Source organism: Barbatula barbatula, assembly GCF_947034865.1.
Source record: "Barbatula barbatula genome assembly, chromosome: 5".
Taxonomy (NCBI): Eukaryota; Metazoa; Chordata; class Actinopteri; order Cypriniformes; family Nemacheilidae; genus Barbatula; species Barbatula barbatula.
Window position 1 is genome coordinate 23,060,215 of NC_136769.1, and position 102,214 is coordinate 23,162,428.

General features: G+C 41.0%; 5 protein-coding genes across 8 annotated transcripts; 3 read left to right on the top strand and 2 right to left on the bottom strand.

The window, feature by feature from the left end:
- Positions 1-33,369: 33,369 nt before the first annotated feature.
- rai1 (retinoic acid induced 1) lies at positions 33,370-46,255 on the top strand (the record flags this gene model as incomplete). The annotated part of the gene is made up of 4 exons (XM_079455618.1): positions 33,370-39,129; positions 39,483-39,576; positions 40,040-40,089; positions 44,945-46,255. 4 exons carry the CDS (start codon positions 33,370-33,372, stop codon positions 44,951-44,953), a joined length of 5,913 nt encoding a protein of 1,970 aa, XP_079311744.1. The 3' UTR covers positions 44,954-46,255.
- A 1,174-nt stretch (positions 46,256-47,429) lies between these two features.
- Positions 47,430-63,386, bottom strand: srebf1 (sterol regulatory element binding transcription factor 1). Of its 2 annotated transcripts, none has more exons than XM_079456103.1 (19): positions 62,246-63,386; positions 59,930-60,403; positions 57,281-57,453; positions 57,050-57,196; positions 56,668-56,886; positions 56,390-56,504; positions 56,144-56,298; positions 55,850-56,030; positions 54,155-54,336; positions 53,811-54,072; positions 53,543-53,709; positions 53,272-53,440; positions 52,984-53,092; positions 51,538-51,647; positions 51,206-51,338; positions 50,680-50,845; positions 49,920-50,102; positions 49,402-49,513; positions 47,430-48,858 (listed from the first exon to the last, which is right to left on the bottom strand). In XM_079456103.1, the coding sequence occupies exons 1-19, from the start codon at positions 62,349-62,351 to the stop codon at positions 48,638-48,640; spliced, it is 3,384 nt and encodes a 1,127-aa protein (XP_079312229.1). In that variant the 5' UTR covers positions 62,352-63,386; the 3' UTR covers positions 47,430-48,637. The 2 variants fall into 2 exon arrangements, with proteins under 2 accessions (XP_079312229.1, XP_079312228.1); XM_079456102.1 differs by having other exon boundaries at positions 54,155-54,339.
- A 1,098-nt stretch (positions 63,387-64,484) lies between these two features.
- tom1l2a (target of myb1 like 2 membrane trafficking protein a) lies at positions 64,485-87,075 on the bottom strand. 3 transcript variants are annotated; one of them, XM_079457026.1, is made up of 15 exons: positions 86,956-87,075; positions 79,165-79,249; positions 76,066-76,144; positions 75,770-75,919; positions 74,901-75,035; positions 74,660-74,818; positions 74,250-74,366; positions 73,747-73,880; positions 73,492-73,534; positions 71,619-71,796; positions 71,101-71,218; positions 70,949-71,024; positions 67,508-67,567; positions 66,697-66,733; positions 64,485-66,429 (listed from the first exon to the last, which is right to left on the bottom strand). In XM_079457026.1, the coding sequence occupies exons 1-15, from the start codon at positions 87,005-87,007 to the stop codon at positions 66,281-66,283; spliced, it is 1,572 nt and encodes a 523-aa protein (XP_079313152.1). In that variant the 5' UTR covers positions 87,008-87,075; the 3' UTR covers positions 64,485-66,280. The 3 variants fall into 3 exon arrangements, with proteins under 3 accessions (XP_079313152.1, XP_079313153.1, XP_079313154.1); XM_079457027.1 differs by lacking the exon at positions 67,508-67,567; XM_079457028.1 differs by lacking the exon at positions 67,508-67,567 and having other exon boundaries at positions 76,027-76,144; positions 86,956-87,053.
- Positions 87,076-87,277: 202 nt separating this feature from the next.
- Positions 87,278-91,437, top strand: drc3 (dynein regulatory complex subunit 3). Its single transcript, XM_079456241.1, has 12 exons — positions 87,278-87,659; positions 87,792-87,908; positions 87,991-88,157; positions 88,257-88,403; positions 88,564-88,683; positions 89,102-89,222; positions 89,433-89,560; positions 89,642-89,764; positions 89,910-89,980; positions 90,061-90,184; positions 90,640-90,771; positions 90,862-91,437. The coding sequence occupies exons 1-12, from the start codon at positions 87,497-87,499 to the stop codon at positions 90,970-90,972; spliced, it is 1,524 nt and encodes a 507-aa protein (XP_079312367.1). The 5' UTR covers positions 87,278-87,496; the 3' UTR covers positions 90,973-91,437.
- A 146-nt stretch (positions 91,438-91,583) lies between these two features.
- gid4 (GID complex subunit 4 homolog) lies at positions 91,584-96,388 on the top strand. Its single transcript, XM_079457068.1, has 6 exons — positions 91,584-92,025; positions 92,360-92,419; positions 92,667-92,774; positions 92,876-92,977; positions 93,088-93,218; positions 94,201-96,388. The coding sequence occupies exons 1-6, from the start codon at positions 91,837-91,839 to the stop codon at positions 94,262-94,264; spliced, it is 654 nt and encodes a 217-aa protein (XP_079313194.1). The 5' UTR covers positions 91,584-91,836; the 3' UTR covers positions 94,265-96,388.
- The last annotated feature ends 5,826 nt before the right edge of the window (positions 96,389-102,214 follow it).

Sequence of the window (102,214 nt, forward strand, 5' to 3'; positions counted from 1 at the left end):
GCGTAGTGTAGCAAACCTTTAATATTACATGAATTTGAAAAACAAACAAGGCATTTCATTTTCAGCAGTTTGGTGGATGGGGTCTGATTTGCATGCTGTGACAATGACAAATGAATATACAAATCATGTAAACTGCTCATGCATATTCATTAGACAGACAGGTGGTTTGATTGTGTCGTTTTTGATTAATATTACTTATGAGGCACATTTACATATGACAACAGCCCCAAGGGTTCAAGCAAGCTTGCATGGTGAATATTGAATATAAGATTATGTTTTTTACATTGCAAAATGTATGAATGCTGGCCATATTAATAACAAGGTTTCTCCTTTAGCCATTTGATGTGTCTCTTGACAACCTTACAGAAGCTTGTCCTTTGGTCACTGCAGCCTCCACCTGTTATATTCTAAGATTTGTTTGAAATACGCTGTGTATGTTTATAGCTAATTTAATCGATAAAGATCTTTCGTTGTATAAATGTGTTGTGTTAAACATGTCAGTGAGTGAATCAGATTACTGGCACATGATAAACAAGACACATATATTCGATTTTTCGTAAATTTGTAATAAACCAATTTTAGTATTCATGTTTAAGAAGCGTCTAAACATAACATCTCAAATGACTCAAATTCAAAAGAATACACAGCTGGTGGAAGAGAATTCATATTTTATGTCACTACCTGATCATGTTAAGAGAAAGAATAATGATATATAGCACTGCTCATTTAAGTGTATCATCCACTAGATGGCACTAAAGAACAATACATTGCAACTAAAGTCGTCTGCCTTGTTGAATTGATAAAGGGAATATAGTTATATCAATGGAAAATAATAATAAATTATAATTCTGTCATCCTTTATTCTCCCTCTGATCGTTCCAAACCTGTACTGCTGACCATACTGGGATTGACTGCCGTAGAATTTATTTTCCCTACTGTGGCTGTAAATGATGGGTGAGATCTGACATTCTTCCCAATTTCTTTCTGTGGGTTCAGCAAAACAAAAAAAATTTCCCTTTATAGAGTAATTATGTTCTTATTTCACCGCTAGATGGCAGCACTCGTCGTGATATTTAGTTGATCTCTCGCTGATGTCTGACTGTTTAGTAAACAAGTATCTTCCTCACAACTGTAGAATGTATAACAACAGCATTATCATTTCTTTTGTAAAAAACACATTAACATGACGTAATAACATAGCCATAATAATAATGAATTATCTTTAGACTTTAGACCAAATAAATTGTTCACGATAACCTACCTATAGCACTAGAGATTAGCCTCGTCTTAAACCTGCATCTTATTTAAATGCACATCAGCATCTATAACCTTTCCCAGCTTCTGCGAGCATCCCTTCGCCCACCAGTGATGTTCAAGACCACTGTCCTCTCGTCTCTATGGTAACAGTGAGACAGTCTCTCCCCCAACACACACACACACTCGCCACCTTTCCTCTCCATTGATCACGAGTCTCATGTGCTCATGAGAGCATCTGACTCAAAGATCCCTCTCTGTCTTCACCCAGAGCTCATTACCATTATTCCTCTGTGTGAGGCGTCCATTCACAGTTTAAAAGAGCAAGTAAAGAAGAAAGAAACAGGCATTCATGAATTGTTGTGCCGTGGCCTCATTACCGTGTCCCAAACACAGACGGATATGTGACAAATTCTCCCCCTCAACCACAATATATTTATATAATACCCTCATGTCGAACCACAATATTTACATGTATCGTTTACATGCATCATACATCATTGGCGTGTATAGTAAATCGTTTTACATTCGACCACTTGTCCAGCCTCCCAAAATGCTTCAAACATTGTATTTTACATCAGAAAAGATCTTACGTTTCAAAGTGTTTTATGGCAGGCCATTGAAGATCTGACACACAAAATCGGCATGTAAAGCATCATTCTGGGCTGTCACCGTCAAGGTCGCACGGTGGTGTGCGTCAGGAGAGAAATGAAATCCCAAATCAATTGCTGTACACCACCGGGCACTGACGGTAAGCTTCATGAGAGAAATACTGTCAGACGCTATTACAGCGCAGTCGCAATGCAGCTATCTAGTTGTTTCATGTGAAATGGTAGTTTAATCTGGTTGCCAATTCGAAGGAATTTACATTAAATAGGTGAACTTGCACTTACAGGGAGAGAAGGGCTTTAAGCAGGCGTTCACCTTATTTTTATTCATCACCCACACACAAACCTTATCTTGTTGCTGAGGACACACGCAATCTCTCTGTCGTAGTCGGTAGCACAGCCCCATCACACAATGCTCAAAACCCACCCAAAGAAAGGGCCTGTTGATCATAAATGTCATTCAGCAATCAACATTTCATTTGGAAAAAAGAGCAATACTGTCATTTCACTCTTTGTTCACTCTTTGTCAAATGATTTTCCACAAAATCATACCTGAAAGGCTGAAATTGTAAATGATTATAGTAAGCTCACCTTTGTGAATGTAAGGAGCCTGATTTTTTTGTACTAGACTGACTTCCAAATATCGTACAGGTTTGGAATGACATGAGGGGTAAATACGTCATGAAATATTGTTTCATGTTTGGGTGAACTATTCCTTTAAAGTCACTTACTGTATGGGGGTCCATCTTAGTTAATGTCCTAGATAAGATGTTACCCTAAAAGCAAGTGGTTTTGCTTGTCAGGTCCTTTTAGCCTCCGCAGGTTATCGTAATATTGCATTTTGCTCTCGAAAAGCATCTTCCCCTGTTGTTGGCTATTAAAATAGGGATAATCTGCCAAAACACGGAGACCAATTTTCTGGTACGGTGGATAGATTTGACGTCACAGCTCAGGTCACTAGTGATGAGACGGTTATCTTAACAATCACATACGGTAGTTTCAACTAAGACCATAAGCAAAGTCTTAAACTTGTAGGGTAGCATGTGTCAGCTGAGTAACTGGCAGTGAGATGAGCATGAATTCTAACACACGGCTCTCTCCAGGTATCACAGATCTCAATGACTGACCGTAGAGGCACGGTTCCTCCACCTTGTAAAATCTCTCCCGCAAATCTGTGTTAATCTCTCCGTTTCTTACTGAACGCATTCAACCTTTCCCCCCCACACACACCATGTTCCTTCCACATCCGCTCTGACGAAAGATGGCTAACATCTGAGACCGCCTTTAATGCCGACATCTTTCGCCTCTATCTGGAGCAGGTGGTCTCCAGTCTTTCCCCCCTCACACATAGTTTCCCTCTCTCTCTTTCTTGCTCTATCCATCTCTGGCTGGTCTGTGGACGGCTCGCGAGCCCCCCTGAGCGAATTCCATTATACATTCCGTCTAGAAGTGAGAGAGGACTGCCCCCTAATTGCTTTCTTATCCCCCTGAGTCCTTTCCTTCACGTTCCTCTCGGCCCCCTCCAAACAGCACCCCCAACCCCGTATGACCCAGCCCCCGCCCCGCACCGAACATGGCAGCAGAGGGAAGGAGGCAAGTGTAATAGAGAGAGAGAGAATTTGCACGCAGAAGAGAGAGAGGCGTCTGCCACTGACAGGGAATATCTGCCATTTTCCGCGTTGCAGGAGGCTGCAGCCCTTATCCAGAGGACCGGGATCCAGGCATAGAGGCACCACCGCAGGTACAGATGCATGTTTCTCCGCATTTAAAGGACTTAATGCCTGTGAGAGTGGATGGACGGATGAATGCTGGGGAATGCGGGAGAGAAGCGCGCTGCTGTGTTTCTCCAGAGCCGCATGCACGGGGACAGGGGGGCGTGTTGGATAACAGACTGCCCATGTGTTACGTGAGGCTGTGCCGTGAGCCTCATCCTTCAGACTGACCAGAGTTCAGCTTCATCCCCCGTCAGAATCCTCAGATGAGTGGCGAAAAAACTGATTTCAGATCAGCAGAGATGAGCAACTTTAAGCAGCAACAGATACTCGGCGATGTGATGTGTACACAGGTCGTATCAGTATGTAGAGTTAACATTTGATGTTTCTGTATAATATACAGTGAAGGTGTGCATGACGTGTCCGATGCATTTGTGCATGGGTCCGCACTTGAAATGCGCTAAACAGGGGCTGAATTTGGGGTCAAATGTCTGTCTCAACATGCGCTTGTGTTTATATTGCTGATGCGTTCCGTGTGCTGCATTTTAGATGAGCGATGATATATTATCTGTGTTACAGAGGAAAGGTTTTGTGTTGAGTGATCACAGACACACTCCACATAATAAGGTCTGTTTACAAATGAATCCGTCCCGTTGTGTGTATGTGTGCATGTGTTGTTGTTTTGCATGCACCATGCCCTTGATCAGGGGAAAACAGGGGTACGACAGCTCTAACCTATTAAACGCTGCACTGAGAGACTGCAGTGTCACAGCTGACTGATATTGATGCACTGGACGGCCCCCCTCTCCGCAAGCATCCATTTAGAGATGCGAGTGTGTGATGCATGCGTGTGTGCAGAGGGAGTGTGACTGACAGCCAGTGTGTGTGTGTGTGTGTGTGTGTGTGTGCGTGTGTCGGCATGTGTGAGACGGAGAGGAGACAGTGAACAGAGAGAGGTGTGAGGAATATGGAGGCGGGGAGATGAAGGGAGAAAAATATGGAGGGATAAAGCGAATACGTGAGTGAATTAGAGGGAACGAGGAAAGATTTAGACCAGCATCCGCAATAACACGCCGCATACATCAACAACAAAAACGATTGCAACTCTTTCCTCAAGGTTAAGAATGTCCCCTCTGCATGTTAAACAAGCCTCGGGATCCAAACACCTTGGCCGGGGGTGGGCGATATGACCAAAAGCTTTTATCATGGTATAAATAAACGGCTTTATCACTACATTATACGTCTACTGATAATTCAGCAAAATAAGTCCGTCCTCTATAGTTAATAGCAACGTGTCAATGCCAAATTTCAGATAATATCGTGAGTTAAATATACAGATTAAATTCTCATTCAAATTCAAATGAATTTTTCTTCATGGAGGCTGACCAAAAGATAAAACTTTACTGCGAAATATATAAAGAAAATAAATATCTTGTATATTTAAAATTCGAAGAGTGAAAAGAATATGTATTTCACACCCGACTGGGAATTATCGTCACAAAATTGTGTTGGATTTATGCTTAAAGAGATATTTACTGAAAATAATACCTTCCCTTTTGAATTCTTTAATCAATACAAATGTAGTTATTTATTTCAAAATATTTACTTATTTATCGAAGGACAAAATACCTATTTATTTAACAATGAATGATGAATCTAGCATCAGCGGGAAACAGTTACACGAATTATAAGAGCTATTATTATATAACACATCATTCCAATGCTGAATTGTGATTGGACGAGCCGCATTTAAAGCTGCACAACAGTTGATATCTATATTTATTCAGAAAGATGTGACGTTGCTCGGCAACAATAAACAACTGAACCCTGCTGTCCTCAATAACAAGAGAAAGAAAATGATTCTTGACTTGACACGTTCACTCCGTATTTTCACATGTAAATGTCATAAAGCATCTGGGAGTTTCTGCTGCAGTATAAACGTTGTATTGTTGCAGATGCCGTGTCGAGGCTATATGTGTATTGTCAGTCAGTATTCTGAAAGTGTAGGCTGACGCAATCCCCTGAAACCGTCACCCACCTGAGGGTCATTCTGAGAACAACCCTGATGAGAGGCGAGGGAGATTGTGAGCCGTTGCTTCTTTCAAGAATAGAAAGTGATGGAAAGAAATGAGATGGAGGCACGGAAAGAATAGATGGAGGGAGAGAGAGACAGGAGGATATTAAGAGAAGAAAGACAGCACCCCTCCCCCTCGGCTGTATTCTAGGTGCGAGAGTCCTGAGCAACAATCTGGCACGGCGCACAACAGATCCATAAGGTCAGGACGGGCCAGAGCGAGGGAGAGGGAGGAAGAGAGGAAGAAGCGAGCGATGGAGGAATTATTTATCTCCAGATGCCGCTGTCTCCGCAGCGCTGGGCTCAGCAGTCTTGCTCTGAAGAGCCGAGGACCGGAAATGATTGGACAAAGAGAGAAATAAACAAGAAATCTGACGGTCAGGAGGTCGGATGTATGACGCAGTAACGAATTGACTAAATGTTTCACAAATGTATGAAGATTAAATAGATATCTGGCAACCAGGTGGATAAACATCACGTTTGAAAGGAATGTGCGTCAAAGTGTCCTTTCTAAACACCAAGTGAACTTGCAAAAATAATAAGTGTATTCAAATAGAATTGTAACCTGTGTCATTGGTCGCACAAACAGATTGTCCTGCCTACGAAGAAACGCGATTGGCGAAATGAGTCAATGTTGCCATGTTAGACACTTCAAACAAGCAGAGCAATGGTTTTGGGAATCAACCAAGAATAGCTCACTCGTAGATAAACTGGGATCGTATTTTCACCTAGAAAAATGACGTACTTCACCTTTAAATGTATTTGTGAGGAGGCTAAGTGAAGTGAAGGCAACTGTCATATGGGAAGCAGTGCAACGCATTTATCTAAATGTATAAGACTAACAAAAAAAAGAAAAAATATTACTTCGGATCTAAGAAACCTGATATGAGAGAGTTTTGTCTGTCTACTCATACAGTATGCAAGCAAATGGCGTCCATTATCAGAATGGAAATGTTGCCATCATTTCCCTGAACCTGAATGAAGATATTTTATAGACGGTAACCAAACAACAACCTCACATTTCTCAAAATATCTTCTTTTGTGTTCGACTGCAGGTTTCGTATGACATCATGACAAAATTCTCATTTTGAGGGGAACTGTCCCTTTAACATTGAACTGCAGTGCGTCACTGATATGGTTTTATGTGAGGCTGACAGATGTCTGATGTTGTTTAAGGTAAAGTAATCAGATCAAATACAATTCTTCCTCTGATCATATTGGCACCTAACAGCGTCAAGCCAAACCCAGATTAAATTCCTGATAACATTATTTTTATTTGCCCCTGAACTCTTTGTTTCAGCGTAGGCCGTTTGTGTAGCATGTATAACTGTCCCTGTTTGGCTGTGCTTAATGAACTCGTGCCCTGTTGTTTATGTGCGCACCCCTCATTTCCACGCATGTCTGAATACACACATCTGTGCACATTTGGGAGGGTGTGATGCGTGCCATCGCTGGTGGCTCGCTGCACGGAGAAATCGCTTGGATGTCATCCAGCTTCAGTGGAAGGTCATCTACCGTTTCTCCAAATAGATGCTGCCTTCATTTCCACTCCACAGCCGCTGTATTTACCAGTCCACTGGCCCAGAACGCTAGTCTCCTCACGCATGCGCACATAAGCTGCTTCACACCTCACCACTGACAGGCTTACTTCGGTTTTAAAAAAAACATGCGTTTAAACATCTTTTATTATAGATGTGGTCTGAGTTTACAGTTTTTTCAACAAAGTGACATTATATATATTGAGCTGTGGTGCTCATGTGGGCATCAAGAGTTCGAGTTCCCTCCTGTGCTTCATGTACTTTTACATTTTCCCAAGAAAGTATGAGTGGCTTTCTTATGCGAAACTTGCTGCCACAATGTCTAATTCTGGCTGCTTGCCAGGGTGTTGCAGTTGCTAACCCTACTTATATGTTGTAAGAATGTTTTAAGTTATGAAAATGCTTTAAACATTCCACTAACAATACAAAAATAACTATTTTGTTATTCATATGTATTTATGCATATTCTTTACCTTAATAACCTGAATGGTCTTGTAGCACAAGCATTACAATGTTATGCTGAACGTTTAAAACCAAAGGCGTTTGGAGCAGCTAACAACAATCGAAAAGACCTAAAACGCTTTGCATGAATACAAAGTTAAAAGTTAAAGATCAAGCCTCTTTGCAAGTTCGAGCCCCGACAGAAACCCACCGAAGCATTTGCATCTGATTTATTTGCGACCCAATTCCATACCATCTCCCCTCAAGAGAGAGCAGCTGCACAGACCCATTTACCGCCAAGCATCAGCACATCCTACGCTAGCTAGCGGTGCTGCGTGCCATACTATTGAGAGCACGTACAGGTAGCTGCTCATGTATGCGTTTGATTTCTTGAGGTTTTGGATGGCACCTTTGGACGGCAGTGGGGTAAGGGCGATTGCGTGGGACGCTGTTGCGACGCTCAAGGGCCAGCAACAGATGAGAGGGATTTGAAGTCTAGCTGTTGAAGATGCATTTTCATCACCATGATCAGAGCACCTCGACGGATCATTTGAAAAGTTTTCTGCTGGCTTCAAACGCCATTTGAATTATATAACCATAAGAGAGAGAGAGACAACGCTTAGCCTGATGATAACATCAAACCCCTTATTGTAATAAGTACCACACAACAAGGTGCTGTAGTCAAAAGGTAGTTTTAAGTGGTCTGCTTTAAAAAAAACAAGACTAACCCTTTCATAATGCTACAGGAAACATTTAGAAAATAAATCAAATGCAACAATGAAAGTGAGCTCGGTTTGTATGAATAGCATGCATGTTGCATGGACTACAAAAATAAGACTTCAGATCAAGCATGATCGCTTGAGGATTGTGTGATGGCCAATATATTCCTACAGTTACAATGATTTTAAAAAATGTATGTTTAGTTATAGCTACCATAATACTTGGCCGTCACCCGCTCTTAAAGGGATAGTTCACCCAAAAATGAAATTCTGTCATCATTTCCTCTTCTTCCAGTTGTTCCAAATGTTTATGAATGTCATTGTTCTGATGAACACAGAGAAGATATTTGGAAGAATGATTATAACCAGACAGATGTTGACCCCCATTGACTTACAACAGTAGTCAAAGTTTGCTGTCCTACATTCTTCAAAATGTCTTCTTTTGTGTTCAACAGAACAAACAAAATGATAATTTTCAATTCAGTCAATGAATTTCAAGATCTGTCTGGTTATGAGCATTCTTCCAAATATCTTTCTTTGTGTTCATTTTTGGGTGAACTATCCCTTTAAGGGGACAGAATGCATATGTGTACTGCATGCTGGGAAAGGGATTACATGAATGTTTTTTGTTTGTGGCAGGCTGGTGTTCTTCTGATGAGTTTCGAGTGTGTATGTGGGGGTTGACACCAGGTAATCTCTCGGGGAGGGGGGATAGTGTATCTCAGAGACCTGTGCAGTAAAGTGGGGCATGAATGTAAACCTCCGGCATGTTTTTGGAAGACGTTTTTAAGCCTTTTGAAAAGCACAGAATGCCTCATTTCTCTCCGTGTTTTTCCGCATTTCCGCTCCTCTTCTAGAAGATTATTTGCTCACTGATGAATGAGTGGGGCTTAGCTCCACGATGGAACGGATTTTATGGATGATGTTTACTTGAGCATTGGTTGCATTTGTTCAAGGGACACTACATAAACGACTAAACACATTTTACTGCAGTTTATCACTGCATGATACTCTGATGACAGCTAAAGGTATGCACACCTGTATACATAAAATAACCGATTCACCTACTACATGTGTTCAATTGTATCCCACAATGCAGGCACATGCACAGTTCAATCTGTGAAGAGCAAATGCCCTGTTTGTCATCAAATCAGTGCTATTGGTCATCCTTTACGTCTGTCAGCCAATGAAAGGTTAAAGAGACCTTGTTTCCAAATTTTTTGGATACGTTCAAACTGTTGGTAAAACCTCATGGCCCCCCTATCTGTAACTGCAGTTCATTCCCCAGCAGCTGAAAGTCTTGCAAGGGTAACGTTGTCGTTAAATAAAGAGCTTGATGTACAAGTACAGCGTTTTCTTGACGCAGGAAACATTATGTGTAAAATGTTTATGTATTTGAAGTCTGAGACATTTGGGACCGGAGAGAGAAGGCTAGCATTTGCCTGCACTTAATAGCCCGTGCACACAGTAGCATTTCATCTTTTATAAATTAATTTTACAACAGGAAAACAGCACCCATATAGCTACATCAACGTTGCAACCTGTTGGTTAAAACGGTGATGTTGCCATTTATTGATGATGGACAAAATGGACATTTGCATACATATTCGCTGGTCAAAAACCCCATAATGTTAACATGAACTGCGTTTGAGTTTGACACAAAGCCACTGAGTACCAGAATGTGTCAGACATCGCACCTGTATTATGTTCGCTTTCGTGCTTGAATGAACAACAACACACAAGATTATGCCTTAAAGCACATTTTGTTGAGTATTTTCAAAAGCACAAATCAAAACAGGGAACGCGGCAGATGTGCGAAGGGCGTCAGCTCTTAAAGGGTCCGCATTCTCAAACGTGCTGCTGTGACTCCTGTCACTAATGATAATCTAAGAACAAAAGAAAAGAAGAAATGAATGTGTTTTGTAACTTTAATGAGTATTCTCCTGAATTTAATTGAGAATGTAGGCAGTAAAGACTGTAAAGTGTTTGAAAACGATATATCCTACCTGTTATTAATAGTTATGATTATGAATAAATCTAAAGCTTTTGAGACTATTAATTTGTTTGATTTAATTTGGCATTAAGATGTGACCAATAAAGGATGGGGGGCCTTTTTCAGTTTCAGTACATGCCCCTCAGAAGTTCTGTGCACGGCACCGCCACACTGCAATGTGGACCATGGAATAACAAAACTGTATTTCAAATAGAAAACATTTCAAGGACGATAACTGGATGCAACTGGTAGGTGAACTATTTCAACAGGTGGCAAATTTGTATGAATTGTATGATCTCATTCATTTATTTTAGTATAATTTTTAGGGTGAGGCCTCATTATTGCTTTATTATTGATTTACTTTCTACTAACATATTTATAAAACAAACCAGCGCTCCAGTTTGAATTGCCTTGCATGTTGTCCACAAAGCAACCGTGATGCTGTGATATGATTCACGATATCCTGTGAAGATAAAAAAGACAATTAAAGCCTCATAAATAAACATTGCAGGAGTCAATGTGAACACTGGTTCACTGCAGGCACCAAAAAGAGGAAAAAACAGCCACCCGACGCATTACCCTCCATGGCAACAAATCAGCTTTAGTGTGTATGCTATGTGTGTTAGAAAATGTGTGCTCCAGGCCCACCGCCAGCAGGAAACAATGCCCTCGGCACTTCACCATCGGCAAAGACAATGGGCACGCCGCGCCACAGGCACTGATAATGGGGCAGGCATGCTCCTGGCACACACGCGTGCCGTCAAAACAAAGTGAGAAAGGACGAGAAAATGCAGCAGATATACGGACGCAGAGAGAGAGATAGACAGGAGACATGCCCAGCCCAAGAGTCTGTCTGACGCGTGTGTAATTATGTGTGTGTATGTTGCATCGCCTGAGAGGGCCCGTCAAAGCGGACACCACAAAAGCTGGGGTGACAAAGACACCCCCCTTCAAACCCCCCCCCTTCTTTAGAACGCTAGCCGATGGGTGAGCTCATTGTCACACCACGGACTGCTCTCGGACGCGTGCCGCTAACTAGCCACACTTCCCTTTATTAATGTCAGTCACACTGCGGGCACACTTGCGATGCAGTTAGCCTGTCTGGACTCATCCGCGTGCACATGCATAGCAAGTGTTTTATCCGATATGCATCTCGACTCATCTCTGGGCATCACGGTACCAAAACCCAGACACACTCTCTCATTCTGTGTTAGGAGAGCTAGACTATGAACAGAATAACTTCCTCTCTTTTTAGCCGTAACATTTCTGCAGTATGAGCGTTTGTACTACATTTGCTAACGTGTGGTGCCCAAGAAGTCACACTGGAAGGAATACTCCTTGATTTGGCCTGGGATGATCTTGGCTTCAACTAATACAGCACTATTTTTGCTAAACGAAACTGAAAAAAGACGTTATTCCATTCCAAGTAGGCCTATAACTGGCATGTAATACGTTTGCATGAGAACGCTACATCTTCAATTTTCAGTACCGGTAACATGTAAGAAATACAATAAATATTTTTGCCAACTTTTCCTTTTTTTCTGGTAGATGTTCATAGATTAAGTAGATTTTTTCCTGTAGCCACTTTCTTTTACTATTCATTTCATTTATATACATTTAAACATTTAACTAAAACTTAACTTAAAATACCAAATAAATAACCATACATCATATTTAAAATGGAACGGGTCGGGGTCTGGGGGGCATTGTCCACAATAATAACAATTATTATTAAAGGGATACTTCACCCAAAAATGAAAAAAAAGTTTACTCACCTTCAAGTTGTTCCAAATGTGTATAAATGTGTTTGTTCTGATGAACACAGAGAAGATATTTGGAAGAATGCTCATAACCAGACAGATCTTGAACCTTGTTGACTCCCATAGTAGGAAAAAAAATTATCATTTATTTGTTCTGTTACACAAAAGAAGATATTTTGAAGAACGTAGGACAACAAACAGTTCTGCGGCACTACCCAATACCACTTGTTCTTTCCTACTATGGGAGTCAATGGGTTCCAAATATCTTTCTCTGTGTTCATCAGAACAAACACATTTATACAGATTTGAAACAGCTTGAAGGTGAGTAAATGATGACAGAAGTTTCATTTTTGGGTGAAGTATCACTTTAAATACTTACTAAACCCTCATTAGTACTATCTGTTACATAATGATTTGTCAATTTAATCACAGACAAATGTATAAACTATGCATGCAATGAACTATGAATACATATCTGCCCAACTTGCCCATATACTGTATATCTGAATATATTTGTGTTTCCCCCACAGTCAAGCCAGCCTACCGGGCCTGAACAAAATGTGAAATATTTATTATCGTATAATGTGTAATATAGCCAATGCTATTCAAAGATAATAGCAGGAAGTCTGCCTATGCATTGTTTAATGTGCATTGTGCCGCAATAAGCGGTACACTAGTATTCCGTTTTGAACATAGTCACAGAAATACAAGAGCAGCAACAAGTTTTGCGGTATATCACATCATCACACACACATCTTACCGTACAGATGACATGAAGTTGTGTTTTATTTGTGTGTGTGTGTGTATGCTTGAGACAGACATACAAACTCAGAACCATAATATTATGCACACACACACACACACACACATATATGACAAGCTTTATAAGGTGTGAGCGCACAAAGTACAAATATATCTGCTGCAGTTTCAGCGCACGCCGTCATGCGCACACATGCACACAAAAAGCAATTTAAAGACACTCTGACTCGCATTTAAATTCACATATACACAATGACACACACACACAAGAACTACAGACAGCTGTAGCGGCGGAGGGAGGCCGAGCGAGCAGTAGGGGTGGATGTGTGTGTGTGTGATTATGTGAAGGGGATGTGCTCTGTCGATACATCTGTGTGTCTGTGTTTGCATCTGTGTGGGACGGGAAAGAGGTGAATCGGGCTAAATTAATGACTGTGTGTGTGCATGTGTGCAGAAGCAGACGGCATCACCATGGCTGCAGTGAGTCACACTGAAGTCAATATTACAATAATGAACACAAACATATTGTTCTTCACACAAACACACATAAAACACAAGGACTCGTGTTTGTTATCTGCCATTTTGTACTATATAGGCTTCTTGAGTTGTCTGTATTGTTTGGAGATTATTTTTGGAGATTATTAACTGTGCGTTGCTTTTATACTTTAGCAGGTAACTCTCCCCTGCGCGTGTGCTAGCTAGAGATGAATGATTTTTTAAAGGGATAGTTCACCCAAAAATGAAAATTCTGTCATCATTTCATCACCTCCGTGTTGTTCCTAATCTGTATAAATGTGTTTGTTCTGATGAACACAGAGAAAGATATTTGCAAGAATGCTTATAACCAGACAGATCTTGCCCCCCGTTGACTCCCATAGTAGGAAAAATACAACAGTGTCAAAAGTGCCCCAAAACTGTTTGCTGTCCTACATTCTTCAAAATGTCGTCTTATGTGTTCAACAGAACCAAAAAATTATTAAGTATTTTTTCCTACTATGGTAGTCAGTGGGGTCCAAGAACTGTTTGTTTTTAAGCATTCTTCCAAATATCTTCATGTTCATCAGAACAAAGATATTTATACACATTTGGAACCATTCGAGGGTGAGTAAATGAAGAATTTGATGAATGAGTGAATACATTTTGTGTGAGGTATCCAATTGTAAGTGATTCTTTATCTCCCGGATGTTAAAATGGCCAAAAATCCTGTATAGGTTCAATATTCTAGAGACTTGAGGGTGAGCTTTTGACTTGGGCCAGTAGGAAACCACTCTGATCCCCCTAGCAACCGCATAGCAGACCACTAACAATCAGTCAGAGGTCCTTAGTAACCACTGAACAGCATCAGGAGCCAAACCCTAGCAACCAACTAGAATGGCACAGCAGTTACGTACATTTACATTCATTCATTTAGCAGATACTTTATCCACTTTGTCAACACACTAAACAGTACGGTTAGTTTACAAGGCCATGCTTCTAAGATTAAAGCTGGAGTAAACATAGGAAGATTTTTGTTTTTAAATTTTTTTACAAAGCGACATGCGGCACAAGCACAGAAAACACCCCAGAGCCACCCACAACACAGAAGCATCGAGGTGGCATATATTACACATAAGCATCACAATTATTTTCTTTTTAAAATATCATATTTTGCATGCTACAATAAATATATATATATAAACAGAATAGAAATACTTTTAATATAAGTGAATAATATTAGCTTATGTAAATAAAAGTTTGGGAGCAACATGGCGATTGTGTCGTATCGTCTCAGTACTATACAGCAGGTGGGTATTTATAGGTCAGGATTAATCCAAAGCATTAAATTAACACAACGGTTACTGATACGTTTTATTTTCCTTTCTTAGCACCCCGTCCCCAAAGTCTAATAATTGTGCAGCGGGTTACATTGCTGTCAATGTGAGCTTGACAGCCTCCGAGCAATTTAAAGACACAGAGAGAATCTTTGAGTGAGTGAATCTGTCAGATGTGTGTGTGTATGTGTGTGTGTGTATGCGTGCCTGTGTGTGTGCGTGTGAAACGGGTAGGTAGTTACTAAAAGAGGTAGTAACTATATGGTCTAAACCAGCATCTCTGCCTTCTTTCAGTTTTAAAACCACACTGCCTCTTTATTTGCTTCATTCTCGCATAGTCGTCCCTTTTGTTCTCCGTCTCCCTTTTCTTCCTTCTTCATCTCATTTTCCCCATTTCTATTTCTCCAATAACAATTTCTCTCACGTTTCACTGTCTCTCTCTCCCCATCCCGTGCTCTTTCTATGACCCTCCCTCTCTCTCTGTCTTTCTCTGGTCTAGCTGCCAATTTGAACACTAAGCATCTCTCATCTGCGCCGCCCTACCATCTCTCTCTCTGATTCATTCCCCTCTTCCTCTTTCACTTGTCACTATCTCCCAGTTCTAAATGTAGCTCTGAAACCCTATCACCTCAATACAGCCTGATAATTTATTCTGTGTTATGCTGAGAGGCACAGGCTGGTCTCGGAGCAGAGGTGCATGATGGGAATAGAGGTCTGTGGTATCTCTTGCACAGTGCAGCTGATCCCGGTGTAGCGCTAACAACCAAAGACAGGGTTTACAATAAATGAATAGAAGAATGCCATAGTACACTGAAGTATTGTATGTTAATGCAGTATAGATTATTGCTATAGAAAAGTCTAACTAAACATTCTATTTATGTGTAGTAGAACAATCCAGTACAATAAGATACGCTATAGTATTGTGAGTAAAGCATGAACACTTTTGTATAGTATAGTGCAACACAATATTGCATAATGCAGTATAATGAAGTTTCTTGTTTAGTAATATACACTAGCATAGTACCATACAGCACAGTATGGCAGGCTATGTCAATGGTAAAACAGAGAGGTACGAGTAACAGTACAGTACAGTACAGTAGTTCCGTATAAAATAAAAGATAATATAGTAGTGTAGTATAGTATTGTATGTTGTGCTAAGATACTTGTACTAAGATTCAAACCGGCAACCTTCTGATCACAAGCCCAACGCTCTAACCACCAGGCCACAGCTGACCCCAGTACGGTACAGGGAAGTGCGGTAGTATAGTGGGTACAGTATGGCAAGGTATAGTTTCTTTTAGTATGGTGCATATAGTATCCGCACAGCGGAGTATAGTGTAGCGTGTAGTATGGTATGGTATGGTATGGTACGGTATAGTATAGCGTAGTGTAGCAAATGCATAGTACAAAATAGTACGGTACACTGCAGTGCGGTAGGGTAGTGGGTACAATATGCCAGGGTATAGTTTATATATTTTAGTATGATGTAATGTTAGAGAGAGAGAGAGAGAGAGAGAGAGAGAGAGAGATGGATAGAGATAGAGAGAGAGAGAGAGAGAGAGAGAGAGAGAGAGAGAGAGAGAGAGAGAGAGAGAGAGAGAGAGAGAGAGAGAGATAGAGAGAGAGAGAGAGAGAGAGAGAGAGAGAGAGAGAGAGAGGGATAGAGAGAGAGAGGGATAGAGAGAGAGAGAGAGAGAGAGAGAGGGATAGAGAGAGAGAGGGATAGAGAGAGAGAGAGAGAGAGAGAGAGAGAGAGAGAGAGAGAGAGGATTTCAGGATTTCACGCTTGGTTATACTCTGACTTTCTCTTTAATTACGTCACTTAAGAGCAGTAACATGCAAACCTTCTTTTGTGTGATCTGACATTAACATTCGCCTCCGCACACTGCACTCCAACAAGCCAATCCGCTGCTAAAAGCAACAGAAAACAACAGCATCATGTCATTTTCTAGGTCTCTCTGTTGTTCACAGTCTATGGGCAGCTGCATCTTGTGGCCATTAGCGCTCTGTCCTCCCCCCATTTTCCATGTCACTGGTTCCCGTAGGCAAGGCTGAACTTCCCCTTACTCACTCACTGCCTCGATTTTTGATCTGTCTGTCCTCCCACCTTGATCAGTCCCATCTCTATAGCCAGTGTCAAAAGATCTATCACGTCTGTTCTGTTAGCTAACCACAAAACCTTTTATTATAAATTCCTTCTTTTATTTTGATTTTTTATTAGGATTGCTGGGTATGTATCATCACATATGTGGGCGATATCCAGTTGTGTCTATATGGCTGTATGTCAGTTACTAATTTGTTGATTTTCATAGATAAATGTTTTTGTGTGAAGTACAAGTGGCATGTGTGTGACTGCTCTGTGGGGGGTCAGTGTTGTATGTGTGGGGTTTGTTCGTCTGTGAAGTGTTTCTTCTATGTGTAATGCCTCAGGGGGTGTGTACGTGGCTTTAGATGCAGTATGTGTATGCTGTATGGACGGTGCACATGGTACATACTTTGGAGCACAACACTACGCTGCCTGTGTATGAGTGTGTGAGAGAAAGAGTGGATAATTACACACTGATTAACACACAGAAGGCCTCAGGAGGAGCAGTGTGTGTGTGTGTGTGAGGGACAGAATGCGATAGAAGGGTGTGTGTGTGTGTACATCTAAGGTAGTGTGAGGGTTATACAATATACAGTGATTGACATTTTGGTATAAAGGGATTTTTTGTTTAATTTGTTTGTAATTGACATTGTCAGTTCAACACACTTACATATGTAACATACGTGTCATTTTGTCATTTGTCATTTTTAAGGTAAATTTGACTGAAAGTATTATTTGTTGTTGTTTTTTTATAACATCTAAATAGATATTGTGATCATACTGTTACCGTGAATTGTTATAGCTAAGCTAACTGAAAATCTGAAATCGTGAGACACTCCCCCCAAGCCCCCTCTCTACGGCACTTACTGTTTAAATGTGTTTTGTCACATGGATTTCTAGCTGGTTGCATTTAAAGTGAGAAAGATTTAGTCTGCAGCTTCGCACTCATCTAATGTTTTCACTTGACCTGTTCACTCAAGAATAAGAGTTGGGTTTAGTTGGGGAAGTTACTTTGAATTATTAATAGCTTAAAGACGTTTTTAGTTTAGTGGTTACCTGTGATACAATAGTTTATCGAAAATAAGCCTTTCATATAAACGCTGTTTGTTTGTTCATTGATTGATTTAGTTATCCATTGCTGTATGTTTGTATTAATCAGTGAGAGCAATAAACGCTTCATATGGTAACTCATTGCTAAATATTTCATTTCATGTATATCTCAAGGGGTTGTATGAATATGACTGGATATAGTTGAGTTAGCAGCTTTTCTACTTTTATTTTATGACTACCCAAAAAAGGTACAGAACGGGCATGGGCACCACATCCAAAGGCAAATGTATGAGAGTTGCATTACATCACTTACGTCTGTACAATGATCTCATCTCTCTCTCTCTCTCTCTCTCTCCTCCATCCCATTGATTAAATCACTTGATTTTCCTGGCACCGCGCAATGACACTGGCACTTTTGAATATGGAGATGAGGTAAAGAGGTGGAGCACTGCAGAATGAGCCAAAAGAGACTGACTGAGTGAGTAAGAGAGAGAGAGAGAGAGATGTGAGAAGGTGGGGCTTTTGTTATTGTGTGTGCATGCATGCATGCATCAGATGTTGGCGTGTGGTAACACGGGAGAAAAACACTTTCCTGTCTCTGTGAAACAAGAGTCTGGATGACATCACTTCCCTAAAAGATAAGAGGCAGAGAAGTTAAGTGAGGCGGATGCAAGAAACAACTTTTTATCATAACACTCTCTCTCTCCACACCCTCCTCTCCTCGCATCAGTATTAGAGGTGATATTCGTGACAGGATTCTGGATTACAGACCTCAATTCAGCCTCTGGATCTCTTTACAGTCTATCCTCGGTATTCATTGCTGACAGAACCAAGGTCCCTGTCGAAATGTCTCTCTCACACAAACACACACATAACAGTGTTGAGTTCGAGGCTACATCCATCTTATTCGTTCCCTTTATTTGGAAAGTGGATGATATTAAGTATGATATTAAGCAAATACGTATTAAACGTTTAAATTGAAAACGGTTTCCCCACCCAATTCACAATGATAAGCTTCAAATTCATATTATTTTGACGTCAACTGACGTACACTAACATGTCTGTCAATTGCATCTTCGTGTCTAAATAGGCAGTTCTTCGTCGGGATAAGCAGCTCACACACACGCACACACATTGGCGGACTAGATGACACTAGTACCACCTACTGCACAGCATAACAGCACTCTTCACAAATGCCTTTTTTAATTTCTTCATACCTGACTTTTAACATGAATGTCAACATCTAACTACAGCGTCATCACTATGGAGAAAGGTCAGCAATTAGATTTAGGATCCAGGAGGGGAACCAGTGCATCGGTTGGAGACGATGACGTGCTGGTCCTGATATGAGACATATTAGTGATGGGAAGATTTGTGTTTAAAGTTTCTCCTCCTCCTCTGCCGGAGCGAAAGGTAATTACTGAACTGCAAGTCTACTGCACTGCACAATGCATACGCACTCTTGCCAGTGTGTGTGTGTGTGTGTTTGAGGTTCTGTTTTAGACTTTGTCAACATGACACCAGCCAGCAGGCATACACAACATCAATAAACACCCCTCGCCTGGATCGATTGTCAAAACCGAAAAACAATGAAAAAAGATAGAGTGTGTGTTAGCATACAGAGCCCTGAAATTCTGCAAACTGGTTCCAACTGTAACAACGTTAACTGAAAGTGTATTTTGCATGTTTTTATAACAAATATTCTAGTCCCTGTGACAACTGTACAGTGTCACTCTCAGGATCATAGTGTCTCTCAATTATATGGCACCTGCCCTAAGAATTGTGATTTTTGTCCCTCTTTTTATCATTTGATGCATTAATGCAGGTAATATTGCACATAGGTATCGCCACATCGTATGTCTTTGATATGAATCACGCACGACACAGACATCAGAAAAGGTCAGGATAATGTTCTTACAGATCAGCGTCAACCGTGTATCCTGCTGTTGTTCCTCACATGGTTATTGGCCCATGGCATGTAACATATTGACTGCACACATAGAGCAGATTCACAACAAAAGTTTCAGCTTAATGTCGTGGCAATTCATACCTATTTTACGTTTTAACAAAAATGTGGACCTCCTGGTAAAACAGTTACCAACCGTAACAGTAGTGCACTACCTTAGCCGTGACCTACGCTAGCATGCGCTGAAAGACCTCCCTGTGGAAATATTAATGAGAATTGGTAAGTGAAATGCTGGTGAATATCGCTAACTTAGCACTTAGCGTATTAATGAGGCTAGCCTTGCCTTGGGGCTTTTGGAGATGGCTGAAAATATATCCCAAGTCATAAGAGCAACGTGCCAGCTTATTGACTTAATGCCTGAGAGCTGCGGCTGCTGTCTGCTTTATTGCTGTTCACCCCTTCTACATCCCCCCCACCCAAATAAAAATTACCGAGAGAGAGAGAGAGAGAGAGAGATCACAGGGGAGATGAGGCTGTGCTGCTTGGATGGATGGACAGATGCATTGATAAGGATTGTAAGCGCTACAGCAGCAACGCTGAATGTCCAATCGCTTCTCCCTCCCTCTGTCGAGTTTCCTCTCATCTCAGTGGTCTCTCGTCCCCCCTCTCATCTTCTGTCCTTAAATGTACCTCCTCTGTTCTCCCCTCTCGAATTTCCCGAGGTCTGAGTGATCTCAAATGTCTGTCCATTAGAAGGTAGGTCGAGACATCACACTGACAGCTCTTTTGCTTTCATGACCGAATGAAGACGGGTGCTGTCTCAATTTTCCAGCAGGGAATTAGGGGTGGTTTCAATTGTGGTGTTGGCAGTGATGTTCTTTCAGTTCTGGTCTGGACATATTAAACCATGAAGGACTCAGTCACAGTAAGTGTATAGATGTTTATAACTAACAGCCACTATTTGGGTCATGATCTTTGTCGTCTTTGTTTAGTGAGTTTTATTCACTTTTGCCGACATTCATTTAGTTTGCGATATTTTCTACTTCTTTCACTTGGAAAAATCAGTGACATTGGCCTTGAAACCTGTTATTGTCTCGCCTCTAGGACAGGCAGCTCGAAATGAGCTCGCCGGTTGCCATGGTTACCTCCCCAGAGATGCTAGCGCACTTGTTTATCTCTGGCCAGCGTGCGCGCCCAAGTCGCTTGGTGCGGGCAGGCGATCCTGAGCAGATGTGAGAGCTCATCTAGAGGGAAGCGGTTAAAGAGCTCGACTCCCATAACAGCGAAACATGTCAATCGGTGCTGCTTTCACCTGCATGCGTTACCTATGCCGTTTCTGTGAAAATTAGCCGAAGGTAACTAGGACGGCGCGCACCCGCGTGCTCTGTCAACACGGCGTGTGATTCAGCTACAGAGCGGGCGTGCTGCTGACGTACGCAGCCCAAAATAATCCACATATAAAGGGAAGAGATGCAATGACCGCAGTCAGCTCCTGCTGCCGCTGAGCGTGGGGCTATGTCGCTGTCTGGAGGCAATATATGTCAGATGTCAGAGTATGTAAGTCCCAGGGTTGACCAAGCACAAACCCGGTGCCTCTGGTGCTTTTAAAGACACAAATACTTTTGCAATGCGGAGAGATAATCATGACGAGATGAAAGACTTCCATTTAGCCGGGGATGGGAAGGAGAATGCTTTTGATTTGAATGTTTAATGTATGAGCTCTCCCGCTGTTTAGCCTGGATTTCAGTGAGTAGTTGGGCACTAAATATTTGGGTTAATATAAGAGGAATGCATTTTTATGCAGTGGATGAAATACACAAGCCCGCCGCCGTGCAGGGGCTTGAAACAGCGTAAGGAAATGCCCTTCTATTTCTCTCTGTCCCCCAGCTTACTTTGTAGAAAAGTACCTGTGAGGTTAACACTAGAGTCACCCTCCTAAAAATAACCAGCTTACTGCATAGCAGGTCCTCCCACAGGAAAAACAGACCTGTCCTGCTGTGGCCCAGCTCTTTACTGCTGCCCTAATTCATCCTCACACATCACGTTATACAATTCTGTATCCCCCTCGCACTCATACACATTTTCCCCACAGAGCTTTAACAAGTTCTGTGTTCTCTGTACCCGTCTTAATGCACCACATACTCCATCCTGTGACCACCTACCCTATTCAAAATGCTAACAAACCTCCATCAGCCCCTCAGTGGTGTTGTCAACCCTGTACCGCCTCGTAGCAGCCACTCTGAACAGAGATGAAGCTGATAACGGAGCGGTCGGAAACGGGTTGCACTCTGGTCAGCGAGTGTCGTGTCGTTTTGGTGCCAGGTGGGTGATTCACTGCAGATGCCGCGTGATGTAGCAGGCCAGCTAAAGTGGGTAAGGTTGGCTACAGCCTCTGTGCCCAGACGGTTTCGTTGTGGAGCCAGAGAGGCATCAGCATTACACGCTTCCTTGGTTCATCCCCATGGATGCGGGCGACTAATTGCACAAACTGTGCCAGAGCAGATGAGGAGTGATTTGGCGCTGATGGGAAGGGCTAATACATGCAGGATGGAGGTAAGGGAGAGAATCGATTAGCTTTTTTTGCCAGCAAAATGTGGCCCAAATGCAGTCAAAGCTACAGATCTTACGGGCACATTGTGTACGTCAGTGCATTGACGGTGTACAATTTAACAGTAGACGAATCTTCTGACCCGCAGCTTTGATGTCTCTATAGCCATGTTTTACTTATTGTTTATTTTATAACGTAATGTCAGGGTCTTGAGATGTATGTGTGATCTACGTATGTTGTGTAGAGTTTTAGATTTGGATTAATAGCTCCGTATTAATAATGAACATGTACACAATCACATCTGTATTGTTCCAGCACAATTTTAATCCTTTAGATGGCCATCCTACATATATCTCAAATCACATGTTTGTATAAATGTAAAGACTTCGTGTTTATCAGCGAGGTTATCAGTTTGATTATGTGTGTGTGACCAAGAAGAGGGGACGCATCATTTCTGTACTGTAGGTGTTGTAGCCGAGACTGCAGTTGGGAATTGAGGCTTCAGAGTGAATCAATGCGTTTGAACTGAGGGATTGCAGCGTAGATCCGCCACGCATAGCCAGCTGGAGCACACACACCCACACACACAAGTACGCTGTCAGCCCGCCGCTCCCTCTGTCCCTTCACTGTCACCACCTTCTTTCATGCAGACAGGGTTGAGAAAGACAGAATTTTAATGGAGGTCTCATCTGAGCACTGTGAGGTGTTAGCTATGGCCAGGGAGATAGGCAGAGAGAGGAGGCTCCTGTGACACTCGATGAAAAGGCTTATCTCTTTTGCGCTCTATTCTCAATGGAGGAATGCATTTCTCTTGCACACAAGTCCTTTCTTTCACCTCATCTGTATGCAAATCAAGCATCCGATGCAAATGGGGCAGGCAGGGAAAGGAGGGGCCTTTGAAACCTGCTGTGCCGCCAGCTTCCAATCAGTTATTCAGGACACACACTAGAGCGCACCTGAATACACGGGTGAATGGAAATGCTGCTGCAGTTCCGCAGTCAGCTGCACACATTCACCTCGTCACACCGTCGATGATCAGCACTGATGCTGCCAGGCGCTCCGGCACGCAGTACTTTCTGGCATATAAGGCGCTCCACGCCCTACAGTGGCACTACTGTCGCACTGTGGCCCTGGACTTCCTGTGTGATGCTAAGCTGCTTGCTCCAGCACGGCTGTTTGCGCCTTCTGGTGAGAGACTTAGCAGGCCGTCGGCATCATTTGCTTTCGCGCTTCAGAGCCACAGCTCCCCTCCACCCCTCCTCTACCTCTGTGTTTCTATCTCTCGTATGTGCGAGGGACGGGATCTTGCGAGGAGACAGCGTTCTCCAGGCTCAAAGCGCTAAGCTGTCAGAGAATGTGTGTGTCGACTCCTGCGTGGTGCTGTGTCAAAGCGCCCAGCACAGGAGAGTGCCAGTGCCTTTTAGAGAGCTTCATCTGGGAAGACTGGCATTCACACAAATGGGTCTGCATGAACTACATAAGCCGAATACACGCAGCGTTGTTTGTGTGGTGAATTAAAGCGTTTGTTTGCTATTGCAAAAATGCGATCACCCTTGTGTGCTTCCAAACCCATATTTTTTTCTATGAAACACAAAAGTATACATTTATCAGAATGCATAATGCTAATGGATCAATATGGCACTACCATAAATGCACTGTAAGTCACTTTTGATCAAATCATTTTTCAAATGCATAAATGCAAAATTTGTGATCCATACAATTCTTCAAAGCACACAATCATAAAAGCTACGTGTAAATACTGAACGAGCAAATGTTGCTTGGGGTAAAAATGGTTCCACATTGATTGTATCTCCCCAGGGAGGTTCAGCTGTTCTAATCCACTGTTTCATACACCCAAACAGCAGTGAGTAAGGAGTCTGTAGGGCATATGCTGAACCATCGAGTTAATGTCCTAAAACAACCTGTCATGCACCGAACAGATTTATCACCAATGTGCATACATAGCTGAACAGATCTAGTGCACCGGCACAGGCATAAAAAGCACTGCACTGAAAACTCACGCAAGCAGGCAACTGTGCAATTTATCTCAGGCAGCAGAAATATACTTTATGCAGATACACAAAGTTGGACAAAAATGCTTTGCCAGTGTATTACAAGTGTTCATAGAAACACATGTTAAGAGTGCACATTCTTAAGAGTGGCTGTTGATGTAACAACCTCCAACAAACTCACAGTACTTTTAAATACCATCAACACATCAACTTTAACTGACAAACTAACATACAGGGCTATCCCATAGAACACGAGATGTGCAGTGCTGCTTTTTTGGTTTACACTTTTTTTTAAATTGATAGGTAACCACCTAAACAGCTGTCATGTTAGTCCAGGATTATAGCGCAAGAGCTCTAGTTGCTGTTAACTGTCATATTAAAAAGGTCTCTAAATCTCGCATTTAGTCTGGTAAATCAAAAGAGATCAATATGCTCTTAAACTATGCCCTACACTCAAGGATTTAGTAGTGTATTAATTTTCAAAGGGTATTATTGTTTCAAATGGAATGCTAAACAGGTTTTGCTAATCTTTGCTAACAAAGCTAATTACGCCCACATGTACATTATGTACAGTATCTGTTTCTATATATGCCTCCAAATGTCACATTCATCTTGCTTCCAAAACAAAATCAAGCAAACATTTTCTAACGCTTCATATGCTTGTTTCGCTGTGGTGTAAGTCTACGTCCAGTGTTTTACAGCCTAACATCAAATCAGTGCTATCAATCTTTTTCTTAATACGATCCATCACAAATACATTAATTTGTGCAGAGGAAGTTTGAAGATCTGAAATCTATTGATATATAGAAAAATACTGGCACAAGGACTACATTAGAAGGGAAAAGAATGTGACAGAACGAGACAGGCAGATGTGAGGCAGGGAACTGAGTGCTATTGTGTAGACTTCACCCAGGTGCAGGGCACATTGAGTCAGACAGGAGCCACAGCTGACTGCTCCATTTTCAGAGCGGCACGGACACCAGTGTCCTCTATCCACAAAAAAAGAGAAAGAGACATTTTTCCAGCAGGAGGACATGACCTTCAGTCTATCCCGGCATCCAGCCCCTCTTGCTCTCCCTCACAAACACAGTCCTGTTTAACCGTGGCCCCTCGCTCAATTACGTTGTAGGTAATTTGTGTGGTATCGGAGATTAAAGTTTAATTAAGGTGACTGGAGTACTTTAGACCCAGGTTTAATATAATCACATTGAACTGTCTGCCTGTGAAGTGCCCTGGTGTCAGGCTGAGCTAGAAAAGATCCGATACTGCTTTTCATCAACAAAGAACAAAGAAGCCCGATTCCCCTGGCCCTCTACCGGCTTGGCTGAGATCCACCGGCACATTTTCACTTACCCATCCCTGTCGACACACCCCCACCACACACATACACACTCTAAGCCCCCAGCTAGCAGCAGCCCTGAAGGTTTGAACCGAGAGATGCAAAGAGAAAGGAGAGCAAAAGAATGAAAAAGAGCTGGAGAATAAATATACCAACCCAGTGCATCCCTTTGTCACAGGCCTCATCCACAAAGTCACAGAGCGTCGGAGACAGCATTTCTGACAGTCCAATCGAATCAGTGGACACCTTTTCAAAAAGCAAATCCCTCCCCCACCACCCACCATAACCTCTGTGAGATAGAACGTCTCGTACTCTCTGTCAAAGAGCACGTTTATGTGTGGATGTGCATGCGGAGAGACAAAAACAAAGAGGCGTGTGGAGGCGGTCAGCATTAAGGTCTAAAAGAAGCCAAACAATTGATCTCAAACAGCATTTGACAAGACCTTATCCTTGATTCATTGGGATTCCATTGGATGAGGATACCACAGAGGACTGAGGAAAAATCAATGACAAAACTGCCTGGCAATGATTTCCATATCTTCGTTCGTTTCTCAAACATACACACGTTTTCCTGTTGTCTATCTCTTCACCCAGCTCTGATTTCGTCCATACTGTCAGTGGACCGCTGAAAGAGAGGCTTTTAGTGTCAGCCAAACTGGATTTTCAGAGCAAGAAAATTCCTCAAATAACAGGACGATGGTTGATAAGGCAGAAAGTTGGGATGACATACAAAGAGCATAAAGAGACCAGAAACATCAAGGGCACCTTCCGGGAGTTGCCCGAGGTTCTGTCGCAAAATAAAAAAAGATCCCAGCATGAACCTCAACTCCCCCTAAACCTTACCACGAGAATTCCAGTTGTTTTTGCCCCTTTGTTCTTTTCCCCTCTAATGGTTTTATGACATCCTTTATATTTCATTCTCTTTGTGACAACCTTGAATTGCAGCCAATTTCTTCACTCATTCTGCATTTAGACCAAGTGAAGGGCCAAAGCCAAACAAGTGTCCAGGTGTCATTGCTGCAGCAGATCTTTTTTCTCTGATGGTTTTCTTTCCAAAGAGGGGTAAGATAAAATATCAGCCTGCTATGCAAAATATTTAAAATAGGCAAGATCTTGGCATCAGGCATTAGAGGGGTTAAAACGGGTACTGTGGCTGTCATGTCATTCCACTAAAGCTGACCGCCTCACAAGTATGGCACAGAGGTAAACAACTAGAAGCTCCAAGGCAAGTATGGTGAGTGGGAAACACAAAGGTGGCAGAGGTGTTTATGGAAACCTAGGATATTCCTCAAAATCTATTAAATAAGAGTGGTGGTTAGCTACCTAGATGTCATTTTTGGTATCATTGTGACATGCTGTCACACATTATCAATGATGCATGCATCCTTGGACATTATAGCCTTTATTGTTGTCATCAATTTTTGGGAATGTTAGGTGCATAGAGTATTTTTTACATAAGAGGCACATTCAGAATCAGCCAAGTCAGAGAACCGTCTACCTAGACTCGCTTTCAGAGTGTCCTGAAGCCCAGCTTACTACCTACCTGTTTAAGGGCCAAAATCCTGTCTAGATAGGTAACTCGATTGATTACAAGACACACCATTAGTCTGTCTCTGCAGCTCGTAAAAGCAAAAACACAAATCGCCGTCTCAAGGTCACTGCCAGCATGTATCCCGCTTCAGGGTAGAAAGGATAATCTGTAGTTAAGGTGGAGCCAAAACAGGACTAAGCAGGGGTGCAGTGCAGAGATATGAGGCAGAAAGAAAAAATGTGCGTAAGACAGAGATATTGGTAGCGTGAGTGACACCGCGACCGCTTCGCATCATCAATTAGCCGAGCTGAAGCGGCAAAGCGCAGGAGCAAGAGCGAAGTGGCGTGCCTCACAGGGAGAAATAAATGACTCTGCCCTTATTGAGCGCAGCAAGGCATATAGCATTTCAGGCCAGTAATGTCATTGTGCCTTTCTACCGGCGTTATTGATGAAGTCTGTCTCAAAGAAAATAATCCAGCGGCACGCCAGCATTTGAGACTTGTCATTCCGTCTGAAAGATCAATGTAAGCGATCTGCTGGACGGAAAATGCGCTGGGAGAATGAAACGCGCAAGCGTGAGTGTGCGTTGGCGTCTGGGGAGCACGGCCACAGCAGAGAGCTGCAGCAGAGAGAGGTCGAGATCAAAGCGGAGAGCTGCTCCACTGGAGCGCAGTACTGGGAGGCTAGAGCACAGCGGTCTCACCTGCTGCAAAAACCTCTCTCTGTCTCTCTCTCTCTCTACATCTGCTGCACCTCACCCCTCTGCTCAGCTAATGCCCTCTCCTACACATACAGACCTGCTGAAGAATATCAATCAGCTCTGCGCCCCAATTTAAAGCAGCTCTTTCTTTTAAATGTAGAGTTGAAATTCTACGTGCCTGCTTTTTGCACGTACAGGCTTGTTCCTCGTTGCCACAGTAGCTGCCGTTCTCAGCATCTGAGAATTCAGGGATGTTGTGCGCCATCAGCAGTCTGCATTTATGTTTCTTTAGTCTTTCAAAAAGCAGCTTAAAGGGACAGTTCGCCCAAAAATGAAAATGCTGTAATCATTTACTCACCCTCATATTCTTCCAAACCTGTATACATGTCTTTGTTCTGCTAGACACAAATGAAGATATTTGGAAGAATGTCAGTAAACAAACCGATCTCATCCCCCATTGACTCCCATAGTGTTTATTTTCCGTACTATGGCAGTAAATGGGAAACGAGATCTTTTTTGGTTACTGACAATCTTCAAAATATATTCCTTTGCGTACAACAGGACAAAGAAATGTATACAGGTTTGGAACAACTTGAGAGCAGGTAAATGATGGCAGAATTTTCAGTTTTGGGTGAACTGTCCCTTTAAATCCTTTCTTGCTGGTCCGAACATGCACTTCAATCTTATTAAGGTTTTATTCAGGTATTAGAGCTTTGGCAACGGAGCTTTAGACTTGATTTACCTGCACACACACACACTGTGTGTCTTTTCGCTAAGTATCACACACTCTAATGCAAGGACTAAAAATCTATCACAGGGAGAGGATTCTCACCATGCCATACGGCGTACTCTTTATCAACGGCTCTCATTTCAGACCCCTGAGGTGTGATGCCTTGGGCACCACTGGCACAGATGAAATGGGCACCAGGCACCACTCTGCAGGGAGGGCAGGTTTGCTTTTTCGCTCCCCTTTGTGTCGCCATGCCAACGGCGGCAGGTTTCAGCATTTAAAGGGCACACTTTGCACCCTCCCAATGGCGGAAGCAGCGAGATCTCTCATAAAGCATTCTGGGAGAAAATGTGATGAGTGCAATTGAAAGCTAATTGGTGGATCCGTGTCATTTGTGCAAGTATTTCAAAAGTATCGCCTGCTTCCGCAGCCAGCCGCAGTCATTATCACATTGTTGATTTTATGAGTCATAATTTTTGAATGATGAAGTTGACGTTTAAAACGCTATGGAATTATGTGGAAGGCTGCCCTATCTGACATCTTACTTAATACTTTTACCGCACAAGGTCTATATGCGGTAGTATCACTGTCAAAAAGTGTCTCATTCCACAAACAAGGTACTAAAAGGGCCTCAAACATGATAACCATTACACTCCTTTCTATCAAAGTTATCTGACATTATCAATGTGAATTTTTTCTGACGCAGTTTAACTTACATTTACGCATTTGAGGTGCTTTTATCCAAAGTGACTTACATAGCATTATCCTATACATTTTGTTTCGAAGAATGTGCACTCCCCTGGGATCGAACCCACAACATTGGCGTTGTTAGCGCCATGCTCTTACCACTGAGCTACCACTTCCTTGTCATGTTTGTCTATTTGGTTTGACTGGATGTCAAGCTATGCTAATGTAATCCTTAAAAAACACAAACAATAGATTACATTGGGAGTTTAAATGGTGGTCGAACCAATAACAATTTAAACGCTGAAGTACATAATGTTCTGAACACACCAGGTGTCTTTTCTGCAGAATGCCATCCACCCTTTATTTTCTGGAGACTGCTGTTTCTCTGTATGGTTCTGTTCTTTCAGAGGTCAGTGAAAAGCCGCATTGCTGTCAATCAAAGTGACATCTCAGAGAGAAATGGGCCACACGCCTGGCCGAGGCAGACAGTCGAGTTGAAAGTCTCTGATCTGATTTACATCTTTCGAGACCACTGCAAGCCTTTCAAAGCCATATTACACACCACTGGCAAACAAACAGTCTCATATACACATTTTTACAACGTCACATATCCCCAGAAGCTAATTATTATGAGCAGCCTTTGGTGAAGTTTGGATTCAGACTGGGTGTCGTGCGAATTACACTTTAAGCCAAATGAATGAATTTTACCTGCGTATGTCTGTGAAGCTCTTGCAGGGAACAGATTAAATTCGGTCCTCAAATTCAGTTCGTGTCCTTAACGGAATGCGCTGAAATTGAATCGACCTCCTACCCTGACCTTCACTCCCACTTCTTTTTCCTCTTCCTTGGCATCTTCCTTCCTGACTCAATGTTTGCTTTGGTTGAAGGCTTCTTATGCGCAGATTGTCTTTCTTGTGCCTTGTGCCCCTCAATCTCATAACTAAGCTGTTTTATGAAGGATTCAGAAATGCCAGAAACCCGTCTTATTATTTCTCGAATCCTTCGGTGTGAATGTATTCCTTACAATTTCTCTACAAATCCTTTAATATAGATCTTGGTCAGGATACAAACCATTGTGAGCTGTGCCACTGTCTAAAGCGATTGTACTGCAGCGATCAAAGTGGCATGTTTTCAGACATACATCGCACAAGGAAGCATTTGCATGAGACTCAACTAACGTTCACAGTTGATACACAAACGGAAGTGCAGAGTTTCAGATTATCATGTGTTGCTTAGATACTCACAAAAAATACAAATAGGGGCTGTGTTTTAGGTTTGAGTTAGGAAAGTTTGCATATTGTCAAATAACACAGATTTTTATCGATGCGTGAGTGTGAGTGCCTGAATCCTTTGATCCCATTTTTGAGGTGTGTGTGTGTCGCAAGAGACTTTTCCATTTCCTTTACACATTCCCTTTCCATCCATGTTTAAAGTAGGATGAAGTCCCAATGTGTATAGGCAGACTATGCGTGTGAAACTCTTAAAGCACCTGCCTCTAGAGAAGACATTATGGAGGAAAGGTTATTGAGTGCATGTAAACACATGCAGCCAGATCAGTTATAGAGCATTCTCTATTTATACATGCAGTCACTCTACTGTTAATGAATGATAGTAAGTTGCAGTTTGCCGTAAAAGGTCTCATGGGGAATTCTGCCTTAAAGTACGTAGAAGCCCACTGAGCTCACAGCTGGCTTAAACATATCTCTCCACGGTCTGTTTCTGCATCAGCAAGCCTCGAAGTACAACAAACTCTTTTTAAAGCTGGTTTCAGTCATGTGTCATGCCGTTTGCCCTGTGCAAGTTTAAGAAACATAGAGATACACTCTGAATCCTGGAGATAGGTTAGTCACTGTTGGTATAGGCATAATAAGTTCTATAGTAAGAGTATCTTTGACATTATTGGGTACCCCTTGAGACATATTCTGCCCTCTCAGCACACCCAGAAAACACGGTAGCTTTCAGACCAGATCTGTGGCTGTGTCAGCAACATAACCACACACAAGTCTTTAATCAACCGCACACACTGGACCCGTCATGCAATATGTTCAAGCAAGATGATACCAATGCCTAAAAAAATCATACGTGAACACTGTAATGTGTTTAAGTTGCTCCCGCATTTGCCGTGGTTTTCAGATGAGATCCATCATGTTACCTTTCGACTCTGACCAGCTTGTAAATTTCACCACATACTGTATGCCTTTTCAAAAGCTTAGCGTGGATCCCGAGTGGTCCTATTTGGGTCATTGTGTAAACATGCGCAGAAGCAAACAGGCAGAAGCAATAGTAGATGGTACGGCCTCTAGGGAGGTTGCTAAGAGGGGAGCAGGATGCTCTCGGGCCTGATGGCTTCAGACAGTGTGCAAGTGAGATGAATAATGTGTGCGTCTGATGGGACTGGGAGGCCATTCCTCATCAGGCCTACAGCTCTGGAGTGAAGAAATGGAACAGCCTCCATCTATGCCCACAAACTAACCGCTTTGAATTCATCGCTGAGAGAGCAAAATATTAAGGATGAGGATAATGATGGCTGACTGTATCACATTACAGAGGAAAATATATACAAATAACACACAGCGTAACACCAGTAACTGCATCTTCAAATTAGGACAGAACAATAATTCGATCTGTAGCGATAGAAATCATTTCGATAACGGTGATATGATTTTTAAACTCATTTTCAACATATGAATATACATTACACGTCCGGGTCCTCTGCGCCTCTGGTGTTATGGAGTGGGACTCCATCGTGCCCAAGTATAAATCTCTGGTTTAAGTTTAACATTGATCACTTTTGTCCGTATATCCATTTACAAAACAGATCTGTAAGCGACACAGCCAGACATCAACCGTATGCAACCGGATGAAATCCATGTATGCACGTGTCTGTTTCCTTTCTGCAGCAATCTGTTCATTGTTTAATGATCAAGAGCCACATGTTTTGAACTCAAAAAGAATACAAATTAAGTTAAACGTGACCCTTCCTGCGAAGGGAGTAAACTTGGAACATGATCGAACACGCGCATGCATAAGGTACGCGTTCGACGCACGTTGCATTCTTGCTGTGTTTCTTGTACGGTCGCCACTGTCGCTTTGAAGTCTCCATTCATAATGAGGTGTTTATAAAGAAAGTCTTGACTTCAAATTCAAGGATTAAATGCTGTTGTGTTCATGCTGTGCGACAGCCATACACAAGTTATTAAGATTCATCTAATCTCGTTTTAAATACGGTTTGTTTAAACAGGTCTCAATGTCAATTTCGAGGACAAAATGGCAAATACAGTCATACATAATTTTTTTATTAATTTAGATGAATATGGCAAAAGCAGGATTTCAAGAACAGAGTCAAGTTATATGAGGGCTGTGCCCCTGTAGAGCTTTGACGAGACTTCCATGCTTTAAAGCTCATTTTAAAGTTATTTAACATTTATAAAAGTTCTAATATTTGATACTTTGAGGTAAGGGCACAGTCCTATACAAAAATATGTCATTCTTATCATATGTAGCGTTGCACAATGCTGGCATCTAGTATTATTTTGATCAGCATTGTATTGTTCATATCAGAGGGCTCTCTCAATTTATTATATTGTAATCGAAATTTATATGGTATTGACAGAAATTAAGAAATATATTTCAATATAAATTTTGGCCATATCGTCCAGCTGTACATCAAATTGCACATTTTCGAATATAAGGTTAGTATATATAAATGTAACACTTTATAAACCAAGAGTACATTTGTGTATCTTAAGTATCTCTGTTCCAACATTGTATTTGAACCTGTTATAAGCATTTACCTCAAAACACGATAGCACCAAAAGATTGTTTAGATGATTGCTTTGATTCTAAGATTCAATAAAGTATGAAAATGATTGATCACAGCTGCAGAAAAGGACAGTGAAATGTCAATGTTCTCACCGGGGGATATACAGTAGGATTTTATTTTATTTGCTGAAACGACTGAGCATATGTGTTGTTATATGACCTGTCTCATGACAAAAACAGCAATGAAATGTTAATTGCATGAGAGAATAATATGATAAACACAATGAAACTACTAAACACATCATTTCTCTCTTTTTCTATTTTTCTAAAGATCCCACTAACCAGAGTCATGCAGTCATTCAGAGAGCGGAGTGGTTTCCAAGGCAACCAGCACTGCTACCAGCAGGAACCCCAAGAATTATCGCGCCTTGAGAGTTACAGACATCATCACAGCCAGTCCAGGCAGAGCTATGAGGCACACTCCCTGCCTGCTGCAGGGATGTCCACAGCGGGAGCAGTTTCTAAAGACTGTTATGGGCAGCAGACCTATCCTGTCTACACCAGCACCAGTGTTACTCAGACTAAAAAACCTTATAGAGGAGTGAAAACTCCAAACCAGCACCTGCAGACTGGCTACAGCAATCACATGGGCCCTGGATACACAGCCCAGTATATGAGCGAAGGTCACTTGCAGCAAAAATGGGATGAGTCGGTCCAGATGACCCAGTATGAGCAGGACATGGTGGGACGACTGGAGTCCGGGGCCAGTGGTTCATCACAGTACCTAGAACAAAACATGCTAGCTATCTCTCAGAGCCAGTGCCATCTCCCCTCACAGTCTTCTGCCCCTGTCTATACAAGCCCCCATCAACAAGGCCTTCCATCTAATCCTACACCAGCTCCTTTAATGTATCCACAGAGCCACCTCCATTTTCCTCAGCAACCTCCTTCCTCTTCTTCATCATCTTCGTATATAGAGAAATGTAACCCTGTGCAACATAGCTACAAAGGCTATGGTATACCACCCAATGCCCAGTATGGAAGACAGCTTGGCAATCACAGCAATTTAAAGCAGAGTGGATATAGGCCACAGAATAATTATGCTTACCAGCAGACACCCTCAAGATCTGGATTCGAACAGGGCCCCATGCAAGGGATGTCTGGTTCACAGGAGAATGTTCAGAAATTCCAGCACTTCAATCAGCCACAGCAAAACTACTGTATAACAGATATTTCCGTAAGATCTCCGGAACAATACTACCAGACCTGCAGTCCAAGTTCTAGTCATTCCCCTGCAAGGTCTGTGGGAAGATCTCCCTCATACAATTCCACACCATCCCCTCTAATGCCAAACCCTGATTCATTCCAATATGCTCAACCTCCTATTAACACTGGGGCTTCCTCATCCACCGGTCTGCAAGACCAAAACCTGCTTATGCCTCCCCATACCCATGCATCACCCAGTGGTAATCACCAGTCGCAGAGCTTTTCCAGCTCCATGAAAGAGCGTTTCTCTGAAAAGCTTCTTTCCAACCCAAGTTTGTGGAGCCTCAATTCCCTGACATCTCAGGTTGAGAACATCTCCAACAATGTCCAGCATCTTCTTCTTTCTGAGGCCCTTATGGCTAACAAAAAGACTAGCAAACGAAACCATCCAAAAAAGGGAGAAGACTATCGGGGCCAGTTAAAAGGTACAGAAGATTCGTCTTGTCCTGATAACAAACATGGCCCACCTCCTTCTGATGCTTACAGCATTCCTAGATCCATGACAGCCGAATTACAGGAAGGAGGATACTCCAGCAGCACCGAGGAGCAGACAGACAGAAGCTTTTATTATTTTGGTCAGGACAAAGGTCAAGCACACACCCAGACAAACTCACGACTGAGCCTTGATACAATGTCTTCCTGCTCCATAAACTCAGCCGATGATATATCTGTCAGGTCTGGTGACTCCGTGCGAAGTCTTCAGAGTGTAGCCTCTGAGGATAATCTCAATTGTGACCCCAGATTACAGAGAGTATTGACTGGAGAGGAGCCCAACAGCTCTCTTGGGTGCATTAGAGATGAGAGGTCTCCCATCAGTGCCCCAAGTCCTATGAAACAGGAGAGTAATTCACCACCAGATATAAAGCGTTCAGAGAGCACTCTTAAGGAGAACTTTGAGGAGTCAGCATGGACTGAAAGGATGGTTGAGGAGGAGGAAATTGGACAAAGAAAGCTGGTTTCAGAGCATGAGTGCAAAGGAGAAGTCACTGAAAAGCCACAGAAGTGGTTGGAGGATAAGAAAAGTCCTTCTCTTTTTCATAAAATAAATAAAGCAGTATTAGAAGAAGGTTACCCTTATGAAGCTGAAATGAATGATTACCAAGGGCTACAAAACAAATTTGATTCAGATAAAGTGGACTCATCACCGATGGATTATTTTTCTGACCTTAATCACAAAGGAAATGAAGGCACAGAAATAAAGTTTGAACATTTTAAATCAGAACCGCCACCCAATGTAGAAACATCTCCACCAGGCAGTTCAGCCACTGATCTGTATTTGTTAGAGAAACAGGAAAACTCAAAGGAAGAAAATTCAGTGGAGAGCCTCACATGCACTGAAGGACCAATGGACACCCCTGAGGAGAAGCCGCCTGTCTTCTCCCATAATTCCACTGAGATGAGAGATGAAAAGGAAAGTCTGACAACCTCAGAGGAGGTCCTTAACAATAGAGCAAGACCACAAGAATCCTTCGCAGAAGTCTGCAGTACATTTGAAGAGATGGGAAACATTCTACAAGTCAACACAGAAACTGCACAAAGCTTTGCTCCTGACTCACCACACAGAGGCAGTAAAATGAGGTCAGCTTTATGTGACATTGCACCTCAGCTTCACACTGGCAACGGTGGTTTCTCGGCTCTCAATGAGAAAACAACACCTCTGGCTCAGGCTAGAGATCATCACATCGATCGCAGTGATGCAAAGGTACTGGAGCCTGACTCTCCTCAGTTGCCAGGCAAGTCAATAATGCACTCTGCGCCATCCTGGGCTGACACCCCACCATCCCCCAAGAAGGGAGATGAAGATATGGAACCAGGTTTAAGCTGTCCCAGTGCAGTGACCCCATCAGCCAAACTAGATCCTTTGGTACCATTGGCACAAACAAGAATGTTTGGTAAAAAGCATGCACGGGGCAGGAGGAGAATAATGCATTCAAGTGTGGGGATCAGAAGGCAGCTAAGTGTAGAAGCAGACAGCGCTCCACCTTCTGCCCAAAATCCCAGTATGCCATCCAGCAAAAGCGCCCTTATAACTGATCAGGTGGAAACTGCCCATCAGGATATCAGCAGTCAAACACTAAAACTTGTGACAGATGGTCTACCATCACGAATGTGCACTCGCTCGTATGGTTCAAAAAGCATCCAAAAGGTTTGCCCTCAAGAAAGAAGAAAACCAGGTCCAAAGCCGGGCTCAAAGCCTGGTCCAAAGCCAGGTTCAAAACAAGGTGCAAAGCCAGGCCCAAAACCTGGCCCAAAGCCTAGTTTAAAACCAGCTCCAAAATCAGGTCTTAAACCTGGACCAAAGCCAGGTCCAAAATCTAGTTCAAAAACTGTTCCTAAACCAGGCTCAAAACCTGAAATGATGTCCATTGTAAAACCTGGTCTCAAGCCAGGCCCCAAACCCACAGAAGTTACAAAACCTGGTCCAAAACCTGGTTCAAAGGCTGGCCTGAAACCAGGTCCAAAACCTGGTTCCAAACTTGCTTCAAAGGCAGGGGCTTTACTGGGAGAAAAACCTATTTCGAAGCCATGTCAAACTGCCACAGAGTTAAAGCTGACTGATGGGTCAATGCCTAAAGGCCCTGGTCGACCAAAAGGCCTCTACTCAAAGATAAAGTCAATGAAACAAGATGACAATGTTCCATTGATAACTGACCATACCAAGGACACAAGAAGTACAAGTGAACTTATTCAGGAAAATGTGACAACTACATTAACTTTGGGCACAGTCGTTAACGTTGTGGACACCACTACAAATGAACTTGTGGGTTCCACTTTACTATCTTCTAAAGATAGCAAGTCTTCAGAAAAAGCCCAAAAGTCCATGGTGCTGAGATCAAGGAAACAAGCAAAAGAAAAATTGATTGAGGAGAAAGAAAAAGAGAATGACAAACCAACTGAGCTAACTTCAGCAAATCTCATGAATACAAAAATACAGGATGCTACTGTGGATCAACCATGTGGGACTGACACTTCCAACCTTGAGTTACCTAAGCAGGTAGATCTCTCTACAGATTCACTGCAACATTCTAATGAAGAGATTATTTCTAACAAAAGGAAATACAGCTTACAGTCCTCAGACCCCCCAAAAAGAATGAAAGGTTTGAAAGCGAGTCAAACTAAGATGCTGGGGCCTCCATCAGAAACAGTCACTGGAGTCTGCATTCCAAAGCCAAAGCGAAAAAGAGGCCAAGATCTGCAGGCAGAATCTGTAATCAGCACTTTGACCACAGATAACCCTCCTATTGATGAAATGGGTGACATGCCTTCTGTTCCCCCTCAGTGTCCTACCAAAACTAAATATTTGCCTCCTCGAAAAGGCAGGGGGCTAAAATATGAGGCAATGGTTCAAAAAATCACATCTCCGGGATCTAAAAAACAACCTCTACATATCCAACCAGATATTGCGCCAGAAGAATCAACATCAAAACCAACACCACAGGTACCAGAGCAGGGGACAGTGAAGGCACCTGAGGTAGCTCACAAAGATGCCCAGAGCACAATGAGCACACATGAGAGCCAAAACATAACAGGAATTCAAACTCCTAGAAAGAAGAGGAGTAAGTGGGCCACTGTTGAGAGCAATGATGCACCAGATGTAGCCCTGGAAGCTGGGAGCCTTGTTGTCAACACACCTAGGCTAGCCAAACAGAGAGCCATTAAAAACAACCATGAGATGCATCTGAAACAACGTAAGAGGAGAAAAAAGGGGACTGAGCCACCAGATAGCATACCTGCTGAGGAGCAACAGGAGCCTGTCCAGACTGATATTCTGCCACCCCCTCCATCCTCCTCCTCTTTTCTAGAAACAGTTGAACAAACACAGTATGAGAAGCCACCAACAGAATTATGCCCGCCATTAATAAAACCCAAAAGAGGCAGGCGGCCGTCACTCAAAAAGAAACAAGAGGACGCCTCAAAACACATAGGAGATGTCAAAGTAAAAGAGAAAAAAAAGCCTGGATCCAAAAAAAAGATTCAAAAGAGCCTTAATGTTCTCAGAGTTGTAGTGAAACGACCCAAGCAAAAGGCAAAATGCAGCATGGATCTCCCTCCAACAGTGAAGGGAAGATTATCAGTCTTGAATCCAACACAGAGCGATGGCAAAGGCTCTTTCAGGCCGTATGTGCACATTGACAGCTCTTTGGATCTAGCGTCGCTTTGTACAATCGTCAACAGGCCTGAGGAAGTGCAGCTGCTCACCCAGCCAAGAAAAAAGAGTGGCGCTAAAACAAAAAATCTAGTCACAGTTACCGAGACAATATCAGATTCCTCCATAATGCTCCAGGGGCCCATAGTTAACAAAAGCCTAACTGACAGGTGTCTTACATGCTGCCTATGCAGAAAGCCAGCAAATTACAGAGAGCTTGGAGACTTGTGTGGCCCTTACTATCCTGAGGACCATATACCACGAAAAATGCTGTCTTTGACATACAGAAATGACCTCAGGCAAAGCGGTGACAGTGCACAAGAGACGAAGGTCTGGTGTAGTTCAGACAGCATGACCTCACAGAGTGCTTGTGGAAATGCACATCTGGAGGGGACAAACGAAGGAGCTTGCGTGCATCCCAGAAGGGGGAAAAGGGCGAATAGGGAACAGTTAAGCACCCGCCCCACCTTGCGGATGAGGTTCAAAAAACTGCTACTTTTGCAGAGCAGGCTTAGTGAAGCTGCTCCCCCTACTGGTGAGGAGGGTACTGGAACTACGCTCCAAAGACTGCAGATGGAGGCAGAGGCTAAAGAGCACTGGGCTCATGAAGCTTGTACGGTCTGGACCAGAGGAACAGTTTTGGTAGCAGGCAAACTTTATGGGTTGAAGGAAGCTGCTCAGAGTGCTGAACATGCAGTAAGTGTATAATTTACAATAACCATACAACAGCAATCATCCGAAGACGTTAACGTAGTAAATAATTAAATTGTTGTACATAATTTTATTATAACTGGATATAATTGGCTTTTTTGTCTCACTCACTCCACTGAAATCTCTTCAGATAAAAAAAGCGTCTGCTAAAAGTCTAAATGTACATTTAACCTGCAACACACATTGCTGTGAACTAGACTTACGGTCTAGCTAACTAGAGGTGTTTTTTAGTTCATTATGCTTAGTTCTTAGCAACTGGTGGTGGTGGCTAAGAGGGCTCTGTATAAAGGAATTGCTGTTTCTGAGAGATACACCTCCGGCTTTCTGTCTCATCGTAGAAATGCTCTCGGTGCCAGATTGAGGGAGCTTCCATCTGCTGCAGCTGGAAGAGTTGTACTCAGAGGTACCATTATGTCTGCGCCAAAGAGATGGGTAAGTGTTCTTACTCTCAGACGTGCAATGTATGTTTGTTTACATGAGTGACTTTTCAGTCCAATTGCTTCATCCATGTACCTCTGCAGGACATGTAAGAATAACTTGATTACAAAATTCCCCCAGGTCTATGTAGATACAGCAAAGTGAAAATATATCATAACAGTATAAGAATAGCCTTTAACTGATTAACAAACTCCCTAAACCAATGGTTCACAAACTGGGTCCCAAGATGGATTCACTGTCTCCACATATTTTGTCATTATTTGGGGGTCACAAAGCAATGCACTTTACAAAAGTTTCAGAACAATTGGCCTACGCTCAATCGAACACATTTCTTTATCCTTGTATCATATGGTTCAAATTAATCCCGTTTTCCTGTTCCATTTGTTATCTTGAAAAAATGTTTCTACACATTTTCTTCCAGTACCCCATTACCTATTTCTCTTCTTTGTCATTCCAGGCTGCACATTTTATGAGGAGACCTTCACCATCAGGTGTCAAAAACACAAGGTAAGCAGGACAAAACTTAAGGAGAGAATCTGGACCGCAGAGTTCATCACCATGTCTCAGGACCACAGATAAGCTCAAAGCATATCTCACCCATGTCTGTCTGCCATTGACTGTATACAGTACATGCATAAGTTAGTGAAAGTATGTTATTGAACGTTTTAGACTGCCCTCTATGGAAAAAGAGTAGAAAGATAGGGAAAAGATATAAGCTGTTATAATTCTCTATAATTTTCTTCATCCTAATGCCATCAGAGAATTTTATGACTTTCTTTCTTCATATTAAAATGCAGTCAACTTCTATTACAAGAGAATTTTCATATTTTGAGTAAAGTACCTTTTTAAGTTAGCTGATGCAAGAGAACGCTACAGTTCACTAGAAGTTTCTCTAGGATCTTCATGAACTTCCCGGATGAGGTGCAGCTGTGAAGCCCTTGAAGAAATTTTGGCCGGTCACCCAGTTCTGGCAATATTCATTAATATTCCTTCGCCACTGGCTTTGTAACTCTTTCCAGACTAAAATATCAGATTTACAAACCATGCTTTTTTTCTTGGGCTTCCCCATATACATTTTTTAATGTGATAAAATGAACTGATTCAGTATAAGAGAAATAAACAATACAGGGCACTGTATGGTTAATACACATATGTCATACAGGTCATCTCAAGCGAAGTCAAGTCAGAGCGAGAAAAAGAGAGAGAGAGAACGAAATCGGATGAGAAAGATGGAGCGAATGGGCACTACGGTAGGGGGGAGAGAAGTGATATTCAGAGGCAGTACAGCTTCCTCTTCCAGTCAGTGAGACAAAACCTGGCTGGAGATTAGAACACCCCCCCACCTCTTTCCATCTCCTGCCCTCCCTTACTCTCTCACCCTCCCACGACAAAGAGGATAGAACGAGAGAGAGAGACGGAGTGAGAGAGACAGACAAACAGAGCAAAGGAGAAAGTTCAGAACAAGCGAAGCACGCATCAGGAGGGGGATCTAACGGCTTTGGGTCTCCGGGATGCCAATTTGCCGCTTTAATGAAAGCGAGCGGTAGAGATACCACCCCCGTCCAGGTCTCCCAGGAAATCTCCTCTTCATCTTCTCCTCTGCGCTCACACGCCATCAGTTCTCTGGGTTCACGTGGCTGAAGAACATCACAGCAGTTCTGCAGCGCAGGCAAAGCTTTAGGTCAGGCCGAGGGGAGCGGGTGCAGCAGGATAGTGGCTGTGTTTGAATTGATGCAGAACTAAATTTTCAATTCCTGGAGATATACCAGTGCCAAAAAATAGAATTTGTTCTTGGTTGAATTCATTACAAAAGTGTAATGATTTAATATTGTTGGATACCGTTACACTTTGCAAACACTGTACTAAGAGCTGTTGTTAGAGAGGGAAATGGATTACAAGAGAGAGAGAGAGAGAGAGAGTGAGAGAGAGAGAGAGAGAGAGAGAGAGAATGTACGAGTCTGCTGAGGAACACAGATAGATCTAAAAGGGAAACGTCCTTGCCGGAGCAGTAATGAAGCGATTCTGCTGTGTGTTTCATCCGACTCTGTGCCACTTTCATATCCGAACAGCAACGATTTCTCCACAACATGCAATTAGAGCTCGTGCAACACCACACTGGAATCACGCAGCCCATGTGCCGCGCATGCGCAATGAACAGACGTAAGTAAACCACATACTGCGAATGGGATGGTTATGTCTGTGTTCCGAATGGCGCTCTCCGAAGGATACTTCGGAGTGAAAACAATCATGTCCGCAATATTCTCACTCTTCAGAATGGGGAGGTTGTATGTCTATTGGCGCACCTGCAGCTTGACACTTAACGTCTCACCAATGCAAAACATATGATGAATCCCTGATTCCCAGCGATGTTGATACATGCATGCCTACTTTAAAGTGCCAGGGGCTATTATTTTACAGTATATTTTACCTACTATATTTTTACTGTTATTATTACTGTTATTGCTAGGTAAACATACTCTAATTACCAAAGTAAATTTAAGAGTTGTTTCATGGGTTGTTTTGACCAACCTCCTGAATATTTTTGGCATATATTTTACATTTTTAAAGGGATCGTATGACATGGCTAAAACAAATATTATCGTTATCTTTTAGATGTATACAGATTTCAAGGTTCAAAAACGCTGTATTTTCCACATACCGTGCATGTTTGTGTCTCCTCTTTGCCCCGCCTCTCTGAAACATGTCACACAAAACGCGGTAAATCGCATTATTCGCATGAAGTGGGACGCTTGAACATTTAGATTTAACGCGACGAGAATTTTCACCAAAGTGCAGATTTTCAACTCTCGATTCGCGTCATTAGCGCGAATCACACCGCAAGTAGGTATATCGCGTCTTTGCATTGACTTAACATGTAAATCACTCGCGCTTAACGCGTCATTGGTGTTTTATGTGAACGCAGCATGAGAAGCGAGGTGTGCTATGATTGGCCAGTTTACCAGTGCGTAGTGATTGGTCGAATACTCCGTGTGGCGGAAATGTAACGCCTCTTACCATAATGGAACATCAGGTTCCTCTTCAATTGTACTGACAGGTACGCCCACCTTACTTGCGTTTACATTTGGGATTCCATTTCTTAGTCAAATCAAACCACAAACTGACGTAGATTTGTGGGAGTGTGGTTGCACGAGGCATTCAGGTAGGTCTGGGTGAGCCTTCACTTTCAGATAGAATGCATCTTTTGTTCCGACAATTACATTTTTGCAATTTTACGTGTCTATTACATGTGATGGCTTTGATTTGAGGTACACTAAAGATTTAGGAAAATTACCGACTACGCCACCCCGGGACCTCTTTCCGGGGAAATACACTGAATACAAAGAGCAAGGCTCAGAGGTTCACTATATCAGAGTCAGGTATCAGACATGGGTTAGGTATAAAACAATCAAAACTTTATTTTCTCATTAATAAAAATATATAATTTTATTTAGCGCGACAACACAGATAGATCAAAGAAAAATGATCCATACACAAAACAATCCACAAACGCTCACTTCAGAATGGGGCATTCACACTCCTTGGCAGAAAGGGATCAGCAGTCATACGTGCACACTCACTGCACTCTCACACCACACCTCACCGTGAGCACAGCATTCAGGCAAAAGCACCCACCACCACAATCGGGACGAGATGCTAATCTTCCGCAACTGGCTGCCCCAATTCTGAAGAGAGAAGAAAGTGAATAACACGAAATTCCAATTATCACAAAAAACATTAAACAGAACCACAGACAATTTAAGACACACTTTTAAAAATAGTTCACCATATGACTCTGGCTCATCAACTAGAGGTGCCGCGTCCGGTCACCCCGACAATGCCAGGATAGACAGAAATGGGTAAAACGGCAAACAAAATTACAAAAGAAACAAGAGAACCACCTTCCAAAGGCTACCCTTTAGTCGCCCACACACAAAAAAGAAATAAAACAAGACTTGAGTCGCACACAAAATATGTAATGGATAATATACTTAGCACAACTCAAGTCAAATAAGGAAAAATATATAAACCACACAACGAAAATCAACTCAAGGAAAATCAAATAATGTTTAAAGAAAACTACAGAAAGGAATGGTGACCGCTGGGTGGCTGATCGGACTCCATTGGTTACTCACAATACCTAATCGACACTCAAAGCTTTCCGCCGAAGGCCCGTAATTGTCGGTCCAGCTGATGGAGCGCGTTCAGCACCGTGAACGCCACAGATAGACGAGGGACTAAGCACAGCGCATGTACGCGCAAACTGGAGGAGTTAATGACACTTATGTCTCCGGGTTCAATATAGAAGACACAGCCAGAACAATCCCGTCCCACTTTAAACCGGAAGCTTAATCTCGGCAATCAGATGATCGCGGAACAGGCAGCAAAACAATTCAGACAGCAAAAACGGAACATCCCACAGAAGCTTAGATGAACCCAGAGCCCACTGTAACGTCCCTTGCACGTTGGCCCGCACCTTGAATATAATAATATATTAATTTGGCCAACCCAGCTACTAGCAATCCCATTTTAGTCAACTGTTAAAACATACCTGTAGTGCGATTCACACGGCACCAAAACTGCTGTGTATTTAAACAAGCATCGAATCGACCGCCTCCCACAAGGTTCCTCTGTCCAACCTTTAGCAAATAAAATCATGTAATCCCTGTGAGGCAAGTCCACGAACAAACCATGCTAGTATAGTCAGCGCCACAGCTCTTACCGTAAAGACGTTCATTCACGCGTCCCGCCGGAAACACGGCGTCTCCCCCAAATGACGCAGAGAGACGCACACACATAGCGACACCCTTATATAAACCAGGGACGCAATTAACGGGCACTTCCCCTTCAAATTTATTAACCCCAACGACAGAGAACGGTACTGCTACACATGCATGTGCAACTTATAACACACCAAAGACACAGAAAAACATGTGTTCACGCCATAGGACCCCTTTAAGGTTGCCATCATTATTCATAACAAATGGATAACTTAGGTCAAATGTACTCATTCTTATTATATAAAACCTGTTAACTGATATACTTAAGTAAAATTAGCTTCTGATCGGTTACTCCAGAATATTTGTTTAGTGAACCAATACTTTTGCCACTGGTTTTCCCACCAAATCTGATGTCATTTTGTGGCTAATGTTAAAGGGTTCCTGGTTAATGTATTTAATGTTTCACTACAGACATTGCAATAGAAAGTGAATATGAGGATACAAGGAAAAAACACCTGGACTATTTCTCGATACATTTACATTTTCAGATTTTAGAAATAAACAGCGAATATGGCAACATTCAATCAAGCCAAAGTAGATGTCCACATCCACACATCTTCATTTCAAATGCGTCTGTTTTTCAGGCAGTTTAATACACAGACACATGAGGACTGATGCTGAGGACACGAGACTTCCTGTGAGCTGCTGCGGACGCCACAGACGGACAAAAAAGAAACTGGGGCTTCACGTGAAGCACAAAGGTACTGTAGCAATACTGACCCAGGATCAGATCATCCGGCCCGATCCAAACACATCATTCATGGCGAAAAGCTGAAAAAGGGAAAGACACCTTTGCTGTGGATCAGTATGTGCCATTCTTCCATTTTCCCCCATGTTTTGGAAGGGATGTTATCAGTCGGGGACACCCGGTGGCAGATTTGGCCAGCTGCCCTGAGCTCTGGCTGGCACAGTCGTATTCCCGCTGTTGAAGGGAATTGAAATTTGAAGATGTCATGCATCATGCACTCACTGGATGTATTTCAATGGACACTTACATGTTACAAAGAAAAAACGAAACTGTACATGGTGTGCTTTGCAGGTCTTAATATTCTCATAATCATATAAATTGATTATTTTATTATACTCTGAGATGTAGGCTTATTTTCATGTGCATTTGAAGACAAAACTTGACATGTCCAGATAAATATCCTGTGTTCATAATAAAATGTGTACGAGCTCACCAAAATGATTTTTTCGAGGGCTCCTCGTGTCATTCCAAACCCTGACTTTCATTCTACCTTTCATGACTGATATTATCTTAACAAAACAAACAGCCTTGATCTGAATATGCTCAAAAACGGGCCTACGACAAATAAAGTTTTGGTCTGTTCTACACTAAAAAGCATTTAATCCGACTTGTAATATAGCAGCTGATACATATTGACAACTTTTATAGCTTGCCAGTCCCAGTCACTGTTCACTTTCAATGTACTGAAAAGAGCAGCTTGGACATCCAGCTAAAACCTTCAACTGAACCAAATCTATGGGTTGGAAAGACATGAGGTTAAGTAAATGACAGAATTAGCATTTTTGCTTTAACTGAGGATGTGAAATCACGAACAGTCGAAATCCACATTTCTGTTCATGTAAAAGTGACGCAGAAGATTAACACTAAATACTTTAAATGAGAAGTCACGGTCATTTAATCCGAGATACGTATGTGACTAACATATTATAGCCACCATTTCACAGGCAAGACCGCACATAGAGATGACAAAACCATCGCGTAATTATTTGATTCTTAAATCTAAGTACTTGTGTATATAAGTATTTGCTGCTGTTTAAATGTAAGATGTGATGTACTATTATAATTGTGTATAGTATTTCTTAGAGATGTTTATTTTCTATAAAACAAATATGTTATTGCTAACAAAAGTTATTAAAACGATGAATTGAAAAGACTTTTTGGGGAATTGTGTTTGTCCACCGTGCCCACATTGCAGTGTTGCTGATGTATTCAAGATGTCTGAATTTTGCGAAGCTGTCGTGAAATATAATAGATATGTAAACATCAACAGCCTCCTTTGGAATCCAGATCAAAGTCATGTTGTTTACTTTCATGCCTTTGTTGTAGCTCAAAGTAATTGAAAGCTGTTATCCTTAAAGCTGTCTGTCGCAGGACACGGATCTATGGCTGCTTGCTTTCTTAACAAATCGGCCCATCAACAGACATTATGACATTTGTTGCATCTGTTGACAATATCTATCTAAACTTCTGAATTATTTTATTTATAATATTTTTTGTTTTGATTTATAAATAACATTTTAGTTGAGCATAGATTTGTATTACATGCCGTAACCCACATTTACATTAAATGGGAATGAGGTTATATTTGTCCCATAGAATAATATTATTGTATTGTAGAATATTATTCAAAAACGTTGAGGTTTGAACAATTATGACGTATGAAATTTGACAGTTGCTTTGGAGAGACTTGAAGTTATAGTGAACCTAGAACATTTCTAAACTTGAAGAAGCAAAATATTCATTTGTTTAGTTTTTTTGCACATATAGGACCAATGTTGGGCAGGGCTGGGAAGAAAAATCGGCCATGGATTTTTTTGGATTCTGGTGGCATGCATACGTGTCTTTTGCATTCATTTATAGTACGTCCGTCTGAGCGGCCAAAGCCTCCGTTCCGGCCCCAAGGGCCCACCAGGAATACCCCCGGAATCCCAGATGGCCAGTCCGACCCTGGTGTTGGGATCAGTTACTCTGGAAAAGTAATTACATTACTGTGCAAATTACAAAAAAAGTATTTAATTAATGATTAATTACTTTCTTTATCTTGTATCAACCTTGATTTAAGGATAGACACGGAACTACTCTTAAGTCATTTAAATAAAATAATATAAAACTGCAGACTAAAGTATTACAAATGTGAGAAAGATACATTAATGAATTGTAATGTCAATTCCACTATTGTTTACATTACGCAGTATTTGTTCAATTACCCCAAAGAAACTAATTAAATTAAAAAAATAATCCCGTACTTCACCTTTTAAAGCAAAATTACAGTAACTCATAATTTAGTAACTAGTTACACCAAACACTGCTGAGAACACAATGAAAGATTTCAATACAAAAGTCTTTTATTTACATTCTGAATAAATCAAACAGAAAATAACAGGATATGCTGTGTGTGTACTAAAATGTAAACACATTTTGTCTTTGAGACTCGATCACAAGCACTATATAAAAGTTAGTATACGAGTAATGAATGTCAATTGCTCTTACTGTTTCTGCAAAAGTCAAATGTGTAGTCGTTCCAGTTTTTATATAACCATGGCTACAAGTCAAATATAAATATGGTTCTCTTCCTAATAAGAGCTGCAGGTAGATCCTCATATGTCTCAAATCATATCTTTGGATAAAGATAGAAACGCTGATGTCTATGCTCATGATCAACACTTTAATAACATTCGATGCATGTGCAATTCATTCGACTCCAATGGAAGACTTAAAACCATCCTGTCTGGAAATACAAACTCAATAGTTGGCTCATTGGCAAAAGGTGGGCTTCTTTATGTCTGTAGGTTACCAAGCAGCCTCGAAAATAGTGCAAACGGACACACGCTCTTTCCTTCTGATCTGAGATCAGTTGTCCAAAATTCTTCAACTACCATCATCCCCTTCTTTGCAAATACTGCTCACCTACAATGTCGGACAAATCATAAATACACGTAAACTATATACAAAGAAAAAGCGCCTTCATTTTCTTAAATGAATATTCAGAATCCGTTCCAGGTGAGCAAGCAAGAATTCATTTATTCTTTCACCTCATTGCTGAAATAAAAAGACTATCGTAATGTATAGATTTATGTAAAGGTGCTACAGTAAAGCAGAGAAGCTCTACAATATGTTTTCAATTCAAACTTTTGGCCAGCTCACCCAACCAAAACACCATCTAGTGGCCAACATCAGAGCCGACAGTGCATCATTTTACAAAGCCTCTTCACGAAAGGAAACAGAATGAAACATCTTCTGTTTAATCTTCTATAGGGCAGATAAATAAGTTAAATAATGAATTCCACATATATAAAAAACACTGCGCATTTGAAATCGGGTCCTATTATTGCCCCTGAAATTGAATTCTTGTGATTTGTAAAAGAAAATGGCATCATGAGTCAAAGCGAAGAGTTGAACATGAAAACATATAACCTCTAATTATTAAAGTCTCTGTAGAAACATAATATAGGCCTGAAATAAAGAGTCTCTGAGAAGAGATCATGAGGTGTCTTTGTGAAAGTGCTCTTAATAGTGTGTGTGTTATTGGCTAGGTGGTAGTGACGGTCGTTCCGCTTCCTAGTTTGATGATTATCTGTTGGCAGTCGTGAAGGGTGCGTTTGTCGCCCAGTTTTTCAAGCGTCCGGGCAGCGTCCACCAGCATGCCCACCCTCTGCCCTGGAGCCGACAGGAAGGAAGGGGGCAGATAGCAGCATGCCAGCATCACAGCCTCTGCCTGCTCCCGCTGGCCTGGCCGCATCTCGCACTCCTCTGTGAAAACACACACATGCAGCGTTATGTAACCCTTACATGGTCTAAAATGAATTAAAAGAAAATGTGATAATGTACATTAAATCGAACCACAACAAATTGGAAAACATTTATCAGTTTTTGGGGTAAAACTGGAAACAATAAACAAGATATGAAATTACAAACTGCACATTAATTGGTTTGGTATACATAGAGATGCGTGCACTGCCATCTGCACATGGGTGTACGCGTGATGCGATAGGACTCATATTATATCGATCACAGTTTATCTTCCAACAATCAATATTATGTTAACACAGATAATATATCAACTTAGAGGCATCTTTCTCCAAGGCAAAGATGGTTTGGGCGGTAAACCGGAACTAACGGAACTAATGTTGTGGTGAGATCTAACAATCAACACGGCTCATGAACTGAATAACAAACTTAAATACTGGACAATGGCCACAAGGTGGCGACAAATAAGACAACCGATAAGATTTGAAATGAAAATATATAACAAAACTGGAAGGCTCAGTGCTCACACACACACTGCATGTTTACCTGTTCTGCTTCCAGGCGTGGCTCGGCGTCGCAGACTGCGGTCCAAGAGCTGGTGCGTGCGTGTTGGACTGGCTCCTGCCATCAGCCGAGCTGTGGCTTCATGCAGAAACAACTGCAGCCCGCAAACACAGAAAAAGAGAAAGATCAGGTTAAGCATGCAAAATAATACCACGTTCTTCCAATAATTCACATTCTCAGCTTATCTGCCTCCTCACACTTAGCTTTAGTTAAACTAATACTAGAAACTTCCGTGATGTCAAAAACATTTCCACAGTACTAACAAAAGATGACAACATATTCAGTCTTACCAAAAATGAAGAAATGTTAAGCATTATTTCTAAAGCTTTTATAAAAACGCATTAAACCTTAAAGTGTAATAGCTAAAAAAAGCTAAATAAATAACAAATGTGAAGTAATGTGAAACAGTTTAGTTAACAAGGTTGCCAAGCAACAGCATAAAACAACGTTATTTATATTGTAATAACATAGTTTGTATAAATGAGGAGAGATGTGTTCACCCTGCGCATGGCCGGTCTGAAGCTCTGAGCGAGCTTGCGGAGGGAGCTGAGGTCTTGCTGGAAGCCCTGCAACTCTGCAGGTGATGCGGCGGTCGGGGAGCTCTGCTGAGACGCCACCTGCTGCTCCCTCCACACGTTAGTGCGCGTCACCAGCAGCAGATCACACAGAAGCAGCTGCACCAGCTGCACGAGAGAAACACAACAGACATGAGAACACAAATCTCAGCTGAAGAACTGTCAATGAAATACCTTTTAAGATAAATGTGGTGTATTAAAAGTAAAACTGCAACACTTCAACTTTGGAGATTTATCAAGTAAAACATGCGTAATGCCCAAATCTGCAGTTCGTCAACAAAATGTCATGACAATTTGTAGCCATTTTACGAGGTGGCTACTAATACTTTATTTGTAAGTTTTCGTACAATCTGGCTAAATGCTTACATAACAGCTTAGATCTGGGATCATTTGTTAGTTTAGCAAATTGTTAGCAACTGTTTTTTCTGAAGGCAACTGAAGGCTTTCCTAAAATACACACACAAATTTTGGCACATGCTCTTCAACTTCTTTCTGGCAATGTCCTATAAAAAACCCAAAAGTGTGTCTGTAAAAGAAGCACTGCGGCGCAGCTCTGTATTGCACTGCAGGAACATTGCACGGTTCAGACACATGCAATGCAACTACAATGCACCACAGCCCTGTCCAAAGCACAACACACACAGTCCATTGACACGGCTGATATCTCGCACACGCAGGTATGTACCTTGTCTAAAGCACTGGTGTTGCAGTGCGGCCCGAGGTTGAGGCCGTCTCTGAACAGGCTGCTAGCTTTCTCACAGTAGCCGAGGCTGAGCTGGTAGTTATCCGGTTTGGCCAGCAGGGTGCGCACCCCTTTAAACATGTTGAGACAGGCTTTGGGCAGTGGACTCCTGCAATGAACAGGACATATTACAGAGCTAAAACCAATAAAACGACATCAAACAAGAGCTCAATCTCAGACGGCGAGCGAGGAGATGAAACGGGCTGTACCGACAAATGGCGGTTGGATAGGAAGAGCCGCTCTGATGAGAGGATAACTCATGCATTCTCTTCTCAGTTTGATCTTTATTTACTTCTGGGAATATTGTTCTCGAGAGCAAATGCTGCTTGTGGTAGGGCGAGCGAGTGGGTGTGTCAGTCACGGATCAGAGAATATTTTTAATAAAGCGTTTCAATAACACGGCCCTCCATTATTGAGGTTTCCTGGAGATGTGTGTGTGTGTGTGTGTGTGTGTGTGTGTGAGACTCACTCAGCAGACTGCAGGCTGTGCGGTAAGTGTTCCACCGCTGGGTACAATCTCTCGGCTGCCATGTCATCACCCTGCAGCCAATTGATGACCACCACGGCAACCGATGACCACCATTTCGAGTGAGGGTCACAGCCTGAGGGTCAAGGACACAATCTTGATTACACACACACACACACACACACAAAGTGTCCTTCGTTTAGCACGAGCAACATCTGCCGAGATGGAACACAGTGTGATCACAAATGTGCTGACCTGACCAGATTACCACATCATTTGTGCTGCTTTACATATACAGTATCCAGGGTCAAAGGTTAGCTTAGTGTGTAACTGACCGGTAACAGTTGCCATGTTTGACCCGATGGCGAAGGACTGGGTGGTGGCTCCTGCAGCGTCTGATGCGCTGGTTAGTAACTGCAGGTATTCCAGAGCGTCTGAATATTCTCTGTCATGACAGAAGACACAATTATCATCCAAGATTTTAAAACTCACGAACTCATAAAGTTTCAAAGAATCAAAACATGATCAGGAATATCTCTGTTATATGCACAAATGATCTTGTAAAATTGTGGGATTTTTGGGTCACATCTTGTAATCACTTCCTGTATATGATTTGTTTAGATGTCTGAAACCACTCCCTCGTTCACTCCTTTACTATTCCCTATATAACAAATGATATTTAAATCCACTATATGCTGAAGAGGTGAATGAAAACGAGTGGTGATGTCGGACACTGACGTACATAGCCTGCGTCTGACAGTACTGACGCAGATGTTTGTCATAAACACAGCGATAAGCTTATATTACGTTGTGGATTGCTTTCGAAAATACTCCAATTCATTTTCACTTTATTTGTCACGTTTATTGCATTACTTTTAATAGAAAAGGGAACAAAACAACAGTCACATTTATTTGCAGGCATGCTTATTTATCGCGTTTAATACAATTATTTGATATATTGAAATAAAACACCACTGTTTATCTCATTCATTTAATCTGCATATTCTTTAAAAGTATAAAATAACTGTCAACAAGAACAAACGTGTGTATTAACCTACATCGGCGGCATTAACGGTCAGTGTCCTCAAGCTGATTCTAATCAAGCGGCCGTCTCGTGTTGTATCATGGGAAAAAGTGAGTGAGCGAGTGTAAATCGAATGTACGCTCAAAATCAGAGTGCATTGTGGGTTTAAAAAAAGAGTGAACGAATGAAGTAGGTTTCGGACACCACAACAAAATGGCAGACACCCGATCCAGTGCACTATAGGAGATAGGGAGTGGTTTCAGACACAGCTTTTGATCCAAGTTACACTCATATTTCAGTCAAACCGCACCAGACCCACTTCTGTTCCTTGAATTGTTTATAAATGCTTATTGAACCGTTTTTTGCCGCACAAAGCTGAACAAACTTCCTAACCTTAATACATTTATTATTTAAATATAATGCAGCCTTTGAAATAAATCTGACTTATTTCATCATATATTCATTTTCTTATATATGATCCTAACTGTTCCTTTTATGTGTATATATACAGTATATAAAAACGTTACTATAAACTTGTTAAACTAGATTGTGAAGTTCTTTGTAGTATTCAAGAGCAGCAAACATTGTTTTCCTGTTATATTGACCAGTTTGGGGATTTGGAGAAATGTTATCGCTAGTTTACAGATGGAAAAGGATCATTTTACTTGAATTCTTAAAAACTGAACTGAAAATGAATTTCTTCCACGGCTGTATATCTCACATTCCCATTTTGTCTAAGCTCAAAATTGGTACCCACCCATCACCATCCGTGAGGGACTTATCACCCCGCGGCTGTGCCACGCAGTACAGGGCCTTTTCCAGCAGATGTTCGCGAAACGCCTGGGTCACCTGAGCCAGCGGGTCAACTACACAAACACAAAACAGAGAAGACGACGTAAGAAAACAAGCTATTAGGTGGGAATTATGTAGGTGTCAGTAAATTGGTAACACATCGGCGAAGTGTTTCACAAACAGATGCTCTGAGCCCTTATAAAAACTGAAACATTTAACAGTCCTGCTGTGATTTGCTTTGTTTACTGCTGACCTGAGTTTCCCGCCTGGCTGTAGATGCTTTCTTTGGGGATGCTGCGTATGGACCAGTCTCCATCCACAAAGAAACGATGACCCAGGGGGTGACACAACCATTGCATAGCTGGAGGGACGCTGCCACTGGGCGAGAGACAAGTTTGCCGAGCGCTGCTCAAGAACACACGCTACAGGAGACAGAGCTAAATGTAAACCGTATGCAGGCCATATACTCGACATGAATGAAAACATTGTTTTCATGAAAACGACCGAAACCAGTCATTTCTTACCGTGGTAAAGTGTAGCAGGCGGGGCAGGGTGGTCTTCACTCGCAGGGCTGTGGAAACGTAGATTTCGGCCAGTGTGGCAACGGACAGACAGTCTCCCGCACACTCGGCCAGGTTTAGAGCACTCAGTGCCATGTGGACGGCAGAGAGGTGGCTACCACCCAGCTTACCTGCACAAAACATCCCGTACAGATCAGATACAACACGGCGGACCAACACTTAACACATTCAGTCTCAAAAAGCAAGGTTGTCTGTAAAAACAAACCCTCACCGGTCATGTGAAGTTGATGTAGACGGTGATAAACCAAGGCAGCGTCACGGCAGCTCTTGCGGGCGTCCTCCTGCAGAGGGCGGTTGGAACGCAGGGCCCCGGCTCGGTTGGCAAGCCAGCGGCCCACCCAGAGCCTCTGCAAACACAGACGCAGCCCAGACCACAGCACAGCGCATGTCAGGTCAAGCTGAGAGGTGGGCAGAGGACGACCGAGAGCCTTAAGACACGTCCAGAGGTTCTGAGAGGCCTGAGCAAAGTCTCCCTGCAGGTACAACAAAAATAGATCATCAGTATAGTCAGACATGGTGAATATCCGATTCAATGTGTGGGGTTTGGGATTTTACCCTGGCCAGGTCAAGGTCAGCCTGTTTGCGGTGTCTCCAGAAGAGGACAGATGATTCTGAGTGAGGTCTGGTTACAGGTTCTCCATACACGAGCAGTCTGATCAGAACCCCAGCAACCAGAACACCGTTCAACAGCCATACCAGAAGGGTGGGCAGCATCCAGTCCATCCAACCCCAAGCCTCTGCTATACATACAACAAGACTCGAGTCAGGAGACTGTTCACCTTTAGATAGATTTTAAAGGCGCAGTTTTTGATTTACAGCGGCCATTAGTGTTGTTTTATAGATTTGCAACAAATATCTCTGTCCAAACACCACGGTGGCCACCACAGTACAAAAATATGTCTTCGGACATGCGTCTTCTCGTGTTGACACAGGGAAGATATCATGCGGGCAATGAGAAGACTGTAGAAAGAGTGATGTCTTATTTATTACATCAAATAAAAGGTCTGTGGATTTTAACTATAAAAAGAAGGCTAAAAGTCAGGTGGCGCTACGACCTGCGTTAATATTATTAAGACTTTCCAGCAGAGACGAGTTAAGACCTGCGGTACGGAGTGAAGCTTTTAGCAGAGATGCTCATAGATATCTATGGAGATACTTTCCAGCAGAGAGACGTTGGAGAGAAAGAGCGTCTAAAACCCCCGATGAGATTGCTTTGATTCGGAGCAGTTTTGAGCATCATTGTTTATCTGGAACCGCTATAATATTGTACACGTACAGTTACTGGAGATAGAGCACGTTGGCGCTAAAACTGGAGAGTGAGCGAGAGGGCGTTTTACAGGGGAGAGGAATAGGGAACGCGCGCTGTAGAATTGTTTGTCCGTTTATGGCGGCTGTACAAAACATGGCGGCAAATTCAATGTATGTAGGCCCGCTCTGTATGTTAAAATAAATAGCTTATTCTAAGGTATTATAAACATAAAATTTCGTTACGTAAGGTTTTTATACACCTTTGAAGAAGTAATTTTGTATATTATATTACATTTCTGTCAATAGATCCTGTTAAAAATCCCATATTGTTCCTTTAAGAGGTAGCGACACAAAATAAAACATGCTATGATGTGATCTTCTGGCAGTCATTCGAACTGCATCGTGGGATACAGTATTCCACCTATACAGCACATTTTGGTAGGTAATTTTCGCATTCTACACCATAAGAACAAAACAACCCTTATACATCCTCCCAAACCCCCTAAAACAAAACCAAATAAACCCTCCAACAACCTCCAAATAACTATAAAAAAAAATCCTAAATAAAAAACTAAACAACCCCCAAACAACCAAAGACTGTAAAAAAAGATGGATGGCGCATCACCATTCACTTCCATTGTAGAAAAATGAAGCCAAAATCTCCCAGAATTTTTTATTACAGACAATTGATTGTTTGTAATGATTGTAAAGTGAAGCCATACAAAGGTCCCAGCCATGTTCCCCAACAACTCAATCGCAAAAACTCAAATCACTTCACATTACCAAACGAACCTTGATAAATCCTCCTAAACAGCCCTAAAAAAAAAACAACATTTAACAAATCCAACCTTAAAAGAACCCTGAAATAACCTTAAATTAACACGCAAACAATCCTCCAAACCTTGTGTCCAATAAAGGTGTTACACCCATACAGACGACTTGTTATACTGCACACAACGTGCATACTTCTAAGCACTACGTGTAGTATGCTATTCCAAGTACCTGCTTCCTCCACTCCCAGCACATTCCTTCCTCCAGGGTTTCCCGAGACGGACGTCCCCGAGCTGCTCCAGCCCCCACACAACAGAGACGCCAGCGGGTTAAAAGAGAGGAAGAGGAGGGTGAAAGCGCACAGTGCCATGCGAGAGCGGTCCAGCATTCCTCCAGCTCTCTCAACAACAGGCTAAACGTCACAGAGAAAGAGAAGAAATGAATCAATCCCACGGTTCCTCATCCAGGGTTTCAACCTCAAGCGATCGTTTGGCATTTGTTCGAGAGCTATGGGAAGAATGCCACCTTGCTGTCTTCTCCCATTGGGCTGTCCGGCTCAGAGTCGCTGCCGTGTTGGGAGTAGGGTCCACTGGACTGGGGAGACCCGGCGTCTGAGGCTGGGGGGGTGGGGATTTCTGGTTTCACATCCACCTCCATGGTCACAAGGTCTATGAGAGACTCTGAGGGAGTAGACCGGATGTTCAGTATTGTTTTAAATCCATATGACACTTAAATTGTTGGGTTGAATATATAAACAATTTCTTAACTTACTGTTCTTCTGGGTGGACATCTTGAGCGCCATATTCTCCTGCTTGAGTTTTTGGTTGGACTGCTGAAGGTAGCGGATGTAATCGATGGCTTTCCTCAACACTGCAGATTTATTGAGCTGCACAAGAGAGATTTATTAAGTAAGATCATGACCATAAAATCTGAATTTGGGAAGTCTAAATCATCTAGCCAAATCTTTTAACAAAAACACACTAGACACAGTTTCTCCTGATGACTAAACAGATTAAAACGTAGGTTTAGATGAGACAATGAGGCCAAACCTTAGCTTCTGTTCCAGACACTAGATCTTTGAGCTCAAGGATCTTGTCATTGATTGAGGAGCGGTAGCGTTTCTCGATGGCGTTGTGGGCGGTGCGTTTCTCGCCTTTGTGCGGCTGGATGCCTGGTTTCCCGCTGATGGCGATTCGGTTGATGGGAAGCTTCTCTGTGTCCACCACCAGTGGAACGGTGGTCAGGATGGTGCCTCCAGACATCAGAGCCTGAGACAGAAGATGGGTGGACGGACAGAAGACAAAGAAAAACAATGAAATGACAGATCTCAATTACTCTGAATTGTGCTGTGCTGATTTCATCATCAATATCATCAACAACGAGTCCACCAAAAAAGGCATTGTTTTAATGTGTTTTGTGGAGGCTGTGTACCTGCAGATGGGTGTTCTGTATAGATGCGGTGGATGTGGCCAGCGATGTGATGCAGGGTGATGCCACTGCGGTCACCATGGTAACATCCGGCTTCAGGGTGGTGAGCAGCACAGACTCGGCCTTGATGAACTGAGGCTGCAGCAAGACCTGCAAAACACGAACGAAGGCGCGTCAGCGCACACATCTGTGCGTCCGAGCCGTTCAATCGATACATCCAATGATGCCACTTACAGGAAGCTGTTGAACCTGAGGGGAGATGGTATGTGTGGGTGGACTGGAAGCCGTCGTCAGGATGGGTGAAGCCGAGAGGCTCTGCACCTGCGTTTGGATGGCCATCGGCTGAACGTTCTGTGGAGAGGCGAGACGACTCTGGATTGGTTGAGGAGAGCTCTGCTGAGTGACGGCTGCAGGAACCAATGAGATCACGAGGAGAAAGACACAACAAATTAACATAAACGTGGAGTGTACTCAAGCCTCATGTTTGAACTTTGATCCGTACTAGTGATGTTGTTTTCTCTCTTTGACCTGTTGATATGATTTCGGCCACGACACGATAACAGACAATAAAGAAAGAGTGCAGGGCGCGCTACATGAACACATCGCTATATAATGTATGACAAAGGTTACTGGGTTTCTAGGGATGAAAACAGTGACTTCATACCCGTCTGTGCACATTGAACCCTGACACACTGTCGTCTGAGGTGAACTCTTAGTGCGGCTAGACGATTGGACGCAGTATGATCAGGTGAAGTATTTTACAGTGCTAGTATCAGTAAATGTCTCATTACATCATAAACGGGAAACAAAAACCTTAATATACTTTCACCAGAGGATGGGAAGTGAGATTAAAGGTTCAAGAACTTCAAAACAAATCCCGATGGACATTTTTGCATAAAATGGGGCATCGATCCATCCAGAGCGGTCAACAGAAATCATAAAGCTCTATAAATATCTATGAGTGTCAAGGTGCTTGTTAGATCGTATTCAATGGCTAATTATAAAATGTAAAATTGTGAGCAAAAATTAGCTGAAAAGAGGACTGTGTGTGTCCTGTAACCCTCTTGTATTCTTACACTGACTGTACTGTCTGGCAAACAACACTAGAGAAAGGCCAAAAACGAGTTCACCTCCAAAACTGTATAAATGTCTTTGTTCTAATGAACACAGAGAAATATATTTGGAAGAATTGACTCACATAGAAGGAAAAAATTACAATGGAGTCAAAAGTGCACCAAATGTTTTTGCTGTCCTACATTCTTCAAATGTCTTGTTTTATGTTCAACAGAACAAAACTAATGATAAAGTAATTTTTCCTACTATGGGAGTCAATGAGGGGAAAAATCTGTCTGGTTATGATCATTCATCCAAATATATTTCTCTAAACACATTTATGCAGTTTTGGAACAACTGGAAGTCATTCTTGGGTGAAGTATCCCTTTAAACACATCAAAAAGTCATAAACCGAACTAAATATGATCTCTGATTAAAATACCCAGCAGCACATCTTTAAGTAGCTTATCAGTTACCAGCTGTGATTCACAACCGGTTAAGATTAAGAGTCAATAAATGATGGTCAGATACAGTTTTCTGCTTTATGGCTAAGGCATCTTACTCCCTGAACCTCGTTGCATTTCAGAAACACGCTACCTGCGACACTTACAATGGCATGAGACACAACACAAAAGACAAAAGCTGTGAAAATGAACTATATGTAAGACAAGAACGTAATGCTTATTTACCAGTGAACTATTGTGACCCATAGTCAGTACATATCGTTCAGATCGAATGCCAAAAACAAGGCAAGGCAAGTTTATTTGTATAGCACATTTCATACACAATAGCAATTCAAAGTGCTTTACATCGAAGAAATTAAAAATATCCATTTGATAAAACAGTTAAGAAATAAGAAAAATAAAAGTAACCAGTTAAGAATAAAAAAATAAAATAACATGGTTTAGAAGAAATAAGAAAAATAAAAATTAACCAGTTAAGAATGAAAATAAAATAAAATATAGTTTAGAAGAGATAATAAATAAAATAAAGTACAGCACAAACAGTCTGACGGTCAGAGGCACAGTGCACATTAATCAAATGCAAAGTTAACCAGATGTGTTTTGAGTCTGGATTTGAATGTGACTACTGTGGGAGCACATCTGATCTCTTCTGGAAGCTGGTTCCAGCTGCAGCTCGCATAATAGCTAAATGCAGACTCTCCTTGCTTGGAGAGAACCCTTGGTATTTCTAGCTGATGTGATCCTAATGACCTGAGTGTTCTTTTGGGTCTGTATTCAATGAGCATATCTGCAATGTATTGAGGTCCTAGGCCATTGAACGATTTATATACCAGTAATAAAACTTTAAAATCTATCCTATATGTAACTGGTAGCCAGTGTAAAGACCTGAGGACTGGTGTGATATGATCATATTTTCTGGTTCTGCTCAGAATCCTTGCCGCAGGGTTCTGTGTGAGCTGCAACTGTCTTATGGTCTTTTTGGGGAGGCCAGTAAGGAGTCCATTACAATAATCCACCCTGCTGGTGATGAAAGCATGCACTAGTTTCTCTAAGTCTTGACTGGAAACAAAGCATCTAATTCTTGCAATATTTTTCAGATGATAAAATGCTGATTTAGTTATTGCTTTGACATGACTACTGAAGCTAAGGTCTGACTCTAGAGACACACCGAGATTCCTGACTTGAGTTTTTGTTGTTTGACCTTTAGAGTGAAGGTACGCGTTCACCTTGAGAACTTCATCTTTATTTCCAAACGCAATGACTTCAGTTTTGTCTTTGTTTAACTGAAGAAAGTTTTGGCACATTCAACTATTTATTTCATCAATGCATTTGAGCAGGGAGTCAAAAACAGGTTAGAAACACTCACCAGGGTAAGCGTTCTGGTTAGGGTAGGTGGCCACAAGCTGCTGCGGTGCAGGTGAGCTGAAGAGGGTCTGTTGGGTGGCGCTGAACACAAGGCTCTTTCCGACCGGTGCTGCGTGGTTCTGGGTCACTGGACTTTTTGGGTGGAGGTTGGGGGACGGAGCAGGCTGAGCTTTGGGCTGCAGTGTGGTCGGGTTCGCAGGTGTGGAGGCCGCCTGTGCCAGGGGAGACTGCTGGAACGTGGGAGGCTGGAAAGCCTTGTCCGGGACGGAGGCGCTGCGAGTGATGGGGGGGCCCAGCAGGGCATCCAGGTGGGGGCTGCTGCTGAGGATGGAGGAGGTGGTGGGGGGCGTAGAGGATGCGGGAGGAGAGGGCGAGCTCGATTGAGACGGGTGCGTGAGGGCAGGAGGAGCGGGAAATGTGTTATCGAACAACCCTCCGAACTCCATGTCCTGGTTGTTGATAAGCTGGAGCATGTCTGTTAAAACAAAGAAAGAGAATCAGAAGCAGTGATCGACGGGCCTGATCGCTTTCTTTCCTCAATCCTGATATTCTTGCAAACTCTTAAACAAATCATGTGGGTTTGACAGGCCTGCCAAAAACCTTTGTATGAACAAACCAGAAGGAAGGAACGATTTCATAGAATTCAATTCTAGGTTTTTCTTTTCCACATTTGCTTCCTCTGCGATAGCCGAAAGAACACTTGAAATTCAGTGGAAATCAGCAGAGGAATTTTGTGGGCGGCCATTATGTGCAGGCCTACGCATGCAACACAGCGCATGAAGTAAAACATTTCAATAATTGAAATAACATGAGTGTCCATTTTGAATGATGTCAATACAATGACTTGGCCTACCAAGTCTGTGTGGATCCAGATGCAAATAAACAAAGTAGCCTACATTTGACTCGGTTTCTTTTTCTCTCATCATTTTGTAAACCGGTTACATTTTTGTGAAGTCTCCTTAAGCGAGTATAATTACTTCAACCATTTTGTACCTCTCTAACTGAGAAAAAAGGTTTCTAGGGGGAAACTAATTCACAAGGTCTGATACCGAAACTTCTTTCCTGAGCCCTGGCTCAAATGAGTCTATGACGGAGAAGACTGCACAGCGCCACATTATACAACTATTCATTTCAGAAACAATCATTTCAGAACCACTTTAAAGACGGAACCAAATAAATATATTTATATAACATAAAGCTTTAAAATCTCTATAATAAAGCTGGTTAAATTAGAAAAGTGGTCGTATAAAAACAGCACTGTTACACATATTTTTTAATAAGAAAATTAATGTTTTGCCATTCATGAATATCGACACATCTCCAGCTACATTCATGTTAATGCTTTGCGTCTGTGCACAAACATGGCGGCGGCTCTGGGTTTGTATGAGGTGATCGCGCTCGACCAATCAGAGTCCGAGAACGAGCCTCGCTATGCAGCGCAGCACGCGCCTGATGATCGGCGAGAGAGAGGTAACTATCGGTCACAGACCGCGACTGAACAGGGTTATTCTCGGTCAATGGACGTGAGGAGTTGACAGTGCGTCGACTATTGAATCAATTCAAATGTAAACTGCTTAAAAGCCAACAGGGTGTATACGAAGTAAATGCAATATCTTCACAAATGTTTAGACATGTTTTAAGTGCGCGTCCGATGCGTTTAACCGCGCGTTGCGGAATAACATGCGGGAACGTTCAAACGCGTTCCGTCAATCGTGTATTTTAAATGAGTATTTCTGATCAGTTAGTTTTGTTGGCATGTCAAAATGGCTCTGAACCTTATGAGAGGGAATACCCGACAGTAACCTGCTGTTACGTAAGATGTCCAAGTTGGAGGGGGCGTGGTCAATAATAATAACGCAACTTCTACCGCCTGAGACAATGCATACCGTCCATCCTAATTCGATTTTATTTTAATACACGATATTTCATCTACACGGCAAAAAAAAAACTGAACGCCAAGTATCAAGCGCCAGACATTTGTTATTTGTGAATCCTAGCATCGCACTATACACACGCCCAGCACTGTTAAAGCACCTTATCAGATTTTATCACCCACTACCACGTTACGCTCGTAGAATAAGCCGAATGACGGGAAAACAAGTATGGGTCCTATATGGTAAAACATAGTGCTTATTCTTGCATTCTTATATATATATATATATATATATATATCACAGTTTAAGCAGTTATTATCAGCACGTGCGTGTCGGGCACAATCGTTAGACCGTATATAAGCCTACACTGCAAAAACCGCAGTATACTGCTTTAATCGACCTGTCAATCAACCATGCAAGCGCAGACAAATGATCCCTCTTACCATCGATGTCATTGAGCAGGGCTGTGTCGATATCACTCGGATCGTGTAAAGATAAACTGGAGTCCAGTGTGTCCAGTGACGGATCGTCAAACGAAAGATTATTCATTTCAACGCGCTTTCTTACTGTCTGCAAAATGTGTAACGTTATATCCGACACGAATACTATTCCGTGTAACTTAAACTATAAACGTATCGCATTTATCGGCAAGCATTTACGCAGAAACATGTGTCTACGTAGGTTTCGTGGCACATGAATAATATAAACTTTGTCGCTGATTCAGTCATCTACGGGCTCGAGTCTGCTGCCATACTGCCGCACAAGGCAAAGTTAACTTAAGAGTTTGCTTGGCACATTAGCATGCTAACATCGAGAGCCAGGCAAACCCCAGAGCCGTGCGGAGGATTGACACGCCGCGAACCAATCAAAACGCGTCCTGGTAGATGACGCTTCTTCACTTGGTGCTAGCGCTCATAGATGTGCTAGCGCTATATTTTGTTGTTGTTTGTGATTTGCTTTCTTTTTTATGTGGGTGATATTATGTGATGTGTGTTTCGGTTCTCTGCAATAATAAAGAAAAGATATGCTAGCGTTCTCATACAGTCAGGCAATGCGTTTATTAAAAAAATGTTGAATATGTTGCTGCTAATTTAGGTTTTTTATACTGGTCGGTAGTCGGATTTTTGAATGATTATTTTATGGCAATTTTATATGATTCGTATCACTGGTTATTACTCGTACAGGGTTTAAACGAATCCGACAACTGTTAAAAACGTTATAATATAACCGACTTGCTTAACTCGGTGGGTATGTTGACCATTAGGATAGTCAGAGATGTAGAACTATCCTTCTTTTTGGTGACGCTCACATTAAATCGTTACATTTACTAGAGAGTAGGAGATGCATGTCCCGTTTGTTTACAAAATCTTTATCGCAACATGGTCGGCGTTCAGAGGGCTTGTCTCCAACAGCCAATCAGAGCTGAGCATGGGCGGGCACTGGGTGTTCAAGCTTGTCTGAGCTGCAGAGATGACTTCGCCTGTAGAACCAGAGAAACGGACCAATAGGCGTTCGGAAAGAGAGTGGGGCGATATGATGTCACCAACGTGGCTCCCGTGATTACATCATGTGTTTCTTAGAGAATAATACAAATATTAAAAAGGGAAAAGGGATTCACATAGAATGTGATATAACAGTACACAGTTTTTTATAAAATGACGTTTATTATTGTTTTTAAACACGATTAACATTATCGCATTATCGCGAAACGGATCAAATCAAATGTGTTCATTGATTTGACCTTAATAATGTATGTTTGCAAAGTCAAGTAGATTGAATCTATATGTCACTGAACTCGCATATAAAAGAAGCCATGTGGTGAAGTGGGTCAATGACCGAGAGTAACACAGGCCCCCACCAGTCCAGGAGTAAAACATAGGATGACGTGTTTCAAACATACATGTGTGTAAGGGTTTGCCCGTCAGCTATTGGTTCAGAATTCGCTCTATGTTAACATTACACGATAAACATACACCTACAGTCACAATATGTATAAATAAAGCAGTAGATGTAGGCTACTTATAACTAAGCAATGGCTCTTCAAACAGCTAAAAAGGAGTCTGGTTGCCTATATGTACAAAGGCCAATTTGAAAAGACAGCAGGGCAATTCCAGTGTTATGCACGTGACATAAAAGGCTCTTTATTACGAATATATTGAACCTGACATCTGTCTATATTTGACTAAACCCTTGTTGTCTAAACATCAAAGTCAGTCTATGAACGCATTTTTTTATTTTAAAAAAGGGAGATAAACATGCGTTATGGATGTGACAAAAAAGGACGCGTTTCTTGGGGAGACGACAAACTTTGTAGGATTCCTGTGAAAGAAAATGCACAATCCTTAAGCAATTATACCCAATGAATGGAGAAGGGGGGCATCTTTATAGAACATAGAATAGTTACATTATTTTCATGTGTCCATTTATGAGGAATATGTAGGGTTATGGATGTGACAATCCTGAAAATGACTCTTACCCGACTATGAAAAATCATGCACTAAAAATAAAACAAATGCTTTACAAATTTGAAGAGAGATCTCACATGGATATCTGAACCACTGAATGTTAATATCTATGCTAATAAAAACCGAATTGAATTGCCCGTCAGTCCATTTTTTCAATATACAACAGGACTTCTAAAGTTTTGCTGCTGAACTTAAATAATCACACAGAGAGGTGTTTGCCTTAAGCAAATGAATCACTTTAATAAAATAGTTTGGATAAATCTGACAGTAGGGAATTTTATTACACTTTATTCTAAAATACAGTTAAGACATTATGAGGTAAATAAAGGTTAAAAATGAATTTTAATGTCAAATGACAACATTCATTTAAGCGCTTAATCCAAATAATGATTGCCACTGAGTGAACAAAGAGCTCCAGTTAGAACAACCAAGATATTACTAACAATCATTATGCTTTGTCTTCCTACACATTGTTAGCAGTTAGATATATCTGAATCCTTGAAGATTGAATTGAATCTATTATTATATTATATTATAGAAATAACAAATGCTCTTTACACGTTTTATTTAAGCTTAATGCTTTGAACATGCTCCAATTTAATTTCAATTAACACCATAGTAATCTTTGCCTTAAGTCTAAGTAAAGAGGAAAATAAGCGCCTCCAGTGTCTTGCATATTCAACTGCAGCTGGTTTATGGAACTGAAGGAGGTCTGAAACATGTCGGGTTAAGATTTGAACATTTTGAGTAAATATCTTCCCCAAACATTGTGTTGTTGGAAAGGCCGCAGTGCAAGATTGATCAATGAGGAAGGTACAGCTTATAGCCTAGAAGCCGTACACTGACTGGAATGAAAACAAATGTCAATTTTGCAAAGCCCTGAAATCACATAGAAAATAATCTCAAATGACGACTTAGAAGCAAAGAAACATGAATATTTGACATTGAAGTTAACACAAACTTAAGTACTATACACACTGGTCTATTGTATATACACATTTATGTATACATATTATACAAACATTAGGCTAGCGTAGCTCTCGGTTAAGAAACATCTAGTCACTTTCACTGTTGAACCTTACGCAAGGGCACATGTGATATGAAGATGCAGGGACTGGGTGAATCTAATGAAGCAAGGTGCAAATTCAAAAGTCAAAATAGGAATTTTGGATCCAAAAATATAATCATTAAGATTTTTGGCATTCTGACATAGTTTCATGATTTACAATTAAGTACATCCCTCCCACAGTTCTCAATATTGCAATGCAAAATCCCATTCACCTCAATGTATAGGATTCCTCTGAATCGAAGATGACATTCACTTTTATCTAATAAAACACATTAATGTCTCTCTCATCCCGCGAATATCACCAAAGTTTAATTCCTTGCATATAATTGAATTTAGTAGATAGAATAATAGAAAAGTAGATAAACCTCTACTTCATAACAAACAGTGCCTTTAAATCTACCTTCAATCTTTTGGAAACCCTGAACTAATTCCAACGCATTGTACATCGACTTTGGTAAATCACACGTGCAACTGTACACCACTCACCGGACCATGTCAGAGACCGTCCGTCCATTCAGACTATTTATCACCACGACAGCTCGAGTCGCAATCCATATCTAATCCTACAATAATACTGCGCACTGCCACCGGAGAATCAGCCGTGGGGATTTACCCAACAACAGCCCTTTCAGAACCTCTCACGGACTGTCACGTTTTAAGACCGTTAGTTTTTTATTAAATGCCATAAATTCAAAACCAATGAGTGCTATTTAAATCCGCATCTGTTAATTGATAGGGGTTAGGGGGACGAGAATGGCCGACTCCAACCTTCTGAGGGGGCTTGTAATGTTTCGGCTACATCTTTTAAATCATCTCTTGAATCGTTCACAGTGCTGTAGGGGATGAGAGAGATGTTTTGCTGCAGTGCACCATCAATGCCTGGAAGAGCAAGCGTTTGGAAGGTGGAGTGCTGGAGAGAATACGTCTGCATTCACATCAATGTTCTACAAGGCAAAGAGATTATCCTCCGTCCGTTCGGCCTTCTTGCGACTGCTGCTGGCTGCGCTGGCGGGAGCTCTGAGCTCTGCAGTAGGGGGTACCGGTACGGCCTTGTCTGCAGCTTTGGCCCGTTCCACTAGGAACTTATCGAACTCTAGAAAACATTGAGAAAACCGATGTCACCAAGCAGCGCGATGCTGTTCATTTGTGTTATGTGGGAAAATCCATGTGAAATATAACTTCAATGTTGTGCATATCAAGCTCAGGACGACTCGTATCCTGGTTCAGTTATGACACAAATAACACATTTGATGTCTGGGGTACAAATGAAAGGATTTGGATTTCATGTTAACTTTAAAGTGTGTAACCCATTTAAACATTTAGAATGAAATGTGCCGACAGGATTCTGTAGCTCTGTTACCTTCACTCGAGACTCCTTCTTCTGGCTCTTCACCTTTCTGTTCAAGACAACAAAATATCCCACATTATTTACATGTCAGATTAAATACTTTAATAACACGCATATATCCCGAGACACTAGAATGAACAGTCACCAACCTTCCATTCAGCTGGGGAACCACATTTCCATAACCATGAGTACATATATATATATATATACAGTATATATATACTGTACATGTATGCATTTTTTTAGCATCTATGAAAATGAACCAGTGTTGAGGAGCATAAACCGACTACAACGCTACTTCCCATTTGAACACGTTTTAATGTAGCTTTTGCACAGCAATCACGATAATTCTGTGATAAATGTCATTTTCATATGTTTATTAGGCCACCGGCCATCCTGTTCTCTCGATATGGGCGTCAGTAAGTCTACCTTCCCCGACACTGCTCAATAGACGTACGTTCACATCACATTTAGTGAGCATAACAGTTTTCACACATTTATTTGAATATCAGTCCAAACACATTGGAACAGATGAAGTAAAGCATCTGGCACCAGTGAACTGCAACATTCAACATCATCCCTCTTATCTGGATTTTAACACGCCTTACTCCACCACCACCATTACCTGGATCATCTCACACGGTTGATAATTCATCCCTGGTTAATGTTCTTTAGTATCATGTGAATGAGTGACATATGGTGGACTGACGACGTGATTGGTGTAAATGAATGATTAGTACTGATAAGGTGAAAGAGTCGAAGAATGAAATGTTACCATGGCAACAAAAACATTGAGAATGAAATCAAGGTAAAGAAGTCTCACCACATCGGCACTGAGCCACTCCTCAATGTCATCCATGACAGAGGACGGCGACACAGGGATCTATGGAGCAAAGCCGCGGACAAACCAAATAGGCCGAAAGAAAACAATAACACCCCCCCCGGACGAACAAAAACACAAAACAATAAAATCACTGAGAGGAAAATAACAACAACAGAAAAATGCAATTCATGTCACGCCGAGCCAACACGCACACCCTGCACATGCTGTGAATAATGAAAAGACGCTGAAGGAGAGATGCGGTTTGAAGCTTGTTGATGAAAGGAGGAAAAGAGTGTGGTTATGATCACTGCTTGTGTACTCCACACCATCACTGATGGATGACATAAGGGCTCCCCCTTCAGGCTATGTCTGATGAATCGGGCTTGCAAAGCTGGCGCACGCAACCATATTACAGCTACAAGGAGGTTATTCTTTTGCAAATTCTGAATAAAATGTAGGGAAAGTCTACAGATTTCTGAGTGGGAATTGCCAATGCAAAAGGCATTGTATACAGTATAGGCCATTTCCCCTTTAGAAATATACAGTAAAACAACACTGTCATGCAAGCAGTTCATTGACGAAATTTATTTCACTCCCAGTTAATAGATTATGTTGTCCTTTTGTCATCTGTAACCTGACTATGTTCAAACACAACTACTCTTTAGCATAGTTTGACTTCAATTATGAATGAATAAAAAGGTTATATCTGTTAGTGGAGATGATACAAGATGACAGGTTCTGACTGTACAGCTGCCGAGGTCATAGGTGGTATACAGATGTTCTAACACCGTGTCTACACCGGACGTGCCGCATCCAGTGAGGACAAAATGTAAAATTATAATGGGTTCTAATGCGTTCTATTGTCTCTTGTCACGTCCGGTGTAAGGGTAAAGATCAAACTACCAAAAACTTTAAAGCCCTGTTGACACTGACAGCCATTTTATTGGTTAGGGTCACCAAGTAGATGAGTACCTCAGAGATGACGCATTTTTGTGTGCAAACCCCTGGAGCCAGTTTGCATTTTAGCACTTCCGGATCCATCGCCTCAAATTCGTTGTAACAAAACCTCTTAATATTTCCATGTTTTAATCTATGACATAAAACACACCAGTTATGACCTGGAATATTGTTTCTTAAAAACGGCAGTTGCTAACAAGTTGACTCGGACTCAATCACAGAGTAAAAACGTACCAGGGAAAAAGTTGTCGGAGGCTTGGTGGTGGTGATGTTGATATCGAGCGACCGACGTCGTGTAGTCTGTTTATAGCCTCATGTTTACTTCTTACTAATCAATTGTATTTAAAGTAACAGATATTGTGTAAATCTGTAAAGGTTTTCTTGATAGACAAAATGTGTAAACATCAAAAACGTTCTTGCTATCATCCAAAAGTCCATGGGAAAAATGCATAGGCTTTTGCTCGCTACGCTAACGTCCGGATTGACCTCATCTCTGCGGCACCCTACTGCGTGTCACCAAAAAAATCACTCATTTTGATTTAAAAAAAATGAAAAATTCAAATCATTGTCAAGGTTTTCTTTGGCTTTTACATGTACACAAGCGTGCAATCGTACACAACAGCCATTTGATCGTGGTTGACAAACGCACATTGTGATAGTCTGTCACTGATTTGTGCAAACAATTTCAAATGCATGCGCAGACTTGTGCGTTCAGCACAGAATGTACACATACATCAGCATCAATGTAAAAATCAAAGTATAGTTGGGCCTAAATACTCAAGTGAAGGATGTAGCTGTATAATCCAGAACCTTCAACGAGCCAAGGGTGGAGTGTGTTAACTCATGTTAAGAGCCTAGCTAGTGTATGAGCGATGACATATCCTGTATTTCCGCAGAAAAAGCAGCGGTTTCCTATCTGTGATGAGCAGTGGAAATAGAGGTGATGATGAGGTCATTTACAGTAAAAGGAAGACGGGCCTAGAAACAGCCCTGACGCCTCATAGGAGTCTTATATCAAGTTGACTAATGTATTTCACCTCTAGGCAAACGTTTTACATGAGCCACTTATTAAACGGGTTTGTTCATCCAAAAATGAACATTCTGTTCTTACATATGCTGTTGTTGTTTTTTTGTGTACATCAAAGCTGCAATCCGTAACCTTTATAAACAGTATTTGGTTCCTGCTTGTGTATTAACTGACGGTGATGGACGTGAAGTCGCTTGTCGGTGAATAACAACATAATAACTATCAAATAATTTGTCATTTTTTCACAGATTTGTTGACTACGAGTTGCTGGTTGCAGAAGAAGCGTGTTCGTAAACTTCAATAGTTTCTCCTTTGGTGATCCACGGAATAAACAACAGCATAAAGATCATTCAAGTATCACGGCAGGGCTTGAGAGGGCTCTCCCTTTTACTGTGGTTGTGTTTTAGTGGTGGTGAGCGAACAGAGATGGAGACTGAGGTCAGGGTGGGTCACAGGGACGCGGGGGAAACACTGAGGGGATGTGGTTCTGGTGAAATCCTCACCATTCCTTGGGTAATGAGCCAGCCGTCTATGGGCTCCAATTCTGCGTTAGGACCTTTAACACTCGGCTAAATCGACAACAGAAAACACCATACACACGTGAATTAGAAAACAGCACCGTGACCACCTCTGTCTTTACGAGGAATGAAGCGGGTGTCATTCAAGGCAAGAGAAATCGACAAAGGTCATTCTGAGTCTTTGAACTGAGGTAGATGGAGTGGAAAAAACAAACAAAGAGATGTAAACTTTGACTAATGAGCTGATATCTACTCTAAACTGTGGCCGTTACTCAACCTCATTTCCAGACGGTTGTTGCACATGTTAATCGTCTGGCCCGAGAGCTGGGATCTAATCTCTAACATGATTTCATAACAGTTCCTTATTGAGTTCATTTAAAACCAGATCAAGATACAGTAGTTACACACGGTTCCTGTAAACTTCTAGATCAGAAGACGCTTGGGCCGTATATTTATCTGTCGTATGTCATTTCTTTTTATGCTAATATCAATAATGTCACGGTTTTATTATAGTAACAAACACTCTGGTGGGATTTTGGCAGACACTATGATTACTAGGGGATGTTTTTGTAAGGAATGGTGTCTTGTCTAGACAGATGTTACAGTCAGCCACACTAGCTTAGCTGAGATATTTCTGCCATTCTCCAGACCAATTTGAGTATTAACAAGCTGTGGCATGTTATGTCATGAGGGCTTTGACACTGCATCCACACCGATCCATAAGTAACACTAAAAAAGACACGCAAAGCCCAAAGACTAGAAATATGGCATTCAAAAGGTAATGTGAATTCCCTATATTCAGAAAAACCGAGCGATCTACAGCACACAAAAGATAACATGAGCTGCGTCTTCAATGGAAAGACATTATCGAGTCTCGCCAGCCAACCGCACGGCACAAACCCTTCACCAATAACCAACAGACGTGTGGAGGAAACTCACCCCTGTGGCATTCTGCTGTCTGATGTCCAATGCAGACGCCAGACCAACCAGAGCCTGTGGGTCCTCGTATCTAACGCTGTAAAACAACAACAAGAATGAAGATGAAGTCTCCATGTTTCCTTGTAGTTGTAAAGGAAGAAACGGAGACTCACTTTTTACGCTGGTCAGCCAGAGAGCTGGATCTGGTGTGGGCGAACATGTCAAAGTCCTCTTGAGCATTTTGAGAAGTCAGAGAGCTGAGGGTCCCGCTAACGCAGTCTGCACCCGCGTCTGATGAGAGAAAAACAGACAAATGAACAGTACAGTACACATTCAGGCCAAATTTTCACTATATTTCAATAAGACACATTCCTGTCTGCCATTGGCTCTGCTGTAGACATTTCTAAACTAAATGTTAAATTATTCCTATTCTGTTTTATTATAATGTCATATATTATGCAATAGAAATAAATAGTCATTGATTGGTTTTCCTGGTTGAATTTAGTTTAAATGTATTTTACACCTTCATATATCCTATAAATCCAGATTAAGCTAAATTATTACAGCTCTATTTTGTCACATGATGTCTCTATGTAATGCTATTACGCTATTAATGACTTTAACAAAAGGTTTAACTATTCTTCTGGTAAGCTTTCACAACATCGATCATCAGACTGTGTGTGATTCTCACCGAGTCCTGCCAGCTGTGTGGAGAGGGACGGAGCGCTCGCATCTGCAGCAGGTACAGGAGGCTGAAGGGTGGGTGTGGGTGTGCGAGCGGGTGTAGCAAGGATCCGAGGGGTGACCACAGCTGGAGAACCAGGACCCAGATCTATCAGATTATCCTCCTCTGACGCTTCAGTTAGGACCTGCACACACACATATGCTGCTATTGTAATCACATTCAACTTTATGAAATGAGTATTAACATTACATGCTTAAATTGTTTTCTAAATTGAAAGAATAAAAAACGAAGTAGTATAAAATTGTTATAATACATACAATTCAAGTATATTCTTTGTATAAAAAAACTGAATATTTCGATCGAAAATTTTAAGAATTATTAAAAATGCTTATTACTCGTCGCTCTGAAATACTTGATTCTGATTGGCCAGTTGTGACATTCCAAGGGTTGTTATTCCCAGATAACAACCACTCAAAACTAATAACACCCGATAACCCAGATGCTGCAAATCAGGTGCAGTTTAATATTACACAAAAATGTAATAGCAATATATCTTTTCATAACAAATATGACATTACATTTACCAATGATTTAAACAAATTGCGTGTCCCTGGCATTTGAAGGTCGTGTCTTATCTTGAAACCGAAAGTAAACGTGTGTTCCTTGCGGAAGGTCTACATACGTTAAAAATAAGCTAAAAAAATATTTCAAATCAACATATATGGGTGGTTTCCCGGACTAGTCCCAGACTAACTTAAATGTTCAAGGGGTCTCGATCAAAACAACTTGCTCGGCATATCTTAAAACATATCAGTGCGATTGTTTTGTCTCAAGATGCACATCAGTACGTTTTTTGTAAAGTATGTTTTTAAAAATGACGTAAATATCTAACTAAGGCTTATTCCTGTTTTAAACGAATCCCTGTCCGGGAAACCGCCCTTCGATGTTCCTTACCTTACTTATGAGGTCAATATCCGTGTAATAATAAGCGGGACAATGTACAAGCAGTTATCTTGAAATAAGCCCCATCAGTGTGATACAAGACCCCCGCTTATATCTGCGATAACAACCAGCTGCCTGTACATTATCCCTTACCATTAAAATAAACCAATACACCATACACATACTAAGGTATGTCATAAGAGTCTAAAATCAGACTTGAAATGGATTCAACAGAATCAAGGAATATAAGGGCAGGTGGGTAAAAATGAGAGAACAAGCGAGGAGAAAGATGGAAACAGAATTTCTATTTCTAGACAGATGTATACTAGTGTCAGCCTTCACCACACCAGTATCTGTACAACAAAAGTCATCATACTTGCCTTTCTCAGCTTAACAACATGAAAATGAAGAAATAAATAACAGAAAAATCACATGAGCGTGCATTGTTAGCTTTGGTTAACAAGACAAACGTGAGCCGTACAGAACAGTTACAGACAACTGAAAGGGATACTTCACCCAATAATGAAAAATCATTCACTCCCCTTCGAGTTGGTCTAAACACGAAGAAAGATATTCGGAAGAATGCCTAAAACCAGACAGATCTCGGACCCCATTGACTATCATAGTAAAGAAAATGTTTTTTTGTTCGGTTTAACACAAAAGAAGATTTTTGAAGAATATAGGACGGCAAACAGTCCTGGGGCACTTGACAACCATAGTCATTTTTATGATACAAGAACTACAGTATTTGGCATTCGTACAAATCTCTTTCTCTGTGTTCAACCAAACAAAGAAATGTAAACAGGTTTGGAACAACTCGAATAATTCATGACAGAATTTTCATTTTTAGGTTAACTATCCCTTTAAAGATGAAAGTATTTCATGTTCACAGAATATAAGACAGTATCAAACAGCAGCACTGCAGTGTCAAACTCACCCCATTGTTCTGCGCGGCTCTGCCTAGCCTGTATCTCTCGTACCTGTGTGATTAAAGCGCTGATGAAATATCAAACACATTCGTCAAGATAAAAGAAATGTTCGCGTGTTTATGGGCCCCGTGTGTTCTCTGTAGTTCTGCTCTGAAGCGATGCAACGGAAATCAAAGCCAACGCTGAGCTCAAAACATGAAGGCAAAGTTTCTCCTGAGTGCTGTCAGAAAACAACTTCTCCTGAACAGCTCTCCTCTCCTCACCTCTCGTAGCGCAGGAAGATGTTGTTTAAATCATCGTTGGCGTGCAGCAGCTCTTCGGTCACCTCGTCGTTGGACACGCGAGAGATGAGCTCCACTATCCTGTGCTGCATGGCCCGACACGTCCTGTTTAACTCCTGACCACAGACACAGAACGCTTTCAGTTTGGCCCGTCTTACGATAAAATGCTAACATTTCTGTCATAATTTAAGGCCGTTGACACCATGGGTATTTAAAACATGTCTTAAACATAAAAACACAGTGGAATCCACATCGCCATTTGAAAACAAAGATATTTATGGGATCACTTTAAGAGCGTTTATTTTTCATCTTATAAATGATAAAACATTGACAGCACAACAAAGGTTCCTTGGATCGCTGCCCTAAAACATTGTGAAACTCTGCCCCCTTGTGATGGAGAATAGTTATCTCAAATCATTTTTAAACCAAATACTATCTATCTTGCCCATGTGTCACTTATGGGTTTAGTAAGACGCTGCTCAGACCTGAAGCAGCTCGAGATCAGAAGCCTCCTCTTGGCCCGGCACCATCTCCGTCAGCATCTCTGACATCACTTTAATGTTTCCACGCACAATATCCAGCTCGCTTCTCAGCCGGGCGATCTGCACAAACAAAACACCTGCAAATCACAAACAAACAAAAAACCTAGACTGCTTCTCGATCACGCGTTGGCACATGAGCTCTGAAACCCTAGAAAACACTTTTAAAAAGACGTTTAAAGTTTAAAACTACAACTATATACACTGTTAAAGAATTCTACTTAAATATTTCAGGCAGCTGTTTAACTTATTTTTAAGTTATATCAAACCATATTGAAATGAAATATATAGTATATTTATTATACAATATTATTTAATAAAAATGTGAATGTCATCAGAGGGGAGGTGCCAGTGACCTGCTCTGGGTTGGCAGTGATGGGACCCGAGACAGTGGGGATCTGAGTGGGGTTAAAGCTGTGCGTAGCAGCCGCGGGCCTCGGGGCCGTCTCAGATGCCGTACTGGCCTGGAAGGGTGCTTTATATTTGTGTGTGCCTGGATCCACCTCTGGGACGCCCTGAAGTGACACCCGAGACAAGATAGAGTCAAATCTATGAAAACACGCGAGATTCCACTAGGATGCATTAAATGTCTCTCACCCGCTGTGGTGTGTGGATAGGTGACAGAGCGTCTAGATCCGCCATGGGGAACTCGATGCCTTTTCTCTTCAGCTCCTCATAAACGTGCACGACTCCAGTGAGGTCAGTGCTACTCCTGAACGCATCTGCCCAGGCCTGGGTTAAAACACAAAGACAAAAGATGACTTGCTGGATGGGAGCTTGTAATGCCGGGGCAGAAAAATGTATGATATTCTATATTTACTCTATATATTCATTTACATTTCGTGAATTTCAAATGTTTAATACATGATATATAAATACGGACATTCCAATGAGCCGCGAGTAAATTAAGCTTCTAATGTATTTCCGGACATGAACCGCTGCGTAAAGCTGTTGTAAAGCTAATAAAGCTCTAACTGACACGTGTCTGCATCTACCACAAAGTTAATAAATCCCCCTTAATAGTCATTTACAGAGCCTTGTTTACTGTGCACAACAGACAAGTGTTTTGTGTTCAACATGGAAAAACATGTTCTTTAGTTTGAAAACAGCTGGTAAATAAAAAAAAGTGTTTGTATTATTAATAATACATTAGAATTGGAGGAATTGGAGTCTTTATTCGTGTGTTTTCAATGGTGGACATCAGGTGGTACTTGGAACAGGTCATTTTATTAAAGGGGCTAGTTTGAGAACCACTGGTCCAAGCAGATGGAAAAGAAGAGAAATTACACCGACAGCCAAATTTTGCAGGCGGATGCTCTGGATGTGAGATGCAGTAGTTGTCCGACTGAGCCCTCCAATTGACAAATCATAACTTGGCAGTTTGAAGGCTTTATAGAGGTTGCCAAATTTCATAGGATTATGAAAAAGCAACTGAAAACAAAACTGTACGGTTTCACTAGGTTCACCTGAATGAGAGACAGCACTTTGTCCTGCACTATGGCGGGAGGGTTGTTCTTTGGAGAGACAATCTTCACCAAAATGCCTTCCATGAAGTCTCTGGTGGCCACGAGAACGTGAAAACGATGGCCGCAATTCTTCACACAAGTCTCCAGCACCTAGAAGATTCAGATCAGAGTATAATGCATCTAAACAGTCATACTTGACCTGTCTGGAGAACCAAAGTACACAGTCTGCTGTATGTTACTGTTACTCATAAAAATACCTCTAATCAGATCTAATCAGACGATTTTCAGTCACTCACGGTCAAAGCCAGCATCACCTCCCGGAAGTTCCTGTTGCCGTTCAGCCTCTTCCTCAAAGCACGCATGGCATCTTTGGGCCTGTACAACAATTGCCATTTTATTATATCAACTTTATATGACCTTGCATTCACAAACTTCATCGTGGTTACTAGGTCACATGTTTAACTGCTGAACAACACCACCTCTGTTATAATAGTGCAGCCCTCCACAGGTCGTCCAATACAACAATCAATGATTACCAGATATCACAGGGTGTTGTGATAATAAGAGCACGCACTTCTTGCTAAAATACCGAAGTACAGAATAACTGAATAACAAAAAACTGTTTAGTGAATTTGCTGCACAACGCCTGAAACACGCTGGAAAGTAGCCCTGGAAGACGCCATTATACCGTGTATTGTTTGGCGTTTTCCCTAATGCTGGGAGAAAAGCAGAATCCTAAGTGGCAACTTTTACCAAGAATGATGACTATAATGGCAACTTTAACAACAACTATATTTGCGTTCGAACCAACAAACAATACATTGCGTTATTTTAAGCTCACACAGTGCAGTTTCACACCTTAAATCCCAAACCTTTTACAGTTGGCATGAAACAGAAGCTATGACTGTGTTTAAAGCCACAATATGGAAGAATTTTGTTATGAAATATTCAAAAATCACCTGCACTGTGTGATATATTTCATGCAGTTGCGTACTTACATTATCCCAAATGTTCCCAAGAATGTGCAAATCCAGAGAAATTCCTATATAAAAGAATGGCCCGTCCCTAGTCTCCCTTGTATCTGTCGCATATCAGTGACTGAATATCCGCTGCTCCGCATGACCCTCAGTTTCCGGTTGTAGAAACTACATTCGCAAATGCGGAAGCGGTTATACAGCATCTGGGACGTACAACTGTGTAGCATTACGCTACCAAATCAATTCACAGTACAATATCATTCGTGGGCTAACGTAGCATTACATTCCACGTTTCTTGCAAGCGAATTTATAACGAAGACATAAAATACAATTCATTCATCACCTCGTGCGTGAACATGATGGCCGATCTCCATACGCCTCTGGATGGTGAAAACGACATACCCCATAATTCCACTCTCCTACATAACGTCATTTAGCTTCGCCTTTTGTTGTCATTTAGAAAGTGCACCATCTAGCGGTCCAAATGTACATATTGTGGCTTTAATTCCGAATTCTGAATGTAACGGTTTAGGAGAAACATTTGGGGCTTGATTTCATCTGTGGGAAATTAATTGGATTATTGGCAGTTAGAAACCTGGCCATAGGACAGTCAATAAAGTCCCGCCCTCGGGCCGAGACACTTCATACAGAGAAGACATGTTGTTTAGGGAACGTGAATGAAAAATAATAATAACCCACTGTAACAAGGTTAAATAGAAGGAAGGAAGGAGGCGGGAACCGGTGAAAAAATAAGATCTGTCTTTTATTCTTTCATGCTGAAAATACATTTGAATTCATTTTATCGTTTATCAGGTGGAAAAATTCTTTCCTAAAGTAATCCCAATACCCCAGCGATAATTTCTCTGTAATCATTATAGTTATAGTTGTGCTCTGGATACTAACATTTCTTTGAAATGTAGACGGATTATTCAAAACTTTATTTGGTTTACTTGGAGTGAACAGGCCCGAGAAATGAGGAACCATAATAATGACCTCATTCGTGATGGGAAGTGAGTACAAACTTACAGAAGCAAAAAGACACATACAGTTAACATTTTATACATCACAGACACACACACAAATATGTACATATTATAAATCCTATACGATTGTTTAAATTCTTGCGAGCACCCACAATTCTGAATACAAGGGAAAAGGACCAGCCAAGACAGAGCAGAACAGTGTTGAGTGTTGTCTCCCACAGAACAGAGACGAGTCTGTGCTGCCAGTGTGTGTGTGTGTGTGTGTGTGTGTGTGTGTAGAGAAAGTGAGGAATGATAGAATATAAGAGCAGCAGCGTGACTCTGGGCCCTGTTTCCACCAGCATGTGTCTGCTGTGGCCTGTGATGAGATTCATCCAGCATCACTCGCTGTCTGATGCCTGTTCCTGCATGCTAAAGACAGTCATACTGTAACAATTCACTGAAACTGAGAGGCATATATGTTTGTTTTTGCTTTACATTTAGACTTATGCATTTGGCAGACACTTTTATCTCATGTCACTTTTAATTATTGCTCAAACATGGTTTCGATAAACCATGATAAAAACATAATATTTCAGTTATCATTAAACCGTACCAACTTATCCTTACTAACGGTAAATACTGTCCAGCGTCAGCCAAAGTTAGCAACAGTATAACAGAGGCGCAGAATGAAATACGCGTTTTGTTCATTTATGGCAGGAGTGCAAAATAAACAAACGAAAACTATTATTGAAATGTGACATAAATCCTTGTCTGCTCTCGTTTATTTGTGATGGGCATATTGTGGGAAATACAGATATACTGAAACACATTTACTTTATTTTTCTTAAGACATACTGATGATTTTAAAGCTCCATTCAACTCTGTTTCTTTGGCGATCTCTTTTATGACTGCAAGTTTGTGCTAAATGTTGCTGCGTCCCAATCCACATACTATCCGACCTAAATAGTATTCGAAAGTAGAATAAGTATGTCCCAAAACGTAGTATGTTTATTAAAAGAGTGTCCCAAAGATTCCCGGATGGTCTACTACTTCCCAAATTCAAAGTGCAGAACGATGCACACTCTAACGGCTGATATTACCCACAACTCAACGCGCGTAGGCGGAGCTTAGTGATGGGCCACTGCATAAATAAATGATATAACTGATGCGTCACTAATCAATACAGTAATCAATACATACGAAAAAAATAATAAATAAATAAATACCTTATTGGATAGAAGAGCTATATTTTGATGTGTGTGAAAACTAATGGCCACAATGTTGTCTAGGCAACAACGGCCACTTTCACTTCCTGTTAGTATCTCCCAGTGCATATTATTTTGAAACACACTAAAATGTATATACTTTTCCATGACAAAAACAGTACATACGTTTAGTGCATAGTAGGCGAATTGGGAGTCAGCATGTGTTTGTGTGTGTGCTTGTCTCTCACCCTTCCTCCGTCTCATTGATGATGTCACAGATCTCCATGTTGAGCATCCAGTCTTCATTCTGCAGAGAGCCATCTGTTGCTTTTTCTGTGAGAAACAAATCACACTCAAATCAAGCATGCCGTCTGACACAAACACAAGGAGAGAAAACAACACATTTAAGCAGTTCAACACACACTGCCAACATGTTGTATGATATGCGATGTACAAAATCAACACGCAACAGTTCAAAATAAGGGAAGTCAAACGGCCTGTGAAAGCCATTTCATGGTGACAAAAACATTTGGGAGATGTGACATTACAAGAGTTTTTAAACTGCAAAGTCAACAAAGTGGAAGCTGGATACAGCCACACAAAACTAAACATGTGCCGATTGCTGACTGACAAATGCAAACCCGACAACCCATTTTATTATGATGGAATGATGCTGTCACTGAACAATACGGGTGAATCAGAAATAATTTCAATAAGATGTTGTCCTATTCAAAAAAGTCCTGTGAAAAGCGATTGATGATTTGGTTATTTTTCAATGTCTGTCAGACACCGACTTTACATCCGAGAATCTCTTCTTAAGGCACAATGATCGACATAAAGATTGTTATATGATCTACATCAAGATTTATCAGCAGATGCCGATATTGGTCTACCGCTGTTTTCTTTTTTTTATGAAAGTCACACAGGAACTGGCAACTAAAAGCCATTTACTATTACGGTTTAAACAACTCTTTTTTTTTTACAACAGCTCTTCTTCAACTCGAGAAGGTTAAATGCAAAGCTGGGCCATTTTAAATGAATCTCAGCATCTGTCCAGAAGAACAGATTTCAGTTTTACTGTCACCTGAACTGTCAAATCTTCACATTGCACAGATAACACCACACCGGTGATGACCATAGACACATGCGAAATATGAAAAGTCAATTTAACACAGAAATGAGATACAGAAATTTAAAAGCAGTTACACACAGAATACACAAGTTGGTACAGACTACAGACAAACTCTTTAAAGCTTATTTGTGTTCACATTTGCTGTATGAAGAGTGTGATGCAATTTTAACTGTCACAATCTGATGAAATCTGGCGTTTTAAAAAAGGGTGTGATTCTCTAGCAAAACAACAAGAGCTTGTCGCTAACTGTGTTTTCAATACGCCTTATACTGACTGTCTTAACACAGTAAAGAAGAGGGTTTTAATAGAGGATAAACACTTGAACAAGTTGCCTTACCCTGACTCAGGATAAAGCATTATTAAATTAGCCTTTTATATCTATATCTATGATTAGTTATATCTAATAAACAAATAGGCAAGGAGATGAGATGTGCAGAATTTCATGAATGAGAGACATGTTGTGTTGCAAACAGTCTACATTTGATGACATTAAGGTCATGCGAGCGGTTGACCAAGCGTTGGTTTCCATCATAGAACAGCACAACCACATATAAAACAGTCACCTCTCTCAACCCACAATGTAATGTTATCAAGCTAATATAGACTATCGTTTCCATTATAACTCAAAAAAACAGTTTGTGCCGTGTAAGACAGAACCAGACTCCCATGCATCTGAATAAGAACAGTACTCTACTCTCAGCCAGTCTTGTCTCATTGTTCCAAGGTTACTAGAGCGGGCAGGACGCAGTCCAAGGTTACCAGAGCGAGCAGGACGCAGTCCATGCCAAGACCTGACAAGTGCTGTGATGATAGAGCTGGACAAAGGACGTGGTCTCTACAAAATTATTAATGATAATTTTAAATCTAAATTTAGTGCAAGCACAGGCTTGTGCAGAGGCTGCAGCAGTTTTTGCCAGAGGGGAACTGGAATCCCCTGGTTAGTCCTGGTTTCCCTTTGAGTGTTTTTTTCCTCGAATGGAATTTTGGGTTTCTCGCCACCGTTTGCATACTGTTTTGCACTGTTTGCTTGGCCGGGGGGAGGCTGCTAGAATTGTATAATCTGTCTCATATTTGACGTGTGTTTTGACTTGCATAACCTTATATGTTTTGCTTATAGTCAATATGTTTTCTTGTACAGCTGCTTTGTAACAATGAAAATTGAAATAGCACTATATAAATAAAGCTGACTTGACCTGAAATACTGGGCATTAGATACAGACTAGCTAGTGTCTGATACATTATAAAATTTTCACGGGTGGGTGAGGTCTCTTGTTGTAGTTTGCTGATTCGCAGGAAATGCGTCATGCTTTATTCATACCCAAAACTTACATCAAACTGACGGGACAGGGAGGAGGCCACCGCCTCTCCAAACACTCTTTCTCCAGCTCTCCGATCCCATACTAACTGCAGTCAGCTTCAACTGTCAGTGGCTTTAAGCTGTCTTGTTCAAAAGACACATAGAACTGAAAAGATTGCAGCATCACTGTGAGATCGCAAACAGCAAAGCTGAAGTGTCCTTAACCACAACAAACTAACAACATCCCTCCTATATTCAGTTGTCTGTGTAAAATCTGTATTTAAAATAAGCAGCATCTCTAAATCCTCATTCAAAAAACAGAATGAGAGAAATACCCAGATGGTCTGCTGCTTTGGTAAATATTTTTTTTAACATCATAGCTTGATAACATGAGTCTTATGACCAAATATGATGGATGTTGCATATCCGTCGCTAGAGCGATATTTTGCACAGAACAGAAAACTGCATCATAAACCAAATCAGAAAACACGTGAAAAGCAAGGAAAGGAAATAAGTTAGCAGATCAGCAGGCTTGGGGATTTAACCTACAGCTTCCTATAGAAAAGCCTCCAGTAATCTCCTCAAGAGGATTTATGAATTTAAGAAAAACATGTGCAAACAAAAAGTGCAGATACAAAATCAAAAAAAGTGGAAATAACTGAGGATGTTGTGGCTCAGGATGGCCTGCAGCAGACAGACTGGGCTGGCACCGCACGAGAGAGAGAGAGAGAGAGAGAGAGAGAGAAAGAAAGAGAGAGAGAGAGAAAGAGAGCTAGTCTGGATCACGTGGACTCATGGAAGCAGCCGGCCGTACCATCCTCTGCCAAACGCCACACGCATCTGACCCTGACACACCTCACGTTGTGTCAATCACATTTACATTCGGAAAATAATTCAGACAGTGTCTCCGCATCCGTAGCGAACATTTTGAGAGGCCTTTTTTAACAAATCAGAGACATCGTACAAACGAGTGCCAAATATGAACATTTCCGACTGTACGTGTGAAGACCTAAAGAGGGGAAAACATAACATTTACACCATTAGCCTTTAATCTCACCCAGGACAAGCACTATAATCTTGTTGTCACCACATAGCCATAGCAATCTTTAGCACTGTGTGTTGTGACTTTTACTAGAGCAGAAATGTTAAAGGGGTTGTGAACATTGGAATCAAACTCTCTGTGATCCCTGTAGTCACTGTAATATAAAACATAAGCAAGGTGAGAGCCGTAGTAAAACAAAACAATCGCTAGTTGTGGTGAGGAAGGGAGGACGAGAGCCGTGAGTGATAATTGGAATCAGCTGTGCGCACACCGGTCCCGCATCTCAAACGGAGGAGATCGGGAGCTTAAGAGGACGAGCGGCAGGACTGTTGACGAGAGAGGACCGGGCACGGACATTTGTTAAGTCTGTACTGATGTTCTTGTGGTCGGCAGTCTGCCGTGAGGTGGCTCCCGGTCTTTTACTGACGTGTTATTGTTTTGTTTATTTTGATTAAAGTTTGTGGTACGTTCGCCCGTTCCCACCTCCTTCCTTCCCTTTTATGGATCTTTATTACACTAGTAAACAACCTCCGAAGACGACAGCGCCGCCCCAGCATGCAACGTGCCGTGATTTCGATTGACAAGCTCTAAACCTATTTTAATGGTGTTAAACTGCAGTTTATTGCAAGACAGCTAGACTATGAGTTTGCTGTTTTTTTATCATCTTAAAGTGGTTTCGTTTTACATTTCTTTCATTTTTAAATAGCAATTTTTATTGTTCAAATGAACATTGATTCATATATGCTTTTATCCAAAGCGACATTTAAAGAATAAATAATTTGTGTTTTTTAAGGTCCTAGTTTGGTTTATGTCCTACAACAAGTTACGAACATACACGGTGTAAAAACACTTAAATTTTCAGATTAAAGTCAGTTATTATTACCTTACTTCTTGACTCACTCTCAAATGATTGTTTCAATGATTCATCTGTCAAATCCCCTCCTTTCTGTCAGCCTACTCTGATCTGATTGGTCAAATGGTCTAGTCTGCTGTGATTGGTCTACTGCGTGCAGTGTCACAAATGAACATCTGATCCCGAACTGAAATTAAAACGACAGACGACTCGTTCGTGTGATCCAGAGTCGACTCCTAACTTTGTGATTTCATCACTTTCGGCTTTACAATTGGCTGACTGCTCAGATTCACACACAGCATTTAATGTCATTTTATGGACATTGTAATATTTACACTTTTACATTTTATCCATGAGCTATAAACAATCATTGTAGATGAACACAGACACAAGTGTTTTGTAACGGCTAGAAAATCGACATGTAAGGCTTAGTCAGATATATTCAGAACAGGGATGTTTTCAGTTGTTTTTTGAAGGCTGTGATGGATTCTGCGGCTCATGTGGAAGCTCATTCCACCAGAGAAGAACAAAGTGGCTGATGGTTTAATGGAGTTTAATGGAGTACTACCAACTAAGGTTGTTTCATGAACTACTGGTATGAACAAATTCTGAAGTCTATTTCAGAGGTCATCCTTTATTTTACACAGGAAATGTCTTGTTCATATTGTACCAAATGATTTGCTTGTTTTACCCATTCATTTGACAATGAAACGTATTACTAAGGGACTCTGGATCTGTCAACTGAGAGGACATGCCTGATCTAGCATTAGCCTTCTGAAAGAACTGTGTGATGAAAATAGATCATTATTTATAATGAAAAGCTCTTCTGTTGAGATGTCCTGTGGTCACCTGACCCTAAACGTACAGTTTCCACTTACGACGGGCACGAGAAGTAAAAACCTATTATAATGCATTTGGTTATTCATTTACGTGTACCCATAACAAACCGTTTTCCAGGGCTTTAAACTCATTTTCCCCACTGGTCACAGTGGTGCAACCCACTTTCTCGGTTGATCACACCGACTTACGACTTTTTTTATAGTTATCATAAAAACCCGTAGTGCTTTTATGCCGTTCGGTCTGCACAACACCGAATGAAGTCAAACACACACTTTAGTTTGGGAGTGACGAGCTCTCTACTCGCTTTTCCTTGACTTTTCACAAGCGAGTCATTCACCACTCATAAAATCACGTTAAAGTAAATCTTTGGTGGGGCAAAAAAAATGTATATGCACTGCGACCCTGTGAAATTTTACCTCGCACGTTATAAAAAACGATGGCATTTGCGAGCATTTTGGTCGCAGTCTAGAGCCCTGTTTTCAAAGAAACTGATGGGGTGCTCGCAAGTAAAAAAAGTGATAAAGCAGCACTTTAATGTTATTAATCATTTGTAGAGATTTATAGACCATTTTGCATGACGTAAATAACACTGGTCCAGGAGTACTTTCTGTTTCAGTTTAACATATGATAACTATTCTGTCGATCTTTCAGTTTCAAGTAAATATATACGATTGGTTAAAACCGCATTGCAAACCAAGCATATGACACTCAAATCAGCAGTATATCTATTACGCACAAATCAAATCACCCGCAGAAGTCAGAAAATTGTTGAATAAAGCTGTTGCGCACCAAAAATATTCTTCTCACATTTTTCAGCATTTAGAAAAATAAAACCACTTCAGCTGAAGTTTTTGTCCATCGTGCTTGATTTTCAATGTTAATGTTTTTAACAAACATGGTCTTTGGCTGTAGAAGCAACATGGTCAAGTGGTGTAACTGGTTTGTGTCAATTGGCATAACCAATATTCTTCATAAAAATATAATTGTATACAGTAACATTAAGTGTAATAAAGGAGAAGTATCTAGTTTTGTGTATTAATCAGTTTTTTTCGCCATTCTTACATGATTTGTCCAAGATTATTTAGAAAACAAAGGTGTTTTCAGTATATGTCCCAATAAATGTTGCAATAACACATAAAATGTATAAATAGAGATTATTAGATTATAAAGATTCATTTAAATCTAAAATAAATTATTTGTTTTTATGAGTATGTTTTAAATTCCATCTAGGTGGATAAAATGTTTAATATTTCATATTCTTTGCCAGTTACACCATTTTAAATTTTTAGATACCTTCATGTTTAACCTTTATTAAAAAAACGGTTCAAATATTATTGGTAATTACACAAAATCAACATAAATACATAAAAAAATATCTAAAAGTTTTTAAAATATTTAAAATTGTCTCATCTTGCCAACCCTGTTTTGTCACTAACCCGTTACTGACAGCACATGACTAGATCAGTTTACCTCTTCTATTATCTTCTTTAAAAATGATGTCTGCAACCGAATTGAGAAAAACAAAAGCCATGTTTCACAATCATTACTTAAAACCACAGCCGTCTGACAATGAAGGTAACCTGTGAAGTTGTTAAAGTGCACATTATGTTCTATTTTTAAGTGTCCTAATAGCCTTGTTTTTGAGTCCCCAACAACAGGTTTTAATGCATCCCAAGTCAAAAAACGCTGTCATTTTCTCAAAACATGCATTTAATATCACCCCATTTCTCAAAGATCCCTAAACAGTTCCTTCCAAGCAGTTCGAAGAACTACATTTCAGCTCTAGGAGGCTTATAAGTAACTTACACAAAGATTATTAGTGCACATATGGCGCTTTCCCACTGCATGGTACAGCGCGGTACAGCTTACTTTTGGGGGGCTTCCACTGAGTACAGTACCTAGTACCTGATAGTACTTTTTTTTAGTACCACCTTCCGAGGTTCCAAACGTACTGTAGCTGTACCTATAATAAAACGTGACGTGCTTGAACACAGATCATTGATTGGGCAGAGAGAATCATTACCAGCGTTCTGAAGATTTCAGGCCTGGGCTTCGAAAAAACTGTAACTCGTTGGGGCGATTCAGAGTCGACTCTTTATTTTGAGATGCAGTATCTTTGTTTATCATGGACTTTTACGATTCACAACTTTGCAGAAAGCTACAATACATACTGCAATAAATATGATTTTAGTAAATCCTTCATCAATCTTGTTTAATCAGGACTTTAGGTTAAAAAGATGTTGTAACTGGATACACTTTTTTGGATTTTTTTACACTGCTGGTAAGTTATTTTTAAGTTACAGATGGACTTATAAAACAGTACATGAACACTGTAGGCACGATAATTCACATAAGAATAAAAAATTGTGTATTTTGTATTAATATCAAATGTAATATTCACGTCTGCAAGGACATTGTATGTAACTTCTTGACATTTTTTCATTTACTCAAAGAGAGTAAAATATATTTATCCCATTATTCATTATTATAAAGAGAAATAACTAAACTACAGGAAGGTTACACTTCTCACAGCACTAACTAAACTCGACATCCTCGAAAATAGATAGTATAATGCACAGACAGTTATTGAATAGCTAAATGATGAGAGGGTCTCCCTCCATCCAGCCATATTCAAACTGGTACAGGACCCACAGATACAATAAAGTATAAAGAACATCGGATCGGATGAACAGAGTTTTCTGGAGTTTCCCCTTTCATCATCTCATTTAGCTCACGGACCTGACTGTCCCTCCGACAGGATGCTGCCGGTTATTACTTCCATTCACAGCCGTATGAGCAATATTATCTGTATTATGCTATGAAACATTATAATAAGACATCTTATAAACATTAGACTGCTAAGCGGTTAACTCACCGACGCACTGGCCAACAGGAGTGCTGTACGGATTCCCCAACAAGAACTCCATCTTGATGACAACAACAATCCGCCTTGAGAGAGATCCGCTGACGGACGGCGAGCGCAAGCCCCGCCCATGGCGCTGTCTGATTGGTTCAAACACACGGAACTTTTCATTGATTGATCAATACCCCTGTCGATCACGGGTAATCCGCTGAGCTCGAGTTATTAAAGTCCATATGTTTCCACAATATAAACCGTTTATTAAGATGAAACGCATACATATACTTGCTGAAGGGTTAAGTTTTCTACCGCTCTTTGGTACGTTTCGTCTTGTAATAAGTACAAGCAACGTCGGTTCGCGTAAAATGACTCAACTCAAAACTGCGGAAGTGAAACGTCATCTGTTGCTAAGCAACAACGTTAGCGTCTGGGAGGGTTGCCAGTCTTCAGTCACATTGCGATTTTTGAAGTAGGTAGTGGATGCAAATGTTTTGACCGGTTCCTTACACTCTTCATTTTCTCTGTATGCAACGTGTTTCTGCTAACTTAGTTATAAATGGCTGAAATCAGTTGGAAACGAGAGCAACCCAAAGTAGTGGATGAGGAGATGTTACAACAGGCAATGGAGGAACAGAGACCTCATGGCCAAGCTGGAGAGATAGCCAAGAAAGAGGGCATCCAATATGAGGAGGTTCTCCATCTGCAACTAGAATACAAGAGTAAGAATACCTGTAATATTCCACTATTTTGTAGGGTCGACGTAATACAACAAACATTTTCTATTCTCGTCGAAGCACCACACATGTCTCTTACCCGTAAGACTTATATATGCAATATGTGTATTTCTACAGACATCCTGAAGATTTACCACCTGTGCTACTTCACCTCTCTAACAAAACTTCAATTGAATAACAACGTTATAGAGAAGATCGAAGGGTTGGAAAACCTGACTAATCTGCTCTGGCTGGGTGAGTTTGTCCTGTTCAAATAAGCGAGTTATTACAATATAACCGTTTCGTCGAATTTCCAAACACCGTTCATCTTTTACAGATCTGTCATTCAATAATATCAAGGCGATTGAAGGTCTGGACACTCTTGTGAAACTTCAGGATTTAAGTTTGTTCAACAACCGCGTTTCTGTCATCGAAAACCTGGATGCTCTTCGTAACCTAAACATCCTCTCCATTGGAAACAATGCAATTGCTCAGCTTGATAATGTAACATGATGTGGTTTAGATGTAGAAGACCAAAATTGTGTTATTCCAGTATACGTCGGTCAATCAGAAAGCTCATGAAACTCATATCTGATCCTGTAGGTGATATACCTCAGAAAGTTTAAGAACCTGCGCACTCTCAACCTCGCTGGAAATCCCTTTTGTGATGAAGAACGCTACAAGATATTTGTGATGGCCAATCTTCCACATTTGGTCTACCTTGACTACAGACTGCTGGATGAACAGACTGTAATTGATTTATATAATAATACATTATAAATATGAATATACTGTACAGTATAACCGCATTTGGTTTCACTTGGTGTTGATAAAATGCCTATGGCTTACTGTGTTGTGGCTTTGATGATTTTCATTCATATATATATATATATTGAACTCATATGTTTAGCGAGAGATGGCCATCACAAAGTATCAGTATGCTATTGAAGAAATACAACAAAATGAGCAGCAGGAGCAGCAGGCCATGGAGGCCCAAAGAATCAGCAACCAGGAGCTTCAACTGCACAAGGTGATTAAGCAAAGTCTCTGTATATTCCTAATAGATATACTTTACTAGTTGTTACAGTACTATTTACTACTTCTTAATTGGTCTACTTAGTTTCAAAACGTGTGCTTTAGTTTAAATGAAGTAAACATTTTAATAAACTTCTTTTTTTTAGGGCTTCCTCTGTCGTAGGTTTTATACTTCAAGTCGAACATATTATGAATTATATTTTAAAGCTCATTTATGTCATTGCATTAGATATCAGTCCATTGTGCTGCTAGAGCTTTTCTCAGATCCAACTTCACTTCTCTGAGCCGCTTTTTGCAAACATTTACCCAAATGTCACAGCTTTTTTATGAATTCTTAAACTCATTTTAGTAAATGCACGAGGTCAGTGTGTCCTCGCAGACTACATTTTAATAAAGTGTCTCTTTGTTGGCAGGATGCCTTTGTGGAGTTCCTGAATGGACCACAGCTGTTTAACAGCATGTTTTCTGATGATCCGGATGCAGATGTACTGGCTCTCCTTCCTGGAATGACAGCGCTGCTGGAGTCATATCCTTGTTATTGAAACTGCATTGGAGTAAATCGACCAAGTTCTCTGTTTTGATTCAATTCAATATATTTTTAATGAAAGACTCTACTCTTCATAATCAAATGGTTTTATTATTAATAAAAATACTAAGAGGCATCAAAACAGCCCTTAAACCTTAACAGTGCATTTACATATAAGAAAAAAATGGAAGGCCTCTGTACGCAGATTTTTGATGCAGGCTTGAGTCAACACATGCAGAGAACGGCTGAGGTCGAATGCTTTTTTGCCTGCAACCGTAAAGCAGCGGCAGACAATCAGCAGAGAGCAGCGCAGATAGCAGCTGACTTTGAAAGTTCCAGGAGGCAGGTTGGTCACTTCAACACTACTCTGTAGCTGCACGTGACCTGCAAGGATACTGTGTATATACTCACAAATGAATTTTCACAGAGGATTGCGAAAATCGCAGATGATGGACTGCTTGAAGATCACATCAGTACCTGCACAGAAGAGCTGAACAAGCTCTCTGAAACCCTCATGAGCCTGGAAGTGGAGCTAGTGGACCAACTGGAGGTCAGGATGAACAATAGATTATGACCCATCATTCAGATTATTACTTCTAAAGATTGACGTGGGTTAATCAGATATAATATAATAATCCAAGTGCTTCTGTTGATTTGCTTATTATGCAATCACTGATATGTCATTTTATTTTAAGGACACCATCAAAGACTTTGATGGGAATATATCGGAAATGGTTGTAGGCTTCATTGAATATGTGCAAGGCATATATCCTTAATCCAGCAAAAATACATTTTATGCATGCTTTTTTATGTTATGCTGATGGGGCCTCTTTAACTTCGACACACATTCGCACAATGCCGAGACCTGGAGAACGAACACCATGAAAAACAACTGGAGATCGCCTTGGCAACACTGGAGAAGGTGGCCAAAAACGAGCTAGAAGAAGAAATGCCTGATGATGTGCTCATGGTAAGTAGAAAACAGTCACTTCATGATCACATGGATCCTTTCTAAAGAATTTGTGCGTAACGAAGCCTTATTAACAAAGATGAATCATAATATTCCTGACTTTATATGATGTCCTGGTATGATATCAAAGGAAAATGTATTTGTTAATTGAAATAAACTATTTCATAATGCCTATAATTGCCCTTGAATTAGTTGTGAAGCAAAATCCCATAACCACACAACTAATCTTTTAGGGGTAATGTGATATCCAGTAGTAAACTGGTATTCAAATACTGCTTGTGCAATCAATGTGTTTGTTTGTAAATGTTTGTGTGCAACCTTTTACCACAAATTGTTATGTTGTTCATTTCTGACATATTTTGCATAATGAAGGAGTCAAGCCCATGGTAACTTGAGTCCAGTCACTTCTTTTTAGTATCAGTATTGATCATCACTCAGAACTCTCTGCGCTGTAGCTTTTTGTAGATAAGGACACAGTGACCAATGCAGTTAGTGCTTCCCATGACACCCACCTGCTGAAGATTGACAATAGAGAAGATGAGCTTCTGACACGGATCAGAAGCTGGAGGGGCGGACTGCTAAAAACGGTAGATGATTTTAGTTATGTATGTTTTATTTATATTCCTTTACACTACTGGTGTAGTATATTTATATTGTTAATTTGTTTATGTTAATAGATAAACAATGAAGAGCTGACAAGGAATCGCAAACGCATCTCAGAGATCCGTTCATATGTTAGTTACGGGAAGAACCAGCTGGAGGACATGCAGTTTTCTGAAAACCAATAAGATGCTTCTTAAATCGGATTCAAAAGTAGATGTGTTTATTTAATGTAAACTAGTTTTGCCAGCGATCGTAATAGTTAAATATAGTAAATGTGTGGAGAAGCATGGTCAAGTTTCTTTTTTATTTATGCAAAAATGTATGAAATGAATCCAACTGTAGTTTTCAAATGTAGCCTTGCGTTTATTCTCCTGTACAATGCTGCCACCTACAGAGCAGTGGCGACGTTGCAGCAATACGATTTGTGGGCGTCGATAGCGAGCTGTACATACAAGGGCATTTCAAACGGGACGTGTTGGCATCTATAAATATATGCTTTTTTTATTCAATTACTGTTTTATAAATATTATATTCAATATTTAGCATTAATTGCTGATGATATCCAAGTGAACACATTAACAACCCTGGTTCGCTTTCTAATCTTGTGCTCTGCGTACTTTGTACAAATGTAATAAAAAGAAAGAAAATGACGATTTTATTTATACATTCATTGAATTTCATTTGAAAATAAACACTTATAAAACAAACGAAGCCCTAGTTTTAGAGACCGCTGCCGTACACCAACGCTCGCTGTTTCCACCAAATAAAAACTTCATATCCCGTCCGGCGTGTCGCCGAGTAGCCAATGAGCATTCAGCGTTCTAGCGATTCGAAGCCCGTCATCCAACCACACACCAGGATGCTGGATCACATGACGCGGTGTTGCGCGTCTTCATTCTACGCTGGGGGACGTTACGCGAGTCCTGCTGGAGAAACTCCGAAAGTCACGCGTCGTGCTGTCAGCGTTGCTTTTTTCAATTCCTCGGTGAATCAGAGGAGCGACACGAGGCGGTTTGCGCTCGGGCATTGCCCCGAAGAAGCGATCCATCATGCCGGTCCGTAGCGACTGCTGTCTGGGCTCGTCGACGGCCTGTACGTCCTCGGCCTCTCTCGTTCCGCCCCCGCCGATCAACACTCACCAGCCCGGCGTCAACACGTCTCTGCTGTACAGCGGATCTCAGTTCCGCGGACACCAGAAGAGCAAAGGCAACTCCTATGATGTCGAGGTCGTGCTGCAGGTAAACGGCTGAAGTGTGCTGCCTGTTTAGGGCTCATGACAGAACACAACACGACTGTGTTACCCAAACTTGCTGTTTAAGGCCGTTGAAGAGGTGTTGGGTCTGCGTCATTTGTTTTAGACAGGTTCACTTGTTTGACAGCATGTGATACGGTCATGTTTGTTCAAATGTTACGTCAGTAAAAAAAAGTTGAGGGAATCCAGACTGGTGCCTTCAGTTCTGGTAACAGGTTTTCGATGGGAGTTTGTTGCATTGGCCCACATTTGTTTCATCCCCGTGCACCCTTCCATGCAAGTTCAGTCTTCAAGTGACCTTTGTTGTTTTCGACCCACAGCATGTGACTATGGAGGATTCCTACCTGTGTGGATATCTCAAGATCAAAGGTCTGACAGAGGTAAGACGTTGCTGCCTCACGGATTCCAGCTTTAGATCTAATGGGTTTATCATCACCATTACAAAATCTTCGATATTCCGTTAATCGTTTGTGATCTCAGTACATTTAAAAGAAAGCAATGTGACTTTAATGGTGATAATGCACTGTGCTGCAATGATGCTTGGCAACCGTAAACGACCAAAGTCCACGTTGCATGATGCTTGGCAGGACAGGGAAAGATCTCACCTTGTGTCTTTGTCATTCGTAGGAATATCCCACCCTCACTACATTCTTTGCCGGGGAGATCATAAGCAAGAAACGACCCTTTTTAACCCGGAAATGGGATGCGGATGAGGACGTTGACCGTAAGCACTGGGTAATAACCACGAGTCTCACCTGCTGTCTGTGTTGTAACGCCGTTCGAAGAATTGTGATAGCGAGAAATAATCTGCTCGATGGTTCTTTTTACCCTCTCAGGGGAAGTTTCAGGCGTTTTATCAGTATGCAAAAAGCTTTAACTCGGACGATTTCGACTACGAAGAGCTAAAGAACAGCGATTACGTCTTCATGCGGTGGAAGGTGCAGTTTATCTCATTGCTAAAACCGCATTCACAGTCTCAGCACTTGCAGACAGTATGAGTAAAATAAACGTAACAAAATCAATTTGCTGTTCTGATTGTTTGATCCAGGAGCAGTTTTTGGTTCCAGACCACACGATCAAAGACATCAGCGGTGCTTCCTTCGCTGGCTTCTACTACATCTGCTTCCAGAAGTCCACAGCCACCATAGAGGGCTACTATTACCACAGAAGCTCTGAATGGTACATCTGTGTGGTCTTACTGGCTTAAAGACTCTGAATATCTGTAGTATAAAGCTAAACAAACTGGGAACGTTTGCATTGGTCCGTTCATTTCCAGTATATGCTCACTTAGTCTTTTAGTCGTGTTTATGACAGTAGTGTAATTCCAATGCAAGTTACCGTTCTAAACATCAGTGTAAAAACAACTTTTTGTGTCCGAGCTGGGTGCTAAATAAATACTAAAATTCTGTCATTTATTCACCTTCCAGTTGTTCTAAATCTGTGTAAATGTCTTTGTTCTGATGAACACAGAGAAAGATATTCGGAAGAATGCTTATAACCAGACAGATCTTGACCCCCATTGACTCCCACTATCATTTATTTTGTTGAACACTACAGAAGACATTTTGGAGAATGTAGGACAGCAAACAGTTCTGGGGCACTTTTGACTCCATTGTATTTTTTCCTACTTTGGGAGTCAATGGGGGTCAAGATCTGTCTGGTTATGAGCATTCTTCCAAATATCTACTCTGTGTTCATCAGAACAAACACATTTATACAGATTAGGAACAACACAGAGGTGATGAAATCATATATTTGTCTCTTTGAAGGTGTTTGGTAATATTGGATTGACCAGATTTGTAGAAATCATTTTTTGGGGAAGTTTTACTACAAAATGATAGGAGTAATAATTCATATTTATAAACACTCTCACAGATGCTACAAAAATATTAATTCAGTTATAGTTTGTTTTTGACCAAATCTGTTAGTATGCCGTGTGCTTTTTTAATTCTTTTGAATTGTTTAAAAATTACACTTTTTTTAAACACACTTCTTCAAAGTGTTTTTCAACCAAAGCCATCAGGGGTTTCAACATACTTGAGGTTGGGTAAATAATAATAGTATTGAAAATATGATAAATATTACGAATGTTGACCCGCTCTAGTGAGATGACATAAAGCACAGTTTTAAATCTGTCTCTTCCATCACGTTCTTATTACAGGTATCAGTCTTTGAACCTCACCCATGTTCCCGAGCACAGCGCGCCCATCTACGAGTTCCGGTGACACGCGAGTCCTTGTGTCATTGCAAGAGGGACAAACAAACGGACAAAAGATAAGAGAGGAACTGTCGGATTATTACGCCAGGGACTCGCCCGTCCTCTCTCCTCGCTGAACCTAGATGATGGCATGGAGAGCTCTTTCAGGAGACCCTCTACACAAGCCGGTCGGCGAGTGGGATTCTGGGATTTGCAGCAGTGTTAGCGTTTGGTTTTTCCTTTTACCTTTAAGTTTTTAAAGCTTTTGTCCTCCAATCATCTTAACAAAACCATTTTTATCCTTGATGTTTTGGAATTAAAATCACTATTTTCTTTGCGCTGGATGGAAGGGACAATCGTTGAGGTGATTTTTCTTTTGCCTTGTAATTTGACAGCATGGCCAATTTCTCATGTCATTCTTCAGAAATGAGTTTTAATTTATTTTAAATGAAGCTGTATGTAAAGACGATGAAAAACCACAGACTGTGATCAGCACTGTGCGTAGGGACATCTTTTACCGGCATGTCAAAGACGCGGCGTGTGCTTGAGGATCGCCAGCGACGTCTTCTTGCCAATAATGGCTACAGGGTTGATGCACTCAGTGGCAGGTTGGCTCTCGTACATCGTTTTTGTATAACCTAAGGTTTATCATCAAGATTCACATAGTTAGCAGCCGGATCCGTCGCTTCTACATGTGATATTTTTATTATGAAACGAAACGGAACGAGTCAGGTGTTTTGGAAAGAGGTATATTATGTTTCTATATGCTGCTTTGGATGAAACGTTTCTTTCTGAGTTTGGAAAATTGATCTGGTGATGATTTGCGCTCATTGTTTTCCTATGCAACCAGAAAAATCTCAGCTCACAAGAATCTAATGTATGTTAGGTTTGGAAATAATCACACTTCTCACGCGTTCACTTTAATATTTACAGCTCAGAGAGTATTGCATGGCATTTCGGAAAGCAGTGCCGTGGAAACGTGGTCCTCGATGAAGATGTGACGGATAGATAAGTGTTATTGCAGGGCTCAGGAAGATGTAACCTCTTTGAAAACAAACAGACCAGATGCTGGACAGCTCATTGTTTGATGATCTAATGAAAGTTGATCTTAAGATGGCAACTAGCCCTGATCTGTTGCTATGGCACTGCACAGGAGCGACTGCGCCATCTTGCTGCAACAGCAGAACCTCTGGAGATGTTGAACCATCGTTCGTTTGATGATAAGAAGCTACATAATACACATACCCAGATGAAACCATTCAAGCTTTAGTCAAACCCTTTGCCTTAAAAGTCAGATATTTGTCTGTTGTACCACTTTTATAAGCACTCAAGTCGATTAAGCTCTGTACAGACGGAAAGAAATGATTTGAATGGCAAATGAATGTGAGTGTATAGGTTATGTAAGCGTTTGAGATGTTTTAAGGGAAATGATGCTGTACCTCATCGGCCAAACCTCCTTTTTCTAAAAGTAGACTAGCGAATATTTAATAACAGGATTATTCACGCAGCATCTCAGATGTTTAGATGTGTTGAGATGTCAGTGAGATTTGTACATATATAAAGTCATTCAAAAGAATTGCATCTATATTTTCTCCATGCCCAGGCTTAGTTGAACAACCCAAACGACATGGGACTTGGTAAGACATTATTCTCATGCATCCCCAATGTTAGGCTTGTATTGCAAACGTATGTATATTTTACCCGATTTTTGTTTTGTCCTTAACAAAAGCAAGAAACACACGTTGACAAATGTTTGTTTGTGATGTTTAATCTGCTGCCCTTCTGTTCAGTTTTCTTTGAATAAATGCTAAGGATATGAACACACACACACGGTTACAGTAAATCAGAGGGATGTACATAATAGAGCTATGTTTGTGATGTACGTGAATGATTTAATTCTCTAAAATTATGAGTAATCTTTTTATTGGCACAAAGGATAAGAAAATAAAGGCTGTTCTCGTGAGTTCTGTGACTGATGCACTACTCTGTTGATTGAAACGTTCATGTGCGCTAGACACTGAAATGAAATGGTTGCTTTGAAAAAAGAAATTTTGTCATGCAAGGAGCATCAAAATGATTCATTGTGATTGTAAGCAGCTTTCTCAAACACCAGAGGGCGTAGTGGCATCTCTTTCAGGAATGATTTGTGTTCAAGTCAAGTCAGCTTTATTTATATAGCGCTTTTTACAAAGCAGCTGTACAAGAAAACATTGACTATAAGTAAAACATAAAAGGTTATGGAAGTCAAAACACAGGTCAAATATCAGACACACAATAAATTCCTATATGCAGTGTTAATTAAATAAGACTATCAAATTCTAGCAGCCCCCCCCCGGCCAGGCAAACAGTGCAAAACAGTATGCAAACGGTGGCGAGGAACCCAAAACTCAATTTTTTCATTGGAGGAGAAAAAAACCAGGCCTAACCAGGGGATTCCAGTTCCCCTCTGGCAAAAACTGCAGCCTCTGCACAAGCTCGACATTGCTTGCACAACAAGGCAAAATAAAAAAAAGTTAGATTTAAATTGATCATTAATAATCTAATAGCGACTGAAGTTTTGTAGAGTCGCCACGTCCTTCGTCCAGCATTTGTCAGGTCTGGGAATGAATTGCGCCCTGCCCGCTCCGGTAACCTTGGACTGCATCCTGCCCGCTCTGGTAACCTTGGAACAATGAGACAAGACTGGCTGAGAGTAGAGTACTGTTCTGCACTCTTTGATGCAACAAATGCATCAGTTGTTATTGGAAGTGTTCCTAGTTCCGGTTGGTCTAACTAGTGCAGCCTAGATCTTTGAAATATATATATTATGATAGTGTAGTGTATGCAAGATTAAAAAGATGCGTCTTTAGTCTAGATTTAAACTGACAGAGTGTGTCTGCCTCCCGGACAGTGCAGGGAAGACTGTTCCAAAGTTTAGGCGCTAGATAGGAAAAGGATCTGTCGCCTGCACTTGATTTTGAAATTCTAGGTATTACCAACTGACCTGACACCTGAGAGCGTAGTGCACATGATGGACTGTAATACGTTAGAAGTTCTCTCAAGTAGTGAGGAGCTAAACCAGTTTTTAAACCAGAGTTTTTGTAATAGGCCTGCAGGGTAACCACCTAATAGTGCATTACAGTAATCTAGTCTTGATGTCATAAAGGCATGTATAAGCTCCTCTGCATCTGATGGTGACAGCATATGACGTAGTTTAGATATATTTTTAAGATGGAAAAACGCAATTTTACAGGTGTTGGCGACCTGGTTCTCAAATGACAGAGTACTATCGAATATAAAGCCAATATTCTTAGCTGAAGAGGAGGGTTTTATGGAAGATCCATCAATAGTTAAGCAGTATTCTTGGTTGTTACGTAGGGCGGTTTTCGGTCCGATAAGTAACACTTCAGTTTTGTCCGAGTTCAGTAATAAAAAATTGCTACTCATCCCCTTTTTAATATCGACTATGCATTCCACTATTCGATGGAGTTGCTGTGTTTCATGAGGCTTCGAGGAAATATAAAGTTGCGTATCATCAGCATAACAGTGAAAGCTTACTCTGTGTCGCTTTATTATATCTCCTAGCATGGTAGCATGTATAATGCGAAGAGCATAGGCCCTAAGACTAAGCCCTGTGGTACACCGTACTGGACTTGCGATTTGCGTGATACCTCATTGTTTATTGCTACATATTGAAAACAGTCGCATAAATAAGATCTAAGCCATTTCAAAGCTATTTCCTTAATACCGACATCATTTTCGAGTCTATGTAGGAGCATGCTGTGGTCAATGGTGTTGAATGCAGCACTAAGACCTAGCAGCACCAATAAGGAGATACAACCTCGGTCGGACGCCATAAGCAGATCATTTGTAACTCTAATCAGAGCAGTCTCTGTACTGTGATGTGCTCTAAATCCAGACTGGAAATCTTCATTAATCTCATTCCTTTGGAGGAAGGAGCATAATTGAGTTGAGACTACTTTTTCCAGAACTTTAGATAAGAAAGGTAGATTCGAAATAGGTCTATAGTTAACTAGTTCTCCAGGGTCCAGATGGTTTTTTTTGACAAGGGGCCTTATAACAGCCACCTTATATGCTTTAGGCATATGTCCTAATGTCAGAGATGAGTTAATAAATGCTAAGTAGAGGATCTATAATTTCTGGGAGCATCTCTTTCAGAAGATTTGTAGGTATAGGGTCTAGCATGCATGTAGTCGATTTAGATGATCTAATGATTTTCGATAGTTCATCGTGATCTATAGTAGAAAATAAACATAATTTCTCCTTAGAGGCGCTGTAGTTAGTCGTTTGTTCAGCGGGATTCACTTCTGGTTGCATAGTTATAATTTTTTCTCTAATATCTTGGATTTTATTTGTGAAATAGTTCATAAAATCATCACTGCTATGCTGGTATACAGAATCAGAAGTCACTGACGATTTATTTTTGGTTAATTTAGCCACTGTATCAAATAAAAACCTAGGGTTATGCTGGTTTTCTTCTATTAGTGATGTAAGGTAGGCGGATCTAGACGTTTTTAGGGCTTTACTTTTTAATACTATCCTTCCAGGCAGTACGAAATACCTCTAATTTAGTTTTCTTAAAGTTGCGCTCCATTTTTCGTGCCGCTTTCTTTAGAGCCTGAGTGTGTTCATTTTTCCACGGTGTCGGTCTGTCATTTTTAATCTTCTTTAAGCGCAGAGGAGCAACTATGTCTAGCGTTTCCGAGAAGGTGGCATTAATATTTTCAATGGTAAAGTCAAGATCTTCAACGTTATTACTCATGCTAGAGATTTGAGACAATTCAGGCAAATTATCAAGAAACGCACCTTTTGAAGTCGAAGTTATTGTTCTACCATATTTGTAACTTGGAGTTTGATTTGCCACCATTGGGTATTGAAGCAAGCATGATACCAGATAATGATCCGAAATGTCTTCGCTCTGCTGAAGGATTTTTACGTCGCCCATGTTTATACCGTAAGACAATATTAAATCTAAAGTATGATTACGAAGGTGAGTAGGTCCCGACACATGTTGACTAACGCCCATGGAGTTAAGAGTGTCTTTAAAAGCCATTCCTAAAGCATCTGTATTATTATCTACATGAATGTTAAAGTCACCAACAACAAGGACTCTGTCTGCAGACAGTACTAGTTCTGATGAGAACCCACCAAATTCTTTAATAAAATCTGTGTGGTGCCCTGGAGGCCTATATACAATAGCCAGAATAAATTGTAAAGATGTTTTGTCCTTAGTATTAGGTATTGATGCATCAAGTACCATGACTTCAAAAGAATTGTATTTAGGATTAGACTTCCGAGAAATGCTAAAAGAGTTACGGTAAAGTGCAGCACCACCTCCCCCTCTGCCTTTTAGGTGAGGCTCATGTTTATAATAATAATCTTGTTTGTCTGTGCAAATACATTAAATACTTCTACCACCACCACCACCACCAAAATCGCTTGTGAAATAATGCGTTTCAATTTAATTTGTATTTGCTTTCAAGAATGGCCTACAAATTTCACATGAAAAATCTATTTTGTGCGTAAACTTATTTATTTTTGATAGTCCACAAGAGAAATAAAGGTTATTCCCATAGGTACATTCCGCTGTAGTTTTACGGACGATTTGGAAATGTAGATTTGGTAATTTTTGTATTTTATTTACACAGGACTGCAGAACAAGTGCATTGCAGTATTTAGTTTTGTTAATGCTAAACTACACAAAAATCCAGGATAATTCAGAAAATTTTAAATGTCTGTGCATTTAACTTCTGGTATTATTTACTATATTGATTTTTCCCACCATTGCACATTTGGTATTTGATTTGCCAGAACTGTTCTTACATGAAGACCTTTTTTGACGTCAATGGAGGTAAAGGTGTGGTTCAAGAATCCAATAACATTGGATGTTTTGACTTTTGTCTGGTTGCTGACATCATTGAAAGGTCATATTCCAGGCAGTGTTAGATGTGTACAGATTATCATGTTATATATTCATCATGGTATTTGTGTTCATTTCCAATAACAATTTCCCAAATGTTCCAGTTCCTGTGTTACAGGAATTTATCATATAAACTCATTCTGATGGGTCTCCATAAAATACACGGACACCTGCAAATGTTTTTCCTCTTGTAAATTACATGGTTAAAACAATGATATGAACGCTTTTGGACCCGTTGACCTTGATTGTTTATGACCACTCACATGAGCCTTTATTATTATGATGCAAAAAAGCATTGAACAGCATGCCCCGCAATGCAGTGCATATTTCCCAAGGCAATTCCGTCAAACATGAGATAACTGGTTTATTGACAAGAGCAATATATGTTATTCACAGCAGCGATGCCGGGAAAGAGAGATGACATTCTTCATGGGAAAAGTATTTACTGTAAGGAATCAGTTACAACACGTAACACGTATTACATGAACAGATAGTTATTTGTAAATTACTCTGAGTAATGACACATTCTGTGTCAATGCAATGAGACCATTGTTCCTTATTCATTGTAGGCATTTCACGTGTTGGTATTCCTGGAGAGTGCTTTCTCATCACCCTCGATTGCACAAAAGTTATGCAACAGTCCACACAGGGAAAAAACGTATTCACACGTTCAAAGAACCACAATGAAATACATTTGCTCACAGTGACACGTGACCTGAAATAAACATGTGAAATTATAGTCAGAACCAACTAACCACATTCACCTGTTTAAAATACCTTATTGTCCTTGTGGTAAAAAGTCACACTGTGAAACATTTCTGCAAAAACAGCACAACCCTGGCACCTGCGGTGGATAGAAATCCAAAGAACAAATGTCTCTTGAAATTACAGTATTAATGCAGCAGTTTGCCAGTAATTTACTGTAGATTTACATTTATGTAATTTAATGGCAACAGTTTTTTCATCATTTAACTTTAACAAGTCTTTATCATTACAGAAAAGAAACTATAAAATAACAGCCTCGTGCAAAGCATTCTGGGAACCAAAATAAGTAAAAGTCAGAAAAAGGTTTATGTGGATTTGCACGAGGCTGTTATTTTATCGTTTTTTCTGTAGGCTAATGATAAAAGATTTGTTAATGTTTAATGTTCATTTATCTCTGAACAAACTGTTGCCAATAAATTACATAAATATAAATCTACAATAAGTTACTGGCCACTAGCTGCATAACTACAGCAACGTTTACAGTGTACCGTTTTAAACCGAGAAAAAGAACAGTGACCGGTTTATTTCAAATATTTTACTATAGAAAGAGCAGCCGCATGTTGAATAGGCTTTTATAGACCGTTGTAATTTATAAAGAGACACACAAATACAAAACAACATAAAACACCCTCCACATAACTGGTAACAACTAAGAGACATGACTGACCCTTTAACCAATAATGCAAGGCTATAGGCATCGTTGTGTTTTTAACATACAAAAATAATTGTACTATTTTACTGTAAAGCTGCTATCTGAAATGTGTATTATTTCAACGAGATTATTCAGTCATAGGAGTTTTTTTGCGCTGTGAGTCATGTCAATTGAAACCTATCATTTAAGATAAACAAAGGTGTCCGCTTCAGATGTAGGTTGGGCACATGCCTTTTGCTTTCTGTTTCCTTAAAGCTTCGAATAATTACAGCTTCAACTTCCCTGAATGTCTGTCATTTGTCTTCCTCATTTGCACATCAGCTCAATTTACCTTCGCCAACATTTACAACGTGATAGGAATGGCTCTGAAGTTATAGTTGTTAACATGTTATAGTATCTACATTCATGTGCATTACTTTATATATTACTTATATTTTTACTGCATTTTATAGAACGCTTAACTAATTCAACGGTTACAACTGGTACACAAAACACATTACCGCCAAAGTGATTTAATGTCCAAAAAACGTTACATTACCATCGTCTTAATGCCCTGCTTGTTGAAAATATGAGAAAAGAAAACACTATGTTTTATTATGAAAAATGTTTTAATTCTTAAATATAATGATTTGAATACTTTT

Bases quoted from the DNA above. Each gene is read 5' to 3' on its own strand.
- srebf1 (XM_079456102.1), bottom strand. From the start codon at position 62,351: ATGAATAATCTTTCGTTTGACGATCCGTCACTGGACACACTGGACTCC. The intron at 57,454-59,929 runs GTGAGTGTTTCT...TGGTTCCTGCAG, and splicing joins TAACCAGAACGCTTACCCTG to CCGTCACTCAGCAGAGCTCT. The intron at 56,031-56,143 runs GTGGCATTCTTC...TGTGACGTTTAG, and splicing joins CAATGGGAGAAGACAGCAAG to CCTGTTGTTGAGAGAGCTGG.
- tom1l2a (XM_079457026.1), bottom strand. From the start codon at position 87,007: ATGGAGTTCTTGTTGGGGAATCCGTACAGCACTCCTGTTGGCCAGTGC. The intron at 75,036-75,769 runs GTGAACCTAGTG...GTTTTAACCCAG, and splicing joins AAGTGCTGTCTCTCATTCAG to GCCTGGGCAGATGCGTTCAG. The intron at 74,819-74,900 runs GTGAGAGACATT...GTGTCACTTCAG, and splicing joins CTATCCACACACCACAGCGG to GGCGTCCCAGAGGTGGATCC.
- drc3 (XM_079456241.1), top strand. From the start codon at position 87,497: ATGGCTGAAATCAGTTGGAAACGAGAGCAACCCAAAGTAGTGGATGAG. The intron at 88,158-88,256 runs GTAACATGATGT...CTGATCCTGTAG, and splicing joins CAATTGCTCAGCTTGATAAT to GTGATATACCTCAGAAAGTT. The intron at 89,561-89,641 runs GTTGGTCACTTC...GAATTTTCACAG, and splicing joins TTGAAAGTTCCAGGAGGCAG to AGGATTGCGAAAATCGCAGA.
- gid4 (XM_079457068.1), top strand. From the start codon at position 91,837: ATGCCGGTCCGTAGCGACTGCTGTCTGGGCTCGTCGACGGCCTGTACG. The intron at 92,420-92,666 runs GTAAGACGTTGC...TGTCATTCGTAG, and splicing joins AGATCAAAGGTCTGACAGAG to GAATATCCCACCCTCACTAC. The intron at 93,219-94,200 runs GTACATCTGTGT...TTCTTATTACAG, and splicing joins TACCACAGAAGCTCTGAATG to GTATCAGTCTTTGAACCTCA.